The sequence below is a fragment of the Phacochoerus africanus genome, chromosome 6, assembly GCF_016906955.1.
Source record: "Phacochoerus africanus isolate WHEZ1 chromosome 6, ROS_Pafr_v1, whole genome shotgun sequence".
Lineage (NCBI taxonomy): Eukaryota > Metazoa > Chordata > Mammalia > Artiodactyla > Suidae > Phacochoerus > Phacochoerus africanus.
The window spans coordinates 89,898,173-90,040,604 of NC_062549.1; the positions used below are offsets into that span (position 1 = coordinate 89,898,173).

A 142,432-nucleotide genomic window follows, 5' to 3' on the forward strand; every position below is an offset into this window, starting at 1 on the left:
GATTTGATGGAGAGATCAAAATTTTTGTAGTCAAGCAGAAGAGTTTAGCATTACCAAACCATCTTTATAAGAGATGTTAAAGGGGCTCTCCTCTAAGTGAAAAAAGAAAAGGCCACAATTAGAAACATGAAAATTACAAAAGGGAAAAAAAAATCTCACTGGTAAAGGCAAATATACAGTAATGTTAGTAAATCAACCATGTACAAAGCTCTCAGGAAGGTTAAAATACAAAAGTAGTACTATATTTGCAATAAGTCGTTAAAAGATGTAAAATATGACATTAAAAATAATAATGATGCTGAATTCCCACTGTGGCTGAGTGGGTTAAGGACCTGATGTCTATGTGAAGATGCTGGTTTAATCCTGGCCTGGCTCAGTGGGTTAAGGATCTGGCATCACTGTAAGCTGTGGCATGGGTCACAGATATGTCTCAGATCCAGTGTTGCTGTGGCTGTGGCATAGGCTGCAGCTGCAGCTCCAATTTGACAGCTGGCCCAGATAATTCCACATGCTGAAGGTGTGGCCATAAAAAGAAAAAAAAAAGTAATGATGAAAGAGGGGGGTAAAAATGTTGGGTTTTTTAAAAAAAAATTTTTTTTTTAATGTTTTTGGCCACCCCACAGCATATGAAGTTCCTGGGCCAGGGATCTGATCTGAGTCACAGTTGTGACCTGTGCCTAAAATTCCTTTTGAAGGCAGTTCCCGTCGTGGCGGCTAGAAACGATGAGGTTGCGGGTTCGATCCCTGGCCTTGCTCAGTGGGTTAAGGATCCGGCGTTGCCCGTGAGCTGTGGTGTAGGTCTCAGACGTGGCTTGGATCCTGCGTTGCTGTGGCTGTGGCTGTGGCTGTGGCGTAGGCCGGTGGCTACAGCTCCAATTCGACCCCTAACCTGGGAACCATGAAATGGCAAAAAGACCAAAAAAAAAAAAAAAAAAACCTCCTTTTGAAGTTAACAGATCAGAAACCTAATGGTTGAAATGATAGAAAAACAGAAATTCCACCATCTTTCATTAAACATTACATATGGATCATGTTATTTCACTGACAACGTCCAAAGATTCAAGTTGGTGGAATTCCAACTTGTTCTTCTTCCCACAAGTAGGGCGGATGTTTTAAGTAATTAAAACCAGTGCTCAGGAAACTGCTTTGGAAAGATAAATGTATCTCGTGTCACTACACACACTCACACACACACACAGACACACGAGATACATGACAAGCACTACCACACTAAAAAAGAAAAATGCGTGTGCTGAATTGACAATAGCATTGTGGCTAGGAAAAAAAGATGATTTTAAAAGATCTGGTAAAACTAAGAACAGAAAGGAGAACAGGGAAGGAGATACCAATGCATTTAGAAAAGAAAAAGGGGCTAGATGTGAAAGATAAAATGGTAATTTTCAGACTTGAGACAGTGAATAGGAGTAAAATGTCTAGAGTCCAGGATCCAAATGTTTTCCTTTGATATAGGCTGGAAAAAAGTACTAGAATTAAAATCCAAAGCAACCTGTGAAAAAGGTAAAAATTTAGGAGTTCCCGTCATGGCGCAGTGGTTAGCGAATCCGACCAGGAACCATGAGATTGTGGGTTCGATCCCTGGTCTTGCTCAGTGGGTTAAGGATCCAGCGTTGCCGTGAGCTGTGGTCTAGGTTGCAGATGCGGCTCGGGTCCTGCATAGGCTGGCAGCTACAGGCCGCTAGAGCTCCAATTAGACCCCTAGCCTGGGAACCTCCACATGCCGCGGGAGTGGCCCTAGAAAAGGCAAAAAGACAAATAAATTAACAAAAAAAACTTAAAAGTCTCTGCTAAAGACATTTAAATCTGAAATGGTGCTTTAAAAACATCAGGTGGGGAATTCCAGTTATGGCTTAGTGGGTTAAGAACCTGACTTGTATCCATGAAGATGCTGGTTTGATCCCTGGCCTCGCTCAGCATGTTAAGGATCTGGCGTTGCCTCAAGCTGTGGTGTAGGTCACAGATGTGGCTCAGAGCCCATGTTGCTGTGGCTGTGGGGTAGGCCAGCAGCTGCACCTCTGATTCAACCCCTAGCCCCGGAACTTCCCCATGCCACAGGTGTGGCCTTAAAAGGAAAACAACAAACAAGCAAACAAAAAACATCCATTGAAATGAGGCTGATGAACTTTTAGACATTTAAGGGTGTGTCTAACTGCCTGTGCTTGTGTTGGATTTCCCGGGCTGGGATGGATGACGGCAAAGAAATATCAGGAAAATTCCCTGGTTGTCTAGTGGTTAGGGTTCAGTGCTTCCACCGCAGTGGCCCTATTCCATCCTTGAGACCTGAGATCTCACCTCAAGCCACTGCACACTGCGGCCAGAAAAAAAAAAAAAAGAAGAAGTATCAGGTGAGAGAGTGGAGTGAGGGGAGGCAAAGCACGTGATTCCTAAGTCCCTATCCTTACAAGGAGAAAGCACACAGAGGTGCAAGCGCACACCAGCGGCAGCTGGACCAGGGCCCGCAGAAAGACTGGGAGAGCGGCACATGAAAGTTATGTGGGACAGGGAGGTGGGTTGGGGGAAAGAAAGGGGAACTCAGGAAATCCGATCTAGGCTCTTCGTTTTGTGGTTTTGTGAGTGGGTATGTGTGTCATGTGCAACCCGAGTGCGAACTGTAACTGCCAGGAACTGGTCAGCCCTGATACGCCTTATGCGTGATAGACAAATGACAACGTGAAGGAAAGAAAGTCCTCCAGAACAGAGTTTGCTATGGCGAATTCATTTAGGGTCAGCTGTGAATGTTCCTATCATTAAAATGATAACTTGGTTGTAAGTTTCTAATTGGAACATGAAATTTTGATCACATGCACTTATTTCCAGAAGTGCCAATGTAGCCCAATGTAAAAAAATTCAAGGGAACACTGTCTTGCACAATTTACTTCATCATTAAAACCTCAGTTTGGACTTTCTAAATTTATAATTCACAAAGTAAGTATAATTCACAAACTAAGTGGCAGGGCACCTAGAGTCATTACGTTTTCTTTTCAATTTTTGCAAATCACTCTGATATAGTAATATGTCAAATGTAACAATGTAAGGATATAATTTGATGCTCAGTTTTATTTATTTATTTATTTATTTATTTTTTGTCTTTTTGCCATTTTTTTGGGCCGCTCCCACGGCATATGGAGATTCCCAGGCTAGGGGTCAAATCGGAGCTGTAGCCGCCAGCCTACGCCAGAGCCGCAGCAATGCCAGATCCAAGCTGCATCTGCAACCCACACCACAGCTCACAGCAACGCCGGATCCTTAACCCACTGAGCAAGGCCAGGGATTGAACCTGCAACCTCCTGGTTCCTAGTCGGATTCATTAACCACTAATCCACGACGGGAACTCCTTGATGCTCAGTTAGACTCTGATTTATACCATCCGGTTGAGTCTTGAACAAAGTGGGAGTTAGGGGTGCTGATCTGCCCCCTCCTTCATCACCCACTGAAGCTGAAAATCTGAGTATAACTTTATAGTTGGCCCTTTATATAGGCAGTTCTGCATCCACAGATTCAACCAGCTGCAGATCATGCAGTACTGCAGAACCAATTTAGTGAAAAAAAAAAAACAACAACAAAAAACCAGTGTATAAGTGGACCACAAGCTATATGAGTCAACTGTATATTAAAAGATTCTAATGTATAAGACAAATTTGTATTTATTTATTTATTTATTTATTTATCTTTTTAGGGCCGCACCCGCGGCATATGGAGTTTCCCAGGCTAGGGGTCAAATTGGAGCTGTAGCAGCCAGCCTACGCTAGAGCCACAGCAGCTCAGGATCCGAGCCGCACCTGCGACGTACACCACAGTTCATAGGAATGCCAGATCTTTAATCCACTAGGCGAAGCCTGGGCTCGAACCTGTGTCTTTATGGATGATAGTTGGGTTTGTTAACTGCTGAGCCGTTACGGGAACTCCCAAATTTGTATTTACTTATCTTCAGATTGTATAAGGCAAGTTATGGATGCATTTCTCCTGCACTTTGGGAAAAGTACTCCATTCACTTCTCATGTAGAAATATCTTATTTCAGCTAAGGAAGCAAAGATTGATTCCAATTTCTTACAACACACTGCTAATGTCTGGGAAACAGCCTCCAATTTTCTGCATTGTTAGAGCTGTTTCTCTATGCAGAAGCTGGAGTAACAAGTTCCTTGTTAGGCTCAAATTCTGAGCTGATCCCTCATGTGCGTTGCTCTCTTTGGCTCCTGGGTCCTTGACTCACATGAGGGTCTGCCAGGTGATGTGGTGTCCCGTGTATTCCCATTTTCTTTATGGGAATATCCCATTCTTCCCATTTAACCTGAAACTGAGAATCATCACAGTCAATAAATAAACAACAATGGGCTGATTCTCTCTTATCAGAAATCAGTGGAAGTTCGGAGTTCCCATCGTGGCACAGTGGAAACGAATCTGACTAGGAACCATGAAGTTTCGGGTTCGATCCCTGGCTTTGCTCAGTGGGTTAATGATCCGGTGTTGCCATGAGTTGTGGTATAGGTTGCAACGTACAGGTTGCAACAGTTCCTATTGGACCCCAGCCTGGGAACCTCCAGATGCCATGGGTGTGGCCCCAAAGAGGCAAAAGACCAAAAAAGAAAAGAAAAGAAAAGAAAGAAGTGCAAGTTCAAGGGAGATAAATATACTTAGAAGGGGCAGAAACTTTCTAGTCTTTCTAAGAAAGACAGAAAATAGTCGTAGCTTTCTGGTAACACAAACAGCATTCAGCTGTTTGGGAAAGAGGCACTGAGTTCTCATTTAGTGTCTACTGCTTTCTTTTTCTCATACAATTTCAAGTGGGAATCTTTTCTCCTCCCCTGCCCCACACCGACCCCAAATTATCAGGGTGGAATTTCCCTCTCATTGACTGCTCATTGGTGGTTCTTGAACACATTTTTCAATTCCTCCTTTATAGGCAGTCTCCTTGAAGCCTCTGTATTCAGGGAAGGATGTTTACAGGTGTTTCAGGCATTTGCTGGTCAAAGATGTACATGTTTTTCATCCTTCTTTAATTATGGAGCTTCAGGAATTGATTCGCAGTCTAGCCACCTCCTAGACCTGAAGCTCCTAAGTGTCGACTGGGAGTTTTACTGCTTTGTTTCCTTAATGCCTATAGGACAGTTTTATTTTGCGTCTATTCTAAAATACAGAGCCGGGTCATCAGGAGACCATCCTGGAACTTCACTCAGTTTTGCCACCATCACTGGGTCTGGGATGCACACTTCTATTTCATCAACAAGCCTCAAGGAGTTTTCTATAGTTCTGGTGGAGATGCTCAGCAAGGCTGAGAGAGATGCCTTCCAGCAGTGGGAATCATTACTCGATTATCAACACCACAGGTCCATTGCATTTAGGAAGCCCTTCCAGAAGCCTGCAAGATAGTGGGCCCCTCCAGGCCTTCTGCTCTTACGTTTCCCTTTCTTTCCCCTGCCCTCCTCAGCAGGAATGTATAAATGTTCTTACTTTCAAGCAGTTCTTTTTCTTTTTTTTTTTTTTTTGTCTTTTTGCCATTTCTTGGGCCGCTCCCATGGCATATGGAGGTTCCCAGGCTAGGGATTTAATTGGAGCTGTAGCCACCAGCCTATGGCAGAGCCACAGCAACGTGGGATCTGAGCCATGTCTGCAACCTACACCACAGCTCAAGGCAACGCTGGATCCTTAACCCACTGAGCAAGGCCAGGGACCGAACCCGCAACCTCCTGGTTCCTAGTCGGATTCGTTAATCACTGCGCCACGACAGGAACTCTCAAGCAGTTCCTTTGATGCGATCAAATAGCCACTTCACTATTTGATTTCTTTACAACATGAAATTAATACTTAACTGCCCAAATTTTAAGAAAATGTAGAAGAACTACAGATGTCTACAATTAGCATTTAGCTGTTCCCAAATATTTTAGGAAATCCTATTTTAGACAATGTTTCCTCTCTATAAAACTGGGGCGGGGGGAAATAAGAATAAGTCCTTTTGGCGAATATAGCAAGGCAATGTTTAAAAATATGGAACGCTTCATGAATTTGCATGTCATCCTTGCTCAGGGGCCATGCTAATCTTCTCTGTATTGTTCCAATTTTAGTATGTGTGCTGCCAAAGCGAGCCCTGTGTAGGTCTATATTTAAACAACCAAACAAAACCTTATCTTTGTCTAGAGTTTTCACATGCATACTCTCAGGTCCAAATTCTTTTTGTTTTTTTGCGGTGCCTGTGACACACAGAAGCTTCCAGGCCAGGAATCAAACCTGTGCCACATCAGTGACAATGCTGATCTTTAACCCGCTGAGCCACCATGGAACTTCTCTCAGGTACAGTTTTTATTTTATTTTATTTTGTTTTTGTCTTTTTAGAGCCATGCCCATGGCATAGGGAGGTTCCCAGGCTAGGGGGCAAATCAGACTGTAGCTGCTAGCCTACGCCACAGCCATAGCAATGCCAGATCCGATCCGACCTACATCACAGCTCACAGCAAAGCTGGATCCTTAACCCACTGCGACCTACATCACAGCTCACAGCAAAGCTGGATCCTTAACCCACTGCGACCTACATCACAGCTCACAGCAAAGCTGGATCCTTAACCCACTGCGACCTACATCACAGCTCACAGCAAAGCTGGATCCTTAACCCACTGCGACCTACATCACAGCTCACAGCAAAGCTGGATCCTTAACCCACTGCGACCTACATCACAGCTCACAGCAAAGCTGGATCCTTAACCCACTGAGCGAGGCCAGGAATGGAACCTGCATCCTCATAGATACTAGTCAGATTTGTTTTCCACTGAGCCACAGTGGGGAATGCCTACACTTTTTAATTTGATTCTGAAAACTGCCTTGCAAGGGATGGGAGCCAGTAGGCTCAGGAAGTGGTCAGGATCACGTAGGTTGTGAGTGGCTGAACTGGAACTTGAGTCTGCACCTTTGACTCCAAATCCAATGCCCGATCCAGAATATCACTGCTGCATTAATTGGCAGCCAAGGCTTTTAGTCTGCCTCTCCTCAGCCCAGCTTCAGACAGGGTGACTGGAAATGGATCAAAAGATGGAAAAGGAAGCGTTCCCGTTGTGGCGCAGTGGTTAACGAATCTGACTAGGAACCAGGAGGTTTCAGGTTTGATCCCTGGCCTTGCTCAGTGGGTTAAGGATCCAGCGTTGCCGTGAGCTGTGGTGTAGGTTGCAGACATGGCTCCGATCCCACGTTGCTGTGGCTCTGGTGTAGGCCAGCAGCTACAGCTCCGATTCGACCCCTAGCCTGGAAACCTCCTAGCGGGAGCAGCTCAAGAAATGGCAAAAAGACAAAAAAAAAAAAAAAAAAAAAAAGGGATGGAAAAGGAGAAGAAGGAGTCACCTGAAGGGAACTGAAAGTATTTTCTGCTAAAGGGAAAGCAGAAGAAAGAAAGGTATGGAACTCTGGGGTGGGGCCTCAAAGCCAATGCATCCTGGGAAAGGTAGGACAGCTCCACCCTTCCTTAGGAGCATGGAGAGGACCCTGCCTGGCCTTTCTGGAGGGTAGAATTGAAGTGTGTGTTGGGGGCATCAAAAATCTTCTACATCCTGGGGTTAATGGATGCAAACTATTGTCCTTTGACTGCATTAGCAACGAGATCCTGCTGTGCAGCACTGAGAAATATGTCTAGTCACTTGTGATGGAGCATGATTCTGTGAGAAAAAAGAATGTATACATGTATATGTAACTGGGTCACCATGCTGTACAGTAGCAAAAAAAAAATGTATTGGGGAAATAATAATTAAAAAACAAAACAAAACAAAACAAAAACCTTCTACATCCTGTTTGGGTGAGAGAAGGACAAACTATTATGGGAAAGTAGAAAAAGAGAAAGGGAGGAATTTAGAAGTACAGGTAGGAAACTAAGACAAAGGAAAATTCTTGTGAAAAAAATTTAATTTGCATGTGCTTAAACTTTGGCATCAATTTGCAGAGAATTCCAGGCCTGTTAGATTTTTCTAGTGCCCCACTCCCTCACTCCTCTTCTTCTTCATTTCACCCGCTTATCTAGGGTTCCACTTCCCAGCCTACATCCTTCCCAAACTCTCTCCCCTCCACCTTCACAATGTCTGTTGGGATGGGACAGGCTCAGATAATGGCTGTTTGGTTAGGTTTCTCTACATTGCCAGCAGGATGCAGATGATTGGAAAATTTCTTGGGCATCTGCCTTTTGAACAAGGTAGCCAGGCTGGGTTAGAGCTCAGGACACGATTTTGAAGCTGGTTTCGTGAGTCACTGTGAACTCTGAACACCCGCCCACTTGAGGAGGACTTTGCAAGTTTAGCTTGTGAGAACTATCAGACCAGGTCCGGGGACTGGGGCTTCCTCAACGGCCTTGTTAGCATTCTGCTGATGAGAACAGCCTCAAGTTGAGGAAATTGTGGCTGGAGCCTGAGAGCGAGGCAGTTCTGCTCCCCGTCACCCTCCTGCTGATGGGTAGCTGCTGAGCCTGTGCAAGGCAGAGCATCTGGTGGGAGACGAGCCGAGGGACCCCTCTGTCCTGTGGGGATGTTGGGGCAAGCACTGGCCCTCATACTCCTCCTGGTCGTCAAGAGCCATCAGGGCCAAGGTAAGCAGGCCCAGCCTGGCTGGGGTGGGGCTGGCATGGATTAGGGCCTGTGACCCTCAGGCAGATCAGAATCCAGAGCTTCTGGATCATGCTGCTTACATGATCCCCTGGAACTGCGACTCTGTGCAGCTCCCAGCAGCTCTGGACAGGCCGGGTCAGACAGCAAAGGCTGGCGGTGGTTTGGGAGGTCCTTGAGCAGTGCTTCTGGCCAAGCCATCAGTCATCCAGGCCCCCTCAGGCAAGGTGAATCCGGTCCACAGGCTTCAGTTTTCCCTTCCGTGTGGTGGAGAGAAAATGTCCTTTGTGCTTGCTGTTAGAAGGACAGAGGGAATGTCCTCTAAATTGGTGCTATGACGGCAGAGAGGAGAAGCAGCCCTTGAATTTGAGTTTCTCCAAGGAAGTTGGGTGGTTCTGGAGCTGGGAGACTGACAAGATTGTTTCCTGAGGCAGGAAATCTGAGTTCTGGCAAGGTAGGAGGGGGCGGGTGGGAGAGTTTTGCGGAGAAGAGGTTGGGGGGACAGTGCTGAGAAGTGTGAGACCAAAGCCAGAGCAGAGCCTTTACCTCCAGCAGCCCAGAGGCCTTGGGAGCTTGAGGATTACTTGGAAAATGTTGGCTGGGGGAGGGAACAGGGAAGGGAAGAGAATATTAGGCAACTCCACAGCAAAGTGGAAACTGTCAGCTGGGCCTCCAACCGGCTAATGTTCACTGGGAGGCAGAAGTCTCAGCTGAGGGCTGCACCCCCTTTTCCTCCAATCCTGAGTCTAGGAGGCTCTGAGACATGGAGCCTGAGTTTTATTTTTATTTATTTATTTATTTTTATTTCACTCAAGGTGTTGATTTTATTTCATTTTTTAAAAATTATTTATTTTTAGCCTGAGTTTTAGATCAGCACATCCTCAAGAGGCATCATGAGTGAGGGTGGGGAGAGAGGAGGGCACATTTGGGAGCAAAGAGAGGAAACTGAGGCACAAGGTCACGTTTGCCCAGGGCATGTTAGAATCCATCCCTGGGGACTCGGTTCAGTCATGGAGCCCCCAAACACTTGTGTCCTTCAAGAAGACACATTCTAGGTTATGGCGCTTGTCACGAGTACAGGTGGAGCAGGTCAGGGTATGATGAGGAATAGAAAGCAGAGAGAGAAGTCTGAAGCCTGGGGCTCATGGGTGTGGGCTGGGGGGACCCAGAGACCCAGAATCCTAGGCATGAGAACTATAGGTTGGAACCTGGGCTAAGTGGTTGGACCCGTGGGATTTGATGCCTGGTTCTGGGGGTGGGAGTGATGGAAGGTTGAGGCTAACTCTGAGATCATGAGCCTGTGTGGCAGGAGAATAATGCTCCTTCCATCCTCGCTCCCAGGGTGGTGGTCCTGTCTGGGTGTGGCTATGCCAGAACCACTGCAGGGGGCGCTGGGCCAGTCCTTCTTTGTGCACAGGGATGATGGACTTCGGTCTTAGGGAACCTTCTCTTTCTTCTTGCTGTGCCCTGTGTCTGTGGGGCTGGCCAAGTGTAAGCTGACCAAAACTCCTCTTTATTTCTTTCCATTTTTAAACTTTTTAGTTTTAAAAAATTTAGAAGTTCCAGGGAAGTTGCAAGAATAGAACAAAGAATTCTTGTATTTCCTTCACCTGGATTCACCGGTTGGTAACATTTTATCACAGTTGCTTTATTTCTCTTTCTTTCCAAATATATATAGATGCATATAAACATACAATTTCTTTTTGTGAAATAAAAATTTTGAGAGTAAGTTATAGACATTAGGCTCCTTTACTCTTAATTATTTTAGCACACATCTTCCAAGAACAAGGATATTCCCATATTATATCATATCAGCACAATGACCAAATTTTAGTAAATTGAACATCGATACAATCAAATATACAGCCCATATTTAAATATTACCAACTGTCTCCCAAATGAGCTACATGATATCTTTTTTCCCATCCAAAATCCAATCAGGATCATGTGTTACATTCTGTTATGTCTTTTTTTTTTGTCGTCTTTTTGCCTTTTCTAGGGCTGCTCCCTTGGCATGTGGATGTTACCAGGCTATGGGTCTAATCGCAGCTGTAGCCACCAGCCTACGCTACAGGCACAGCAATTCAGGATCCAAGCTGTGTCTGCATCCTACACCACAGGTCATGGCAATACCAGATCCTTAACCCACTGAGCAAGGCCAGGGATCGAACCCGAAACCTCATGGTTCCTAGTCGGATTCGTTAACCACTGAGCCACGACGGGAACTCCCAATCGTTATGTCTTTAATCTACAATTATCCCTCAACCTTTCTTCATCTTTCATGACACTGACATTTTTGGAGTACAAGTCAGTTGTTTTCTAGAGGGCTCCTCCACCCGGGTTTGTCTGATGTTTCTGTTGTACGGCTCAAGTCATGCACTTTTGGCAGGAATACCACAGAAGTGATGCCCTGTCTTTTTCAGTGCCACCAGGGGACATGATGACAGTGAAACATTTTTTCTGACTTGGTCCATTGAAGAATTTAATATGCATCATATATGCATAAGAAGTTCATGTCACTCTTAAGCTTTGCAAAATCTTCCAAAGGCTTCTCACGTCATGTAGAGTAAAAGTCATACTTTTTTGGGGGGTCTTTTTAAAATTATTTATTTATTTTTAGGGCTACGCCTGTGGCATATGGAAATTCCCATGTTAGGTGTTGAAATTGGAGCTGTAGCCGCTGTCCTACACCACAGCCACTGGCCTACACCACAGCCACAGCAACATCAGATCTGAGCCACATCTGCGACCTACAGCCAGCTCACAGCAACACCAGATCCTTTAAGCCACTGAACGAGGCCAGGGATTGAACCTGCAGCTTGAAGGATGCTAGTTGGGTTTGTCACCACTGAGCTACAGTGGGAACACCCAAAAGCTGTACATTTTACAACGGCCCACATGAGCCGGCCACCCTGACCACCACCCTGCTCCTCTGCTCTTCTCACTGCATTTCTGCTGTGTTGGCCTGCTGGTTCGCACGCACGCTCCGCTCGAGGGCTTGGCACTGTTTTCTCCACCTGGAATGCTGGCTGCTTCTTCCTTCTTTGCCATGTGGCTTGTTTCCTTATTTCGCTGGACTACCACTTCTGCAGGGATGTCTTTCCGAATAAAAAGGTCAACCCCTCCATCCTGCGACTCCTTAGCTCCCTCTTCACTTATTTTTCTCTGCAGTGCTCATCTCCATTTTACATAGTCTATGTTTGCTTGTCTTATTTTCTATCTCCCAGGCTCCTCTTTATCTCATTAGAACACAAGATCCCTGAGGCCAGGGCTTTAGTTTGTGTTGCTCACTGCTGTATCTTTAGCATCTTTTTTTTGTCTTTTTTTTTTTTTGCCTTTTTAGGGCCACACCTGTGGCATATGGAGTCCCAGGCTAGAGGTCTAACCAGAGCTGTAGCCGCCAGCCTACGCCAGAGGCACAGCAATGCCAGATCCGAACAGCGTTTGCGACACAAACCACAGCTCACAGCAATGCCGGATCTGTAACCCACTGAGTGGGTTATAGAGCAACCTCATGGTTCCTAGTCAGATTCATTTCTGCTGTGCCATGATGGGAACTCCTGTATCTTTAGCATCCTAAACAGTTTCTGGCAAAAGTAAACCATCAATACATATGCATGGCATGAAGGAATGATTGAATACTTTAAATAATCCATGGAATAAAGTGAGTTTATCTGTCTACTGGAAAGTTTCATTGGGAAAAGATGTTTTAAATTTTAAAGCATGTACTAACGACCTCTGTCACCTTGAGAAAGTAAACTAAGCTTTTGTTTCACAATTTTTCATCCATAAAATGAAGTTAACTGTGGAGCCTGCCTCATAGGGGATGTGTGAGGATTAGATGAGATATATTAGGTGCTTAGGGAAATGTTGAGTTAAACAAGTCCTCCAAAACAAAAATTCATGTTATTCAGCTCCTTGGAGCCAGCACAAATACTTCACTTATTTTCGTAGTCAGAGGGAAAAGGGGAAACTCTTCAGTAATCTTTTGTTGACTTAATTGAATAGAAGATGGGTTAGAGAATCTTGAGATAAGAAGATAAAATTTTAATGTGTGACCCTTTTCTGAGGGTTTGTCATAACCAGAATCTTAAGGAGACTTCAATAGTTTTAGCTTAAAGGAACATGTATTCAAGACATTTAATCACAGGATTACCTTGTATTGCAAAATGGTTTGTTTTCACAATAGCATCCACCTCTCTATTTCCATCCCTTCCTTGGATATGTTTTGAGCAGCTCTGTACCAGACACTGGACTAAGTACTGAGGATTATGTAGTGAATAATTGCACAGCCTCTTTGTTCATGGAGCCTACACCAATTACATGAATTGATGTACAATTACAGCCATGATTAATGCATAACAAAGTGCCCAACGCAGTACGTGCTCAAAACATGCTAACTGAGTGAGTAAATGGATTATTTTCAGGCATCTTAGGGGAAGATTGGAGTGATTTAGGGGTCAAGTATGTCAGAGACCAGGGACCTTGAAATCGTTGCCCATAAGTGTGGGCCTCGGTTGAAGTTACCATTGTGGTGAAGTGGAAACCAATCCAATCAGTAACCATCAGGTTGCAGGTTCGATCCCTGGCCTTGCTCAGTGGGTTGAGGATTCCAAATTTCTGTGAGCTGTGGTGTAGTTCTTAGATGCTGCTCGGATCTGGCATTGCTATGGCTGTGGTGTAGGCTGTCAGCTGTAGCTCCTATTTGAGCCCTAGCCTGGGAACCTCCATATGCCTCAGATGCAACCCTAAAAAGCAAAAAAAAAAAAAAAAAAGAGTGGGTCTGGGTCCTAGAGTTCATTTTGGTCCCTCAATTCAGGTTTTTGTTATGCATTCTGAGGAAACTCCAAATGTCGCAAAGGAGCCTGTGAATCCCCAGGGGATGCAAGATCTGGAGGGAGATGTACTGGGGGAAAAAAAAGGGACGGGGCAGTACCTCACAGATGAACTCTGAAGGCTGCCTGCTATTCATATAGGTTGTATTGAAACTTTCACTTTTCAGAAAGGGGTCTCTGATCACAACCAGTCTGGCTGGAATCCAGGCAAGTTCTAAGGAGGCAGAACTCATTTTTACCCATATTTTCCTCGTTGTACTTCTTCTCAAATAAAGTGTCAATAGTGAAGTAGCTGGCCACAGGAAAGAGATCAGGAATCAGAGAACTGGGGTCACGACACCCCTGGGGGGAACAAGTTCCATGGGAATCCCTCCAGAGGTAGCCAGACCATTGTCTCTGTGAACAAACCTTTTTCATTAAGGTGTGACATGTGTATACAAGAGTGCAGAAAATCACAAACGTGGGAGTTCCCGTTGTGGCTCAGCGGAAAGGAATCTGACTAGTGTCCATGAGGACACAGGTTTGATCCCTGGCCTCTTTCAGTCGGTTAAGGATCAGGTGTTGCTGTGACCTGTGGTGTAGGTAGCAGATGAAGCTCAGATCTGGCACTGCTGGGAAACTCCATATGCTGCGAGTTTGGCCCTAAAAAGACAAAAGATAAAAAAAAAAAAAGAAAAGAAAATCATATACTTACATTTCAGTGAATTATTAACTGAATACACCCTTGTATCTATCCTTTTGTTACCTTTCGTTACCTCCTCTCTCCTCCATAAATGTAATCACCCTTCTAATTTCTTTTTCTTTCTTTTTTTTTTTAGTGGTAGAAAACATGCTTTTATTATTTATTTATTTTATTTATTTTTTTAAATTTTTTAAATAATTTTTTTAATTTTCCCACTGTACAGCAAGGGGGTCAGGTTATCCTTACATGTATACATTACAATTACATTTTTCCCCCAGCCTTTCTTCTGTTGCAACATGAGTATCTAGACAGAGTTCTCAATGCTATTCAGCAAGATCTCCTTGTAAATCTATTCTAAGTTGTGTCTGATAAGCTCAAGCTCCCGATCCCTCCCACTCCCTCCCCCTCCCATCAGGCAGCCACAAGTCTCTTCTCCAAGTCCATGATTTTCTTTTCTGAGGAGATGTTCATTTGTGCTGGATATTAGATTCCAGTTATAAGTGATATCATATGGTATTTGTCTTTGTCTTTCTGGCTCATTTCACTCAGTATGAGAGTCTCTAGTTCCATCCATGTTGCTGCAAATGGTATTATGTCATTCTTTTTTATGGCTGAGTAGTATTCCATTGTGTATATATACCACATCTTCCGAATCCAATCCTCTGTCGATGAACATTTGGGTTGTTTCCATGTCCTGGCTATTGTGAAGAGTGCTGCAATGAACATGCGGGTGCATGTGTCTCTTTTAAGTAGAGTTTTGTCCAGATAGATGCCCAAGAGTGGGACTGCGGGGTCATATGGAAGTTCTATGTATAGATTTCTAAGGTATCTCCACACTGTTCTCCATAGTGGCTGTACCAGTTTACATTCCCACCAACAGTGCAGGAGGGTTCCCTTACCCTTCTAATTTCTAACATCATAGGTTAATTTTGCCTGTATATAAATGAAATAATAGGACATGTACCCTTGGAGTTCCTGTCATTGCTCAGTGGTTAGCAAACCTGACTAGCATCCAGTCCTGACTAGCAAAGACTTGGATTCAATCCCTGGCCTTGCTCAGTGGGTTAAGGATCTGGCATTGCCATGAGCTGTGGTGTAGGTAGCAGACGCGGCTTGGATCCCGCATGTACCCTTGTATTTGGCTTCTTCTGCTCAACATCTGATGAGATTTATCTCTCATCTCTGGTAGCTGGTCATTTTCATGGCAGTATATGATTTCGTTGTATGACAATGGAGTAGTTTATTCATCTATTCTACTATTGATAAAAATTTGGGTTGTTTCCAAGGTTTTTTTCCTATTACAGCAACGCTGCTAAGAGCCATTTTGTTCAGGCATGTCTGTTGGGTGTTTATCTCTGGAGTAGACTTACTGGGTATGTATTATACCTCTAGCAGATGTTGCCAAACTATTTTCCCATGTGGTTGAACCAAGTAGTGCGTGAGAGTTCCAAGTGGCTTCAGGGCCACTGGCTTTGTGTTCTGAGGGCCTGCAATAGGAAATGAAAGCATAGGGGTGTTGAGCATGTAAGGTGAAAGTCAAAACCAAGGGAACCACATCTCTGTGGCTTCCTTTGTATTCTGCATGAAATCCCTACATGAGAGTCCTTTCTGGGTGCTGAATTCAATTAATGAATTAGTCAATTGGACACTTTGTTAAAACTTGACAATGTTCCAGGCACTATGCAAGGTTTTGTGGAGGAAACAAAGATGACACAGACATTGACTCCATCCTTAAGAATCTTTTCAGGAGTTCCCGTCGTGGCGCAGTGGTTAACGAATCCGACTAGGAACCATGAGGTTGTGGGTTCGATCCCTGCCCTTGCTCAGTGGGTTGATGATCCGGCGTTGCCGTGAGCTGTGGTGTAGGTTGCAGACGAGGCTCGGATCCCACGTTGCTGTGGCTCTGGTGTAGGCCAGCGGCTACAGCTCCGATTGGACCCCTAGCCTGGGAACCTCCATATGCGGCGGGAGCGGCCCAAGAAATGGCAAAAAGCCAAAAAAAAAAAAAAAGAATCTTTCAAACAGTTAGAGGAAAATAGGTCTGTACAAGATCCTCAAGGAGGACAGACAATGCAAAGTGACAGGCACAAAGGGTGCTAAGAAGATGGAGATTCCTTCTAAGTAGGAGTACTGGGGAAGTGGCCTTGAATAATAAATAACAGTTCAGGAGAGAGGGATAAGGTAGAAGGGCAAGCTAAGCAGAGGGAACAGCCTAAACAGAAGTAGGGAAAACATAGGTTTGGACGGGGAAACATGAAAAGCAAAGGCACTTGTTATCTTGGAGGAAGACAGTGTTATAAACGGGATGATTCAGTTACCTGATACAAAGAGTGGGATGTAGGCTAGTTAAGTTTGACAGAGGTAAGGAAGTTGTATTGTCTGAGAAGAGGAGTCAGTAAGGTCAGTAGGAAGCCTCCAAGTGTCTGGATAGTCAAGAAGAAGAGAGGTGATGAAGTGGGACGTGGATCCTAGAGGGTATTTTATCTACTTTGTGATTTTGCCTTGACTAGGTCTGCCTCTGCCCCAGCACTTTTGGGATCTCCCTGAGTTTTATCCTCTCAGTACCTCACTGTTGCCTTCATCCAAAGTTTGGTGGCATAACCCTGAGTTGAGAAAACAACTCCTTTTGTTGGCTAGAGGAAGTTACATTTTTTTGAAAGTTATACTTACTTTCCTCTCCTCTGCCCCCTCTCCTTGGTGCTCTGGCTTCATCCTTCCTCCCACCTCACCCTTCCTCTGACCAGCAGTGTGTGCTCTCAGTCAAAGGGAGCTGAGCAGACTCTGGACACTGCATGACTTTGGAGGCTGCAGCTCTGGCACTCAGGCTCTGGGCTGAGCAGGACTCATGGTTGGGTCTGACGGTCTCCTTGGACGTCCTCTGTGTTGGTGCTTCTTCCTGAGATCACTTGACCTCTAACCTCCCTCTGCAGAGTTACTGTTTCACCCCATCCTTTCTTAACCACAGGAAAGGGGCCCCAAAGCTGCCGAGCAGTAGCAACAGCAGTGGCAGCAGCCCTGCGGCCTCCTCTGGCCACCGGAATCTGCTGCGGCCTCTCACCCTCTGAATAACTCACCACTTGCTGGGGGCCTCCTCTGCCTCTCACTAATATGTGAGAACTTGTGTTGAAATCATCTTTCATGTTGGGATTTCCTGTCTCTCCATTTGGCATATGTGCCCTCTGGGACAGGGACGGAAGTCTTTCTGGATCAGCCACTGCACACAGTACATATTACTTGGCCCAGTCATCTTTCTGCGGTAGCCCCACCCCTACCCCCCACCTCCAGCCTCACCCCCCACCCCCATCTCTGCCTTACTCTGAATATCTTCCTTTTCCCCACACTGGGCTGTGGAGGGCTGCTGAAGAAAACTCTATAACAAAGAGAAACTACAGATCGAGAGTCTTCAGTTTCAGCTGGGAAGCAGTGTCCTGGGAATCCTTGTGTCTGATCCACAACTTCTTCCATTCTCCCAAGGGGGTGATTCCAAACCTTTACCATCTCTTCAAGATTCTGTTCCATCATTACAGCTTCTATCAGCCTATACTTTCCTCCTCCAAAGACACAGAGACCCCCATTAGGGATTCTCCTAAGTGTACCAACAATTTCTTGAAGCCAGCTAACCTCATCTGCTCCCATAAAGGACCACATTCACCCCTGCTCCATGTTAAGGAGCTCTTCTGCCTTTCCTTGGTCATCCTTCTGTGTATGCTCTCGACATCCCTGCTTCATCTGGGAGATCATCCTGGACCTGCCTGGTCCACGACGATATCTCTGATCTTTCTTCATCTGCTCCTTTTCTGCTGGCTTTCCACTGAGTTTATTATCCTCCCATTTAAAAAACTGTATTGGTGTACTGCCCAGTTTCCCCACCCCCCCACCCCAGTGTCTTTCCTCCTGTATGTCTCTTTTACTTCCCACACAAAACACTGCATTTTTGACATCTTTGGTCACCAAATGTGTGTTTTTTTTGTTTTTTGTTTTTGTTTTTTTTCCCCTCACACCAAGCAATTTTCTGTGACACCAGCTGGGTGTCTTATGATTCGACTCAATTCTGATACCACCTGCTTGGAGACAGAGTTAGATTCCACAGGTTAAGGGTCTATTCCCACAAGATTGCCTGCCCTGCCACTTCAGACGCTGCTCTCAAGACTAGGTTGAAGGTCAGAGATTCCAGTGACCCTCTCCTCCCTTTCAATTAATTTGCTAGAGTGGCTCACAGAACTCAGGGAACACTTAGATTTACCAGTTTATTAAAGGATATGGTAAAGGATACAGACGAACAGCCAAATGAAGAGAGACATGGGGTGAGGTCTGGAAGGGAGCTTCTGTTCCCTTGGAGCTGGGATTCATCTACCCAGAAGCTCCCCTAACTGGTGCTGTTGGAATTTTATGGGGGGTTCTTCACATAGGTGTGATCAGTTATTAACTATTAACTCCATTTCCAGCCTCTCTCCGTTTTCTGAATGATGGGAGGTGGGGCTGGAAATTCCAAGCTTTTAATCATGGCTTAGTCTTTTGTGTGACCAGCCCCTGACACAGGAGTCCACCTAGGGTCAAATTTTTTTTTTTTTTTGGTCTTTTTATGGCTGCACCCGTGGCATATGGAGGTTCCCAGGCTAGGGGTTGAATCAGAGCTACAGCTGCCGGGCTTACGCAATGGCAACGTGGGATCCGAGCCATGTCTGTGAACTACACCATAGCTCACGGCAACACCGGATCCTTAACCCACTGAGAGAGGCCAGGGATCAAACCTGCATCCTCACAGATGCTAGTCAGATTTGTTTCCGCTGAGTCACGATGGGAACTCCACCTGAAGTCATCTTTATAGACTAAAAGATACTCCTGGTGCTCTTATTACTTAGGAGTTTACAAGGGTTTTAGAAGCTCTGTGCCAGGAATGAGGGTCAAAGACTAAATACTGAAATAAGAGATGGATGCTTTTATCACTGGGAAATTTAGGGTTTTAGAACTCTGTTACAGGAACTGGAGGGAGAAGCTAATACATAAATATATAAATACAAATATATATATATATATATTCTATTATCTCACAAAAACAAAACCAACAAACCAAAATAATACTTAGTGTTCTTCCTTTGGTAGCTTCTTTCCTAGCTCCTTTTCACTTGGAAACAAACCTTCTTAAGTGTATAAACTAATACAAGCTACAAGAAAATAAAAGAAAATATAATAGTATAATTTAAAAAATGACCACAAAGGCAGTGTCGCATCAGGACTATAGATCACACTCTTGATTCCTTAAGTATTTAATAGTCTAGTCAATAACTTAATCATTTCCTATGTGCTCTGTACGCAATTTGTCATGGTGGGGAAGCAGAATGAAGGATCTATGTTTTGACCTGGTTATAGTTATACAGGAGTTTACTTTATAATTATTCATGACACTCTACATTTATATTTTAGGCATCCTTTAATATTTGTTCCATCTCTCAATTTTACTAAAGATGAAAATTATATACATATATATATATATTTTTTGTCTTTTTGTCTTTTTAGGGCCGTGCTTGTGGCATATGGAGGTTCCCAGGCTAGGGGTCTAATTGGAGCTACAGCCACCAGCCTACGACACAGCCACAGCAACACCAGATCCGAGCTGCATCTGCAACCTATACCAGCTCATGGCAACGCCAGATCCTTAACCCACTGAGCAAGGCCAGGGATCGAACCCACAACCTCATGGTTCCTAGTCGGATTCGTTTCTGCTGTGCCACGACGGGAATTCCCTCTTTCTTCTTCTTTTTTTGGCCGTTCCTCCAGTGTATAGAAGTTCCCCAGCTAGGGGTCCAATCCAAGCCACGGCTGCAACCTATGCCGTAGCTGCAGCAATGCCAGATCCTTAAGCCTCTGTGCCACAGTTGGCTGTTTGGGGTTTATCTTTCTCAACCATATGCTCTGTATGAACAGTAAAACAGGGATTATAACTTTTCTTTTATGTCTTTATCCAGTGCCCCTAATACTCCCATTCTTTAAAATATGAATGATATTACAAATATATACTTACAGATATGATGTGACCAATAACCATTTATAGCAGATGCCAACTCTGAGTAACCTGGAAAGCTTTATTGGTATTTTAGCTGAACTTTGTCCCTGACTTTGAGCCAGTAAGATGCACCTGTGCGTGTACCGGCAATCCTCGGCCGTTCATAGCTCCCATATTATCCTTAAATGCTTCTGTTTTGGTCCTGTTCTCTTCTCATGATTTGGCTTTCATTCCTTATTTAAAATCCTGACCTGCCTGGAGTCCCCATCGTGGCTCGGCAGAAGAGAATCTGTCTGGTATCCACGAGGACGCAGTTTCGATCCCTGGCATCGCTCAGTGGGTTAAATATCCAGCATTGCTGTGAGCTGTGGGGTAAGTTGCAGAAATGCTTGGATCTAATGCTGTGTCTGTGGTGTAGGCTGGTGGGGCTATAGCTCCGATTCAAGCCCTAGCCTGGGAACCTCCGTATGCTGCAGGTGTGGCCATAAAAAAAAAAATAAAAAAAAAAATCCTGGAGTTCCCGTCGTGGCGCAGTGGTTAACAAATCCGACTAGGAACCATGAGGTTGTGGGTTCAGTCCCTGCCTTTGCTCAGTGGGTTAACGATCCGGCGTTGCCATGAGCTGTGGTGTAGGTTGCAGACGTGGCTCGGATCCCGCGTTGCTGTGGCTCTGGCGTAGGCCGGTGGCTACAGCTCCGATTCGACCCCTAGCCTGGGAACCTCCATATGCCGCGGGAGCGGCCCAAGAAATAGCAACAACAACAACAACAAAGACAAAAGACAAAAAAAAAAATAATCCTGATTCTGCTCTATAGATTTTGGTTTGGTTTTTGTAAGCACTTCTGGCACCCATCCTAAAGCCCTTAGACTTGGATTTTTCTTAATGCTCTTGGAGTTGCCTCCTGTGGAATAGTCTTTATCTGTCTTGGAAATGACGACTTTTGAGATATATGTATTTCTTTCCAAATGCTGCCAACCATTAAGACCATCTCTCTTTGTTCTTCTTTTTTTTTGTCTTACTGTCTTTTGAAGGCTGCACCCGAGGCATGTGGAAGTTCCCAGGCTAGGGGTCGGATCAGAGCTGTATCTGCCAGCCTACGCCACAGCCACAGCAACGTCAGATCCGAGCCGCATCTGCAACCTACACCACAGGTCACGGCAACGCCGGATCCTTACCTCACTGAGCAAGGCCAGGGATCAAACCTGCAACCTCATGGTTCCTAGTTGGATTCGTTTCCACTGCGCCACAATGGGAACTCCTCTCTTAGTTCTTCTATCTATAATATTCTGCCTAAGGTCTGCACCATCTGCTTGATTCCTGTCCCCAGAGGACCTTTGAAATTGCTGTTCCCTCTACCTGGAAAGGTTTTTTTTGGTAGCTCTTTCCCCCGGCTGGATCTTTCATATCTTCCATTAGCACAAATGTCATCTCCTTAGAGAGGCCGTCCCTGGACATGAATTTACCACTCTGTTATATTACCTTTTTTTTGGCCATGCCCAAGGCATTTGGAAGTTCCTGGGGCAGGGATCTAATCTGAGCCACATCTGTGACCTACGCCGCAGCTGAGGTAACGCAAGATCCAGATCCACTGTGCCACAGTGGGAACTCCCTATCAACCTTTTAAAACTTTTTTGGGAATTCCCGTTGTGGCTCACTGGGTTATGAACCCAGCTAGTATCTGTGAGGATGTGGGTTCAAACCCTGGCCTCTCTTAGTAGGTTAAGGATCCGGTGTTGCCATGAGCTGTGGTGTAGATCACAGATGAGGCTCAGATCCCTAATTGCTGTGGCTGTGGCATAGGCTGATATGACCCCTAGCCTGGGAACATCCAGATGTCATAGTTGGGGCCCCTAAAAGCAAAATAAACAATCAAAATCCCCTTTTTTTCATGGCACCTCTGCCTCTCCGAAAGAATCTTATTTTAGTTTTCACTTATTTGTGGTGTGCTCCCCAACTGGAATGTAAGTGTCATAAAGGCAGGGACCATATGGGTGGCTGGGTCACTTTGCTGTATAGCCAAAATTGAGGGGAACATTGTAAATCAACTATACTTTAATTAAAAATTTAAAAAAATAAAGCAAAATAAAGGCAGGGACCTTACCAAGACCAGCTCAGCAGGTTGGGGCTGAAGAGTGGGTGCTGTGAAACTTAAGGAAAAAGTTAACATAAAACAAGACACAGAGACATTTATCTTAATTAAAGGTGGGAACTGGGGGACTCAAGGTCTCAGGGACCAAGAGTGCTGCCTCAAGAAACCACACTGCTTTTATTGTGCTCTTGGGGATTATGCCAAGTGAGGAGGGAGTTGTAGGTGCAGGATATAGGTTTTTTTTTAAGTTATTTTAAAAGTCACATAGCTGGTTGCTGATTAAGCTTTTATTCTGACCTTTAGGCATTTAACAATCATTAGCATTGAGGAAGCTTGGCATCAGCTATCTATGCATAGCATCTGGAGAATCACCATTGTGCTTCTGCAGGCAGCGTGCCTATTTGCAGCAACCCAGTGTGCCTAGGTTTGCACCTCGGTTCTCCTTGCTGATGCATATCCTGCTAACAACCCCTCACAAACCCTTTGGGGCCATGAGGTTCATCTTCCTCTTATTCTTTAGAGGACATATCGTGCCTGTGCAAACGGCGTGCCTATCTGCACAGGTCCGGTGTGTCTAGACCAATGCATTATGTCCTCATTCAGCTGACCCTATGAATAACTTATGCCTTTAGGTCTTTGTTCTTAAGCCTAAGTCATTTACCAGCACTGTGACTGTTTTTGAAGCAGGAAGATGGGGTAAAGTAAAGCAGGAAAAGATGGAGTTTTCAGCATAGAAAATAGAAGCAAAGAGGCTAAGACAAGATTGTAAAAGCATGTCTCATGACAGGACCTTATCTTTTTTTCTCACCCCCCTCTATTCCAATACCTAAAGCAGTGATTCTCAACTAGGGGCAATTTTGCCGCCTCCGCCCCTCCACAGTGGACATTTGGAAATGTCTAAAAACATTTTTGTTTGTCATGACCGGGGCAGGGATGCTGATGTTACCAAGTGCAAGCTTATACTTCTCAACATTGACAGGCCAATAAATTTTGAGATATAGGGGCGAAGAATAACAATTTTATTCAGAAAGCCAGCAGACCAAGAAGATGGTGGTCCCGAAGAACTAGCTTACCCGAGTTAGAATTCAGGCTTTTTTTATACTAAAAGGAGTGATTCTGTGGTTTGTTGTTGCAAATTTCCTGGTGTTGAAATTCTTTGTTCTTTCAGCTGTCCCCATAGGTCAGGTCACAATGTTCCTTGAACCTCCAACAAGACAAATGCTATTCTTTTTTTTTTTGTCTTTTTGTCTTTGTTGTTGTTGTTGCTATTTCTTGGGCCGCTCCCGCAGCATATGGAGGTTCCCAGGCTAGGGGTCGAATCGGAGCTGTAGCCACCGGCCTACGGCAGAGCCACAGCAACGCGGGATCGAGCCGCGTCTGCAACCTACACCACAGCTCATGGCAACGCCGGATCGTTAACCCACTGAGCAAGGGCAGGGACCGAACCCGCAACCTCATGGTTCCTAGTCGGATTCCTTAACCACTGCGCCACGACGGGAACTCCGACAAATGCTATTCTTTGTTCTGCAACTTTTTATCTCTATGTGAATTAAAAAGTGTTACGCCTTTAAAGGTCAGAGCCTTGAGAATGGGCTATCCTGTGTATTTCAGGCTATAGGCATTTTTTTTTTCTTTTTATGGCTGCAACTGGGGCATATGGAACGAGTTTTGGATTTCTCACTGTGGCACAGCCGACATGAATCTGACGAGGAACCATGAGGTGGTGGGTTCGATCCCTGGCATCGCTCAGTGGGTTAAGGATCTGGCATTGCTATGGGCTGTGGTGTAGTTTGCAGACGCGGCTCAGATCCTGCGTTGCTGTGGCTGTGGCATAGGCTGGCAGCTGTAGCTCCAATTAGACTCCCAGCCTGGAAAACTCTGTATGCCTTGGGTGCAGCCCTAAAAAACAAACAAACAAAAAAAGAATTTTATACAAATTGAAGGTTGTGGCAACCTTATGTCTAGCAAACCTATGAACACCTTATTATTATTTTTTCCAATAGCACTTGCTTACTTTTTGTCTCTTTGTCACATTTTGGTAATTCTCTTAACATTTCAAAACTTTCCATTATTATTATATTTGTTATGATAATCTGTGATCAGTGATCTTTAGTTTGCATGATTTTTGTTTTTTTCCATTATAGCTAGTTTACAGTGTTCTGTCAATTTTTTACTGTACAGCATGATGACCCAGTACACATAACATGTATACATTCTTTTTTCTCACATTCTCATGCTCCATCATAAGTGACTAGACATAGTTCCCAGTGCTACACAGCAGGATCTCACTGCTAGTTCATTCCAAAGGCAAGAGTCTGCAAGATTAGTGATCTTTGATGTCACTATTGTAACTGTTTTGGAACACCACAAACTGTGCCCATATAAGATGATGAACTTAATAAATTGTTAAAATGACAATAAAGCTTTCAGAATATTATATAAACTTAGTTGTTAAAGCAGCAGCAGGGTTTGAGAGGGTTGACTCCAATTTTGGAAGGAGGTCTACATTGGTTAAACTGTCATTAAACAGTATTGCCTGCTACAGGGAAATTGTTTGCTAAAGGAAAAGTCAATCAAGGTGGCAAACTTCATTTTTGTCTTATTTTAAGAAATTGCCACAGCCACCCAAGCCTTCAGCAACTACCACCTTGATCAGTCAGCATCCACCAAAATAGAGGCAAGACCCTCTACCAGCAAAATGGCTGAAGGCACAGATGATGGTTACCTTGTTTTAGGAATAAAGTATTTTTAAATAATGCAAATACATTATTTTTTAAGACATGATGCTACTGTACGTCCAATAGACTGCAGTATGGTGTAAACCTAATTTTTTTTTTTTTGTCTTTTTGCTATTTCTAAGGCCGCTCCCACGGCACATGGAGGTTCCCAGGCTAGGGGTTGAATCGGAGCTGTAGCCTCCGGCCTATGCCAGAGCCACAGCAACGCGGGATCCGAGCCTCGTCAGCAACCTACACCACAGCTCATGGCAACGCCGGATCGTTAACCCACTGAACAAGGGCAGGGATCGAACCCACAACCTCATGGTTCCTAGTTGGATTCGTTAACCACTGTGCCATGACGGGAACTCCAAAACCTAATTTTTATATGCACTGAGAAACCAAAATATTTGTGTTTATTGCAGTATTTGCTTTATTGTGGTGGTCTGGAACCTGCTATCTCCTAGGCATGGCTGTGTTCTGGTTATGAGTCTTTTTTTTTTTTGTCTTTTTGCCTTTTCTAGAGCTGCTTCCTGTGGCATATGGAGGTTTCCAGGCTAGGGGTCAAATCGGAGCTGTAGCCGCTGGCCTACGCCATAGCCACAGCAACAGAGGATCTGAGCCACGTCTTTGAGCTACACCACAGGTCACGGCAACGCCGGATCCTTAACCCACTGAGCAAGGCCAGGGATCGAACCCGCATGCTCTGGTTCCTAGTTGGATTCGTTAACCACTGCACCACGACGGGAACTCCCTGGATGTAAGTTCTTTATCAAATATACAAAATGCAGCATTCCTTAGATGATTATTTACATCAACTTTTAAGTGTATGCTGTGGGGTGAAAGCATATTCTGTTTCCAGATCCCAAGTTCTCTGGAGTCAGGAACCATGTCTTATACATGAAGATGTCCTGCCTTTTCAAGACCCTGATTACAGTGGGAACTCTGTAAAGACTGAATAATTGATGGTGACAGTATATGTCCTTTTTGTAGGTTTAGTAATTATTTCTCTATTCAGTCTTCCTCTTGAGATCTTTAGGTGATGCTTGTACAGTGGCCTGTTCTCATATACAGTGCTAAGACTACAAGAGACAAAGTTACAAAAATGTACAGCACAGTCTCTGCTTTTGGTTTGGTCATGGGCAGAGCCAGTTCAGGCCATGGAAATAGGAGTAGGACTCGCATGTGTTTTACTCCTAGGAGTGTCAGATCAGAGAAACATATTGTATTAACCAAGTAGTAATTACAAGTCCTTTAATTATTTACTTAATCCCTTGAGAAAATGCTGGAATGAAGGTATGGTTAGAAGTGAGTGCATTTGTAATGCATGGAGACATCTAAAAACCCCCTTTTCTCTATCACTTTCCTCTCAGTGTCTCCATTTTAACAGATCTGTTTGTATAACTATCTCCATTTTCTCTATTCATCCTCCAAATTCTTTAACCCTTTTTTTTGGTATTTTTTTTGCCATTGCTTGGGGCAGCTCCCTCGGCATATGGAAGTTCCCAGGCTAGGGGTCCAATCAGAACCGTAGCCGCCAGCCTACGCCAGAGCCACAGCAACGCAGGACCCGAGCCATGTCTGCAACCTACACCACAGCTCACGGCAACACCGGATCTTTAACCCACTGAGCAAGGCCAGGGATCAAACCCAAAACCTCATGGTTCCTAGTCAGATTCGTTAACCACTGAGCCATGATGGGAGCTCCTCTAACCCTTTTCAACCCACCCAGACAAGACTTTTTTATTTCCTTCATCTACTGGGCCATGCCACATAGCTTTCCTTCCAAAAAATGGCCACAGGAATTTCCACTTTCTCATGGGTGCCCTGGGGTGCTCTAGTGTAGGCAATGACAAGCAGCTTGATTTCACAACCCCATGGTCATTAATTTCCATCTTGGTCCTTAGAGAGGGATGTGCTGGGATATGCCTTGGTAGTATTATTTTATTTTTCTCTTTCTTCTTTTTTTAATTTTTAGGGCCACACCTGCGGCATATGGAAGTTCCAGGCTAGGGGTCAATACAGAGCTACAGCTGCCAGCCTATGCCACACCCACAGCAACTGGGGATCTGAGCCACGTTTGCAACCTATACCACAGCTCATAGCAGCACCAGATTCCCGACCCACTGAGTGAGGCCAGGAACTGAACCTGCATCTTCATGCATACTAGTTGGATTTGTTTCCCTTGAGCCACGATGGGAAATTCTTCTTTTTTTTTTTTTTTGTCTTTTTGCCTTTTCTGGGGCCGCACCTGCGGTATATGGAGGTTCCCAGGCTAGGCGTCAAATCGGAGCTGCTGCTGCTGGCCTACACCAGAGCCACAGCAACACGGGATCCAAGCCGCCAAGCCGAGTGTGTGACCTACATCATAGCTCACGGCAACACCAGATCCTTAACCCACTGAGCAAGGCCAGGGATCGAACCCACAACCTCATGGTTCCTAGTCGGATTTGTTGACCACTGCGTCATGAAGGGAACTCCTGGGAACTTCTATTTTTCTCTTTCTAATTGTTTTCTAGGGAGCAATCCTTATGGATACTTTCTAGTAACTGAAAAATTGACAGATATTAATGTATAATGGCCACAGTCCTATGTGCAAAGGGCTACAAGAAAGGATTAGGAATCTAGTTCTATGAGATGTCAGAAGAGGGAGACATGAGTTCAGATTGGAGGGTTAGTCTTACTGGGTCTGGTCATTAAGAATTTTCAGTACCTCAGCACTGCAGGGAGGAAGTGACATCATATACGATATTTATAACTTTGTGATTAAGAATTCATGCTTTAAGGCCAAATGGACTGGATTTTAAGCTCCTCTTTTTCACTGTGTAATTTAGCCCAATTCTTTTAAGTTCTTTCCAACTCAGTTTCCTTACCTGTAAAATGGGGATAAGACTCTTTTAAGGTCATTGCAAAGTGAAATAGTCAAAACATGTAAAGTGTTTAAAACTTGCCTGTTCCATAATAAGTACCTAAGAGATTTTAGCTGTTGTTACTGGTTTGTAGGCTATTCAGACTACGGGGCACAGAGCTTGGGGCAAGGGGAGGCGGATAAGGGAGATACATTTTTAGGCTCTCTTAGACTCTGGGCTCCTCATAGGCATTTGTGTCCTCTTGGCTTAAGGGAAGTCCCATCCAGCTGCCCACAGGTCTCAGGCCTGATACCCTTCCTTCCACCTCTATCCTGGGTTCTCCTTCTGCTCATCCTTAGGTTTTGCTGAACATGTGGTTGGAATCTCAGGAGATTCTGTCTGGTTACGGCCCCCCAGCATACAGACAAAATTATACTCTGTTAAATGGAAGATGCAGCCACACTCAAGTTCAAGCTTTTTTCGGATACTGCTTTGGAAGAATGGTTCTGCTCCGAGTTACGTAGAGGAGTCTTCAAATTTGACTTTGAATCATCTCAAGGATAGGCTCACTTTTACAACTGAAGACTTAACTCTTCTCATCAAGGCAGCTCAGCCATGGGACAGCGGCCTCTACTGCTTGGAGATCACCAATGACTCTGGGAAGATTTGGAAATTCGAGTTCCAGGTTTCTGTATTTGGTAAGTCCCGAGGTCAGCTCACCCTGCCCTCTGACTCCAGTAGGGCTTGTGTTTCCAGCATCTTTCTGATCAGAACCTCTTCTTCTAGATCATGTTGAGAAGCCCCACCTGCAGGAGCAGTGGAAGACACTGGACAGAGGGGTATGCCAAGTGACTCTGTCCTGCTCTGTCTCCAGAGGTGATAATATAAGCTATGCTTGGTACAAAGGGGGTGAGCTGATACAGACACCCAGGAACCTTACCAAGCTAGAGGAGCAGATTGATGACAATGGCTTGCACATATATACCTGCAACGTCAGCAATCCTGTCAGCTGGGCAAACCACACCCTTCACCTCACCCAGGGCTGTCTGAAGGCCTATCAGAGTAAGTGGACCACTTTGGGCTATAACAGGGGCTGAAGATGTGGGACCCCCCGCAATCAGGCTCATGTACAAGGAAGACCTGGATATGAGATTCCTTGGCTAACTCCTCCAGGGCTTTGCAGCTCTTCCCACAGGAGGTCCTGGCCTCTAGGCACACAGTTTCTATAAAGCTAGGGCTGTCTTGATCTGGGAAGAATTTTATTTCCATAAAGAAGCTCCTTCTGGCAGATGCGAGTTTCTCCTTCACAAGGGGAAGGCCTAGTTGTTTGGTAAGTCTCAGCCCTGCCATGGATGCTGGTCATTACCTTCTTCTTCTGAGAGACTGATGGAGACCTCCTTCCTCTTCCTGAGTGGTAACTCTCCCAAGCCATAGAGTTCCCCAAAATGTGACCATGTTGTACTTAGTAACTGGGTCATGGAATCATCAGGATAAGCTTGGGGGTACCTAGAAGAATTCTTGGGGATTTTTGCTTATGCTCATCCTGAGAGTTACCCTGAGTTTACACCACTTTTTATTAGATAAACAAAGACTTAATGTGCCATCAGCATGAGCATCACAGGAAAAAACAACTTGCAGTCTTCTTCCTCTAGGCACTTATAACCAAATGGGGCAACATACTCATGGGCAAAAAAGAAACAAATGAGCTTAAGCAATATGGCGTGACAAGGACAATGACTTTTTGTTCATATCAGCCACAGCCTCATCATTCACTTGTTCTGTGATCTCAGGCTCATTCATTAACCTCTCCGAACCTCAATTTTTCTTTTGGGTAAAATGGGAATGGGAGTTCTCGTTGCGGCTCAGTGGTAACAAGCTGGACGGGTATCCATGATGATGTAGGTTCAATCCCTGGCCTTAATCAGTAGGTTAAGGATCCTATGTTGCCGTGAGCTGTGGTGTAGGTCACAGATGTGGCTAGGATCCTGCGTTGTTGTGGCTGTGGTGTAGGCCGACAGCTGCAGTTCTGATTCAGCTCCCAGCCTGGGAACTTCCATATGCTGCACCTGCCCCTAAAAAGCATAAAAAGAAAAGAAAAGGAATAAGATGGGGATGGTAATAATAAGTACCTCACAGGATTGCTATTAAGATTGAATGAGATAATGTTTGTAAAGAACCTAGTAAGCAAGCACTTAGAACTTAATTCATTTCCCTTCTCCCCATGTTGGGTTATATATTGGGTTACATGGTGACACAAAAGTTACATGTAGAAGTTGAATGAAGAAGAGCAGTGAAGGCAAGAGGAACAGAAGATGAAGTGGAAGACTTGCCTGGCACATAGTAGGTGTGCAACAAATGTTTGTTGAGTTAAAAACAAAACAGTGAATAGATGTAACATTTGCTGTGCCAGATATTTTACTTATATTAGATCCTATAATTAACCCTCATGTATAGACAACATCTCTCTCCTCTTTTTTTTTTCCATAAGCAAAGAAAAGATTTATTCTTTTATCAGAGAACAGAGAGGTGCAAGCTTATGCTCTAGAGCATGCTCCCCCGCTGAGAGGCTGGGGGTGTGGCTGCTCTATAGGGTTCTAGTCAGCAGGGAAGCTACTGATCTCTTGCAGGTTGGTCACAGCTGTGTGGTGCCCAAGTGCTGGGCGCAGTGTCTCTGCACACAGCCTGCAGCGCTGGGTGCAGCGTTCCTGCTCACAGCTCACCCATCATACTGTTTTGTACCAGAAACTCTGGTCTGAAGGGCTGGGGGCAAGACCTCTGCATGCAGCCCTCAATGAGCAAGTGAAACTAGACTAAGCGCAAAGGGGGAAAAAAAAAAGGCTAGACTTTATTACCCAGTTCTATTTTTACTTACCAGAATTTGTTAATGGGCTTTGCTGGTGACAAAACCCTCCTCTGCTTTTTGTCCCGCTCCTTATTCTTGAGGGGTGCCAACGGGTACTGTTCTGTCTTCTGCAACTACTTCCTGCTGGCTTGGGATGTCATCATAACTTGGGTAGAGGAGTGGAGCTGCCTTTAGGTGTGTTTGATGGTCACCAGGTCTCAGCCCTAATTGTGCATATCCCTGAGCAACCACCATTTATCTAACCTTTTGGAGACAAGGGACATCAGACAATTTAAGACAAAAAAATTACAAGAGCAAATTTTCTTAAAAACCAGGTATCTCGGTCTTTCTCCAGTAGGCGAGTGTGCCCTGATGTTTAAGCTCACTACCGTGGTCTGAACATCCCTGGTCACATTTTTGCTGTTTTTTGAAAGAGAAGCTTCAGGTTAGAGAGAGCTTCACATGAGTGGTGAAGGAGGTCCGTGGCCCCAGGTTCAGGGCAACTCTGGAGTTCAAGGTTCAGGGTCCTCTTCATTCGAGTGTGATGTACCCACGATGTGATCCCTGCAACCTCAGGGCAGAATGAGGGGTTAGAATTATTGCAGGAGAGGAAAAAGTCACATTCTGGGACCCACAGGAGTCCTTGGCACAGACTCCCCCACCCCAAGTGGGAAGTGGGGTCCTTGGCCTTGTGCAGGAAAGAATTTAAGAGCAAGCCCAAGAAAAGCAAAAGAGAGTTTATTATTTCCTTTTTATAAGTGAGAAAACAGGTTGAGGAAGTCGCCCAAAGGCACAGAGCTTATAGAATTGGGATCAAGGTGTTCCTGTCGTGGCGCAGTGGTTAATGAATCCGACTAGGAACCATGGGGTTTCGGGTTTGATCCCTGGCCTTGCTCAGTGGGTTAGGGATCTGGTGTTGCCCTGACCTGTGGTGTAGGTTGCAGACGCGGCTTGGATCATGAGTTGCTGTGGCTGTGGTGTAGGCCAGCGGCTACAGCTCCAATTAGACCCCTAGCCTGGGAACCTCCATGTGCCGCGGGAGCAGCCCTAGAAATGGCAAAAAGACAAAAAAGACAAAAAAAAAAAAAAAGAATTGGGATTAAGCCAGGCCTGTGAGATACTAATCCCCATGCTCTGAGTGTCACTCAGGGGAGGTCCCTCCAACTGAGCAGAGAGATGACCTTGAAGGTGAATTCACAGGGTGCAAGGAGACCAGCCACTTGAGGGAGGAGTGTGGGTTTTGAGGCAGTCCCTGCAGCAGAGAGGGAGGAAGGGAGAACAGAGATGGCTTTGCACTCAGGCCTCGTGCCTTCTCTATCCCTCAGATATCATCTTTCTGTCCATTTTGGTGAGCACTGGGACTCTCCTAATGGCATTGTTCCTGGGCACCCTCACCTGCTTCTGTGTGAGGAGGAGAAAGAGGAAGCAGTCACGTAAGTGCAGGGTCCCTCAGAGGTGGTGTTGCCGGATTTGACATCTCCGGTGGCACGTGGCTGGGAGCACAGAGCCTGCTTTTCTTCCGGGGTGTTGAGATACGCATGTGCGTGGTCAGGGGAGGGGAAGCAGCGCTAACCGGCCTCCCTTCTAGAACCTTTCTCAAGGTCGTCGCCATCTAGGATGGAGGTGGGACTGCTAGAAGCAGAAGCCTGGACAGGTCGCCCTCCAGAGGTCTCTGCAGCTCTTTTCTTTGCTTCATTCTTCTCACAGAGACCAGCCCAGAGGAATTCCTGACAATCTATGAAGATGTCAACAACGGGCAAGCCAGGAGAATTCAAGTACGACATCCTAGGGGGCTGCGGTTTCTCTCAACTAGTCTGGAAGATGCGGTTGGGAAGATGATCGTTATGGAGGGGGGCATAAAGAGAACCAGATAATCGTTCTCAATCTCTGACATTTATCTTCTCTCTCTCTCTTTTTTCTTTTTAGGGCCACACCTGTGGCACCTGGAAGTTCCTGGGCAAGGGGTCAAATCAGAGCTGCAGCTGCCAGCCTACACCACAGCCACAGCAATGTGGGATCTGAGCCGCATCTGCAACCTACACCACGGCTCATGCCAATGCCAGATCCTTAACCTGCTGGGCGAGGCCAGGCATCAAACCCTCTTCCTCATGGACACTAGTCAGGTTCATTAACCACTGAGCCACAATGGGAACTCCAAGTCCAACCTTCTTATATTTTGTGTCTGACCACAAATTCTCGCGTCCCTGAAAGTCTGAGTTTACTTTTGCGGGTCCTTTGACTGTTGCCCAGGCTGGAGAGGGTGCCAGCCTGACCAGCCAAAGCATAGCAGTTTTGCACTTGGCTCAGTGGTCTGTGCTCATGTTTTGGGAAGAAGAAGCCCGAGTCTGGCTGAAGTGTTAGAGGGAGCCGTAACCAGGTAAGCACAAAGGTCAGCTCTTCTGGGAACTTCTCTAGCCAGTCAGTCTCTGCAGGCAGTGGCCCACTCTGCCAGTCATCCAGGGGAGGGAACTGCAGGGGGCTGTAGCCCAGCCCACCCCACCCCCTCTGCTGTGTTGCTGAGCAGAGCAGGATGTGGTGACGGTCCTCCTCTCCGGGAACTGCCAGGTAGGAAGGCGGGTGTGTGAGGGGAGGAAAGGCCCTCTTCCCACCCCCGCCCAGTTTCTGTTGCTCCCCCTGAGGAGGCGAGACAGGAAGTCACCACGGTGGGGTCACTGGTGTGCGGCCTTGTGAGGCCTCATAGAACCGAGGCAGCGTTCCTCAGGTCTGGGCTCAGTGGGAATTAGGAATCAGAGCATCTCCCTTGGCCTGTCCCCTTGCCCCACCCATGGACTATTGGGAGGTGAAAAACAAAACGAGGACTTTGTTTCTCTGGATGCTGGTACAAATTCCGAAGAGCAAATTTATCTTCCTATAGCCACTGATGCCCAAATGCTGGGTAAATGCCCTTCCTCCCCCACAAAATGAAGATGACTTTAGATTAGATAAATGGAGGAGATGAGTTCCTGTCATTGCTCAGAGGAAACGAATCTGACTAGTATCCACAAGGACACACAATCTCTGGCCTTGCTCAGTGGGTTAAGGATCCAGCGTTGCCGAGAGCTGCGGTGTAGGCTGCAGATGAGGCTTGGATCCCGTGTCATGTGGCCGTGGTGTAGGCCAGTGATTACAGCTCCAATTAGACCCTTAGCCTGGGGACTTCCATATGCCGAAGGTAAAGCCCTAAAAAGACCAAAAAAAAAAAAAAAAAAAAAGAATACAAGGGAAATGAACTACTTAGAGTAAAAGAAACCTCTTGGGGATTCAGCCTTGATACTTTCCATCTGTCTGACTCAGGGCTTCCTCCCTCCATGGCCTCATCTCTCCCTGGCCTGTCCCTACTGTCCCCAAATTCCTCTTGAAGGCCTATATCCCAAGCACTCACTCTGGGATCTCACTTTGGGGCCCAGCTTCGCCCTTTCTGGAAGACACTTCTCCCAGGTTGGGTGGAAGAGAAAAGCACAAACTCTTGTTTCTGGCCAGATGCCCATGACTCCAGCCTCCAAGGATTTCTCTACTCTTAGCTTCCTCTTAACTTCTTCCTGCTTCTGGAGGGTTTAGCGTCTGCCTTGACAGATGGACCCGAATGGTCTCCACTGGCTCTCCTCCAAGAGCCCAACCTTGTGGTCTGTGCTCAGGGGCGAGCAGCATGAAATGCCTCCAGCTCCAGTCTCCCGGGGGCAAGACTGAAGAGGAAAGAAGGAAGGTCATGTGCTTCCTGCCTTTGGCCTTGGGCCCAGGGCTCTACCCAGCACCACAGCTTCCCAAGGGGCTGGCTTGAGGCCAAGGGCAAGCTGGCCACCGAAGCTGGATCTAGAGAGTGGGCTTTAAAACATTTTAGAAATTCTGAATTTTAGTGTCTTTAGGTAAGACTCAAATCAGAGCCCTACACAAAGTTCAGTCCGTTATCAGCAGTTATGCAGCATATTTAGTCAGAAAGTTAGCAAAGTAGGTTTCTAAGTTGCCAAAGTAAAGCGTGTGACGGGAGACGTGTGGGCATGATCACCCCTTGCCATTCTTTCCCACCTGGGCCATTCCTCGCTCCTGACACTAACTGCTTCATACTGAGTTGCTCCTTCTAACATCTCTTCCCTCTTCTTATGCGGTCTCTCCCTCCTCGATCTAAATCCAAACAGACACAGCCGGCTGCTCAGATTACCACATGTGCCTTTACTGTCTTTTGTGCAGGAGCAGAACTCTCCTGGAGAAGGGACCACTATCTACTCCATGATCCAGTTGCAGGTACCACTTTGGTTTCACAAATCCACCCCATACCTGCCCATGGGGCTTCCTACTGCCCCCTAGAAAGTCGCACCCTTGAATGGTGGAGTAGGACTGCTCCTGGAGTCCAGGAGGCAGCTTGGCCTCAGCTGCATTGAGTTGTTTGTAAGGATCGGCATGGTTCTGGAGTGTCCTGATGGCTGAACAGAGCTGGAAGAGAATATCTGGATGCAGATATTCTCTTTTCTTCCATGCCTGGTGGCAGCTGTGGTCCAGATAAAGTCGGGGGGAGGAGGAAACTTGTCAGGGACTCAACTTCAGTTTTCTTTCTCTGCTGTTTCCCAGAAGTGGGGCTCTTTGTACTTTTTATCCCCACCCTTGATTACACCTGTTTTCAGGAAAGAATGCATCTGGGTTGTTCTCTTTTATCTTATTATGACTTAACAATAACATTTATTAAGCACTTAATATCTCTACTTTCTTTTTTTTTGCTTTTTAGGGCTGTACTCGTGGCATATAGAGGTTCCCAGGCTAGGGGTTGAATTGGAGTTACAGCTGCCAGCCTACATCACAGCCACAGCAGTGCGGGAATCCAAGCCGCATCTGCAACCTGCACCACAGCTCCTGGCTGGATCCTTAACCCACTAAGTGAGGCCAGGGATCAAACCTGCAACCTCATGGTTCCTAGTCAGATTTGTTTCGGCTGTGCCACGATGGGAACTCCTATGTCTATTTTCTTAATGAATCTCATAAAATAACCTCATGAAGTAAGTCTAATATAAACCCCATTTCACAGAAGAGGAAACAGAGGTTAATTAACCTGGCCAAGGCCACAGAGTTGGGTAGTGGCAAAATCGAGCCAAATGCTTTCTACGTTTTCATTCCACCTCTACCCATTCCATTTCTAACATTTTGGAACTGTAGGAATTCACCCCAAAACTGGAGAAGCAGCCTCTAACCTTGACTTCTACAATGACATTGAGAAGCCTGGGCATGTCTCTCAAGGGAAACTCTTCCCCCTGGTGGCCAGTGGTAAAATGACCCCCCTTTTTTTTTTTTGGATAATTGAAAGTTGAAGCAGCAACCTCTTCAGCTTGGTGGCTAAGGTGCAGGGGGAAAAAACAAAAACAAAAACAAACAAACAAAAAATCTTGGGGAATCTAATAGACTTCACAGAAAAGATCAAGAAAAGATGAAAGAGAATAAAGGGAAGAGGAAGCAGGGAAGGGAAGGCAATAAGAAGTGAGGAGAGGAGAGAGGAAGAGCGGCGAGAAACTGAAGAGAGAGGGAAGGAGGAAAGGAGGTACCCAACCTCTCAGAGACACTCTGGAATTCCCAGACTTGGTGTTGCCTCCTAGGGTTCCCCTTAAGATCACGTGATTTACTGATTGTGGTTCAAAGTCAAAGAGCATCAAAGAGAGATGGAAGAGCCATTGATATCTGCTAGTTTCCTGGCCATGTTGAATTCCAACAAGAGAAATTTAATTATTATTTTTTTAAATAGTTATTTCCCCAATACAATTTTTATTTCTACTGTAGAGCATGGTGACCCAGTTACACATACATGTACACATTCTATTTTCTCACATTATCATGCTCCATCATAAGTGACTAGACATACGTAGTTCCCAGTGCTACACAGCAGGATCTCATTGCTAATCCATTCCAAAGGCAATAGTTTGTATCTATTAACCCCAAGCTCCCCAACCACCCCACTCCTTCCCTCTCCCCCTTGGCAACCACAAGTCTATTCTCCAAGTCCATGATTTTCTTTTCTGCTGAAAGGTTCATTTTGTGCTGTATATTAGATTCCAGATATAAGTGATATCATATGGTATTTGTCTTTCTCTTTCTGACTTACTTCACTCAGTATGAGAGTCTCTAGTTCCATCCATGTTGCTGCAAATGGCATTATTTCATTCTTTTTTTATGGCTGAGTAGTATTCCATTGTGTCTATATATACCACATCTTCCTAATCCAGTCATCTGTCGATGGACATTTGGGTCAACAAGAGAAACTTAAATAAATGCAAGAAAGAACACCCCTCAAACTGAGATGTTGGTGAGAATGAGATTCTTCCTCTGAAGCATCTTAAAAAGAGGGTAGTACCTAACTTTGAGGACACCTGGTTCAGATGCAGAGATGGAAGGCATGATGCCAAAAAGAGGTGTGGAGGAAAGAACCTTGGAGAGTCTAGGGTTTAAATGCTGCTTTTACTGTGAGCACACTCTCTGACTTGGGCTGGTTATCCTTTGGGGTCTCTTTTGTGGAATGGGGCAAATTATCATCATTCTTATTTTGTAGGAATGTTATAAGGGTTAGGGGAGAATGCATATGCAGAGTGAGCACTCAGCAAGCAGCTGTTGTTTATTTTTCTTTTTCTTTTTTTTTTTTTTTTTTTTTTTTTTTGCTTTTTATGGCCACACCTGTGGCATATGGAAGTTCCCAGGCTAAGGGGTTGAATTGGAGCTGCAGCTTTCAGCCTATACCACGGCCACAGCAATGCAAGATCTGAGCCACATCTGCGACCTACATCACAGCTCACTGCAATACCAGATCCCCAACCCACTGACCAAGGCCAGGGACTGAAGCCTCATCCTCATGGATGCTAGTCAGATTCATTTCCGCTGTGCCACAATGGGAACTCCAAGTAACAGTTATTTTTAATGACTGAGTGAGACTAGCATTCAGGTTATCTGACCTCCTGTCTAGCCCAGGATTCTTTTCACTAATACTTAAAGCTTCTGTCTGGGCAAGATGGAGGGGGAAGGGATGGAAGAGATGCCTGCCTCCTCAGGGTGGTGCTGGATCTGAAATGGCTTTATTTCTCTTCTCTTTAGTCTTCTGTTCCCACATCCAGAGAAACTGCAAATACATTGTATTCATTTGTACAGTCTTCCGGGAAGGTAAGCCTCCTCCATGGGTGCTGTTTATGCAGATAAGTATTTTGCCTGTGCATATGCAAGCATGTGTTTGCAGAGGGCGTGTGTGTGTGTGTGTGTGTGTGTGTGTACTTCTGAGTGACTTGTCTTCCACTTTGTGTATTTGAGTAGCTTGTGTTAAATGACTGGGTTTAAATGTTAATGAGTCAACTAGAAATGCCTTTCTGGTTCTGTTTGGTGGAAAAGAACAGCTCTGAGACAAAGAGAAGAGCGGATTCTCTAGGAGTTTCTGTGGGAGGCAGAGGACACTTAGACAGAAAGGAGGTGCTTTGGGCAGAAAGCCCACGGAGTCCTCAGTGGACCAGCTGAGGCTGTGGTGAGAGATATTGGAGAAGTTTCCACAGCAGGGGCATATAGCCTGGAGCTGAAGGAGTAGATTGGACCTAGAGAGACACGGTGTTGACTTTCAGGGAATCAGACAAAGGTTCTGGCCAGTCACCTGCTGGTAGAGGCTTCTGGATAGAGGCAACCCCTCATGGCCCCCTTTTATCCTGCTCCAAGCAGAGCTCACAGCTGTTATGTGTGCCTGGGACCACAAAGTGGGGTATCCTAGTGCCCATGGCCATATTTCCATCTTGGGGGAAGAGGTAGAGAAAATGGTACCTCCAAGGCTGGAGTCACAGTACGAAGCCAAAACCTCACCATGGTGGGTATGGGAAGTTGGGAACTGGCCGAACTGTGGAAGGGCTGAGTACATGCAGGTCAGGGGTTATGTATTTGTCTCAAATGGGGGAGAGATTTGGGAAGATTTTCAGACTTTCCATTCATCCTCCCTCCAATAAGTCATTCAGTCAACTTGGATTCCGCCATGAGAGATGTTTATATTTAAATTACACGCTATAGTTCGTGGATATATAGATGATCAGCAGCACCGTGGTCACATGCTTTGGTAGTATGTTATCAAGACTCTTATACTACTGAAAGTTCTTCTCTGAGTTCCGTGTCTCCAGTGTTCACCGGGTTCAGGGTCTATGCTGGGGTTGGTAGTTTTGTGTGTGCCAGAAATGTTTACACTAGGTGTGTATATGTATGCGACGTGTTGAAAAGATAAATGGTTTGAGGCAGTATTTGTATTAGGTTTGTCTGAAGGATATATGAGTGTGTGTGTGTGTGTATCCACATATGTGTGTGTGCCCGGAATGTGTGTATGTGTGGGTTTTGGAGGTATGTGGGGGTGGGACACTAAATTCTGACTTTGGCTCAGAAATGTCGTATCATAGATAAGTATGTATTGTGCCTTCTTTGGAAACCATAAACACCATTGTTTACTCCTGGGAAAAGGAAATTCTATTTCCTCCTGGCTGGGGATACTTTCAGGGACTTTCTGGGCCCTGAGTCTCTTTGGGGACCTCTCACATCAGTTAGAAGTGGGAACTTTCTTAACCTGAAGATAAGCACTCTTTACCCTCTGAATTTCCAGGCTGGATCCACGAAGAAGAATCATAACCCTTCCTTCAGTAAAACTATTTATCAAGAGGTAAGATCACGGAACTCCTTCTGGATGAGGTTAGTGCCCAAAATATAGCTCTGAAGTCATGCACTTGTGAAAAATCATCTGTAGGGCTTCAGGGTTGTAGGTTTTTTAAGGGTCTTCTAATCCAAACGTGCATTTTAGAGACAAAGAAACTGAGGTTCAAGGAGGGTGATCGTCTAACCCAAGATCATATCATATTTGGGGTTTGACTTCTGCTGGGGAGATTGAAATTTACATTAGGGCTGACCCCAGGCTTGTTTCCCAGCTGTGTGTGTCACATGATGGACACTTCTCCTTTCCCCGGGCATACCTGTAGGAGGATAGGGGACAGAGAAGGAACGATAATTGAATCCAATTGATTTCCCCAAGTTAGCAAGCAATTGGGAATGATTCCAGGATGTAGTGATCTTCAGCTGCTGCTGGGATGGACACTGTGCAAAGGTGACCATTAAGCCTTGGGGCAGAGTTGATTCTATCAGGCCATTGAGGGAATGGAAAGTAGGGATTCAACACTATTTGGGGTTTATTATATATATGGTAGTGGCTTCATGTGAACTATTTCATTGAATCCTCATAGAATACTGTAAGGTAGGTATAATTATACTTCCCATTTCTATCCAGAGTATTTAAGGAATGGCAAGCACCCCACACATCAGTCTCATGTAACACCTGGGCTTCCACCTGTGGCCAGATAACGATGTTGCCACTGGTCACAAGAGAGAGGGTGGATGGGTACCTGCTGGGATTTCTGGCACTTCAGCTGTAGCCCCACATTAAAATCAACTGGACAGTCCAGGGTTGGAGAGGACACTGTATGGGCCAAGGCAATCTAGGTGGGTCTTGAAGGAGCATCATGTTGTTTAAAAGCACTAGAAATGGACCCAGAAGAATTGGATTCAAGCACCTCCCATACTTCACACTCATTGTTGACCTTGAGTTATTTCCTTCATCCTTCCAATCTTCCTTTTCTTATGAATAATACATGGGGATAATAATTCATAGCCCACAGGGTTAGTATGAGAATTTCTTAGTGGGAAGGTCTGAAGTCCTCCTTCTCTTCTGCAGGTTGGACAGAGAGCATCCAAATCTGAAAACCCTGTTCGATTGAGCCGCAGGGAGCTGGAGAACTTCTGCATATATTCTTAATTGCTGCAGCTGTTCCCACCTCTCCTGTAGCCTAGCTTCTGCTTTGGATATCAGCACAATGGATGTACCACCTGACTCTCTGCAGAACGGGTCCTAGTCTGCAGAGGCTATGAGAGTTTGTTCATGGTCTGTATTTTGTTTTTGAAAATGCCATCTAACAGCCATTAGAAGAGCAAGGCTGTTAGAGAATATCCTGACTTACAGACCGGACAAGAATGGGGAGAGATGGTGAATAGTTTCCAAAAGATCATATGGCAAATGCAGATACAGGTAATCTTTCAAGTGCTATGTATTATTAGCACTGAGATTCCCTTCCCCTGATTTCCTAATCTGTTACTCATCTTCCCTCCTCCCTAATCAAGGATGTTCACATTTCTAGATCCTTCCCTTGCCTCAGCCCATCTTCTAAAGAGGAAGGAAAGATAATGGGGACTCAAAGGAGGAGAAATAGCCCCCTCTATGAGGGTGATCTCCTGATAATCTGGTAGTGGGACCAGCTTTATCTACAGTGTGATACTTGATTCACAAAAGCACGTTATGAAAAATCTATTGGCTTATTCGCAAATTCTTGGCCATTAGAAACAATATTGAATTTAAATTCTGAGTCCTGATGTTCCTCATGGCACGTGCTGGAGGGAGGGCTCAGGCAGCTGAGTCATAGGGAACTAGGCACAGTGCTGGGATCCTCTGAGTCTTCAGGCCAAACCCTTCCACAAGGCTGTGGGGAGCAGGCTGAGACTCTGGCTGAGCCTAGGAAACTGGAAGAGGTCCTACATAGGGACCCTAGCAGGTGATATTGCATGGAACCTGGTTCTTCAGTTGCCCTACTCTATATTTAAGGTATGAATTTAATATAAACCCATTTTGTTGTTTGGAGGCTGTCTAAATTTCTTTTATGTATTAAATATATGTGTCTCCTCTCTGTACTATACTTGTGGGCCACCAATAAAGACATGTGTATTTAACTCCCATTGGCCTCCTGGTGAGCTGTGTCTCCCAGCCTTGTTCATGCTGGAACAGCAGATTCTAGGGTCCCCAGGTCTTGCTCAGGTGCTTTGCTCAGGCCCTACCTGATCCTTCTCCCCTGTGGCTGTGTGGCTGACCAGGCTGACTTCATTCTGAAGACAAGTGCAGACAGACCACATCCCAGAGAAAGTGTCAAGGGTTAAAACTGGAAAATATATGCAAAAGGATGGGGTGAAGAGCTGAGGAACTTACTGGAAGCTGAGCTGCAGAGTCAAGGAATTTGGTGAGACAAGGGAGTGGGAAATGACAGCGGTCACTGCAGTTCAGATGAACACCAGAGATGCTGACCACAGCCTGCTGTTGGCCTTTCACGTGTCCTGAGTTGCATAGATTTTGAACTGGCTGGATTTATTTAAGGAACAGATGAGATCCCATGGGCCCAAGGCCTTTTGGGACACTCTATTCTGTAGCATAATAATGTACATCATTCCCATCTTATGTGTTTTTGTTGAGCTTCTGTGATAATGCCTTACAAAGGTAGTTATTCAGTCAATGACCAGCCAATGAACAAAGCAGTAATTAAACTCCTGCTGCATATGAAGCACTGCCCTGCTCCCCAAAAGTACCTACTGAAGGCCACAGAAGACCTACTGACTCTACGGACCTTCCACAGGGGAGCATGATGACAGAAGCATTGTCCATAAATGGACTGCGAAGTGCACTCAAGCGCAGCATGAATGTGAATCTAGGGCAGTGTAACTTATAGGCAGGGGGACAGGGCTAAGGGAGAGGAGAGATACCATTGCTGTTTTGTATCCAGACCCGCATCCAGACCCGACAATAAGGAAGGGAGTTCTTTGGGGTAAATATGGGACACTTATACAGAAGAGGCATTTTAAACACTTAAAAATATATCAAAAGAGTGATATACACATATGGTTAAAAAGAAACACTTCACCAGTACAAAAAAAGTATGCAGTAAACACCCCCCACCCCGCCCCGAGGCCAACCCTGTTTCCTCCTGAGAGGCAGCCACTGACAAGTTTTTTGCATTTCCCTTCAGAACTTTTCTTTATATAAACATGGAGTTATCTGTTTCTTTTTTATGAGATACACACTGTCCTGGACTTTGTGTTTTCCATTCGACAATATGTCTTAGAGCCCATTATTGATCAGCACATATTAGTCTTTCCTTTCTTTATACAAGTGGCAGGTTTTGCCAGTGCATGGGTATACTTTCATGCATTTAACCAGATTCCTACTAGATGGACATTTAGAGTTTTCCCAGTCTTTTGTTAAAAAATATACTACCTACAGTGATTTCACCTATATCTTTGTGTCCATAAGTGGGACTATCTGTTGAATTTATCCTAGCAGCTCTTTGGAGAACAGTGTGAAAGTCCAGGTCCTCCTCAACAACATTTGACTGGCTTTGGCAGAGTTTTGGAGTTTGCGTCAGAGCTGTGAGGCCGAAACAGCATGAGCATGCAAGGAGATGAAGGGAGCTTGGAGGTTATCTGGTGTGGGAAGTCACAGGGCAGAAGAGGAAGGGCGAGATGCAAATCCAGGCTTCGCTGAGGCACTGGAGGAAATTCTGATGTGCTTCTGCCTACAGGAGTCCCAGCCCTACGAGGTCCAGCAGTCTTTCCAGCCTCGTGGAGAGAGGAGGCAGCTGCTTTTCTTTTCAGGTGACATTTTCATAGGTAGGAACTTCAGAAGACTCAAGATCATTCTGTGGCGATGGTGGCACCATCTGTGAGTCAAAAGACACACAAGAATATGGTTAATAAAGCCTGGAAGGCACCAGTGTTCTCAACCCTGTGCTGGTGAGAGAGAGGAAGATGAGACTGGGCTATGACGGGGCCATCCTATAGAAGTGGGGTCATATGGACTGGCCTAGGGATGGAGCAGTCAACCATGCTGAAGCATTATAGAGAATCTCCTAATGGTGAGGACCATGGGTTAGGCTCTCTGGAAGGGAGACAAAAGACAGTTTTGTGAAGCAAATTGAGGATATTAAAAAATGACAAAAGGCTTTACTGTCAAGAAGCTACAGTCTAATAATCCCAATCTCTACTCTAGCTAGAGAAGCAATACAAACATTTATATAAAAATAATCCAGGAGTTCCTTTCATGGCTCAGTGATGAACAAACCTAACTATGATCCATGAGGATGAGGGTTTGATCCCTGGCTTTCCTCAGTGGGTTAAGGATCCAGTGTTGCCGTGAGCTGTGGTGTAGATTGCAGACGTGGCTTGGATCTGGCACTGCTGTGGCTGTGGTGTGGGCCGGCAGCTACAGCTACAATTGGATCCCTAGCCTGGGCACCTCCGTATGCCATGGGTGTGGCCCTAAAAAGCAAAACAAAAAACCAAAAAGCTGAAAAAACAAAATCCAGGCGGTGGAGGTTAAGTTCCAAACTAATAGTCCAAACCATTAGACCTTCATGTTTGGAGAGTTCTGAAGCTCTTTTGTCTGAGAGTGTTCAGGAAAAGCTCTAAAGAGGAGATGAACACAAGCAGAGGCAGAGTGGAGAGGAGGTTAGGTACAGAAATAGCTTGGGAATAGCATAAACCTTCTTTGAGATAATCATTCAGAGGCAAGCGTCAAAAAATAATAACTAAGGTAGGTTTGAGAATTTCCTGATCAAGTGGGAAATAATGGCTTTGGGAGACCTAGAATCAGAATTTCTGATCCTGAAAATTCTGAAGGCAAGGAACGAATTGTCAGGAACTTGACCGAGGAAATGCACTGACTTCCCCTTCTACTGTGGGTGAGGGTGGTTTTAGGAGTCTTAAGTTCCTGAAATGGTATAGAAAGCATGCAGGGCTGACCAGACAAGGAGTCGGGCAGCAGGGTGTGAGTGGGGTTAGGTAGGACCATTCTGAAACTCAGATCAGGCACTGAGGTCCATGACCGACCAGGATTGACCCAAACACAAAGGGCTGGATTCAAGCAGCTTTGGAAATGTGGAGAACAGTACAGATTTGGCCCCAGGTCAAAGATAGGGTTCTTAGCAGATTCAGCCTTAGGCCATGTTCTAAAAATGAGGACATGAGGCAGGAGATGGTTGAACCAAACAGCATATCTGTACAGGTGTTTACTGAGCAAATTCTATCCATCTTTTAAGGTCTAACACAAACTGTTGGTTTCCTGGCTACCTCGGTGCAGCGCTATCTACCATATCCAACATTTGAAAGATCCTGAGGAACTGCGCACATAATAAGTAGTCACGTACAGTATTTTTTCTCCTCTTCCAGGTGACCAAATCACTCAAACTCTCCTCCACCAAAGATAGATAAGGCAACAAAGTCAAGGATGGTGCCTTAACTCTATCAGAATCCCTGTGGCACTCAACCCAGTTCTGGGCAAACAAAAGGTATTCAGGAAATATCTACCGATTGGTTCATCAATCACATAATTGAAATTGAGAAGTAGCATAATTGAAAAACATTTGAGCATTTAAAAAAATTGTTGTCCAATGGAGCTTCTGTCGTGGCTCAGTGGTTAATGAACCTGACTAGTATACATGAGGACATGGGTTCGATCCCTGGCCTTGATCAGTGGGTTAAGGATCTGGCGTTGCTGTGAGCTGGGGTGAAGTTGCAGGCATGGCTTGGATCCCGAGTTGCTGTGGCTGTGGTATAGGCTGGCAGCTACAGCTCCGACTCGACCCCTAGCCTGGGAATCTCCATGTGCCGTGGGTGCATCCCTAAAAAGACCAAAGCAAAAAAAAAAAAAATGTTGTCAGAATGATTACAAGGAAGGAATTCTGGGGGAGATTTGAAAGCAAAAGTACAAATGGACCCAACGTTTTCAGTCAAGTGAAAGTGGAGTGGAAAACCAGCAGATGAAGGTTAATTGTTTAATGTTTTTCAGAAACTCCAACTACTATCTGTGTGACCTTAACTGAAATTAATTTCATGAAGCTCAGCTTTTTTGGCTATAAAAAATTTGGAAGACAGCACACTTGTAGAGGTGTTATAAGGATCAGATGAGAGTATGTTTGTCAATGTTAAACTTTATATAAAAGTAGTTGTTATTATTAATGGGAAATCCTATGCTTAAGGCATCTTTTAACACTATAATGGGACAAATGTGTTGTAGTTAATAACTAATTTTCCAAAAGCTTTTGATATTAAACTGTTGAATATTTCAGGAAATTGCCATTTTGATGGATTAGGGGAGATTTAGAAATATACATTGACCATACAGTATTTGCATTTACAGACTCTCATTCTGGTCAGTGTTATGATTAATTAGTATAAGATTATTAAGTTAATTAGAAATGTTCAGTCTTTGGCCACAGAGATGTAAATGAGGAATATTTGTTTCAGGGTCTCTCTCTGGAGTGTGTCAGGGGATTGCATGGTGGGTGTTTAACTTAAGCTCCTCTGCTATTGGAATCTAGGACTTTCAGTTAAAATGGTCTGGGTAATATTTCCTCCCTTAATGGGCCTTAGGATATGGAGAAAATTGTTCTCACCTTCTGGGGTTTCTGTATAGAGCAGTAGATTGTGGTTGAACTCTCTTTCGTCTGAGGAACTGGAGTCTTTCCCTGTAACAGACAAACACACTAGGCTATCCATAATCACCAAATGAGAGCTTTCCGAAGTTTTTCCCTTTAACCCTTGAAGAGAAGGGACACCCCACCAGGTTCTGGTTTCACATAGAGGCTCAGAACTGCCTTAGTGCAGTGGAGATAGCACCTCTGATTTCCCAGAACCTCCCTTATTTATGGTCTAAGAAGGGGAGCTGAGTGTTAAGTTCCATCATTTCAAGGGGCCCCCAGGTTGGTAAACATGGATAGAATCACAGTTCTTTGCCCATGCACCTCTGGTCCTGTCATTCCCCCCTCCCCTCCCCAAGTTTGGAGGGATTAGTCATCCAGGAATTTGGACGGTTCTGGAAGGGGGAGGGGGAGGGAAGTTGTATTGATCATAAGAGCCCACCTGCAAGTCAAGGAACACTTGTGTATATACTGTTTCCCCTTCAACCACAAATGAGGGTGCCGTGCCACCCGGAGTGACGAGTTCATACTCTGCTTGGCCCTCAGAGTCCAAGTCGCACATCTGGTCTCTTCCATCATTGGGCTGGTACATCTCTGTCCTGTCCTCATCCTCCTCAGTTGTTCCATTGCTGTCGGAGCTGCTATCGGAGCTGTGCCTAGGCTGTTGTCTGACAGCCTTAGGGAAAGTGTCCAGCTTTTCATACCCTTGGGAGAGCGTGGTGTATAGTGCATGGTGAGCAGTGGGCTCTGGAACATATTGGGCAGGGTTTGTAAAAAGTGTGCGAGCCCCCGCTTCTCTCTCTTGCTTTGGATCCAAGCTGCTCTGACTCCTACCCCAGATGAGGCCTAGAAAACTGGAGGAGAGAGGGTTTCCCCATATTCCCTCAGGGAGCTCCCTTTCCACTCCCTTTTCTTCCTTTCTTGCAAGCATTCACTCATTCATTCATTTGTTAACATTCATTGAGTGTAACATGGGATGGACTTAGTGACAGTCAGCAAGCAGATCTCACCCCATTGAATGAACCATCCTAAATGCCATGACAGGTACTTTGGGGAAATACAAAGGTGAATTAGACTTGGTAAAGAAGGAGTACTGTCTAGCTGGGGGGGGGGCGTCAAATTCAGGCATAAATCAACTAATGTAAGGCCATCTCTGACTAATGTCAGAGGAAAAGTATGAGGAAAGTGCAGAAATGAGAGAAGATAGATGGTTTCTGGAAAGTGGAGAAGAACTCGTGAAGGTGTCAGCATGAAGGTGGGCCTTGACTTCCTGGGGTAGGATTTTGATGAGTGACAGGATATTCTTGGTGGAGGCATAGAACAATCAGAATGAGTGCCTGCTATAAACAGCTGGGTGACATCTACTGCTTTTGGGGCATATCAAGCAACCCATTTGATCTAAGTGTAGAGTAATAATGGCTCATATTTACCGAGTGCCTATCACTGTTCTAAATGTTTTTCATGAATAAATTCATTTAATCTGCATAAAACCCCATGAAGCATAGATAAGAATTATCCTTATTTATGTTTTGCAGATGAGGAAACTGGAGCATGTAAAAGTTAAACATTTGTCCAAATGAGTGGGAGGACCAGGATTTGAATGCAGGTAGTCTGGCCCCTTAATGTTCTTAACTGCTACTCAGTACTGCCCTCTATGGGCTTTGTGTAGGAAAAAAGTAGACAAAAGTTGGCCTGGCCCAATACTGAGTGATAATAGCAGTTATTACCTATTGAGTGCACACTGTGGATATTGCCCCATGCAGTTTCCACAGCAACTGGCAGGTTGGTGCCCTCATTTTGCAAAGTAAGGAAACTAAAATGTAATTAAGATGGTGAAGTAGAAGGACTGGTGCTCACCTTCTCTCATAAAAGCAACAAAATTACAGCGAACTTCTGAACAACCTTCAACCGGATAGACTAAAAACCATCAAAAAAGATATCCTACACCAGAAGACAAAGAGGAGGCCACGTAAAGATGGTAGGAGGAGTGATTATGCGATATAAGCAACCCTATACCCTATGTGGGTGGGTGGCCCACAGACTGGAAAGATTTGAAGGAGAAATCAAAAGATTTATAGGCAAGCAAAAGCTAAGAGAATTGAGCACAACTAAACCAGCTTTACAACAAATAATAAGGGAACTTCTCTAGATGGAAAAGAAAAGGCCACAACTAGAAAGAAAAATATTTATACATATAGTAAAGGTAGGAAATCTTCCACATACAAATGTGCTACCAAAATCAGAAATCATGAGAAGAGGAAGGTACAAATGCAGGACACTGGAGATACATTTGAAATTAAGAGACCAGAGTTTCTGTCATGGTGCAGCGGAAACAAATCCAACCAGGAACCATGAGGTTGTGGGTTCGATCCTTGGCCTCACTCAGTGGTTAAGGATCCGGCATTACCATGATCTGTGGTATAGGTGGCAGACTCGGCTCGGATCTGGCATTGCTGTGGCTGAGGCATAGGCTAGCAGCTACAGCTCCAATTAGACCCCTAGCCTGGGAACTTCCATATGCCACAGGAGAGGCCCTCAAAAAAAACAAAAACAAAACAAAACAAAACAAAAAAACAAAAAAACCCCCAACAACTTAGAACAATCTCGTAAATATATAGATTCCTATATCAAAACTTCATGGTAACTGCAAACCAAAAATCTACAGTAGATACACACACAAATAAGAAAAAGCCATCCAAACACAAAAGATAGTCATTAAACCACAAGAGAAGAGAACAAGAGAAGAAGGGAAGAAAAAAAGAGCAACAAAACAGTTAATAAAATGGCAAAAAGAACATACACGTCAATAACTACCTTAAATGTAAGTGGACTAAATGCCCCAACCAAAAGATGTAGACTGGCTGAATGGATACAAAAACAAGACCAATATATATATGCTGTCTTCAAGAGACCCACCTCAGTTCTAAGGACATGTACAAATTGAAAGCGAGAGGATGGAAGAAAATATTCTGTGCAAACAGAAATTGGAAGAAAGCTAGAGTAGCAATATTCATATCAGAAAAAAACTGACTTTGAAATAAAGAATATTATAAGAGACGAAGAAGGACACTACATAATGATCAAAGGATCAATCCAAGAAGAAGATATAGCAATTGTAAATATATATGCTCCCAATATAGGATCACCTTAATATATAAGGCAACTGCTAACAACCTTAGAAGGAGAAATTGACAATAACACAATAATAGCAGGGGACTTCAACACTTCAACTTATAGCAATGGACAGATCATCCACACAAAAAATCAACAAGGAGCCACAGGTCTTAAATGATACATTAGACCAGATGGACTTAATAGATATTTATAGAACATTCCATCCAAAAGCAGCAGAATACACATTCTTCTCAAGTGCACACAAGCTCTAAGATAGACCAATTCTGGGCCAAAAATAAAATCTTAGTAAGTTTAAGAAAATTGAAATCATATCAAGCATCTTTTCTGACCACAACACTAAGCCACTGGAAATCAACAAGAAACAAATCTGCAAAAAACACAAACACATGGAGGCTAAACAATATGATCCTAAACAACCAATGGATCGCTGAAGAAATCAAAGAGGAAAATAAAAAATACCTAGAAGCAAATGACAACAAAGACACAACAATCCAAAACCTATGGGATGTAGCAGAAGCAGTTCTAAGAGGGCAGTTTATAGTAATGCAAGCCTAACTAAAGAAACAAGAAAAAGCTCAAATAAAAAACCCAAATTTACACCTAAGGCAACCAGAGACAGAAAAACAGACAAAAACCCAAGCTTAGCTGAAGGAAAGATATCAAAGATCAGAGCAGAAATAAATGAAATATAAATGAAGAAAACCATAGCAAAGATCAATGAAACTAAAACTGGTTCTTTGAAAAAATCAACAAAATTGAAAAACCCTTAGCCAGATCACCAAGAAAAAAAGAGAGAGGACTCAAATCAATAAAATTAGAAATGAAAAAGAAGTTACAGTGGACTTCACAGAAATATAAAGGATCATAAGGGACTACTACATGCAACTATATGCCAATAAAATGGAAAACCTAGAAGAAATGGACAAATTCTTAGAAAAGTACAATCTTCCAAGACTAAACCAAGAGGAAATAGAAAGATGAACAGACCAATCACAAGTACTGAAATTGAGAATATATTTAAAAAACTTCCAACAAAGAGAAGTCCAGGACCAGACTGGCAAATTCTATCAAACATTTAGAGAAGAGCTAACACTTGTTGTTTTGAAACTATTTAAAAAAATTGCAGAGGAAGGAACACTTCCAAATTCATTCTATGAGTCTGCCATCACCCTGACACCAAAACAAGAGGTGATATTGGCCTGTAACATTCTTTTTTTGTGGTATCTTTGTCTGGTTTTGGTATCATGCTTTTTTTTTTTTATGTGTTTTTCGGCCATCTGTATGTCTTCTTTGGAGAACTGTCTGTCTAAATCTTCTATCCATTTTTTTGATGGGGTGGTTTGGAGAACAAAAGCTACCACCAGGATGGATTCCTGAAAGAGGATAACCAGCACTAGGAGAAATAGTCTGTCTTCTGGGGTCTCTAGGATTCTCAGAGTGTCATCACTTGGATGTGGCCCAAAGTGCAGATGGAGCTATTGTCTCCACTCCAAGAATAGAGACACAAAGACCAGATGGAATAGTAAATCCATGACATTTCTCCAAAGAAGATATACAGATGGCCAAAAACCACATGAAAAGATGTTCAAAATCACTAATTATTAGAGAAATGCAAATCAAAACCTCTCTGAGGTACCACCTTACACCAGCCAGAAAGGCCATTTTCAAAAAGTCTACAAACAATAAATGCTGGAGAGGGTGTGGAGAAAAGGGGACCTTCTTACACTGTTGGTGGGAATGTAAATTGGTGCAACTACTATGGAAACCAGTAAGTAGAATCCTTAAAAAACTAAAAATAGAATTACCATTTGATCCAGCAGTTCTACTTCTGGGCATCTGCCCAGAGAAAATCATGACTTGAAAAGATACGTGTACTCCAGTGTTCATTGCAGCACTATATACAATAGTCAAGACATGGGAGCAACTTAAATGTCCATCGACGGAGGAATGGATAAAGAAGATATGGTACATATACACAATGGAATATTACTCAGCCATAAAAAGGAAAGAAATAATGGCATTTGCAGCAACATGGTTGGACCTAGAAATTATCATGCTAAGTGAAGTTAGTCAGACAGTGAGACACAAACATCATATATTATCACTTATATGTGGAATCTAAAAAAAAGAATATATGATCTTCTTTGCAGAACAGATACTAACTCACAGACTTTGAAAAACTTATAGTTATCAAAAGACAGGTTGGGGGAGGAAGGGATGGGCTGGGGGTTTGGGATGGCAATGCTGTAAAATTGGGTGGTGACAATCATTGTACAACTATAAATACAATAAAATTCATTGAGTTAAAAGCCAAAAAAAAGGTAAGGAAACGAAGACGTAGAGACTGAATTACCCAAGATCACTAAAAAGGAGGAGTGCTAGGATTGGGATGCAAGATTGTCTGACTTCAGAACTCATACACCTGACCACTAAGTTATCTAGCCTTTTGAATAACAGACAAAGGCTACAAGGAGCTATCAATGATCTTAGAGCAGACAGAATTAAGCTTTGCAAAGGGGAAGCAGAAGAGATAGCAAGGAGAAACTCTGGAGAAGGACCAGCCAGTTAGGAAACTATTATAATATTTAGGGAAGAAGTTGCAAGGAGTGGGAAAGTCTGCTAATAAGGACATTAAATAAATTAAGGTGCATCTGTAGAATGAAATAAATGGGAGTCAGTCTTAGTCTACATGTAATATTGCTAGGACCTACTGTTAAGTTAAAAAAGCAGATTCACTGAAAAGGAGTGGATATATATATTCACTTTGCTGTACACCTGAAACTAACACAACACTGTTAAGTCAACTATACTTGAATAAAATTTATTTAAAAAAAGCAGATTCAGAAAAATGTTATAGATTGCTCTCATACGTGTAATCAAAGAAAGAATATATGGCTTGTAAATGCATTAAAATGTTTTGAAAGGATTTAGACATCATATATTGTAACAATGGAGGTCTCTCCAGGGAGAAACCTGGAGATTGGGACTTAGAAGGAGATTTATTTTTAATTTATATCATGTAAATATATGACTTTTCAATGAAAAAAAGAACCCATTCAATAAAACAAACAGACAATTGGTGACAGCATGAACCCAGGCAGTGTCAGAGTCTCTAGAGAGGAGGAAACGTTAGAGAGAGATAGTGGAGAAATGTAAGAAGCAGGCCTGGGGCACTGAGGAGAGGTGCTGGGGGAGGGCGGAGGGACAGGGATGGCAGTGGTGTCCCCTACACTTTTACTCCTTCTCCTCTTCCAGGAAGGAGGGTGCAAGCTTCAGGAGGCCTGTGTCTATCCTGCTGGCTCTGAGGAGGAAGTTGATGGGAATCTCCATATTCCAGCTTCATTCCCATTTCTTGCCCTCTTTTTTGTGGGTTACACCTTCCCATCAGAAGAGGCTTTACTGAGACCCTGGCTCCCCCCCCAGCCCCCGGGCCCTCCTCCTATTCCATGTCTCCATGAGCAGTAACATAGGGTTTTTAAAACAGAGTTTGAGCAGCCAGAGTTTGGGGATTCCTTAGAACTCCAGAGCCCCAGAGTTCCAGGTGGTAATGTAGGCCACTGAGATTCGGGAGTGGGAGAGTAAGGTGCAGGGGTCTCAGCTCTCCACCCCAGCGCTCATCAGAACAGCTCCACTTTAACATGCATTGGGCTATTGCAGTGTTGCTTAATATTTTGTTTGAAGAAAGCATCCTTCGGCTTTTTCAAAAATTGAAAGACTGCTGCCTCAGTCATACTCTTGGGTGGTAGGTGTCTACGTAGTCTCATGGGTTTTAATTTCAATCAAGTCTGAATGTTGCTTCTGTAACAGATTTACTATTCCATCTGGTCTTTGTGTGTCTATTCTTGGAGTGGAGACAATAGCTCCATCTGCACTTTGGGCCACATCCAAGTGATGACACTCTGAGAATCCTAGAGACCACAGAAGAAAGACTATTTTTCCTAGCGCTGGTTATCCTCTTTCAGGAATCCATCCTGGTGGTAGCTTTTGTTCTCCAAACCAGCCTTTTTTAGCACATTGCTTCTCAAACTTTAATAAGCATCTGATTCAACCTACCGATCTTGTTAACATGCAGATTTGTGTTCAGTATTCTAGGGTGGTGCCCAAAATCTGCATTTCTAACAAGCTCTTGGGGGATACCCATGTTGCTGGTCACAAAGGCAATCACACTTTGAGTGGCCATGCCCTGGAGCTTCCATCTGGCCCGGGGACCCCATAGCCATTGGTGTCATTGGTGATATATTACCTGGTGTGTCAGCTGGGGCCTCCTCTTGACTGGAACTGGAGACTGGGGCTGAACCTGAGAAAACAAGTTAGAGAAGTTTATCAATGGGGCTGTGGAGGAGAGAGTCTCTGATTCTGTGAGAGTCAAAGCAGAGGGGGAGAGATATTTGAAGACATAGACCCAGAAAAGACTTGAAAGAGAAGGGTGAACCCTGGTGTGAGTACAAGCCCATGAGAAAGAAGGACGAGAGTCTAGGGTGATCTTCAGCTGAGGAAAAGCCCATCTCTCTGGAAGGGAGAGGTCTAATCCTTCTATGGTACCCACTCATCAGACTGTTTTCCTGGCTCACAGTGATTCTTCCAGGGGCTCTGTGTGTTCTAACCAATCTGTTCTTGCTGGACTTCCATGTCAACGCTGACATTCTAGAAGGTGCTGTCCATCACATAAGCTCATCCCCTTACCCATAGTGATTAGCCCAAGCAATGGTCACATGACCTAAAACTAGGCCAATCAGAGACATCTCTGCAATTCTTCAAATTGCAGTTGGAGGGAACATCTTTTTCCCTTTGCTGGTGTCGGAACTATTAGTGTGTGTGAAGCTGAAGCAACCAGTTGCTGTGGTTTTGTATACTCCACTCCCACCCCTGCCTTTCTGCTGACTGTGGTAAGAGAGTTAAGCTGGCTTAAAAGGAAAAATGGGGATGATCGATGGAGAGGTCTGGTGACTTCTAGTGACATTTGTTCCTAGGCCAGCTCCTTCCCTTCCTTCCCCATAGATCGATTACGTTGAGTCTGCAAGTAATAATTACTCCTCTTGCACTTCTCTCCACCCTTTTTTTTGTCTAAGCTGGTTTGAGTTGGGTTTCAATTATTTGTAACTGAAGAGCCCCAGGAGTTCCCGTTGTGGCACAGCAGAAATGGACCCTATTAGTATTCATGAGGATGCAAGTTTGATCCCTGGCCCTGCTCAGTGGGTTAATGATCCAGCATTGCTGTGAGCTGCAGTGTAGGTCGTAGACGTGGTTCGGATCCCGAGTTGCTGTGGCTGTGGTGTAGGCTGACAGCTGTAGCTCCGATTTGACCTCTAGCCTGGGAACTTCCATATGCAGTGGGTGTGGCCCTAAAAAATAAATAAATAAAAAAATAAAAGGGTCCCAGCTAACACCCTCCCTCCATTGCTCGGAGAATAAATGAGGTCTTGGGAGAGAAGGGGTAGAAGGGGATTATGAGAGGTTGAGGAAGTCTCCAAAGGTCCCAGGGAAATGGCCTAGTACTGGCAGATGTCATTGATCTCAGAAACTCACAACGTTTTTTCTTCCATAAGCACCAGCCAGAGATCCCAAAGAACAGAAGGCTGAAAATTATCAGGGAGAGCCAAACCCAAAGCTTTATGCTTCTTCTCTCAGGCCCTGTGAAGAGGAAAAGAGTGATATTAATATAAATAATAACAAGGGAGTTGGCACAAACAATGGACAAAACAGAGTGCCCATCCTACCTGCCTCTTAAAATCCCATGCTATTGCAACATATTCCTTTTCATTCATTGATTCTACAGCTGTTTATTTATTTATTTATCTTTCTAGGGCTGCACTCAAGGCGTATGGAGGTTCCCAGGCTAGGGGTTCAATCAGAGCTGTAGCCGCCAGCCTACAACACAGCCACAGCAATGTGGGATCCGAGCCACATCCTCGACCTACACCATAGCTCACAGCAATGACAGATCCTTAACCCACTGTGCAAGGCCAGGGATTGAACCTTCATCCTCATGGGTGTTGATCAGATTCATTTCTGGTGAGCCACGATGGGAACTCCCTTCAGCTATTTATTGAACAGTCATATCCTAGGCAAGAAAGTATAGCAGTGAGGCAGACACTGGCCCTGGTTAGAGAGATTTACTGCATGCCCAATGTCACAGAGTTTTAAGTCCTTGAGTTGAGATTTGACTGCAGGCTGCCAGATCCTAAAATACTCTTATCCACCGCACTACACTGCCTCTTCTATAAATGGCATAAGGGGAGTCCTAGGCTCAAGGCAGTGAGTGCAGATTCCTACTGATAAGGGCTCTAAACCCATTTGCCAGGCACAGCCTGACCCTGTATTGTCACTTCTTGGGTAGATGTTCCTTTTTTTCTACTTCCCTCTAAAAAAAAGCAGAGCACAGAATTCAGAGTCCCAATGTTGCTTTTGCTGAGTGATCTTATTTGGTGGTTAGTGGTTAGTGTGACTAAGGCATAAATTGTCTATTTAATTTAATTTTAATTAATTAAAATCTAAATTAAGACATGGTTACTTACCAAAAAACTGACAAGTATATTTGGAACAATTTCGATAGAAACATATTTTTTCAGATGTAAATTTTATGAAATCTAAACGCAGATCAAGAACTGCCCATGGAAATTTAGCATCTGAATTGATATGTGCTGTAAATATAAAATTCACACTGGATTTTGAAAACTTAGTACACACTGAAATGTAAATTTATCTCATGAATAATTCTTTGTATTGAATACATGTTCAAATGATGATATTTTGGATATGTTGGGTTAACTAAAATGTATAATTGGAGTTCCTGTCGTGGCTCAGTGGTTAATGAACCCCACTAGCATCCATGAGGATGAGGGTTTGGTCCCTGGCCTCGTTTAGTAGGTTAAGGATCCAGTGTTGCCGTGAACTGTGGTGTAGGTTGCTGATGAGGCTTGGATCCCAAGTTGCTGTGGCTGTGACGTAGGCCGGTAGCTGCAGCTCTAATTTGACCCCTAGCCTGGGAACCTCCATGTGCTGTTGGTGTGGCCCTAAATAGGCAAAAGAAAAAAAAATTCATTAATTTTACCTGTTTCTTTTTGCTTTTTCTAATGTGAGTATTATAAACTTAAATTACATATGCGGCTTCCATTATCCTTCTATTGAAATGTGCTGCTCTAAAAGACTCTCGCTCACCCTCCCTCACAGCACAGCACTTTCATAAAGAACTCTCAGAATATAACTCCTGGTTCTGAGAACCGAGGGATCCAAGGTCTGGCTGAATAGAGATAGAGAGCAACCTGGACAAATGTTTCCAGAAAGAAATTGCCAGGAGTTGTTGCTGACAGGGTTGCTGGCTGTGCATGTGAAGTTGGGGTGTTTTTCTCCGCTTCTCCAGGAGACACTAAGGTGAGGTCCCCCTTGGGACCTGACAGCTCCTTTCTGCAGGGGTGTCCATCTGTATGTCACGTTGTGTCCACTGTCCTCCACTGAGCATGTCAGGTTGACCCTGCAGATGCCGTCCTTGGTGTGCCTGAGGCTCCAGGTGACTTTTGGCTTCTTCAGCCTTCCTGTGTGAGGAGAGAGGCAGACCAGGTGACCAGTCAGGCAGTCAATAAGCCATCACGCGTTCAAAATATATTCATGTAATCGTGCGTTGACACTGCCTTAGGGCTTGGAAGGTGACTCCAGGAGCATGCCCGACCTTTCCCTGGTAGCTGTGAAATAAATTTTACTCGTCTTTGATCCTTTGCTGCTCAGCTGTGAAATAAAGGAATTAATTTGAAAGATGAAAAAAGAGGAGTTCCTGTGGTAGCTCAGTGGTTAACAAATCCGACTAGGAAGCATGAGGTTGCGGGTTCAATCCCTGGCCTTGCTCAGTGGGTTAAGGATCCGGCGTTGCCGTGAGCTGTGGCGTAGGTTGCAGATGCGGCTCAGATCCTGCGTTGCTGTGGCTCTGGTGTAGGCCGGCAGCTATAGCTCTGATTCGACCCCTAGCCTGGGAACCTCCATGTGCCTAGAAAAGGCAAAAAAAAAAAAAAAAAGAAAGATGAAAAAAGGAAGATACCACATCATTATACACAGTATACTATGCACTGAAAAACAAGCAAACCAAGCAACTCAAATAAGCGCAGTGCTTTCACATGCCCTTCAAGGCTTGCACTTTGAGGTCCCATTATCTAATTTGGTGACTTACTTGAGATAAGGAATATGGAGAGGTGAGCAAAGCACTGTCGCAGAGGAAGTAATCAATAAATGTTAACAATTTTAAAAGCAATGTAAGACTAGCACGGTTTATTTCCAATTCTTTTTTTTTTTTTTTTTTTTGCTTTTTAGGGCTGTACCCACGGTGTATGGAGGTTCCCAGGCTAGGGGTCTAATCGGAGCTACAGCTGCCGGTCAGAGCCACAGCCACAGCAACGTCAGATCTGAGCCACATCTTCGGCCTACACCACAGCTGGATCCTTAACACTACTGAGTGAGATCAGGGATCGAATCCGCAATGTCATGGTTCATAGTTGGATTCATTTCTGCTATACCACCACAGGAACTCTTCAAATTTCTTATTATTTTCACTTGATCTTCTTGGTTCTTTGACATTTGAGTCACTGTGGGCAATAGATGTGAACTAGCTGACTTGCATATTTTAACAGAACTATGTTTATCTTTTTTTTTTTTTTTTTTTTTGCTATTTCTTCCCGCGGCATATGGAGGTTCCCAGGCTAGGGGTTGAATTGGAGCTGTAGCTACTGGCCTACGCCAGAGCCACAGCAACGCGGGATCCGAGCTGTGTCTGCAACCTACACCACAGCTCATGGCAATGCTGGATCGTTAACCCACTGAGCAAGGGCAGGGACCGAACCGGCAACCTCATGGTTCCTAGTCGGATTCGTTAACCACTGCGCCACGATGGGAACTCCAGAACTATGTTTAGTGATTCTTTTTACAAGCCCAGGCCGGGTAGAGGTTGACCATGTCTGAATGGTACACGTGAAGGAACTGACAAATACAAATTAAGGAAACCATCCAGGAGTTCCTTTTGTGGCTCAGCAGTTAACAAACCCGACTAGGATCCATGAGGATGGGGGTTTGATCTCTGGCCTCACTCAGTGGGTTAAGGATCCGGCATTGCCATGAGCTGTGGTGTAGGTTGCAGACGTGGCTTGGATCCCGTGTTGCCGTGGCTGTGGTTAGGCCAGCAGCTATAGCTCTGATTCGACCTGTGGCCTGGGAACCTCCATGTGCCATGTGTGCGGCACTAAAATAGCAACAACAACAACTACCCCCCCCCCCCAAAAAAAAACCCCTTAAAAAACCACAAAAACTATTCAGCCAAGCTCCTGTGAAGCCCAGGGCTGAGGAAGAAGACGTGATTTCTGTCCCTTACACTTAGGGAGGCCGAGTAGCCTTCCAAGTTCTCAGAGGTCACAGGACTTTTAAGGTTTTCCTCCTTGGTCTTCTATGGTTTTACCCGAGCCAGCTTTGCCCTTATGCAAAATGATAATGTTCCTTAAGAATACAGGTTGAAGAGCTTCTGGTCACACCTGACAACCAATGCAGGAGGACAGGGCAAGTACTGAAATCTTAACTGCAAGCCTGGAAGAAAGGGGACTGGGATAGAGTTTGCCCAGCAGCTGGTTGCATTGTCCTCCCGTGAACCGATTGGTTTGAATGGAGCAGCTGTCCTAGTCATCTGAGGTGTTTTGTAGGAGGAGGTAGGTGGGATAGGCAGCAAAGAAGAAAAACCTTTTCAGGAAAGGAATTGAGGTGTTCCCGTCGTGGTGCAGTGGAAACAAATCTCACTAGGAACCATGAGGTTGGGGGTTTGATCCCTGGCCTCGCTCAGTGGGTTAAGGATCTGGCTTTGCTGTGAGCTGCGGTGTAGGTCACAGATGCAGCTCGGATCCCGAGTTGCTGTGGCTCTGGTGTAGGCCGGTGGCAACAGCTCCGATTCGACCCCTAGCCTGGAACCTCCATACGCCGCAGTGCAGCCCTCAAAAGACAAAAGACAAAAAAAGAAAAGGAATTGAATGATGGGCACTCTACTCAGACACTCACCGTAGACAAGCAAGTTGAAATGTTTTGTGATAGCCACTCTGGTGTGTGAGCACACATAGGCATGGTAGGGGCCGGCATCCTCCATCCTCAGCTGGCTGATCTTTAGGGAATAGTCCTGGTTGGAGACCCACAACATATTCTTATGGGGATCCTTGAACTCAGTGAGCTGATTGGCTGTTGCTGCTTCTCCCTGCTCTTTGCTGATGATAGACGTGTTAAACATCCAGACAACGTTCTCTATGTGCTGACTGTCTTGGAGTGCCAGGGACAGGGTGATGGACTCTCCCAGGATCCCCATCACTGTCTCCCCTGTTGGTTCTCCTCTGGAGGCTCCTGGACCTGCAATCAGAGATATGGCATTGCAGCTTCAGCCACTGGCCCTGCACCCTTGACCTCCAGCCTGCCTGCAGGGGACTGTAACCCCATAGACCCTTCTGCCAAGGCCCCCTTTTCCTTTCTCTGATGAGAAATCCCTGCTACTTTCCCATGACCACTTGTTGTGCACAGGTGTGCACCTGGCGCTGCCTATCGCATACCCAGGCCTATGCTTCCCTCTCTGAGGGGGAAGACTTTCTGAGGAGATGCTAGGAGATGCCCCTATCCAAGCAAGGAGCAATGTGGATTTCTGCATCCGTACTTCTTTCCCTCCCTTGCTCTGTCCTTAGAGTTTCACAGTGCCCTGGGAAGCCCCAATTCCTCTGCCAGTCTCTCAGCCTCCTGAGGGTGGGGAACAAGGGGTCTTCAGGCCTGGTCTCTTACATCCCCACCTCATTTGGGTGCTGCTAGAATCCTGGGGTTTAGACTCTATAGCTGCCTAAATTGTTTCTGGAATCCCCTGGAGGGTGTAAGTGGAGCTGGTTACCTGTACAGAACTGCCAGGCATAGACAGGGCGGGAGCTGCTCTGGCTGACGGGGTTCTTGGCTGTGCAGATGTAGGGCACGTCTGGGTCACAGGGCAACCAGGAGATGGTGAGAGTAGAGCCATCCAAGGATTTGACAGCATGGGGATCCCTCGAAGTCCAGTGGTACTGAACGTCCTCCCCTGTCCCCTCCACGGAACATAGCAGGGTGAAGTCACAGGAGGCATTCTCAGACATGTTCACAGACGTCATGGTGACTTGGGGCTCCTGCAGCTGTTCTGCAGGGACAATGACAATGGAAAGACTATTCAGACCTCTTGTCCAGCAGGAAAGGGCTAAGAGAAAAACGTGGTGAGGAGTTCCCGTTGTGGCTCAGCGTGAACAAACCCGACTAGTATCCATGAGGACTCAGGTTTGATCCCTGGCCCTGCTCCGTGGGATAAGGGTCTGGCATCACCGTGAAATGTGGTGTAGCTCTCAGATTCAGCTAGGATCCGACATTGCTGGGGCTGTGGTGTAGGTCGGTAGCTGTAGCTCCAATTAGACCCCTAGCCTGGGAACTTCCCTATGCTGCAGGTGCGACCCTAAAAAACAAAAAACAAAAAACCAAAAACAGGCTGTGATGGCGGAGGAGCTGGGGGCAGAAGAAAGAGGATAGCATTTTCTGTTCCAGTGGGAAGTGTGTGTTTTTTCCTCTGCAGGTTCCCACTGCAGGTTAGGTTGAGTGCCTCTCCTCTGTGCTTCCATAGTATCCTCTATAGGTGTTATCAGCATGACTCAACCTAACAATAGTCTGATTACTTCTCTCTCTCCTCCACCAGTCTGTTAACTGTTGACAATAGGGCCAATGCCTATGTCTGAACATCTAACACCTGACTGTCCCATGAAAGATACCCATGAATGTTTGGTAAATATGTGGATGAATGAGCCAGCCCCAAACACCGAAGAGTTGGAAGCTCTGCTCTAGAATTGGAATTGCCCTTGCCTTTCGGTCTAAATTTAGGACTCATTGTGCTTCCAGAATTTCTTCCTGGTCCTCTCCTTCCCTTTTATTCCATCTTCTCTGGTCACAGGGAGTGTGTGTGTGTGTGTGTGTGTGTGTGTGTATAAGTTCACTTTTTTTTTGAATAGGCAGTACATATATAAAATTGAAATCACAAAGATGCAAACACACACACACACACACCAAACAAGTTTTCTCACTCCCAGCCACCTATTTCCTCTCCCCAGGAGTTATTGTTCCTGGAGGCAACTAATATTTTAAGTTCCTTATTGCTATTTCCAGAGATATTCTAATTATAGACACATATTTGATAACATAGTATACAAATTGTCCTAAACCTTTTAAAAAACTTAATAATATATCTTAGAAATTTTGTGTGTTAGTACCTATTCATTCCATTTCTGTTAGTTGCATAGCACTCCATTTCCTTAATATGCATAGAGCACCCTCCAAATCAATCCAAAAGTCAAATGAGTGTTCCCGTTGTGGCTCAGTGGTAACGAACCAGACTAGTAACCATGAGGATGTGGGTTCAATCCTGGCCTCTCTCAGTGGGTTAAGTATCCAGTGTTGCTGTGAGCTGTGGTGTAGTTTGCAGATGAGGCTCATATCCTGTGTTGCTGTGGCTGTGGTGTAGGTCAGCAGCTGCAGCTCCGATTTGAACCCTAGCCTGGGAACTTCCATATGCCACATGTGTGGCCCTAAAAAAAAAAAAAAAAAAAAAGGTCAAGTGATCTGATAGAAGGAGGATGTCATAGACTGAATTGTGTTCCCCCAAAGTTCATATGTTGAGATCCCAACCTCCAGTATTTCAGAGTGTGATTGTATTGGGATATAGAACTGTATTTAGAAATAGAGGTGATTAAGTTAAAATAGAGTCATTAAGATGGCCCCTCATCCAACATGACTGGTGTCCTTATAAGAAGAGGAGATTAGGACACAGACAAAACAGAGAGATAACTGTCTGAAGACATGGAGAAAGAAGGTGACCATATACAGGCCAAAGAAAGAAGCCTCAGAAGAAACATAACCTGTTGACACATTGACCAACCTCCAAACTTGTAAGAAAATAAGTCTTTGTTAAGTTACTCAGTCTGTGCTATTTGGTTATGGCAGCTCTAGCATGCCAATATAGATTTGGGCACCAGAAGTGGGGTGCGGCTGTTAACAAATACCCAAAAATGTCAAAATAGTTTTGGAACTGGTAAATGGATAGAAGCTGGAAGAGTTTTAAGGTGCATGTTAGAAAAAGCCTAGCTTGTCTTCAAGAGACTATTCATAGAAATATGGATGTTAAGGGGGATTCTGTTAAGAGCTCAGAAATGAAAAAAGAGAGCTGCAGAGAAAGCTTCTATTATCTCAGAGGTAGACATATTTTATCATCAACATAATGTTGGTAGATAGAAACATTACAGGTGTTGCTGGCAATGTATCAGTTGAAAATGAAGAACATGTTATTGGAGGAAAGGTGATACCTATTATAAAGTGACAGAGAACTTAGATCTTGCTATAGTGTTTTGTAGAAAGTAGAACATTTAAGTGATGAACTGGATGTTTAGCCAAGGATATTTCTAAGCAAAGCACTGAGGGCGCTGCCTGTTTTCTCTTTCTGACTGTAGAAAAATGTGAGAGAAGAGGGAGAAACTGGTAAGGAAGAAGAAACCATAATTAGAATGTTTGTAAAATTCTCAGACTGCCTGTATTGCAAAAAATGAGAATTTATGTCTGGAGAGAACACTGAGGGTCTGGACAGACAAGGTTTGCTGAAAAGATTATGGTGTGATTCATGGATCCAATCAACCATTTCGGTAGAAATTTTGCCAGCTTAGACTGGAAGGACACAGATGGAACAAAATGAAGGAAGGTTATAATATTTGGGGGATTTTTCTTCTTTATGGCTGCACCTGCGGCATATGGAAGTTCCTAGGTTAGGGATTGAATTGGAACTGCAGCCATGACAACACCAGATCCTTAACCCATAGAGCAAGGCCAGGGTTCAAACCTGCACCTGCATGAAGGCTATGTTGGGTTCTTAACCTACTGAGCCACTGTGGGAACGCCTAGATTTGGGGGATTTTACGGGACCAGCCAATAGAGATATCCAGCCAAGACCATGCCTTATCCTTCAAGAAAAGGGAAGAATGACCCCAAGGGCAGTTCAGAGGTCAACAGGGCTGCCACTGGCACTGTGGGCCTCGAAGGTATAGGCCCAGGGGGTGTTAGTAGGGTGGTTTCCTCGTTGGTTCCAGGGGGCAGGGCTGCTGCTCAGTGCCAAGGAAATGGGCCCTGAGGATAGATCACACAGCCAAGGAGGATTATCCTCAAACCTTAGCATCTAATGGATTTTGCCCTGATAGGTTTTAGATTTGTTAGGGACATGTGACCCCTCTCTTCTTTTTGATTTCTCCCTTTTGTTGTGAGTCACATGGGAAGTCCTCTGACTTCTCCTTTTTGGAATGCAGATGTCTATGTTATGGCTGTCCCATTGTGGAAGCAGGTCCCATCCTGTCTGTTTTCACATGTACACAACTTAAAAGAAATTTTGCCTCAGGGTGACTTACACCTCAAGTCTCACTTATACATGATTTAGACACCATTTAAATAAGATTTCGGACTTAGTTATGGAAGAGATGAAGAGTTTTGGAGCTGTTCAGATGAAGCGAATGCATTTTGCATGCGAGAAGAACATGAGCTTTGGGGAGCCCAGAGGGCAGCATGTTACAGGCTGAATCAAAATTTCTGTTTTTTTGTTTGTTTGTTTTTGCTTTTTAGGGCCATGCCTGCAGCATATGGAGGTTCCCAGGCTAGGGGTCGGATTAGAGCTGCAGCTACCAACCTATGCCACAGCCACAGCAATGCAGGATCTGAGCTGCATCTGTGACCTGTACTATAGCTCGTGGCAACGCCAGATTCTTAACCCACTGAGTGAGGCCAGGGGTTGAACCCGCATCCTCATGGATACTAGCTGGGTTTGTTACCACTGAGTCACAACAGGAACTCCCAAAATTCGTATGTCGAAGTCATAATCCGTAGTACCTCAGAATGCGACTGTCTTTGGAGATAGAGCCTTTAAAGAGATAATTAAGTTAAAATGGGGTTGTTAGTGTGGGCCTCAATTCAATATGACTCGTGTCCTTATAAAAAGGGGAGAGTACGGAGTTCTTGCTGTGGTGCAGCAGGATCTGCAGCATCTCTGAAGCACTAGGATGCAGGTTCAATTCCTGGCCCAGCACAGCGGGTTTAAGGATCTGGTGTTGCCACAGCTGCAGTGCAGGTCATAACTGCAGCTGGGATCTGATCCCTGGCCCAGTAACTCCATTTAATGTGGGGTGGCCAAAAAAAGGAAAAAAAAAAGAGAGTAAGATACAGACAACACAGAGGGACGGCCACGTGAGGACACGTCAAGAAGGTAGCGATCTGCAAGCCAAGGGATGAAGCCTCAGAAGAAATCAGACTTGTCATCACCTTGATCTTGGACTTCTACCCCCTAAAATTGTGAGAAAATAAATTTCTGTTGTTTAAGCCACCCACCCCAGTCTGAGATAATTTCTTATGGCAGCCCTAGCAAGCTAGATGGGTAATAGATATTAACCAAGAGTTGCAGAAAAGAGAAATGAGTGACTCTTAAATGGGCTGTTTTTCACTCTTGACATCTATATTTACGGAATTGGGTGAAAATGACCAATGGGATGATTCTCTTTGTCCTAGAGAAAGAAATTCCTGGAGAGAGAGAGAGAGAAAAAAAGCCCGTCCATTTAAAAATAAAAGGCCAAAATCCACCGATGCTCCCTGGAACTCACCATAGATGTGCAGGAAGAATTCCTCATTTATAGTGACTTTAGAATTCTTTTGGTTTATTTGGGCTTTATAGGATCCTGCATCTTTCCAAGTCAGCTTGTTGATAGATAAGGAGTTGTTCTGGGCGAAGATGTTTATTCGGCCCTGGTAGCTTCTGTCCATAAGGATGATATCAGATCTTGGGGTTACTAAAGCAAGAGCATTTTGGGGATCATTCCAGGCGATGTGCTCAATTTCCATGTCGACTGAAATGTTCAGGGGGAGAATCACTGAACCTCCTAGAAGCCCTCTTACCACTGTTGGGGTGGAGTGAGAGGCTCCTAGCCCTGTAGAGACAGGAGAGGGACTTGGAGGAGCAGCTGGAGTTCTCAAGCCAGTCTTTATTCACTCATTCATTTGTTCATTCAATAAACACATACTGGTAATAATTTCTAGATGTTGAAAAATAAAATGAGATTTTGGCCCATCCCTCTGAAGGTCCATTGTCTAGCAATGTAACATTCATTCATTCATTCATTCACCAAACATACTGTAAGAATGTAGCTACAATAATCAGGAAAATAGACTTTTTTGGGGGGTTCTGTTCCAACAGGGAAATTCACACTGTAATTTTGGATGAATTTCTGAATTTCTCTGAGAATCGAGTTACTCATCCATAAGACAGAAATATTCCCACTTGTACCATCTTTCTCCAGGGATATTGTAGAGGTTAAATAAAAACAGGTTACTATAAATGATAAAGAACTAATGAATTAAAAAAAAGGAGCCTCTTTAAAAAAATAAGATGGATTGATGGATAGAAGCCCAGAAGTTGCTAGATCTTGGCTGGGCACATATGAATGTGTTTTATAACTGATAAACAAGGCTTCATAGACTTTTAGTGGGAGGATAAGGATGTGCTCCCCACAGGTCAGATCATACTGCAGCAAACAGTGCTACGTAGCTCCCTGTGCAGTGACAGGAGTCCCAGATATCAGCCATCATATATATATATATTTTTTTTTGCTTTTTTTATGACCGTACCCGCAGCATATGCAGGTTCCCAGGCTAGGGGGTCTAATCAAAGCACCAGCTGCTGGCCTACGCCACAGTTACAGCAATGCCAAATCTGAGCCGTGTGTGCAAACTCCACCACAGCTCATGGCAACGCTGGATCCTTAATCCACTGAGCGAGGCCAGGGATCAAACCCACAACCTCATGGTTCCTGGTCAGATTCATTTCTGCTGCACCAAAACAGGAACTCCTCAGCCATCGTATTAGAACTACATCATTTGACAAATAATGATGGGTTTTTTTTCAAATATTGTGATAACTGAATTTCACTTGCCCATCCTTCAATACTTTCTGGACAATGTAATTAATAGCAGTTATTATAATAACAATCATAGCTTCCACCAATTTTGTGCCACATGCTTTACACATATTATCTCTAATCTATAAAACAGTCTTGTATGATACCTCTTATAACTGTATCCTCTTCTTAAGAAATAGAGGCTCACACACCTAATATATGATGGAGCAAGGATTTAATTGTAAATGTTCCTGATATTAAAGCTGGGGGAGGGGTGTCAGAACTTTCACCCTCTTTCCTCCTAAGTTCCTGAAACAATTCCTTGGAAACACAAAAGCATCAAAGAAATTCACTTCTAGACCAAAAGAGTGAGGTTTGTGGTCACCCTAATTAGTGGAGCCGGATAGAGAGAGATGCTCTTTGCCCTGAACTATTTTTTTTGTTTGTTTGTTTTTTCGTCTTTTTTAGGGCTGCACCCTCAGCATATGGAGGTTCCCAGGCTAGGGGTCTAATCGGAGCTGTAGCCACTGGCCTATGCCACAGTCACAGCATTGCCAGATCTGAGCTGCGTCTGTGACCTACACCATAGCTCATGGCAACGCTGGATCCTTAACCCACTGAGTGAGGCCAAGAATTGAACCTGCAACCTCATGTTTCCTAGTCGGATTCGTTTCTGCTGCACCACGACGGGAACTCCTGCCCTGAACTATTTGCAATTCACTGCATTGACTGTCTGAGGCTTGGATGTCATGGGATGTGGCTAATTCCAGGCTTATCCACCCAACCAAGAAGCACCCCAAGAGATGGGTGTGGATATAAATAGCCCTTCTGCTTTCTGTGGTTTTTTTAAAATTTATTTTTATTATTATTATGTTTTAGGTTTTTTTTCTGTTATAGCTGATTTACATTGTTCTATCTGTTTCTGCTATACAGCAAAGTGACCCAGTCTCATATATATATATACACACACACACGCACACAAATTGTGATGTATGCATATATATACATTATACATATATACACATTCTTTTTCTCACCTTATCCTCCATCATGTTCCATCACAAGTGACTAGATATAGTTCCCTGTGCTATACAGCAGGATCTCATTGCTTGTCCACTCCAAATGCAGTAGTTTTCATCTACTAACCCCAAACTCCAACTCCATCCCACTCCTTCCCCCTCCCCCTCGGAAATCACAGGTCTGTTCTCCAAATCCATGAGTTTGTTGCTTTTCTGTAGAAAGGTTCATTTGTGCCATATTAGATACCAGCTATAAGTGATATGCTTCCTGCTTTTTTTATGGTAAGCAAAGATGAGATGGAAAGTGACAAAGAGGGAGTTGCTGTCGTGGCACAGTGGTTAATGAATCCGACTAGGAACCATGAGGTTGCGGGTTCGGTCCCTGCCCTTGCTCAGTGGGTTAACAATTTGGCGTTGCCGTGAGCTGTGGTGTAGGTCGCAGACGTGGCTCGGATCCCACGTTGCTGTGGCTCTGGCGTAGGCCGGCGGCTACAGCTCCTATTAGACCCCTAGCCTGGGAACCTCCATATGCCATGGCAGCAGCCCAAGAAATAGCAAAAAAAAAAAAAAAAAAGTGACAAAGAGGTCAGACTGAAATTCAGCTCGGGAGTCTAGGCTCCTTCTATCCCCATACATGCATCTAGGAGTTTTTCTAGAGTTCTCCTCACCACCCACCCCCAATGCTATAAGGTCCCCAGTGCTACCTGCACCATCCTCCCTGAAGCCCTGGCAGGGAAGCAGAGTGCCAGCGGTACAGTAGCAGCCAGCATCTCAGGTGGTTGAGATCCTCCCTAGGGTGCTGGCTCAGCTCTGCCCACTGGAGAGGGGTGGCCCAGGCCATGCCCCTGAGGAACGTTTCCCAGAAACTAGCAGGGCTTGGGTCTTGAGGGAGAGGTAGGATGTTGGGAAGAAAGAATATTCAGAGAGAAGCCACCTAGCCTAGACACAGACCATCTCCAGATCCCCTGTGACGTCTTCGTCATCCAGGATATGTGATAAACAAGGCCGGATGTGGAACGAAGCTCCAGCAGTTCCAACCCTCCATAGGAAACTGATAGGTGGCTTCTTATCAGGAGAAGTTTCCTATATCTCCCTGTGGGTTTTACTCACGTTGTATAGGGAACAAACTCATCACTCAGCATTTCTTAGCAGGAAAATGTGAGGGGGACGAGCAATACAGTTTGAGCCCGGAGTTCTTTGAGACGGGGGCTAGAATGACACCTGCTCATGGTATGTGACTATGTACACACACACGCACACACACACCCACACACACAGATCAGGGTAAGGTGGAACCTGCAGAATAATTACCAAAGGAGAGGATTTTTCCTGCTTTTAACAACCAGAAGCCCCAGCAAAATGTGACCAGCCTCCGAGGAACACCAGTAGCAAGTGGCGATGGCCGTAGAGTAGACTTACCCATGAGCAGGAAGAGAAGCGGGATCCATAGAAAGGGAGAGAATATGTGTGGCTGACTCTTCAGTGTCTTACTGGAGGAAGGTTGTAGAGCCCTGCCATATATTTGCCTCCTTGGGCTCGCCATGATGATTGATTTTCAGATCGCAGCTGAAGGAGGAAGCAGTTACCACAGCTTCCGCAATTGTGTGTTTGCGTGTGTGTGTGTGTGTGTGTGTGTGTGTGTCCCAGGGAGAGTTGTTTATACCTAGCACCACAGACTCCTCCCATAAGCTCAGGCTGAGGAAGAGGCCTCAAGTCTATTAATAACCTTCACAGGATTTGCAAACTGATATCAGACATCCCTTGCTTCAGCCTCAGGAGACTTGGGTTCTAAACTTGGTTCTGAAGAAGTCCTTTTAAAGATCTCTGCCTCCTGGTATTGAGGCCTCATGTGATCACCAATCACCTTTTCTTGAACATGGGATGAATTTAGTGACTTGCTTCTAGTGTGTAGAATGTTGTAGAAGGGATGGGATGTCATATATATATATATATATTTTTTTTTTTTTCGCTTTTTAGGGCTGCACCCGAGGCACATGGAGGTTCCCAAGCTAGGGGTCTAATTGGAGTTACAGCTGCTGGCTTACATCACAGCCACAGCAATGCCAGATCCTCCTTTTCTGAATCCGAAGATTCAGAATTTTCAGATTGTAAAGGAGCCAAGGTAGTATAAATTAAATTACATAAAGACCAAACACTCAGACGTATCGACTCCCCACTATGACAAGCACGGCGCAAGCAATGCATGACCTCCTTCCATTCTTCTAAACGCAATGTTTAGGATCTAACCAAGAACAATGTTTATGTATGATATCAAATAATTCTTGAAAATTTTCATCTTTCACTTTTACTCCCAAACCTCGTAGTAAAGTTTTCAACAAAAGAATATAATCAGCATGTTTAGAAGAAGATTGCCCCATTTTACTCTGATTTTCAAATCCACAGGGGTGTACCCACCTCTTGGTACTTTCCTAGTCCATTGCTTTTTCAGCCAGAATTCCCCGCGTCTGTCAGCACCTTTCCAATAGTCTCGCAGACTGTAAGCTGCTTCAGGTCCCTGTTCAGGTGCCACTTGATGAGACCTGCTCGTCAACCCAGGTCCCAAATTCAGCGGTGCCACAGATTTAAGAAAGAAGAGACAAAGAAATAGAGAGGGGATCAGGGGGCTACTGCCTTCGAGAGGCGATAGCAACCCTCTGAGCCAAGTCATGATTTTTATTTGTTATTTTCTTTCTTTTTTGTTGTTGTTGTTGTTGTTGTTGTTTTTGTTGCTATTTCTTGGGCCGCTCCCGCGGCATATGGAGGTTCCCAGGCTAGGGGTTGAATCGGAGCTGTAGCCACCGGCCTACACCAGAGCCACAGCAACGCGGGATCCGAGCCATGTCTGCAACCTACACCACAGCTCACGACAACGCTGGATCGTTAATCCACTGAGCAAGGGCAGGGACCGAACCCGCAACCTCATGGTTCCTAGTCGGATTTGTTAACCACTGCGCCACGACGGGAACTCCTTTATTTGTTATTTTCTACTTCCTTGTACGTACAGAATCACGTCATTTACAACGTTACTGATCAGGGCTACAGATATGCCCTTTGTGCTCACAGATGCTATAAATGATTAACCCTCCAGAGAAAGATTATATTGCTTATGCTTAAGGCTATCACACCCTTTCCTCCACCTCCCTTAGGGTTCTGGTCATGAGAACAAGAATATCAATGGCTTTCCATTGACCACATCTGGAGTATCTGGCAAATTGCTTTCTTTTTTGCCTTTTCTAGGGCCGCTCCCTCAGCATATGGAGGTTCCCAGGCTAGGGGTCTAATTGGAGCTGTAGCCACTGGCCTACGCCACAGCCACAGCAACGCGGGATCCGAGCCATGTCTGCAACCTACACCACAGCTCACGGCAACGCTGGATCCTTAACCCACTGAGTAAGGCCAGGGATCAAACCTGCAACCTCATGGTTCCTAGTTGGATTCGTTAACCACTGCACCACGATGGGAACTCCCATGGCAACTTGCTTTCAAGCAGCCACTCGTAGGATGTACATTTCCTGTCTCACTCCCTTTCCCCCCTCACTCCCTTTCCCCCAGGGGTCTGGGAAAGTCTTATATATTTTGCAAACCTAGATTAGTGTCATTCTTCAACCACCATCTAGTTTCTTTGATTCGCTATGGCCTGTATACATGCATATCTGGCAAGCCTCCAACACTTCACTTAGCATGATAGTTTCTAGTTCCATCCACGTTGCTGCAAATGGCATTATTTCATTGTTTTTTTATGGCTGAGTAGTATTCCTTTGTGTATAGGTACCACATCTTAATCCATTCATCTGTCAATGAACATTTAGGTTGTTTCCATGTGAGCCAAGTATTTTGTTATGAGCTGCAGGGCCAAATGATAAGGAAGGCCTCCAGCCAGCACCTAGCATGGAACAGATGTCTCTGGTCAACAGCCAATGAGAGCCTGAGACCTGCCAAGAACCATAAGAATGAAATTGGAAGTGGATTCCCTCTCCAGGCAGGCCTTGAGATGACTGTAGCCCTGCCTGTCATGTAAACTATGCCTCTGATTCCTGATCCACAGAAACTGTGAGATAACAAATGCTTATTGTTTTAAGCTGCTAAGTTTTGTAATTTGTTACACAGCAATGGCTAACTAATACAGTAGCCCAATAAATTCCCTGTTTTGCATAAGCCAGTTTATGTTGCCCTCCCTGTCAATGCCATTGAAAGACTTAACTAATATGGAAAAAGCACCAGGGAAATGGCCCTGAGGATGCTTGTGGCAAGTGATAGTTGTAAACTGGCTAACTAGAGAAGGTAGGTTGGAGGATAGCATAATTCCCTTTATCTTGCCTTGGGAAGCTGACTTCTTATTTAAAAGTTTTTTTTTAATTTAATTTAATTTTTATTTTTTTGCTTTTTAGGGCTGCACCCATGGCATATGGAAGTTCCCAGACTAGGGGTTGAAATCGGAGCTATAGCTGCCGGCCTACGCCACAGCCACAGCAATGCCAGATCTGAGCCTCATCTGCGACCTACACCACAGCTCACAGCAACACCTGATCCCCAACCTACTGAGTGAGGCCAGGGATCAAACCCGCATCCTCATGGATACTAGTCGGACTCATTTCTGCTGAACCACGACGGGAACACCTCTTCTTCTTTTTCTTTCTTTTTTTTTTTTTTGGATACTGTAATATCTGGTTAAACTATAGCTTGTTGTTTCTTGAGAGTAACATTAGAGGACTTAGAAAACTTTAGGATGGTGGAGTATGTGATTTTAGCTGACATGCAGTGAGTGACTCTCTGGTGCGAGGCCTTAAAAGCATTTGACACATATTAATTCACTAGTCCTCACAACAGCTTTATAAGATAGGCTTTTTTTTTTTTCTTTTCTTTTTACAGCTAAACCTGTGGCATATGCAAGTCCCCAGGGTTGGGGTTGAAACTGAGCTGCAGTGGCAGCCTATGCCACAGCCACAGCAATACCAGATCTGGGTCGCATCTGCAAACTATGCTGCAGCTTGCAGCAATGCCAGATGCTTAACCCACTGAGTGAGGCCAGGGATGGAACCCACATCCTTCCAGAGATGTCGGGTCCTTAACCTGCTGAGCCACCATGGGAACTTTGAGATAGGCATTTTATTTATTTATTTATTTTTTATATAATGATTTTTATGTTTTTCCATTATAGCTGGTTTACAGTGTTCTGTCAATTTTCCACTGTACAGCAATGGTGACCCAGTTACACATACCTGTATACATTCTTTTTTCTCACATTATCATGCTCCATCATAAGTGACTGGACATAGTTCCCAGTGCTACACAGCTGGATCTCACTGCTAATCCATTCCAAAGGCAAGAGTCTGTATCTATTAACCCCTTCCCGCTCCCTCCCCCTTCCCCTTGGCAACCACGAGTCTCTTCTCCAAATCCATGATTTTCTTTTCTGCGGAAAGGTTCATTTGTGCCACATATAAGATTCCAGATATAAGTAATACATGGTGTTTGTCTTTGAGACAGACATTTATAAAAGATCATCCCCATTCTATAGATGAGAAAACTGCAGCACAAAGGGATTAAAGTAGTTTGCTCTGAGCTTCATAGTGAGAATTTGAGCCCAAGAAGTCTGGGAGGGAGGAGGACAATTAGGATAGTGGGCCTCTGCCCATGGAGAGACTGGTCATGAGCTGATGTGGCATAAACCTGAGAGGGAAAACCTCCTTAAATTTGTGCCCTTGGCTCCTCTCTTGCCTTACTCTGGTCCCAGCCCTGTGACTAGGGCATGGCTGTCCAGAGAGAACCACATGACTTGGGGCCAGGAAAGGTTGCCAGAGCCCAGATGAAGGGTCTTACAACCCAGGAGCTACGAACAACATGTTTGTACCTCCCCAGCATTCACGTGTTGAAGTCCAATCCCAGATGTGATGACCTCAGGAGGTGGGACCTTTGGGAGATGATGAGGTCATGAGGGTGGCACCCTCATGAATGGGATTTGTGTCCTTCTACAAGAGAGCTCAGAGAACTCCCTTTCTGCTCTGCGAGGATACAGCGAGAAGACGGCTGTCTGCAAACCAGAAAGCGGGCTCTCACCAGACACCAAATCTGCAGGTGCCTTGATCCTTGACTTCCTAGCCTCCAGAAACATAAGAAGTAAATTTCCGTCATTTGCAAGGCACCTGGTCTATGGTGTTTTTGTTATCATGGCCCAAGTGGACTAAGACATCAGACTAAAAGCAATGATGGTCTAGCAGGTGTTTTTAAGCAGAAGCGTGGCGTGATTCAAGCACCCATGAAAGCTCACCCCAGCAGCAGAATGGAAGCTGTATGGAAGGAATGAGACTGAGATGAGAAAACAGGTAAAGGGTTAGGAGTCCAGATAAGAGCATGAGAGCAGGGACAGCTTAGGGGGGAGGAGAGAACAAAGGTGGAAGGGGGTTCAAAGATGTTAATAAAAAATAATTGCTAGCAGAGGTTGAGTAATTTCTGTGAGAAAGGCTTTGGGCTTGGAGCTTTCCATGTGTGTTCTCTTTTAATCCTCAGATCAACCCTATTTAGTTGGTACTCCTGTCCCCATTTTATTTTTGTCTTTTTTTTTTGGTTGTGCCCACAGCATATGGAGATTCTCAGGCTAGGGGTTGAATCAGAGCTGTAGCTGCTGGCAGCCACAGCAACTTGAGATCCAAGCCACATCTGTGACCTACACCACAGCTCATGGCAACACCAGATCCTTAACTCACTGAGCAAGGCCAGGGATCAAACCTGCGTCCTCATGGATGCTAGCGAGATTTGTTTCTGCTGAGCCACAACGGGAACTCCTTGTCCCCATTTGAGATGAGAGCTGGGGATTTATGTTGAAGTTGTGAACATAGGTAGACACAGTCCTGTGATGCACAGAATCCAAGTGAAGTATCATTTAAGGACAGTAATTGAGTACAGTAAAAATCTAAAATAATGTGAATTTTGATATAATGCAGTTGGCAGATGGGGTCTTGTATTCATCCAGCCCCTATTCTCACGCAGAGTGGGTTCGTATTCTCAGTGGGCCATGGACAGGAGGCAAGTTGATCTCAGAATCTCCAGTTTCTCAGTGTCCTTGACCAGGTCAGCAAAGAGTGCAAATTACTGGAAAAATGTCTGGAGTCCCTGGATCCCTGGGAATCTGGCCAGTGACAGGTCCTCATCTACTGGGCATTGCCCCCCAAATAGCATCAAACCCCAGCCTGGGATATGGATCCTGCAGTCACAGTCCCGAATTTAATGGCATAGATTCATCATGAGGCCCTAACCAGCGCTTCATTAACTTTGCAATTAAGATGACCCTGCATTTTACACACCTGCATTTTTGGACTTTACTTTTGATATTATATGGGGTTTCAACATGCACGTACTCCTAAAGATCCAGAGGAATATGGAAAGAATATAGAATTTTGACAAGTTCAAAGCTCTTTACACCTACATGAAAAGAGAGTTAAATAACTTAAGAGCAAAAAGAAATGCAAAGGAAAATTCAAGGGCTTCAGGAAGGGGAAGAATTAGGTAATGTTACAGTGTGTAAGCTGAATCCAGGAGACGTGGATTTGAATCTAAGAGGCCAGCCTTTTAAAAGGCATCAGCAAAGCAAGTAAAGGGACTGTCTCAGTGCCATCTGGTCATTAAGCAACAGTCCTTTACTGAGAAGATGCCCCAGGGAATAGCTGGGTTGAGATGACATAATTGTTTCCTATGTCGTTATGAATCTTTTTTTCTTTCTTTCTTTTTTTTTTTTTTTTTTTTTTTTTGCCATTTCTTGGGCCACTCCCGCGGCCTATGGATGTTCCTAGACTAGGGGTCTAATTGGAGCTATAGCTGCCACCCTACGCCAGAGCCACAGCAACGCGGGATCCGAGCCGCGTCTGCAACCTACACCACAGCTCACGGCAACACTGGACTGTTAACCCACTGAGCAAGGGCAGGGATCGAACCCAAAACCTCATGGTTCCTAGTCGGATTCGTTAACCACTGCGCCACCACGGGAACTCCTGTAGTTATGAATCTTTTAATCCCGGAAAGATAAGGAATTCAGAATAGACATGCTCAAGACATCAGCGAAGGGACCTCCTACCATGGCTCAGTAGATTAACGATCCAGCTTGTCTCTGTAGCATTGCTGGTTCACTGACGTGGGTTGGGGATCCTGTGTTGCTGCAGCTGTGGCATAGGTCACAGATGCAGCTTGGGTTTGATCCCTGGCCTGGGAACTTACATATGCGAAGGGTGCAGCCAAAAAAAAAAAAAAAAAGGAGAGATTGGTTAAGACTTTCTGTTTAAGTATGTGTACTGTTTGAGCAATTTGGCTTATTAAAATAATAGCTAACTTTGTGGTTCTGATTTGAATGTAATTGAATAATTCATTTATACTTAGTATTTCAGTTGGAAACTTTTATGGGGTATTGAATATTTTAATATAATATAAGAATTATCATACTTATAAGTTTAATGTATTAGGTTTATAAGCCTTCTTTAAATATTTGGGAAGGCTTATTTGTTGGTTAAAATACTTTAAAAGGGGAGTTCCCGTCTTGGAAACAAATCCCACTAGGAACCATGAGGTTTTGGGTTAGATCCCTGGACTTGCTCAGTGGGTTAAGGATCAGGCGTTGCTGAGAGCTGTGGTGTAGGTCACAGACACAGCTCAGATCTGGCATGGCTCTGATTAGACCCCTAGCCTGGGAGCTTTCGTGTGTAGCGAGTGCGGTCCTAAAAAACAGTATATATAAAAAAAAAAAAACTTTAAAAGGAAATTCAATAAATATATTACATTCAATACTGAGGTTTGAAGTCCTTAAGGGCATTAATTTATACATTTGTAAAATGAGTCAAATATTATCAATATCTCCTAAAAGTTGATAAAAGTTTTCTGATTTGTAAATAGAACAATATGATTTGTAAGCTGAATTGGTCTTAAGGCTGATTGAGGTTTTTAATTTTTTTTTTTTAGTATTGAATATGAGTTCTGAAGAGCCATATAGCCTATGAAATTATTTTTTTTATGCACTAACGCTACCCTCAGGGAAATACATGATAATGGAGGAGTCTTACTGGCTGGAAGGTAGTCTGCTAAATTCACAGGGCTAGCAAGCAGCAGAGGCAGGATTCAGATCAGAAAGCCTGATACCCACCCAATCCTGATAAAAAACTATCTGCATCCCTTTGTTTCTCTATAGACATGATTTTCTTTCCCAGTGGCCTATGAGCAACATGCTTGCCAGGCTTCCTTTCATCTTTAAACCCCCCAGTCCCAGCATGGTGCCCTTGAGGATCTCAGCAGGAGCCCATGTGTGTGTGTGTGTGTGGTGTGTGTGTTTAATAAATGAGTGAGGAGAACCCAGTGAGAGTAGCATCTTGGAGCTTCTCCAAGAGAGGGTTTCAAATGTCAACCTCCACCAAGTTCCAATGTCAAATTCCACCAAGTTGGAGCTCCCGTCATGGCTCAGCAGAAACGAATCTGACTAGCATCCATGAGGATACAGGTTTGATCCCTGGCCTCACTCAGTGGGTTAAGGATCCGGCAGTGCTGTGAGCTGTGGTGTAGGTCGCAGATGTGGCTCTGATTCCGCATTGCTTGTGGCTGTGGTGTAGGCCAGCGGCTATGGCTCCAGTTTGAGCCTGGGAACCTCCATATGCCATGAGTGTGGCCCTAAAAAAAGACAGACAGGAAGGAAGGAAGGGAAGGGAAGGGAAGGGAAGGGAAGGAAAGGAAAGGAAAGGAAAGGAAAGGAAAGGAAAGGAAAGGAAAGGAAAGGAAAGGAAAGGAAGAAAGAAAGGAAGGAAGGAAGGAAGAAAGAAAGAAAGGAAGAAAGACGTTAAAAAAAAAATTCCACCAAGAGGTAACATAAGGACCAAAGGGCCTATAGGATGTGACCCATGGGAGGTTGTGGGTGACCGTCTTAAAAGCAACATGGATTCTCTTCCAGCTTTGTTGTGGCACCTGTCCTCTATACACTGAGGGCTACGGAGATGCTTTGCAAAGTGTGAGGAGTAAAGGAGCAGATAGACGACACTAGCCACAATCATACCCTCATGGAGATGTTAGTGGAGACTGCACAGCCTTGCAAAGCCATCGGACCCTTTGGAGGGGAGAGGTAGGGAGGGGAGCTCCCTACTTGCCCAGCTCTCCCCTCTCCATCAACCCATGGATCAGGACTTTTTCCAAAACCCCCTCAACCACACAAAGTGAAAGGTAACAAAATAATATCCGATTTAGTCCTTCATGGTCGGAGGTAGGGGTGGTCCCAAAAGTCTTGTCCCTTGTTTCTTTTTCTTTTCTTTTCTTTTTTTTTTAAGAACTGCAGTTAAGTCTTTTTTTAGGACTGCAGCTCCCAGGCTAGGGGTCAAATCGGAGCTGCAATTGCCAGCCTATATCATAGCCACAGCAACACAAGATCTGAGCCATGTCTGTGACCTACACCACAGCTCACAGAAATGCTGGACCCTTAACCCACTGAGCAAGGGCAGGGATCAAACCCGCACCCTTATGGATACTAGTTAGGTTCATTACCACTGAGCCATGACAGGAACTCCCAGCCTTGTTTCTGTGCTAAAGAAGTTACAGTCAGCTGGTCCTTTCCACATTTTCATCCGTGGGCCATGCTGAGCACTCTCTTCTCTGCCTGCATGTCTGCCCATGCGCTTACCAAGCATGTAGGAACTAAGCCCTTACTAAGCCCTTACTATATGCTGATACCAAGCTGGTCACTTGGGATCGAAAGATGAAGAAAGTCGGTCCTACCCTCCAGGGACTGAGAGTCTACTGGGAAGAGGATGCAGGTAAGCAGATGTTTATGGTACAGCAGGACAGGTGTTAGAGCAGAGGTGAGCATGGGGACCTGAGAGGCCCAGAAGAGCACACCTGTTCCAGCCTGGGGTTTCAGGGAAGCCTTTCCTAAGAAGTGATGACTCTGGCAGGGGGGTATTAGGGGAAGGTAGGTGGGGCAGGAGGCAGGGGCTAGGGCAGTCCAGTAAGGAGCCAAATTCTAACAGTGAGAAATCATAAGGTGGCCAAGATGTGAGACTTGGTGACACAATATGAGTCCAAGAGGTTGACAGGAAGCCAGTCGATCCTGAAGGGTTTCATTCACCAGAACTCTGACCCTGGACTTACCTTGTGGGGGATGGGGGACCTTGGAAGCATTTAAAGCAAGATTGCAACTTTGTCAGCTTTGGCTTTTAAATGGCTCACTCTGGTGCCTCTCACACTTCTTTCTTTCAGGTCCCCTTTTTTCACATCCTGTGACTCAAAAACACATGTGATTGAAGCGGAGAACGCTAAAAACGAGAAATATTTGTGGGCTGACATTTACATACGCACCGTCCATCAGCTGTTGTGAGGCAGGCCGGTCTGCTGGTGCATACTATGGGCCGTTCTCTGCTGTGGTTCTCACTCCTCCTTGGTCTTCTCACTGGTGAGTCTAGCCCTGCCACTACCTTCCGGGCACCTCCACCTGCCTGCAAGCTGGGTTTCTCCAGCAATGGGTAATTGTCACCGAAGAGGCTGCCTCCCTGGGAACCAGGGTGTGTGTGTGTGTGTGTGTGTGTGCATGGGGTGCGCGCTGTTGTCTCAGACCATGCAAATCCAAATTGTGCCTGCATCACCCTCACATTTCTTCTGCTTGTGAGTCACAAGGAGGCTGGATGTCCCCAGACAGACTCACAGAGGGGATAATGAGATGGAGGGTCTGTCACACCCATCTGCATCTTGCCATTTCAAGCATGGTCCTCTATGTCTTTTTCCCCTTCCTCCCTGTCCCACCAGCCCCTTGAGAATTAGCTCTCATCGTGAATTGGGCTTTCCTACCCCATAAATGACATCAGTAGGGGATCTTGAACCTCGTGGCTCTTCCTGTCCCTCTGGGTTCTCAGTGCTCATTTCACCCCCAAGGACCTGAGTGGTGGCAGGAGACAGGCTTGGGAACTGGAGGCCAGGGCAACAAAGCTCTTAAGAAACCCACGGTGAGGAGCCAGGCTCTGCTCTTTGTCTCCAGAGTTTCAAGCTTTAACTTTCATTCTCCTTCGGGAAGAAACAGGCTTGCCCTGGTTATCAGGGTCACCTGCCCTCAAGGTGGTCCCCACTCTAGCCTTTAGGGGATCCCCTAAAGCCTGCTATAGAATCCCTTAGATGTGTTTAAAACTTGGCATTTTATTTATTTATTTATTTAGTCTTTTCAGGACTGCACCAGCGGCATATGGAAGTTCCCAGGCTAGGGGTTGAATTGGAGCTGTAGCTGCGGGCCTACACCACAGCCACAGCAACACGGGATCCAAGTAGAATCTGTGACCTATAACACAGCTCACGGCAACACTGGATCCCTAGCCCACTGAGCAAGGCCAGGGATTGAACCTGCGTCCTCATGGATGATAGATTCATTTCTGCTGAGCCGTGACGGGAACTCCAAAACATGGCATTTTAGAAAGAACTTTTACTCAAATTAAAAAAAAAAAAAAATCTGGAGGAGTTCCCGTCATGGTGCAGTGGTTAACGAATCCGACTAGGAACCATGAGGTTGCGGGTTCGGTCCCTGCCCTTGCTCAGTGGGTTAACGATCCGGCGTTGTCGTGAGCTGTGGTGTAGGTTGCAGACGCGGCTCGGATCCCGCGTTGCTGTGGCTCTGGCGTAGGCCAGTGGCTACAGCTCCAATTAGACCCCTCGCCTGGGAACCTCCATATGCCGCGGGAGCGGCCCAAAGAAATAGCAAAAAAGACAAAAAAATAAAAAATAAAATAAAATTAAAAAAAAAATCTGACCCCCGTGACAATCTTTTGATATAGATAAGGCAGATAGGGTTACGGCCACTTTACAGTTGATGGACTGAGAGATTGATTAGGTGACACCTTCTGGCACATGGCAGGTGGTCTGTGAAAATGGAAGTCAGCACAGTGCAGCTGTGGGAATGCAACACAGCAAAGAGGAAACTTGGAAAACCACAGTGTCCCCAGCCAGAGTCACAGTATTGAAACTCAGAGGCTGGATTCCTGGAAGGTTCCCCTTGTCCCCACTTTCCTTTCCCCCCACAGAGAAAGCACTTCTGCGAGCTTTCCTTTCTCTATAGTGTGCAGGCCCAGGCCTTGGAGGTCCCTGTCTCGGCTGTATCCCTTGGGCACATGGCAAAAAACAATGGGTGAGACAGTCTTGCCTTAAAAAATGTTCATATTTGGGGAATTCCTGTCATGGCTCAGTGGTAGTAAACCCTACTAGTATCCACGAGGACTCGGGTTCTATCCCTGGCCTCACTCAGTGGGTTAAGGATCCAGCACTGGCATCAGCTGTGGTGTAGGTCACAGACGCGGCTCAGATCTCACCTTGCTGTGACTGTGGTGTAGGCTGGCAGCTACAGTCTGATTCGACTCCTAGCCTGGGAACTTCAATATGCCATGGGTGCAGCCCTAAAAAGACAAAAATAAAGATTCATATTTGGAGTTCCTGCTGTGGTGCAGTGAGCTAAGGATCCAACATTGTCTCTGAGGTGGCATGGGATCAATCCCTGGGCCACTGAAATGAGTTAAGGATCCAGCATTGCTGCATTGTGGCATGGAATTTGATCCCTGGTCTGGGAACTTCCATATGCCATGCATGCAGCCAAAAAAAAAAAAAAAGAAAGAAATCATATTTCTTTGGTTCAATTCTCGAAACATCTATGGGGGCCTCAGGCCTCAGGTCCTACACTGTGTGTACAGTGGGGGTAGGGCGCCCGGGGGGGTAGTGGCACCCAGGGGGGAATTAAGTGTGGTGCAATCCTACTCCTGGTAGCACAATTCAACAGAGCATCAGCTTTGGGGTCAGGCAAACTTGGGTTTCATCTGGACTCTGCTGCTTCCTAGCTGCTGACTCTGGGCAAGTAAGTTTCTTAAATGCTTTGAGCCTCAATGGTCTTCATCTGTGAAGTGAGACTAAGAATACGTACCTTAAAACAAAACAAAACAAACAAAAAATGCATATCTTACTAGTTTGTAGGGAGGTTTTAAATAAAATAATGCACTTAACGTTTTTGGCAAAGTGTCTGGAGCTGGGGATTCATGTCCTTAATCAGATTCCTTGTGTCTCTTTCCCTCACTTGAATCCAGAAATAGGATTCAGAAAAGGAAGCTCTGCATACATCCCATTGCACCTAACCTCACGGTTAAACCATCAGCCTTACTTTCCTTCATTGCTTAGATAGGAATTTCTTTCTACTTTCTCCTGTCCTTGGGGGAGTTCATGAACTATGGGGAAATATAAACAACACAGCTATTTGTATGTGGCAAAATGAAGTAAAATCTTTGAACAAGCCAACAAAAGCACAGGCAGAGGTAACCAGGACAAAGGCATGGCTAGACTGGAGGGACAAAGGCCAGGCTAGAAATACGCCGTGCAGCCAAAGCTCCAGAAAGGAAGCAGCACTGAACTAGGCTTAATGAGTTACTGAACTCAAGTGGACAAGGTTAGTTCTTGGTCAAGGTGGAATTCCTCCAGGCTGAACTTGAGGTCCTGGGCCAGCTTGGGGTGAGGAAGGTCCAACTGGTGCCAGTACCTCCAGCCTGCTTTCAGCCGCCTTGCATGATCCTCTAGGTGGAGCCAGAATGGTACCATGGAAGAAATGAACACCAGCCTGTCAAGGGGATTCTGTGGTGGGTGGGCACACAGGGTGCCATACTTCCCCCCTGTGAAGTGCCCCGTCTAACAAGACAGCAACAATTTTCCCACACCTTGTCACCACAGCCACTATCACAGGACTTCTCACTTCAACTTTTGGCCAAAAAACCTCACCACCTGGCCTAGGAATCAGTGATGCAGCCAGCGCTTCTGGATTCCAGTTTGAATCAGAACTTGGATCCCTTCCTGGGCCAGGCAGCTTTTTTTTTTTTCTGTAAATAACTACGCAGCAGACCTGAATTAGTTTCAGACTTTCTGCTTCTAGGGGACTGTGTGTCTGCATTGCAAAAATAGAGATGGGTTGAACCATTTATGAATTTGTTTGTTTTTTTCCTCTATAAGAGCACGGACTACTTTTAGTGAATATGCAAAAAAGATGCAATCACCAACTTACTCCAATGACATTAAGTATCTTTAATAATACCAATTGTGAGGTGTTTACTTGCGTTATCTCATTTAACACTCAAAAAATCCTGGAAGATGATATTCCCAATTTCACAGGTGAGAAAACCAGGATTCCAAGAGGTTGAGTAATCTGCCCAAGATCACACAGTTAGTACCTAACAGAGCAAGGGTTTAAATTTAGGCAGTTGTCCCTGGTGTTACTTTCTTCTCTCAAGTGAATTATAAGCTGATATTCAAATGACTGTCCCGCAGACCACACTTAACCTGGCTTGATCAGCCCCGCGTTAGCTCTCCTGCTCTAGAAAGATATGTTCCCAACCCTCCTACACTGTTGGTGGGAATGTAAACTGGTACAACCACTATGGAGAACAGTATGGAGGTTCCTCAGGAAACTAAATATAGAACTAAAGTATCATACAGCAATCCCACTCCTGGGCATATATTTCCAGAGAAAACCATAATTCAGAAAGATACATGCGTTCCAAAGTTCATTGCAGCACTGTTCACAATAGTTAAGACATGGAAACAACCTAAATGTACATTGACAGAAGAATGGATTAGGAAGATGTGTTACCTATACTATGGAATACTACTCAGCCATAAAAAAGAATGAAATAATGCCATTTGCAGCAACATAGATGCAACTAGAGATTCTCATACTAAGTGAAGTAAGTCAGAAAGAGAAAGACAAATACCATATTACATCACTTATATCTGGAATCTAAAACATGGCACAAATTAACCCATCTACAGAGCAGAAACAGACTCACAGACTTGTGGTTGCCAAGGAGGAGGATAGAATGGGATGGACTAGGAGTTTGGGGTTAGTAGATGCAAACTATTACATTTAAAAGGGATAAGCAATGATGTCCTACTGTACAGCATGGGGAATTGTATCCAATCTCTTTTGAGAGAACATGATGGAAATTATATGAGAAAAAGAATGTATAAATCTATGTATGACTGGGTCACTCTGCTGCACAGCAAAAACTGGTACAACATAGTAAGTCAACTATACTATAATAAAACATTTTTTTAAAATAACAAAAAATAAATAAAATACCACCCCAAAATATGGCACAAATGAACCTATCTACAAAACAGAAACAGACTCACACACATGGAGAACAGACATGTGGTTGCCAAGGGGGAAGGGGCAGAGAATGGGATGGACCGGGAGTTTGGGGTTAGTAGATGCAAACTATTACATAAGTAATAAGCAATGAGATCCTACAGTATAGCATAGGAAACTATATCCAGTCTCTTAGGATAGACCAAGATAGAAGATAATATAAGAAAAGGAACATACACACACACACACACACACACACACACACATAAATATAATGTATGTATGTATGACTGGGTCACTTTGCTGTGCAGCAGAAATTGGTACAATTGGCTGGGCCTCAGAGGAGCTGGTTTCATTTCAAAAGTTGCCACAAACCAGCAATTATGGTGATGCTGCAAGGCATTTTGTGCTGTGGATGGGCTGAGCTAAGTGAGTTCTGTCCTATTCTCTGAATGTGTGTTCTAGTTCTGTCTCTAACTAACTATGTAATCTTGAGCAAGACACCTAAATTCTGTGGGTCTCTGTTTTCTCACTTATAAAGTAGGAATAATAATCATTGCCTTGACTCTCTCTCTCAGGCCTGTTGTGAGCCTCCAAAGTAACAGGTGACCTCTGAGGCCTCTGTTCTGTGTCTGTAGGACCAGGTGTTTCCAGAGTGGACTCGGCTCCTGTGGTGGTAACCGGGACCCTAGGGGGGTCTGTTACTCTACCCCTGACGCTTCCGGTTGGGCAGCAGGTGGAGAGCATCTTCTGGATGTGTCGTTCGGTCCCTGGGGCCATAGCCACGGTAACCTTGGAAGAAGCTGGAGGGCCAGACATATTTTACCAGGCGGAAACGAGGTACTGGGATCGTCTGAGTGTGGTGGGCCCAGGCCGCTCCCTGCAGATCAGCCACCTGAGCTGGGAAGATGCAGGGCCCTACCGAGCCCACATTAATCTGCGGAATTCTCACATCACCCACACGTGGGAGTACAGTCTGAATGTCTATGGTGAGTTCCAGGGAAATGGCGACAGGTGTGTGTGTGTGGTGTCACCTTTCAGCCATTTTATAGCCTTTCCCGTTTCCCTTTTAGTAGCATTTAAAATTTTCTTTCTAATGACAAGACTAATATAAGCGCACTGCGAAAACCACAAAGAGTTGCCTAAGAGAATGTCCTGAAAAATGCCAAGGCCCAGGACATGTCCCAGACCAATTGCAGCAGAACCTTTGGGTCTGGATTTCAAGCCCTGAGAACTGGGTTCTGCCACAAGCTCGTTGTGTGGCCTTGAGCTTCCTCCTTGCTACCACAGAACACTACTTTCTGTGAGAATAAAATTCATGCGAAAGAGCGTTGTAAAGCTCTGTACAAATATGTGAAGACGCTATTATCATATTCCTTAAACAATTGCTTTCATAGGGGAAACTTCAACGTAGACAGGGAGGGATGTGTGCCAGGCACACGCAGGAGCAAGACTGGCCGGTGAAAACACAATAGGGCACTTTTAGACTCAGGCGGCTTATAGAGACAGTGAGAGGGAGCGTGGCCCCTGGGTCCTCATCTCACACCCCAGAAAGGATGACACTGAAACAAAAGGGGTCTGCTGACCGCAATGGGAGTTGCTGAGAAACCAATTTTAGATTAGAGAGAAGAGATTTTATAGTCTCTGCGGGGGTGGAGCAGGAAGCTCCACGCCTTGTGAGAAACCATCTCTTGACGGCCTCCCAGGAGGATGAGTGGGAGGCCCGTGGGAGATGGTTTCAAGGTAACACCTCACAGGCCATCCTCTTCCCGTGTTCTGGGAAGATCACAAGGCACTTTGCAAGACTCAGATTAACTGTGGCTCCAGTCCTTGCCTGAGGAACAAGGATTCTATGGATGGCAAGGTTGCCAGGATGCCATGGCAGAGCTGTTCCCCTACAGTAGGTAGCAGGAAAGGTACTGATGATGAGTGATGATGAGCACAGGGAAGCTAAGCAATGGAGGGAAGGTGGAGAACCTTCTCAGATATTTCCCTGAGTTATGTGACAAGAAATATTCCTATGAGATGAGGACTTTTTTTTTTTTTTTTTAAGCGGGGGATGATGGAATTGCCCCAGTTAGGTTCACATGGTTGGGGGGAAAGCTTTTTTTTTTTTTTTTTTTTTTTTTTTCTTTTTTGGCTGCCCCATGCAGATGGAAGTTCCCAGGCCAGGGATCAGATCCAAGCCACAGTCATTGGATCTTTAACCCTCTGTGCCAGGCCGGGGATTGGACCTATGTTCCAATGCTCCAGAGATTCTGTCAACCCCACTGCATCACAGCAGGAACTCCTGGTTGGGGGGGGCAGTATTTCTGCCATAAATTGGCCTGGATGGTTATGCCCTGTACCTCAGACAGAGCAAGGGAACACTGGGTGGGGGCTGCTGGGACCTGGGCCAGGATTGTTCACCCCAGAGGTGGTGGGAGAGCCCCATGATGATGGTTGTTCAGGCAGGATGAGCTCAGTGTGGATTCTGGGCAGGATACAATTCTGTGCTAACCAATCAGAGGTGGGGTCTTCCAGAGAGGGCTCCTGGGGCAAGAGTAGTGATAAGAGGCCATATTTTCATCCTTCACAGGGAGTTTCCCGAGTCACCGGAGGCTTTGATAGCAAGCAAGAAAGGTCTTTTTTTTTTTTTTTCTTCCCCCTTTTCTTTTTAGGGCCGCATCTTGGGCATACGGAAGTTCCCAGGCTGGGGGTCGAAGTGGAGCTGTAGCAGAAGCCCATGTCAATGCCAGATCTGAGCCACATCTGTGACCTACACCGGAGCTTACAGAAACACCAGATCCTAAACCCACCAAGCGAGGCCAGGGATCAAACCTGCATCCTTGTGGACACTATGTTAGTTCTTAATCTGCTGAATCACAATGGGAACTCCAGAGAAGGGGTTTTTATTTATAGGCTAAGGAGACTGAGTGTCAGGGAGGAAAAATGACATACCCATGACAGAGAGATAGAAAGTGGCAGAGCTGGGAATAGAGCACAGGTACCCTGATGCTGTACCCTGGGTTTCTCATGCATTGCTGTATTCATCTGCCTGAGCCAGAGAGGACACTGAGGAGAAAAGGGCCTGCAGAAGGGGTCACAGGGGAAGGGCTGAGATCCCAGGGCCTGGGCTATGGAAGACATACTGGGGTGAGGCAGCAGAGTTACTCAGCAGTGGATATGTCCAGCTTGCCTTCTCCCAGTGGACATTCGGGGCTGTGTGGTCCTATTTTGCATAGTTGAGCTGCCCCTGGGCTACCATCAGGTAAGCCCCAGGGCAGAGGCCCCAAAACAGGGCAGAGTCCCCCAAGCCCTGTAAATTTTCTGAGCCTGTCCTGATTGCCTGTTGTCTGCAACTGTTCTTCTTCTTCTTCTTCTTTTTTTTTTTTTTTTGCTTTTTAGGGCTGCACCTGTGGCATATGGAGGTTCCCAGGCTAGTGGTCTAATTGGAGCTAGAGCTGCCGGCCTACACCACAACCACAGCAATGCCAGATCCAAGCCATGTCTGCAACCTACACCACAGCTCGTGGCAATGCCGGATCCTTAACCCGCTGAGTGAGGCCAGGGATCGAACCTGCATCCTCATGGTTCCTAGTCAGATTCGTTTCTGCTGAGTCAGGATGGGAACTCCTGCAACTGCTCTTGATGCCGCCCCTAGATCCCCCTGGTTCTGGCCTAAGGAGGCTGGTGGGCAAATAATGACAGTATGGATACCTTAAGGAGAATACCTGGGTGCCTGGTGCTGGGGGAAGTGGGGATGGACTGGAGGCTGAAGACAGCACAAGGGCATAGGAGAAACCTGGGAGACAGAGCTACATCCCTTGGGAATCTTCTTCAGCAACAGGAGGCTCAGCCTAGGCTGCAGAGCCCCCTACTGGGAAAAGATGTAATTACAACACAGTTCCTTACATGCTATTACAGGCATCTATTTCCTACAGGGGTAGGAATTCGGTTTTGGGGTTGGATCCACTGGATTGGGGTCTTGAATTCATCACTTAATCGGTAAGATTCTGGGCAAATTACTTAAATAGAGTAGATATAACTCCTTCTCTACCTACTTTATAAGGTTGTTCTGGAAATCCCATAAGATTTTACATGACATGCCCTATAAGGCCCAAAGCTCTAGAAGAAATGTGGGCAGGTTTTGCCTCTGCTGTTCCTTATGTGTATTCATTGGTGGCAATGCCTCCTGTTTTCTGCCCTGTGAAGGGAAGGCCCAAATTTCCAGACCTAATTTGTTCTTTTTTTTGGTGCACACAGAGCAGCTGGCCCGGCCCCGGGTCACAATGAGCTCCAGGATCAGTGGGAATGGACACTGCCTCGTCATCCTAACATGCGTGGCAGAAAGCAGAAGAGGCACTGTGACCTACAGCTGGACACCCCTGGGACCCCGGACTGTTGTGTCCCATGGAGGGTCTGTTCTCAGTGTCTCCCTGAGGCCTGGGGATGGTGCTCTGAACTTTACCTGCGTGGTCAAGAACCCAGTCAGTAACAGCAGCTCCCTCCCTGTCCTGGTGCCACCTTCATGTACAGGTACCAGGAAAATGAGCACACACCCTGCTCAGCAGCCCTGGCCTGGATGGAAGGTGGAGGAAGTATCCTCTCCCCTTCAGGCCTCAAGGAGAAGGGCAAACACTCTGGAGAGAGTGGGTGGGCCAGGGGTGGGTCTGTGTGGTCAGGGGAGAGGGAGGAAACCCATTGGAGCTGATGGGGAGGCCAGAGGGTCTGGGCAGGAGGGGCTGGATGGGACCTGCAGCTGCCCCCAGTGGGCAGGGAGACACTGGTGCTGAAACTATGGTTTTCTCTCTCTCTGTCTTCAGGGCCAGGAATCCTGGGAGAGGACACAATGGGGGAGATAGTGATTGGCACCCTTGGGAAGTCGGCCACTCTGCCCCTGGAGGTTCCTGTGGGGCAGGAGGTAGAAAAAGTGACCTGGAGCTCTCGAGGGCTCGTTGCTATTTTGCAACCAGGACGGGCAGGCAAACCAATCCTGGTTGATGGGACTCAGGGACCCTACAGCAGGCGACTGAGCGTCCCCCAGCATGGCTACTCTCTTCAGATCAGCCCCCTGAGGCTGCAGGACTCTGGCCCCTTCAGAGCCTGGATAACTCTGCACAACCCCCCCATCAACATCACCAAAGATTTCACCCTGCGTGTCTATGGTGAGGGGGTGGAGGGCCTCCCTTTGAACTCTGACCTTTCCTCTCCTCTGCTTGGCCGGACTAGAGCCTTCTCATAGCTTGCACCTTCCCTTCTTGGCACAGAGCAGCTGCAGGAGCCCAGTATCACGGCCAGCTCTCAGATCATGGAGGATGGGACCTGTTTAGTCACCCTGGCCTGCTCGCTGGACCAGGCTGGAGAGGATGTCCAGTACAGCTGGGACCCCCTTGGCCGGAGGACAGTTGTGTCACATGGGGGGAGGACTCTTAACATCTCCTGGAGATCTGGGGTCAGTGATAGCTATCGCTGTACTGTGGAGAACCCCATCAGCCAAAGCTCTGGCTCCATCCCCATCAGGCCTCTCTGCTCAGGTAACTTCTTCCTCCTGTGACCTTCTCTCTCCCAGGCAGATTCGGTCCCAGATTCTCAGCATCCCTGCCTGCCTTCCTCGGGCTTCTAGGAGTGGCTGCAGAAAAGGTGGGCAGGATTAGATGGCAGCAGGGGGTGTCTCTGGCTGGCAGGAGATAAGGGCTCTGGAGCTACCATCCTGCTCTGCCCACCTTATGTCTATCTGGCCCCGGGGTCCCTGGGCTGGGATTTGCTGCAGACCCAGCTGGGTATCCCGCTCGTTGCTGGGACTCCCCCAGAAGAGGTGCTTGCCCCACCCCCACTCAGTCCTGCAAAGCCCACCGAGGTGGGAAGGGGGGGTCCCACACCTCCTTGTCTGGGTCCTCAGGGAAGCCTCAGCCTCTTCCCCTGCCCTGAGCTGCTCTGAGAGAGAAACTGGGGCTGTGCTCCTCTCGTGGGCAAGGGTGGCCTCTCTGGGTTTCCATAGGCCACGGCAGGAAACTGCCTTATTCCGAACACAATCCTGTCCCTCCCCTCATCTCAGCTGACTTCTGAAACCATTGTCTCTGCTCCCCATCTCCAGTTCCTCACCAGCCACTCACACTTCGACCCCTCGTGGCTGCTTCGCCCCGCAAGGCATCCATTGCTGAGCTCAGGGGCTCCTCCTCAGTTCTGTGCTCCTGGACCTGCTGTCCTCGGCCGCTTGTTTCAGGGTCACAGCCTTCTCAGGACTGATGCCACCCCCCCACCCCCACCCCAACTCCTCCCCACCCCCTTGTTTTCTTCCTGTTTCAAAGGCAGCAGGCTGGGCATCACTTAGAGCCCTCGTCTTCCCCATGCTCCCTGCCGTTGCCTCCCTTCCTCGGTGGTCTCCTAACTCCTCTCACCTCCCAGTCATCCTCCTGATTGTGCTGCTAGGGGGTTCATTCTAAATGAAAGAAATGGTTGTGTTTCTTTTCTGCTTAAAACCCAATGATGTCTGCCCAATCTCTCAGGTATAAATGTTTTAGCACCTCTTCCTTCATAAGCCACACATAGTTACAGAGCGTTTTTGTTGTTTTGTTTTTTGCGTTTTAGGGCCGCACCTGTGGCATATGGAGGTTCCCAGGCTGCTGCTGGCTTACACCACAGCCACAGCAATGCAGGATCCAAGCCCCGTCTGCGAGCTACACCACAGCTCATGGCAACACCGGATCCTTAACCTACTGAGCAAGGCCAGGGACCGAACCTGCATCCTCATGGTTGCTAGTCAGATTCTTTAACTACTGAGCCACGATGGGAACTCCTACAGAGCATTTTTAAGGTGCCCTGTGTTGTTCGAGTCATTGAAGATACATTGAAGAAGCAGCCAGGATAAATTCCCAGCCCTCCGGGATCTCACAGTTGCAATCATCATAATCAGCAGCTAAGCCTTGTCAATGACAGGGGAGAGCACTGAGCATGCTGGGTAATGGCCTTTGTGTATGTGTCTGTCTTTGCTGTTGAACCGTGATAAAGCCCAAGCTTCCCCTTCTCAGCATCTCCAACACACAGTTGTAATCAGTGTTCAAAGTGTGGATCTGACAAATATTCGGGGAGCAGCCTGTGCTGGGTATAGTGGGACCCAAAGAAACACAATCGTTGGCTCAACAGTGACATTCTCCTTCCTCCTCTGTGGGGACTGGAGGACATTTCAGCTCCATCCCTGGATCAGGCTTCCTCAAGTGACTTCCAGCCCACGTACACCTCTGACTTTTCTTCCTGGAAAACTCCTTCCCCTATTTCCCTGTCTTCCCGTTTCTTTTCTTTTCATTGACCCAGTTCCTAACCTGTGGTTATTGTTCATCCAGCCTCCTACCTATCCTGCTCCTGGAGGAAAGAGTTTCTCCTCTTTTTGGTCCTGGGAGCTTTGCAGATTGAACAGATTTGACCTTGACATGTGGAGAAGCCCAGAAGAGGAAGGTGAGAATGGAGATAAGGTCGTGTGCACAGAGAGAAAGGAGCACGAGCTGATACCAGCATCTCCTGGTATAAGAGACAGTGATACTGATGAAGGCATGAAAACGATTTTGTTTGCAAGCTGGGTTCAAAACAACCAAGAAACTGCTGCATATCTTCTGTTTAAAATAATATGTTTAGGAGTTCCTGCTGCAGCCTAGTGGGTTAATGATCCGGCTTTTCTCTCTGGGGGCCCCAGTTTGATCCCTGCCCTGGATATGATATTAAAAATAGTAAAAGTGGATGAGGGGATAAGATTCAGGGTTGTTTAAATGCATTTAAAAGATCACCAATTTAATCATAGATAGATAGCTGTGTATAGTATGGGAAATATAGTTAAGAACTATTTAATGTCTTTGAATGATGATATATCATAACCAGAATTATCAGGGTGATCGTTGTGAAATGTGTAAAAATATCAAATCAGTATTTTGTGTAATAGGAACTAACATAGTGTTTTAGTTAATTATACTTCAAAAGCAGTTAATTATACTTCAAAAGCAAACAGACAAACTTATAGAAAAAGAGAAGAGATTTGTGGTCCCCAGAAGCATGAGGGTACAGTAAGGGAGAATTTGATGAAGGAGGACAAAAGGTCCAAACTGCCAGTTGTACGATAAATAAGTCCTAGGGATGTAATGTCCACCATGGTAAATATAGTTAATGCTGCTGTATGTTATAGGTAAAAGTTAAAAGAGTAAATCCTAAGAGTTCTCATCACTAGGAGGAAATTTTTTTTCTATTTCTTTAATCTTGTATTAAAGAATTTTGTACATGAGATGATAGATATTCAGTAAACTTACTGTGATAATCATTTAATGATGTATGTAAGTCAAATTATTACGGTGTACACCTTAAATTACAGTGGTGTATGTCAATTACTTCTCAAAACTGGAAGGAAAAAAATAGAAAATGAAACCTTAAAAAACAGAAATAGGACTAGAATGCTAAATAAGAAAAACTGAAACATCACAAAATAAGAAGCAACTCCAGAAACTAAAAAAGATGATAACAGAAATAAACAAAACAAAAAAAAAAGGAATTTTTTGAAAACTAAGTGAGTCCAAATGAGACATGTTGGGGGTTGGGGGGATACACTGAGGGTTTGGGATGGAAAGGCTATAAAATTTAGTTGTGATAGGTGCTTCGTCAGCACAGTAGGTAGCGCGTCAGTCTCATAAAATTCAGTTGTGGTGATTGTTGTACACCTATAAATGTAATAAAATTCATTGAGTAATTAAAAAAAAAAGAAAACTAAGTGAGGACCTAAGAAAGCAGAGCAAAAGACAGAGAGACAAGGAGTTCCTGTTGTGGCTCAGTGGTAATGAACCCAGCTAGCACCCATGAAGATGCAGGTTCGATCCCTGGCCCTGGTCAGTGGGTTAAGGATCCGGCATTGCCATGAGCTGTGGTGTAGGTTGGCAGCTGTAGCTTTTTGACCCCTAGCCTGGGAACTTCCATATGCCTCGGGTATGGCTCTAAAAAAAGAAAAAAAAAGACAGAGATGAAAATAAAAGAGAAGGGTAAGAGAGCTAAAGAATCAGCTTGGCAACCTCAATACCTGAAAAACACAAGTTCCAGAAAGATGGAAGAGAGAAAACAGAGGGGAGAAATTTAAGAAAGAAATAATACATTTTTTTTCCCTTTGAGCTAAAGAATATATTTCTGTAAATTGAAAAGTGTTTAAAAAAAGAAGTTCAACCAAGTAAATTTGAAGATGGGATTGGTGTTATTCAAGGGTTCTCGAATAGGGCAGCATCCATTTCCGGTAAATAGAAAGGCAATCCGAGGCTTGTTCAAAATACTGGCTTTTTTAAAAAAAAATTAATTTAATTTAATTTTTTTCTATACTTGTTTTATTTTTTTTAATAACGACTATAACAATCTAATTTCACAGGATTTCCATCCCACAGCCCAAGCACATTCCCCCACCCCCCAAACTGTCTCCTCCGGAGACCAAAAGTTTTTCAATACCAGCATATATGAAAAGATTAATACTATAAGACTTGTGAACCATAATAAAATACAAGAGACTTTTAAGCCAGAATCTAGAGAATAAATCCTTTTGCAAAATACTGGCTTTTTATAGAAGAGTTGGGCAAAGAAATTATCAGCAGAAGAAAAGAGAAGTTGTTTCAGTCACCGGAAGGAAGGAAGATGAGGGTCTATCAAGCAAATGATCTCTTCCTCCTTTGCCAGGATGTGGGGTGGGTGGGTGGAGAGAACCCATGTGACCAATTACCTCATTAGTGCTGGCCAAAAAATTCTAGACTGGCTGATGACATTACATTCCTGGGGAAAGTCATTAACTGTAATTAGGTTAGCTGTTGATTTTAGATTTGGTGTCATGGGCTTTAGCCCATGTGACACCCTTTGGGGCTGTTGTTTCCCTTTCACAAAGGGCCCATTTGATTTCCAGAATAATGAATGAAAAAAAATCACCCCTACCCAGTCACAAGATAGTGAATAGAGAAAGAACAAGAATGGAAGAAAAATTCTCAAAACTTTCAGAGAGGAAACAGGTCACTGTGGAATAATAAACGTGCTTGACCTTTGTCCCTGGTTTCTGCCACAAAGTTCTTAAACTTTGGAGTTTCCTGAGTGATACAAGTATTTCTTGTCATTGGTAAGGAGCCCGTCTATGGCACCTAAGTTCATCCTAATGGGGTGACTCAGGATGGGGCTGGTCGCCAGAAAGACCAAGTGATTAGCATTAGAACTTTCAGCCCCATCCACCAACCTCTGGGAAGGGGAGAAGGAGGCTGCATATTAAGCTCTATAAGAAATTCTTGATTAACAAAATTTGACGGGCATCCAGATGGGTGAACATTTCCACATGCGGGGAGAGTGAAGCACTTCAGTTCCACTGGCCCAGAAGCTCCTCTTCCAGACCTCACCCTGTGGGTACCTCATCCTCTGGCTGTTCACCTGTATCCTTTATATTATTCTTTATAATAAACTGGTAAATGTAAATGAATGTTTTTCTGAGTTCTGTGAGCCACTCTAGCAAATTAACCAAAGCTGTGGAGGGGACTGAGGGAATCTCCAGTTTATAACCAGTTGGTCAGAAGTCCAGGTAACCTGGACTTGTGACTGGTGTGTGAAGTGGGGGCTGTCTTGTGGGACTGGGCCCTTCACCTAGGGGATTGCATGCTATCTCCAGGTAGACAGTGTCAGAATTAAGTTAACTATTTGGTGGTATTGGAAGACACGCATCAGAGTCTCAAACAAAAAACTGGGTGTCCGAGTGGCATGAAACTTCAGTCGTTTCTAGGAGCAAGAGGACAATAGATAGATGCCTTCAAATTCTGAAGGAGAATGATTTTCAGTCTAGGATTCTGTTTAAATCAGACCAATCAGGACTTAGGTTAAAAGCTAGGTACTGTCATGCTGAGACCAGCTGAGCAGTTTAGGGCTGAAGAACAGATGTTGTGAAAAAGTTAACATAAAACAAGACAAAGAGATATTTATCTTAATTAAAGTTGGGAACCAGGGGACTCAAGGTCTCAGGGACCAAGAACGCTGCCTCAAGAAACCACACTGCTTTTATTGTGCTCTTTGGGATTAAGTCAAGTGAGGAGGAGGCTATGGGTGCAGGATATAGGTTTTTTAAATTATTATTTTAAAAATTCTTTTATTATTTTAAAAGTCACATAGCTGGTAGATGGTTAAGCTTTTACTCTGATCTTTAGGCATTTAACTGTCATTAGCATTTGAGGAAGCTTGGCATTAGCTTCTAGAGAATCATCACTGTGCTTCTGCAAACGGCATGCCTATCTGCAGCAACCCGTGGCACCTAGGTTTGCACCTTGGTTCTCTTTGCTAATGCATATTCTGCTAATGACCCCTTATAAACCACTTGGGGCCATGAGGTTCCTCTTTCTCTTATTCTTAAGAGGAAATATCAGGCTGTGCAAACGGGCATGCCTAGACCAACGCATTATGTCCTCATTCAGCTGACCCTATGAATATCTTATGCCTTTAGGTCTTTGTTCTTAAGCTTAAGTCATTTACCAGCACTGCAAATGTTTTTCAAGCAGGAAGATGGGGTAAAGGAAAGCAGGACAAGATGGAGTTTTCAGCAAAGAGGCTAAGAAAATATTGTAGAAACATGTCTCGCGACACTGTCAGGTATCCTAGAATCAAAAAGTTGCTAGCTGCTTCTTGACCCATTTGTTTTTCCCATTAGACGAAGAGTTCTTTGAGGTTAGAGGTCATGCCTTATTTATCTCTTTCTTGGTCATAGCATACTAGGCACTCACTAAATGTTTCTCGAGTGAGTCGATCAATGAAAAACAACAACAACAACAAATGAATGAACTAAAATCTTTGCGGGGAAAGGAACACAACTATTTCTGTTTGTTTCCACCACAGTGAGTAGGGTCTAGTTGGGGAGTATTCACACTTTTGCTGATGTTTATTTAAAAATTTGAAGTAATAATAAAGTTCAGAAATGGACACAAAATCCCAGAGTATACATATCTTCTCTCTCATAATTCTTATCAGATTTCTTTGGTAAGTTTTTTTTTTCTATAGCAATTATATTTTGCCTTCTTTTCTCTGTGTTCTTTTACTGCTCCCTTTCTGATCATGTTACCTCAATATTCTTCCCTCAGAAAGATTTAAGAAGTAGATACAATTTGCAAGTTTTACTCCATGGAAATACTGCATTTTTCCCCCAGGGCTCATGAAGCTTAATGTACAGATATTTTCATAGGGCTTTGTATTTCATTGAAAAAGCAAACACAAAAATAACTGTCCCAAAGGGGACAGGTGTGGGGGGTGGAGGAATGGACTAGGGGCTTGTGATTGGCTTATGCACACTGAGGTATATGAAATGATTGGCCAATAGGGACTTGCTGTATAACACAGAGACCTCTACCCAGTACTCTGTGATAATCTATTTGGGAAAAGAGTATGAGAGAGAATGGATATGTGTGTATGTATGACTGTGTCACTTTTTTGCACAGCAGAAATTATTACAGCCTTGTAAATTAACTACCATAAAAATTTTTTTTAAATTGGCTGACTTTGTGCATGGTTTGCCACCTGTTACCAGGAGGGGGCAGCAGCGAGCTGACCCAGGACTTATTATGTGCCTTCGAAAATCCTGAAGTCACTAGTTTGCATTGTGACCTTGATTTCACATCTTCTCTTGCCTTTTTTTTTAATTAAAAAAATCTTTTAAATTTTAAAAAGTATTTCTTTGGCCACATCCATGGCATGTGGAAGTTCCCAGGCCAGGAATTGAACCTGTGCCACAGCAGCAACCTGAGCTGCAGCAGGGACAATGCCAGATCCTTAACCCACTCAGCCACTAGAGAACTCCCTTCTTCCTCTCCCTCTCTTTCTCTTTTTTTGCAATGCATATACTAACATTGTTTACAGATGAAGAATCTGAATTAGGTACAGAGCAGTTAGAAAAGATGTTCAAAGCTTCAGGGCCAAGGAAAGGAGTCAAACCATCATGGAATCCCAGCTTCACATCTCCTCCTGGGTTATGTCAGAAATAGCAGTAACTTCCTCAGAAATAGCATTCAACTTCCTGGTTGTATCCAGCTGACAACAGGTGCAGGTGACTGCTAACTCGGCCAACCACTTTGGCTTCTCTCTTTGTTTGAGCTTGAGGAGCTACCACTTCTCTGAGAGTGAATTTTTGGTAAATTTCCAAAACAACTTCAGTTTCTTATGTCTGTCCTTTGGCCTCTGTTGCTTGACAACAGTATTTCCCTGCATCTTCTATACTTATGATGTAGACGGTTCATTGCAACCTAGTACCTTCCTTTTGCACCACGACCCTCCGTGTGGAAGTTATCTTCTCTCCTTGAGGACAGACGACTCTATACGCTCAGGGGTGCCAGTTGCTGTGCGTGTGAAGAATTTCAGTTCCCCCACATTCAGCTTGACTTTGCTAAATGAGATCGTCACTTGAAGAATAGCTTTGTTCTTTGCCTTTGGGCTTAGTCCAGTTTCACTTGCTCACAGGGTGCCACATGCAGAGGCCTGGCACCCAGAACTTCAGACCAGGACTCCTTGTTTTCTCTTCATGTGTGAAATGAAGAGGTTGCATCACATGATCCTTAGAATCTTTTCCAGCTCCAAAATTCTGTATGTAAGGTTTCGTGTGTGTGTGTGTGTGTGTGTGTGTAAGGTTTAAATGGGAGAAGTGTGGCACTGATCCAGGCTCTGGGGACAGACAGTGAAGCCATCAGACAAGAATTTCCCACCCTCATGAGGCTCACATTCTGGTGGGACCCTCCAGAGCCCTGTGGCTGCCGCAGTGAAGTGGAAGGTGCGAGGAATGGAGATTGTGGGCTGGGTAGGACCTCAGGCCAGGGTCTGACCAGTAGGTACTTGACTAGAAAACAGGTGAAGCAGGAAGCTGCACAGGGTTTGCTGGAACCAAGTGAGGTGGGAGCAGGGAGCAGGCTATCCCTTAGGACCAGAATATCAGAGATTAGCGTCCACCGACCGAGAGGAGGCACAGCAGAGTTGTACCCACAGGACGGCCGAGCCTGCAACACCTTTTCCAGAAACAGAAAGCCTCTTTATTGTCTCTCAGCAGGGCTGCTCCTGAGTGGATGAGGAGGTGTGTGCAGGTCCTAAGATGCATGCACAGCTACTGCGAGGGAAAGTGGAAGACACGTGCATGGCGAGGAGGAAGCGGAGACAGAATGAGCAGCCGAGGAGAGAGGGCTGCGGGGAGCAGTTTGGAGCCTCTTAAGCCTTCTGTAAGGGTTGTGGGAATGAATGAATGAAACGGAGGAGAGCGTTCCGTGCTTCACTTGGTCTGTGAGCACTGGTCAGCCACCACTTATCACATGTCTCAATATTTTAATTATCTGATTAAGAGCTATTCTCAGGTCTTCAATTGCTCCTTATACTTAAATATCTAGAGGCCCAGCTCCAAATGGAATGCGTATGATTAGGCAGTGGCTTCCTTAATACTAGGTAGTTTTGTTGAGTGATTTTTTTTTAATCTTTTTTTTTTTTTTTTTTTAGGGCTACACCTGTGGTACATGGAAGTTCCCAGGCTAGGGGTCGAATCAGAGCTGCAGCTGCCAGCCTACACCATAGCCACAGCAAGGCCAGATCCAAGCCAAGTATGTGATCTACACCACAGCTCACGGCAACACCAGATCCTTAACCCACTGAGCAAGGTCAGGGATTGAACCCACATCCTCATGGATACTAGTCGGGTTTGTTACCTCTGAGCAATGAAGGGAACTTCCTGTTGAATGATTATTATGTAAAAAAATGCTCTGCTATCCCTTTTCATGTATGATTACCTTTAACCTTTAGTCTCACTGTACACCTATGAAGTAGAAACTCTGATCTATATTTTCTAGATAAGGAAACAGAGATTCAGAGAAGCTAAGCTCCTTGCTCATGGTTATAGGATCAGGAGGAGATAGATAACACCAGAGCTGTTTTCTCTTTTTCATTCTCTCTCAGTCTTTCTCATCTTAGTTTTCACGTTGGCAAAAGTAATGCAGATTAGTGATTGACCACCTTTGGGAATGTGGGCTCTTTCTTCTTTTTTCTCATTTTAAAATTAAGAAATCCAGAGTTCCAGAGTTGCTGTTGTGGCTCAGTGGAAACAAATCTGACCAGCATTCATGGGGACTTGGTTTGATCCTTGGCCTTGCTCAGTGGCTTAAGGATCCAGCTTTGTCCTGAGCTGTGGTATAGGTTGAAGATGCGGCTCAGATTTGATTTTGCTGTGGCTGTGGTGTAGGTTGTGGGAGTGGCCCTAAAACAGAAAAAAAAAAAAAAAAATCTGGAGTTCCCATTGTGGTGCAAAAGAAACCAATCCGGTTAGTATCCATGGGGATACTAACTTGGTGGTGCAAGCGAGTTAAGGATCCATGGCCGGGGTTCAGTACCTGGCCAGGGAACGTCTGCATGCCACAGATGCAGCCAATTAATTAATTAATTAAAATCGAGCTGGGAGGCCATTAAGAAAGGGTCTCACCCCAGCCTGGACAGAATCTGACCTTTTGACCACTTAATGTTCCAAGGAAGTCATCGAGAACGCCTGCCAGAAACTCAAGATATTCACTGGACACTCACCCTAAAATAATTCATGATGGCCTTTCTACTTACTGGACCCCTACCCTAAAAAAAAACTCGGGATTCCTTAGGACAAACATTTGCTGATTTTTACCAGAGTCAACCACAATTTTCACCAGGCATCTTTCAACAACATTGTGGCTTTTTATTTTTATAAGCCCCTGATTCTTTTTCTTCTTCAGAGCCCTCTTTTGAGGTTATCCAAATCTATGTTTCCTGAATTGCAATAAACCCTAAATGAGACCCTAAATAAAATCTTTTCTTATTTGCAGCCTCCGGCATTTTTTGGTTGACACTAGGCTGAACAAAAACCAAGGAGTAAACTGACTTAGAGCACCAGGAAACAAAAGTAAATAAAAGGATTCTTAATTTTATTTTTTAATTTTAATTTTATTTTTTAGGGCCATGCCCATGGCATATGGAAGTTCCCAGGCTAGGGGTCGAATCGGAGCTGCAGCTGCCATCCTACACCACAGCCACAGCAACGACAGATCCGAGCCGCGTCTGCGACCTACTCTGCAGCTCACAGCAACACCAGATCTTTAACCCACTGAGTGAGGCCAAGAATCGAACCTACATCTTCATGGATCCTAGTCAGGTTCATTAATCGCTGAGCCATGAAGGGAACTCCTCCTGCTGATCTTTATATCTTCACTCAATCCTCACTGCTTTGGGGAAGCCTTCTCTGATCCTAGCAAAATCCCCCCTAACAGGTTATCATGATATCATGAAACTTCCTTTCACAGTAGTCATCACAGCTGCAAAATTATTTGAGGAATAATTTGATTGTTGACCTCTAAAAAGGAAAATCTCCTATGTCTCTCTATTACACCAATGAAAGGAAAACTCCTCTGTTTCCTTTCTCTCGACAACTAATACCCCCGACACTAAATGTGTGGCGTTTTCCCCACACCAACCAATTCTCCAACACTAGCTGGGTGTCGCACAATTCAATTCAACTCTTGCAGGGTTTACCTGGAGTTAGTGTCACAACCCACAAAGCAAGGGTTCAGTCCGGCAAGACTGCCCCACTTCAGAGGCCAGTCTCAAGTCTGGGCCTCCTGTACATCCGACCAGCTCTCTAGAAACTGAGCACAATCTCTCTTTCCTTCAATAATTTGCTAGAAAGGTCACAGAACTCAGGAAAATGGTTTGCTTCCTAGACTAATGGCAGCAACAAAAAAATTAATCCACAGTCAATCTGAGAAAGAAATAGAAAATTTTATTCAATCTAAACTTGAGAAATCATCTTTTCAGAAAGCTCTGAGAACTCTTCTGAAGGGATAAAGGGGGAAGCCAGAGTATTCGGTTTAAGTACGAGCAATCGAGCACACATCTCCTTGCTGCTAATCACAAGGTACAGACCTCTTAGTTAATGCTTTCCGTGCTTTTCTAAGAAGGGGGAGATGCAAGAATCCAGATGCATATGAAGTTTCTCCTGAAAATAACTATCCGAGGGCCAGTTCTGTCCGTTTTCCCAGAACACAAAAGGCGTCATCTTGATCTTCACCCTGAATTCTTTTCAGGGTGTATTTTAGGTCCATGACTACAAAGGCTAATTACTTGATTCTTGTAGAACTGAATGGTGGGCAGCATTCTTTATTTTACAATCCCTTCCTTTTGATCTTAATTTTGACCTAGGTTTGAGAGGCATTTTGTGACCGATTAGTCCCATGGCACTAAGAATGCTCATTCCCAGGTCAGGTGAGCATTTGTTGATAGGCCACTCAACCTGCTATTATTAGACTAGACCCTGTTAGCAGTAGCAAGATGCCTCTGGACTACCTGTCTTTCTAGTCTGTTATTGTCCAGGAAATGACTTCCTCTCGGTGTTTCTTCCCACATCTGGAGTCGTATCGTTACAATCCTTGATCTTGTAGGAGTATATATTTGGTCGATTGTTTCAAGTTGTCTAATCATCATACATTTTATCTGAGGCTCAGATACACATTTGGCAATTCAAGAAACCATAATCTTGTAAAACAGGCAGAATACACGTAATATAGCTAGTAATATTAATAAAATCATAAGCACATATTTAGGTTAAGAACTTCCACTAGTTGTGGCCCAGTATCATCATCAGACCAGGTCATCCGACCAGTCTGTTCTGCATCAGTTGCTCCCTTTAAGTAAATTATATATTGGTATTGTACATAAGATGCATGCCTCTCCAAAAATGTTTGCATGTACAAGGTGAGTGGTGGGTCATCCTGACCCCTTATAGGATTTAGAAAGGAAGGTTATCTTCGTTTTGTTTGTTTTTTTTTAGGGCTGCACCTGTGGCATGTGGAAGTTCCCAGGCTAGGGATCCAATTGGAGCTGTAGCCACTGTCCTACACCACAGGGCAGAGCCACAGCAACTCAAGATCTGAGCCATGTCTGTGACCTATACCACAGCTCACAGCAATGATGGATCATTAACCCACTGAGCAAAGCCAGGGATCAAACCCGCAACCTCATGGTTACTAATCGGATTTGTTTTCGCTGAGCCACAACAGGAACTCCTGGGAGGTTATCTTCTAAGGAGTCACATGGCTGGGACCAGAAGGAGAACAACTGATCTTTATGGTTGAGTGGGTATTTCATACCCACAACCTCTCTCATTGGAACGTAAGCACCCTGAGACCTCTGTTTTGGCTCACTGCTATATTCTGTGGTCAGCTCAGTGACCGACCCTGACTGGTCCTTGTTAAGTCCTGCGGAGTGAGGCATGCATGCATGAGTGAATACCTGCTTGAAATGGAACAGACACTTCTATCTTTGAGGATCTGGGTTTTATCGCACACAAGCCCCAAACCACACAGTGCTGGGGGGCTGCAAGTGTTGGACCTTGATATAAAAGGTGACTTTCCGTTCTAACTTGCTGGTAGTTTCCTTTGCTTGCAGGTGGAGCTCCCAAGGTAAAGTCTCCATTTGGCTTCGGGAAAGATCTTGTGTCCAGACTCCGGATCCCTTGGTAACCCTGGGCCCGGTTTCATCCCTGGTGAGGAAAAAAATGGACAGGAGGAAAATAGTTCTAATTGTTTTACCATCTGAACCAGTTCAGAGGAGGGAGGGGGTGGGGGAACGGATGCATTTGAGAGGCAGTTACTGTTCTACCCCTCCTAATCGTCATCTGCATCTGAAACTCCTCCAACCTCAAGCCACCCTCTGTGTAATCTTTACCTCTGATCATCATGAAGGGGCTTCCTCACCTCTCCCCCCCATACTCACCGGGAGGAGGCACTTTCCATCCTCCTCCACTGCTCCCCCAACGTGTGGGTCTCAGATTTTCCCTTCCCCCTCGCAGTGGGCAACATTTCTTTCTCTGTGAATATTTGTTCAAAATTTCTTCCACTCCATTATGTAATACATGTTCTCTCATTATAGAACTTTCAGAAGATGAAGACAAGTAGAGGAAATCTGAGCCAACCAACACCAGCCCCCCAAAAGCGAGTGTTAATATTTTGATATTTTTTTCTTCTGATGAAATAAATTCATATTTTATGGCAAGACAAGCAAGACACATTCAACCACAAATTTTTTCCTTGCCCGTTTGGGCCTCCTCTCTCCCCCTTCATGTGTATTGTGTGTCTGTAATGATCAGGCTTCCTTAGGAGAAAACATTCCTTCTTAATCTCACAAAGGGTCATAATATCGTAGGCAATAACCTTTCTTCTTCATCTCCCTTCTTAATCTTGTAAAGGTGTCACATTGACCCATGACTCATTATTTGCTTTGTATGCGTAGATCTGGATTGTGTAGATTATTAGTAATCCATCATTTGACTATAACCATTTTGTCTCAAAAACATAGAAAACTGCGCTTTGATCTCTAACGGGCAGAACAGTCCTCAGAGATTTCTGTTAAACTGTCTCTCAGGTTAGCATCCTCGGGCTGGCTGAAATAAAAATTTCCCTTTCTTTCTTACATTGACCATTGATTAATTTTTTCATGGACCCTTCTAAATCTTTCTGCATAGGTGTTTTTAGAACACAATTGTAATCATATACCATATTAAAATTGACATTCTACTTTTTTCACTTGTGACATCATAGGAGAGGAAAAACAATCTTCCACCTGCTACTTTTCCAGGTTCCGTGGCTGAGACCCTCCCTGTAAACAAAGATTAATAAGAGAAAAACCGACATTTCATAACATGTTTACTTCATGGATACACCAGAGAGACCCAGGAAAACTGGGTAAAACTCCCCCAGATGGCTGAAGCTACAATCTTAAATACCGTCTTCATCTAAAGGCACAAGAAAGCTGTTTTGAGGTGGGGAGGCAGTTATGGGAGGTAATCAGAGGAAGCACAGAGAAGGGTAAGTCACTGCTAAGTTTCTTGTGATTTAGCTATCCTTCTCTTTCTGGTACAGAGAGGGGAGCACCCATACGTCTGGAGCTTTCCTTTTTTTTTTTTTTTTTTTTTTTTTGCATTTTAGGCCTGCACCTGTAGCATATGGAAGTTCCCAGGTGAGACGTCGGGTTGGAGCTGCAGCTGCTGGCCTATATCACCGCCACAGCAACGCAGGATCTGAGCTGCATCTGTGACCTACACCACAGCTCACCGCAACACCAGATCCTCAACCAACAGATCAAGGTTAGGGATGGAACACATATCCTCATGGATAGTAGTTGGATTTATTTCCTCTGCACCACAACAGGAACTCCTGGAGATTTCCTTTATGAATATGCACGTCCCTTACAAAAGGGTGACTTCTGCTTGGTTGTCAGAGCTTCTCCTGTGCCTACTATTTCTTAAAAATAATCAGCTCAAAATAATCCTTATGCTCAAGAGGCATATTTTGGGCGTGGTGCAGTTGGCTACCTTTCAATGTCATAGCATTTTCTAGCTTTATAATCCATAATTCTTTGTTGAGAGTTTTTAAATTGCTGACTTAATTTTATTACTGGAAATTGTTCTGTTCATATTTCCTATTTCTTCCTGGTTCAGTGTGGGGAGAGTGTACCTTTCTAAGATTTTGTCCAGTTCTTCTAGATTATCCATTTTATTGTCTTACAGTTGTTCGTAGTAGTCTCTTTCGATCCTTCGTATTTCTAGGGGGTCAGTTGTAACTTTCACTTTTTCATTTCTGGTTTTATTGATTTGAGCCCTCTCCCATTTTTTTTTTTTTTTCTGGGTGAGTTTGGCTAATGGTTTATCAAGTTAGTTTATCTTTTCAAAGACCCAGCGTTTAATTTCATTGATCTTTTCTACTGTTTTTTAGTCTCTATTTATTTCTGCTCTGATCTTTATGATTTCTTGCCTTCTACGAACTTTGGGTTTTGTTCATCCTCCTCTCTCTAGTTTATAATCCAGAATTCCTAATATTCTGGGGTGGTTGTGGGATAAGAGCACTGAACTCTAACGACTGGACTTCAAGAGCCATCAGGCCTGTCGTAGGTTCCCAGTTCTTGTCCTTCTGGAGAAAAAAAATTGGCAAAGAGAGTGATAGTAGTAAGGCAAAATGTTTATTAAGAGAGAAGGTAAGTACAGAGAAAGCACAGGTGGTTGGGAACGGGGGCAGAGAGAGATAGATAGAAAGAGAGAAAGAGAAAGTGCCACATAGTTTGAAGGTAGTTTAAATCACTTATATGGGGAGCAGTCTTTCTGGGCTTCCTCTGGCCAATCATCTCGCTTTGTTTGGCCTTGAGTCCATATTTGGTCTGGGCCAGGGCCCTCCCCTGTGTGCGTGAGCATCTTTTAGCCAGGGTGGATTCTAGCGCCCTGCTTTCTGGAAAGTTGACACGATGTACTATGGTCTGGGGCCCCCACCCTCCTCTGACGCCTGAGGAACCTTTCTACATAGTTTCAGAGGTCTCCTTGACTTCAAGAATGAGGATTTTGTGGTCTCTTTATCTTTTATCCAAGCAGGACGAAGCTCCTCCTTGCTCTTGCCATCATCTTTCTCTTGAAGTATCCGTTCACAGGGGACAGATTCCAGTTACTCAGCCTGGAAACCCTCTATCTCTTGCCTCACTAATGTCTGCATTCACATGACCTTTTCTTGTGGCCAAACTCTTAGGTAGTTTCCAGAACTTCACTATCACACATGGCAAAGTAACACATGTTTTTGTATGTAATTGTCATAGTTCCCTTTTCAGGTGAGGTAATTCTCATTCCATCTTGCTCAAGAAGCATTGTGTTCTTGTGTGTAAGTTCCTTTTTTAATGGCTGCTTCTGCAGCATATGGAGGTTCCCAGGCTAGGGGTCAAATCAAAGCTGTAGCCACTGGCCTACACCACAGCCAGAACAACACGGAATCTGAGCCTCATCTGCTACCTACACCATAGCTCACAGCAACACTGGATCCTTAACCCACTGGGAAAGGCCAGAAATCGAACACGAATGTTCGTTACTGCTGAGCCATGACCAGAACTCCTGTTTTTAAGTTCTTCTAACCCTTGGTAGGGAGAAACATGATCCTCCTCTGTTCCTGCCCCTCCATGCTGTAAGCCAGTGTTTGAGTCAAATTTCTAGGTCCAAGATGGAGCTGCTTCTGTGCAGGGTGTCATGTCAGCAAACTGAAACTCAGTTAACTTGTGTCTCTACAAATGCTCTGCTTGGTCAGAAATGCAGTAGTCCAGTCATTCAATTCCTAAAGGCCAAGCCAATTCTGTTCCTTCTCACCCCAAACAAGTCTAACTATGTGGCTCCAGCCAATCAGATAGGTTCCGTTTTTATCTTGTTCTTTATTATATAAAAAGCTTCCTCTCTCCTGTCCACTTTGCAGTTCTCCAAATGGAGACTTTTTCACTTCATTAAATTTTGTTCTTAACACATAAACAATTTAGTTATTTTTTTCCACACTTTTTTGGTTTTTTTTGGTCTTTTAGGTCCATACCAGTGACATAGGGAGGTTCCCAGGCTAGGGGTCCAAAAGCAGCTGTAGCCACCGGCCTACACCAGAGCCACAGCAACGAGGAATCTGAGCCACTTCTGTGACCTATACCACAGCTCATGGCCAAGGATCGAACCCCTGTCCTCATGGATGCTAGTCTGCTTTGTTAACCACTGAGCCACGACAGAAACTCCAACAGTTTAATTATTTTTTAACACCAGTGAAGGGGGCCAGGATATGCCACCCCAAAATGTACCACTTTGGCAGGTAGATTATTTTGAGGTGAAGGCACCCAAGACCTAGCTGACTCAGAAAAGGCTTTTTACCTCCCCCTAAACTGCCTAAAAGAATTTAGAAATGGGGCCTGTACCAGAAAGAGAGCTAATACCAGAGACAATTTTTTATCTGAAAGACTTACGGATATGGCAGGGCAAATATCTGTTCTTCTTATCTTTCTGTGAGTTGTCTTCCATCCTTTGAAGTCCCAAACCCCCATTTCTTCCATTGGCTCAGGCTGGTCTATAAACCTCAATTGCCTGACTGCCTTTGAGTCTTGTACTTGTAGAGGTCTCTTTTGTGTATAAAATTTGTTTTTCTCCTGTTATTCTCTTCCATCAATCTAATTATAATTCCAGCCAAAGAACCTAGACACCTCTCTTTTGAGGGCTGTGTCTCCATCTTAATGCTTCTGCATCTTATCCTGAGTTGCCTTTGGGGACACTAACGATTTTTAATGTACTATCTTCTTCCCTAAGCATCACGTACTGTATGTGAATCTCCTATTAATAGGCTAAGCACTTATGCTTGTTTCATATAATCCTCACATTACAAGCCCTATAAGGGTTTTAGTGATAAGAAAATAGAGACTGATGGGACCCAAGTCTTTGGTGAGGGTCACTCTGCCAGGAAGGGCTCTATACTCATAGCCCAAAGTTATGTCCTTTCTGCTATTTATCGTTGGGAACAGGAGAATCCACCCCTCTCAAGCTTTGAGCCCATCTTCCTCATCCTCTGCAGGGCTAATGAGTGGTGGAATGGGCACTGCTTTTGTTCTAGCCTTGGATGCATACTGAAGTGTGGAGGATCTTCAGGCAAGTGTCCTTGTTCTTCTTGGCCTCGATTTCAACATCCATAAGCTGGGCCTATATACCCCAGACCAGCTTGCCTCCTAGGACCCATATGAGGACCTATGGAAGAAAAGTTAACATGAAAACAACTGGACTCTAGCTCGGGGTTGGGGGAGTGGAGATGTATGGCAAGGAAAGGAAGACTCACCTGTGGTTGGGAAGTTTAGGCAGGTGCAAAATGCTACTGGCAGCTCAATGACACATTTTCTCCAGTGAAGTCAGGCAAACACCTGCACCCCCACCCAGAGAGGCTGTGATCTCAGTTTAGGGGACATTGTAAATTAGTATTTTTTCCCAATTAGCATAGTGGGGGACTCACACTTTGTCTAAGGACCCACCTGGCTTTGGGCCGCAGGAGACAGAACTGTGAGGCTCAGAAAACAAAGTATCAAAATTTTGACTCAAGACAGGATTGGTATTAACTAATTTTTCCTTTTCCCCCAGTATCCAGTTTGACTTGGCAAGGCACCTCTTTATGTAAAATTTGGGTATTTTTTTCCTCACAGTCATAGGGCTGAAAGCAGTTCTCCGCAAGGTGTGCCACTCTGCAGATTATTTTGAGCTGAAGTGGAAACTGAGGGTAATCATTGGTTAGATCCATTAAACTTGGAACCTGCCTTCACCAATCAAACTTGTTTCAATTGTTTTTACAAAAACTTTCATGTCCTCCAAGCATCATGTATCCTCAACCCAAAAATGTTTGCTTCAGGAACTTGGAGTCAGCTGTGTTCCACTGGAGCTTGAGCCAGCTATGACTAGTTAGACCACTACCCTCCCACTGGCATGGGTGTATCATTCTGGCCACCTTTTGACTTTGGAGGACCCCAAAATCCACCTTCAGAACATGTTAATTGCTGCCGCCATTTTTTGAATAAATGTCCCATGAAGAAGCCTGTAGCTTGGTCTTATGCAGAAAGATGATGATCTCATCTTTTTCTTGTTTCCAATCTTCAGATCACCCTGCTTCCTTATCCCATAAATATTCTGAGCCCCCGGAAGTGAATTTGACATTTGTTTTCCCATCTCCTCCTTTGGCTGCCTCATGGAAAAAAACCTTTTCCTCTGCTTCAAACCTCAGCATCTCAAGAAGAACCTTTGAACTTTCCCCTTCGTGGCTAAAAGAATTGAAGATAGGAGGCCTACTCAGGAAGAAGCTATCACCATAGATAGCTATCTAAATTATTAATAGTGGTAGACAGGGAAGAACCTAGCAAAGCCCAACTGATCAAAGTCCTCTCTGTGCCCCGTTACCTTTGGATGGCCTGGCAAACATTTGTGTACCGAACATTAGCTCTATCTTCCTGTGAGTTGCCTTACCTCCCCTTGCAGCCTCAGCCTCCCACCTCCTTAGTCTTGCCTCACCTTCTCTTGCTGTCTTCGGAATTCTTCAGACATATGGGGATTCCTCCTGTGCATGTAATAAATTTGCTTTTCTCCTGTTAATCTGCCTAATGTCATTTTATCTTCCTTCCTTCCTTCACTCTCTCTCTCTTTCTCTGTCTCTGTCTCTCTCTCTTTCTTTCTTGGGCCACACCTGTGGCATATGGAGGTTACCAGGCTAGGGGTTGGATCAGAGCTACAGCTGCTGGCCTACACCACAGCCACAGCAATGCAGGATCCGAGCCGTGTCTGCGACCTACACCACAGCTCAAGGCAACACCAGATCCTTAACCCACTGAGCGAGGCCAGGGATCAAACTCCCATCCTCATGGATCCTAGTCAGGTTCATTAACTGCTAAGCCATGAAGGGACCTCCTCTTTCTCTCTTTCTCTCTTTCCTTCTTTCTCTTTCTTTCTTTATTTCTCTCTCTTTCTCTTTCTTTCTTTCTTTCTTTCTTTCTTTCTTTCTTTCTTTCTTTTCTTTCTTTCTTTCTTTCTTCTTCTTTCCTTCCTTCCTTCCTTCCTTTCTTTCCTTCCTTTTCTTTCTTTCCTTTCTTTTCTTCTTTCTTTTTCCTTCCTTCCTTCCTTTCTCTCTTTCTCTCTTTTTCTCTCCCTCTCCCCCCGCCCCCCCACCTCTCCCTCTCTCTCTCCCCCTTCTCCCCTTTTTCCTTCCTTCCTTTGTCCACACCTGCAGCATAAGGAAGTTTCCAGGGCTAGGGGTCAAGTCTGAGCTGCAGCTGCCAGCCTACACCACATCCACAGCAATGCCATATCTGAGTCGCATCTGTGACCTATATCACAGCTTGTGGCAACACTGGATCCTTAAACCACTGATGGAGGCCAGGGAGCAAACCCACATCCCCATGGATATTTGCTGAGTTCTTAACCTGCTGAGCCGCAGTGGGAACTCCTGCTTTATGTCATTTTAGTTGTTAGCCAAAAGAACTAAGAGAAAGGGAGGAATTTCCCTTTTCCCACAATGGAGTTTTGCATTAATTTTGATTTTTCTATATATTGCATGAAAATATTATTTACCTTAATAACTGAGGTTTTTGGTGTCCCCTTATATTTTGTGCTAAGGTGAGTGCCTCACTGGCTTCACTCTTGGCCCTGAAGATGTAGTGGAGTGTCACAGCTAAGGCGGCACCAGTGAGGGTCACACACATGCTCAGTTGATATGGGACAAGTTGAAAGCCCTAGCTCCCTCTTCCGGCTCCAAACGGGATCGTTCTCCCCTTCGAGTGCTGCTATAGCCACACTCCACCCCACCCCCCACTTTTTGGGAAGAATTTGCGGAAAAAAAAAACCCACAACTTTTCCTCAAGACATATTGATTTTATTTCAAAAGATGCTTTATTTTTTCACTTAGAAAATTATAGTAATAAATACTAGCATTTACAATATTTATCATACAAATGGCACTTCATCTGAAGTGATGCTTCAGAGGGGACACGCCTGTGAAAGGGAGCAGAATATGCCATCTCAAAAATGTCTCTTTGGCATAAGGATTATTTTGTGCTGATTATATTTTAAGAAACCGGAGACATAGGAAAAGCTCTGAAAAGCAGTAGAAGTTACCTTTCTGTGAGAAACACGAACAGGCGTAAGTGAAATCTCCCTCTCTGTACCAGGAAGAGGAGAGTGGCTAAATGTCCAAAAACTCTTAGCAATGGAGAAGGCGGTGATTTAAAACTGCGTAACGACCATGTGGTACAGTGGTTTGCCTGATAACCTCCCATAACTGCCCCCATCTTCTTCTTTTGTTTTTAGCTGGAGACGGTGACAGAAGGGGAGGTTTATTCCATTTTCCTGGGTATCGCACATGTGTACAGGAGGTGTGTTTGTTTTTAAACTTCCATTTGTTTTTCTTTTGTTAATCTTTTTACTACAGGGGTTCTCAGCCAAGAACCTAGAAGGACAGAGGAAATTGTCTTTTTCACCCCTTCATCTGCACAGCTCCATAGGTGGGGCCGATGGGCCAGGGGGCCCCTCTTTCAGGTTCCTCAGAGCTAGAGGACTGCCTCCTACTTTCTACTTTCATTTCCCTTCAAATCAGCCTCAGAGTGTGCTCTTGGTCCCCTCAGCCTTAGTTTTTTTCTTGAAGGCTTATTATCTCATACATTGGCCATCTTATATTTGAAGGTTTGTTGCTGTTTTTTTTTTTTCCCCCCAGATGTTCCCTCCACCCCTCTCTTTGGTGGCTTGAAACAATAAGTTATCTTTTTTCTCATTCTTCTGTGGATTGCCGAGGTGGTTCTTCTGAGTCTTATGGGGTTGGCTGAGGTGCTGAGAATGCTGGAATGTACAAAACGTCCTTCCTCTCGTGGCTGAGTTGGTAGCTGGAAGTTCTTTATCTCCCTGGTGGGCCTTTCCAGACACAGCAGCTGTTTTCTCCTTTCACAAATCTTAACGCACATTTCTTCACCTTTTTTTGCCTCATAATTCATATATTTGGACCCACAAAATGACAGCTGCCCCAGTGGCCCAGCCCACATCACAAATCTAAACCCAAATCAGGAAACATCTGTCCAGGAACCTGACATACACCATCACAATCCTCCCTCGCAGCTTTAGCCAGCTTACCTTACCCTAGAAACTACAGCCTGCTAGCCGGATAAGGAAGTTACCAGCCTCCTAGCTAATCATGTCCTCTTCCAAAGTTGCCTCTTCTAAAGCTCCATAGAACTCACTCTTGCCCCAAATGCCTCAGGAAGACAGTTTGTGAGGCCCTGTACTCCCTTAATCCATGATTTTTTGCCCTTGAATAAAGAAGACACTTCACACCCCCAGCCCTGGGACCTCAGATCCCTTCCAAACATTTCCATTCAAGATGTGTCCAGGAACACATCTGAAGCAATCCTCTCCATACATGTGTTTTTCATTCCTTTAAAAAGGTGGGCTCTAAGAGGTCAGGGATCATGTCCGTCTTATTTGCTAGACTGACCTAGCAGAGGTTCTCAATAAATATTGGTTGAATGAATTAAATAGCTTTAAAGGTTTGCAAGTGACCACCCCCTTGGGTCCAAGTCTCCTATAAATAGATTCACAATGGGTCTTCAGGTGCACTTCTTCCATTGAGATGGGTTCCTGCTCAGGCCAAAGGCCTGGGCTTCTCCTTTCCACCAAAAAAACTGTCCTTGCCTTTGGGCCAGGCCTACTTCTGAACTTCCAGCCAGCCAAACCGAGTCTTCTCTCTGGCCTCTCTGGCCTTGTGCACATAGACTCCCAAGACCTGTGGATCCACACTTGACGCTCTGGGTATCTGGAATCTGTGGTCAGGCCCATGGAAGAAGTTCGCGGGAGTTCCTGTCATGGCGCAGTGGTTAACGAATCCGACTAGGAACCATGAGGTTGCGGGTTCGGTCCCTGGCCTTGCTCAGTGGGTTAAGGATCCGGCGTTGCCATGAGCTGTGGTGTAGGCTGCAGATGTGGCTCGGATCCCGAGTTGCTGTGGCTGTGGTGTAGGCCAGTGGCTACAGCTCTGATTCGACCCCTAGCCTGGGAACCTCCATATGCCGTGGGAGCGGCCCAAGAAATGGCAAAAAGACAAAAAAAAAAAAAAAGAAGTTTGCGGAGGGCCAATTTCAGATGTATAGAGAGCATGTCTGACCCAAATAAGGGTAAGATCAGCACTATACAAGGCACATAGTTGATGAGTCAGTAAATAAATCCATTTCTGACCACTGTTTTCTACTTCTACTGGGAACAATGGCCACTCTGAAGTTCTTGCCATCTTGGCCACCAAACCCTTGGCATATTCCTCATCTCCAAGCTCTGGAATGGCAGCAGTCATTCTTATGTGTGAACCTTCATTTACATCTCAACAGAGATGTTTCTAAGCTCCTTGCTTAAAGTTGGCTGATAAATTCATAATCACATTTCTGTTCTGGAGCTGAGATTTCTCAGAAGAGGGTTGGATTAGGGACCCTTAACTCTGAAGGAGAATAGATTATAGTTTATTCTAGAAGGAAGTCATTGTTCTTCATTCTTCCTTGATGTTTCTGGTCAAATCAGTGAATTCTTTTGACCATTTTCTCTGGAGTGAGTCACCAGGGAGCACACAGCTGTTTAGATGATATTTTCATAGGTAAATGGCCCTGGTGTGTCTGGCAACTCGGGCAGTGAGTGGGGTATCTCCACCTGTTAGGGAGACAGTAGGATGCAGTGCTCTGGAGAGGGCAGGGCTCTGGATTCCTCCAGGAAACCCCACTATCCCAGATACTCTTCATTGCCAAGGGTACCCAACCCAAACCTCCCACTGTGCTTGCTCCCCTTGCTCAATCATTTTGACTTTAGAAAAACTATTCCTTAAGGCTAACTGCAATTACCTTGTTGAATGCTTAATGAACCTAACTTTTCCTTCTAATAATCTATCCAAACCAGTCTTTCTTATTATTAAGCAAACTATTTTATCCATCTCCTTTTTCTGATCTGGTTGGGAGAGGAAACAGGAAGACATCTCTGTTTCTGCCAAGAGTGATCCATGAAGGAATAAGTTTTAGAATCTTACTATGAGAAGTTCCCTTCTTGGCAGAGATAGTTAAGGATCCTAGCATTGCCGCAGCTGCATGGGGGTGGGTTTGATCCCTGGCCTGGGAACTTCTGCATGCCGGTAGGCATGGCAAAAAAAATTGAAAAAATAAAAGCTTACTACATTAGTAGTTTGACTGAAGAAAGATGCAAACCAGATATTACATAGCTAGAGCATGGAAGAGAAGAGGAATGTTCTCTGGCCTCCAATTTACTGGTGGCTCAAAAGCTGGCGTTTCCTTCCCAGCCATCCTTCCCTTCCCAGACACAGCCTAAGTGATGGACGTTTCCCCATACCCTCAGTTAGGACCCCATGGAGTTTCCCTCCTAGTCTTACCTGGAACCTCTCTCCTACTCTATTTGTTTCCCATTACCTCCATTCAACTCCTAAAACACAATTCTCTTCTATTCTTCACATACTTGTGTAACCTTAAGCAAAGGGAATTGGATGTACTGGTCTACCTTTTAGTACCAGAGAATATGAGATCCCCGGGGTCCATGAAATTCTAAGTGGCACTTAAACCAGGAAAAAGAATGAGGCAACAAAGATGAAGCTCAGCCCTAAGGCTTCTTACCTTTGGAGGTATTTGCACGGTGGAATAAAGTGTGTTAAGCGAATTTTCCTCTGGAATGGTGTTCTATTAAAAAACAGAAAACAAACAAAATAAATCATCACTTACCCCCCTAGGTCACATAGACAAGGCCAAAGAGGCCTCCAGAATCCAGAGAAGGGAAAGCAGGGGTGGGAGGAAATGGTGAGAGGGAACAGAGGGTTCTGAAGCAGGAATGGGTTATAGGAAATGCTCTTATAATTATTAATAACTGCTCTTATAATTATTAATAACTTTTTTCAAGAAGCAATTGCATACTTTTTAAACTGTGTTGGCTTTACATGACTTAGTACATATATAGGATATGTAAGTTCCATGAGTTATGAGGCTCCTAAGGTGATTAAAGGATAATTGGAAGTTAATATTGCTAATGTTAGAAATAAACTTTTCTGTCAGTCAAAGGGTTGGTGGATCAAATCAGAAAGAATGACTAAAGGGATAAAACAATGACAACAACACAAAAGCTCCTTCCAGGCTGGAGAAAAATGTCCTGGGTCAGTAAAGTTTATTCCTAAACATCCAGGAGAATCCTGTGGTTTCTAGGGAGTGCGTCTTGAGCAGGAGGAAGAAGAAGGATGGTGACAAAGTAATCAATTTTGCCAGAAGCCAGCCTGAGTGGAGCACAGAGAGGTCTCCCCTGTGTGGAAAGAAGGAGCTCTCAGGACACAAATAACTTTGAAGAAGAAACGTACTGTCTCCTCCTGTAAAAGTTATAGATAAGTGTAAGAAGGTGCATCCTGATCAAGATATATGGAAGTCTAGAGAAAAACTAAGATTTTTTTTTAGACTCTGAAGTGCTTTTATTTCTTCATTAAATGGGCCAGTGTGAAAAAGGGCACTATAAACTATTAATAATAATAATAATAATAATAAACCATATCATATATAAAAAAAGAGGGCAACTATGATTCCTAAGGAGCAAATCTAACCTGAGCTACAATTATTGTTCCCAAGTTGGGGGTGGGGAGGATACTTTTGAAGCTGTCTATCTAGTTCTTGTCTCTAAATTGTCTCATTTGCTCTTTTTTGTTTTTCTTTAAGTTTTGATTTTATTGTCATAAAAACACAACATATCTACCTTCATAATTTTTTTTGTAGACAATAGTGTCTTTAATTACAGAGACCATATTGTAGAGTAGATCTCAGATTTTTCTCATCTTGCATAATTGAGAACTTATGCCCATTGATTACCAATTCCTCATTTCTTGCTCCTTCCACCTCCTGGAAACCAGCATTCTACTCTCTGATTCCATGAGCTTGACTAGTTTAGATACTTCATATGAGCACAAACATGCAGTATTTGTTATTTGAATTTCTTTAAACCTTAGTCTTAGGATTTTCGAAGAGTTTTTTTGAGTTAATCTTGTATTCATACACTTCAGCTCAGTGACCCACACTTGGGAAGCCTTGAGTGTGGGCCAGAACCACTGCAGACCTTCTGAGCTCCTTCTTAAAGATTCCTTGAGTTGTCTCAGAGGAAATGGCATCCTAAGGTCAGTCTTCTGACTCATAAATCAAACATGTCAAAGTTCCACTTCTCTACCCTATGCAAAAGGAATCATGCCTGTTGAGTGGCCATGGTAAACTGTGGAGGGGAAGGATTGATTCCATAAGTCATAGGGTGAGCCTTACTGGCTGGATTAGAATGAGGTGCTCCGGAGACCACCAACCCTTGCCTAAGAGAGAATCCATAATGACTTGGTGGAGACCCAGGTTCACTGGGTTCAGAGGGTTATACTTTCTTATTTCCCATGTTGTCCAAATCCATGGAAAAATCTCAAGTAAAACAAAGAGGGCCTCAGAGAGGAGAATAAGGCCCCAGGAAAGATGGGAAAAGACTCACTTTAAGGTGAGGGATCGTGTCATACTCCAGTGTCTCTCCAGAAGGGGGGTTGCAGCTAAGAATTTCCGGATGAGTGCCCACTCCACCTTTCTCTTCGATGGATGCTGAAACCAAGTTGGGAGAGAATCAGAACTGGCCTTACCTTCCAATCACCACCCCCACTAGCCCACCATTCCATCTGGATGACCCACTTAGTGGGGAGTAAAGAAAAGTCCCTGGAGTTGATCCAATGGAGAGAACTAGGGAGGTTTGGGGGCTCTGATGAGGATGAGTGCTAGTCTATGAGACCTTAGAGTTGGAAGCCATCACTTCCCAGTCACAGAAGCAGAGTCAGCAGTGTGGGCCCTATGTCAGTAGGTGGGCTACACCAGTAATTCCATCTGGGGGAAGAAGAGGGGCAGGCATTGGAGAGGGAACTGGGACCTTGGTCATAGGAGAGAAGTTAAGGGCTCAAGTATTCTTTCCACTCCAGAGCTAAGGTGTGCAGATGGATGGTGCTGTCCTTAAGACAGAGACTACGGCTTTTTCATTTCTGTATCCTTAGTGCTAGCACCAAGCTTGGCATACAGTCCAACATATGCTGTCTGAATGAATGAGGGAGAAAATGCATGAATGAGGGTGAAGGCAAAAATAGTAAACATTCTACCTTTTCTTCTTTCTCGTCGTATGATCAAAATAATTAGCATCAGTGCAAGGGAAAAGAGCAGTATGAACGACAACAGGATGCTGAAGATTCCAGAGGTAGCCAGGCCGCCAGTAGTACCTTTAAAGAGAGAATGGGTGGAGGCACAGGGCAGGGAGAAGATCAGTTAGGGAAAATGCTCCAACTTTTGGAGTAACTGCAACCTTCCTCCCACCCTGGTAACTTCTCAGGGCAGGATGGTGGTGGGGTATCCCATTTTCACAAAGGGATTGTTCCCATGGGGAGCAGGAGCTGAAGAAGATATTAGTCCTGAGGCCAGGGTCTCCTGGAAAGAGAGGAGTGACAGTCACCTTTACAGAGCTTCCAGGCAAAGATGGGGTTTGAGGAGTTGCTGCTGATGGGGTTCCTGGCCAGGCAGATGAAGGTCATGTCCCTTTTCTCCCACCTCAAGGATATGGGGAGGATGGAGCCACCATAGGACTCATTGTTTGCCTGCCCCAGGGACATCCAGCTGTAAGTTACATCCTCTTCTCCCTCCTCCATGGAGCACGTCAGATTGGTTACACAAGTGCCATTGTTATTGTTCTGCAGACCTACAGTGACTTTGGGCTTTGACAGGTACTCTGTAAAAGAGAAATAGACAAGCAAGGTTGGAAACTATGTCCATAGTCCTCCTTTTTCTTTTCTTTTCTTCATTTTTTTTCCTAGCCTCGCTCACAGAACGTGGGATTTCTGAGGCCAGGGATCAAAGCCATGCCACAGAAACAAGCTGAGCCACAGAAGTGACAATGCCAGATCCTTAAGCCACTGAGCTGTCAGGGAACTCTAAGTCCTCTTTTTCTTAGTTATTCTTGTCAACCTTGGACCAGAGTCTCCTTGGTATGCTGCAGAGTGGAGAGGAAGCAGCAATTCAGAGAGAATTCTCGTTCTTACCTTGGACTCACTTTACGCTCCGAGAGGGAACAGTATTGGAGCAGCACTTCTGGTCCCTCTCTCTACCTTGTGCTCACTCTTCTCTCTCAGAGGATGAGCATTTAGTTCATTGTTGAGATAGTGAGAGTCTGGCATGCCTCATCTACACATCTATATTTCTCTATTTACATGTTTGAGCTGTTAAGATGCTGTTTAAATGTGGTTTGCCCTTTTCTCCCCTCCCCATGGCTAGTTTGCCTACATAATGCATCTCTTCCATTCTTTTCAGCTATGTCTATGAGGAGGACACACCTGCATGAAGGTACATGGCCCATCTCCTGGTGACCCTAGTATTGCAGCTTGGTGAATAAGGCAGCTATTCTTGTAGCTGGTTGAGTAATTGTTTCACAAAATTCATTTTCCCTGAATAGGCTCCTCCAACGTCTACACTTGGGACAAGTATTTCTCTTATCTTGTTTTACTGGAAAAAAATCAAGCTGATATTTTTATATTCCTTCTGATCTTTGTGTATATTGGTTAGACTCTTCAGGGGAAGAGGTGTGATTGATATTTATACTTGATAATCTTTCTAAGATAGTATTATTTTCCTCCCCATTGCAGATATGGAAACTAAGTTTCAAAGAGATGAAGCAACTTAGCCAAGACCATGCAACTAAAAGTAATAAGAAATAAGCCAACATTTGATGTGTGATGGCCGCTTCCTATGGCCCATCTACTGCACCACGCTCCTGACAATCTCTGGGTAAAAACGGAACTCAAGGGTCAGTTACATCTACTTCATCTGTGCAGGCGTTCCCTCTTCCCCATTCCTGCCAAGGGTTTATCCAGCCTTTGTTTGAATTGCTCTGGTATTGGGGACATCACCACTTTATGAAGGCAGACATCCACTTCTAGAACTGATTCTGCTCACCATAGACACGCAGCTCATACTCCTGGCTGAGGGGATTCTGGAGGGTTGAGCTGTATATCTCCACACGGTAGGCACCAGAGTCATTCTTCTTCAGTTTGCTGAGCTTCAGGGAGTAGCTTTCATTTGGGAAGTCCACCCTTTCCTTGTTACGCTGTTGGGTCACTATGATAAGGGCTTTTTTGTCTGCCATTTTTGGCTGTATGGTGACAAAAGTGGTTGTGTTGAAGACCCAGATAATGCTGTCAGTCATATTTGCTGAGAGATTCAGAGGGAAAGTCACAGACCCACCAACAGCGCCAACTAGCTTCTTCAGGACTCCACAGGCAGCTGGCCCTGCAGAAACAGAGAATCATAAATAAACCCGAGTCCTTACCCTGACCACTAATTACTCACTTCTTCTGTGTTCTAGAAATGTCCCAAGAATCCCTCTCTGTCCAACCAGCCCTGGAAAACCCTTGACCTCATTCACACAAAGGTATTGAGGTCAGAACTCTGCCTGAAAGCAGGGGACTGTGGGTGAACCCACCCTGTTCCCAGAGCCCTCTGGCTTAAAAGACCAAGCTCTGAGGTAGACCATGAGGCCCACTCCATCTTTGACAAGTTCCTGTGGGGGGACAAGTGGGGAGGTTACTGTCCAAACTCCACTTAGGATTCCTAGCTTGCTCTTGGGAGAGCTGATTTTGCTGCAGATGAAGAAGGTAGCCAGTCTCTCTGACTTGGGGCAGAGGTTCTAGCTCAAACCAGGACACTGGGAGGCAAACTATCAGTTCTTAAAGATAGAGGTAGCTTAGGAGTTTGAAACTGTCCTGTATAGCACAGGGAACTCTACTCAGTATTCTGTGGTAACCTATATGGGAAAAGAATCTAAAAAAGAATGGATGTATGTATATGTATAACTGAATCACTTTGCTGTACAGCAGAAATTAATACAACACTAGAAACTATACTTCAATAAAACTCAAAAAAACCATACTTCAACTATACTTTAATAAAACTTAAAAAAAAAGAAGTTTGAGGATGGATTTATCTTCCAATTTTATGATATATTAGAGTGGATTCAAGATCATCCTCAAATGAGGTTCTCATTCACTCAAATTCCAATATCCTTCTTTGAGTGGAAAAGAAGAGGGTGAGAGATTGGGAGGTCTGGAACACACCCACGCTACTAACTCATGATACTTACCTTGAACTATTAGGAATTGCAGTAAGGCTTTACTGCCTCTTGCCACCCCTCCCACCCTCCCAGCAAAATTTTGTTTCACTTCAATTTTAATTCATCTCTAAAAAGTATGACTTGCAAACAACCATTACTGTGAAAAACAATTTAGACCGGCTACTGAAAAAACTTCCAGAAATGGTCACCTGAGCATTTCCAGTGAACAGGTGTGGGGAGTATCACCTTCTACCCATTAAGATCTGAGGGATGGGCTCTAGGGTTAGCACAGACCTGTCAGGGAATTTAGATAGGGACTAGCAGTTTGAAAGCACCTACTCTGATCTCATGAAATCCTTAAATCAATGCTTAGAGGAAGAATATTTCTATATCCTCTTTTTATGGATCAGGAACCTGAGACACTCTGAGATTAAATGACTTACTGAAACTATGTGGGAAGAGGCAAAGCCTACATCAGTATCCACAGGTTCAAGGCCTTATATGGTGTAATTTTACAAGTGAGGAAATTGAATAGAGACTGAAGAAGTTATTCAAGGCTCAGAAATAGTGGCAAAACTAGAACCAGAATGCAAGTCTTCTCCTTAAATATATTTTCCACAAAAGTAAAAACCCAAAGTTATTTTCCCTTCTACCTCTTAACAGAATACTTGAAGTTAAAATTTCAGGAACAAAGAAAATCTGGGGGAAAAAAAACTAACAAAGAAGGCAAGCTATAGGCTCCTGACAGTCATAATCAGAATGAAGTTACTGCAGGGCTGTTATGGCTTTTGTGGGCTGTATGTACTTTTGCCTTAGTTATTTGTTCCTCCATAGAAAAATTAAAATTTAGGAGTTCCCATTGTGGCTCAGCAGGTTAGGAACCCGACTAATATCCATGAAGATGCAGGTTTGATCCTTGACCTCACTCAATGGGTTAAGGATCCAAAGTTGCCTCAAGCTGTGGTGTAGGTCGCAAATGCGGCTCAGATCTGGCATTGCCGTGGTGGAGGCGAATGGCTCAGATTTGACTCCTAGCCTGGGGACTTCCATGTGCTGCAGGGGCGCCCCTAAAAAGACCAAAAAAAAATTAAAATTTATATTTTGGGACTGTGTTGGTATAAACATGAATGTACTACAAGTTTGATTCATTATTACATATTTATTATTGCTGTTATATTTATTTTTCCTCTGATTAAAAAAAACTAAAATTAAAACTATCATGAGTCCCAGGCACTGAGCCTAATTGGGCTTGTGTGATTGATGAAGCATTCAGGCTCTATTTCATTTCACAACTTGATCTCTTATCGTGATATTTTCTGCCACCCCAGCACTGATGTAACTCATGCCTCTTCTAGCAAATGACAAATTACTGTAACTGGCCTGGCCAGATATCTAAAATCTTACACCCCAGCACTGATGTAACTCATGCCTCTTCTAGCAAATGACAAATTACTGTAACTGGCCTGGCCAGATATCTAAAATCTTAATTCCTACTAAAACTCAACTACCCGGGAAAGAGTTCCCAAATAATTATACTTGATATTTTTAAGGGATTATTCTCTGTCAAACATTTCCCGTAAAGACTATTCTTGACCCTTAAAGCAATCCTGAAAATTGGGAACTTTGGTCCTTTTACTCAGGGATCGGCAAACTTATAGCCCATGGGACAAACCTGGTCTGCTCCATTTTCATGGTATGCTGTTATGTTATTTTACTTACATGTACCACATCTACTTTATTCATTCGTTTGTGAGTAGACATTTAGGTTGTTTCCTTGTCCTATTTGCCTGCTTCATTTTTGAAAATAAAACTTTATTGCAGCAAGTCGTGTTCTTTACATATTTTCTATGGCTGCTTTTCCACTATAAAGCCTGAGTTGAGTAGTTGTGACAGAGATCATACTGCCTGCAAAGCTTGAAATATTTACTATTTGGGTCTTTACAGCAAAAGTTTGTTAACTCCTGATTTGATGGGAAAAAAAAAAAAAAACAGATTCAAAAAATCCCGAGTAACTTGTCCAACGGCACAAAGCTAGCAGGTGATAACATGAGGATTCCGACTCTGGAGCCTGGGGTAAATATCTTTTTGGAGCTGATTCCTATTTTCAGACATTTCTCCCCTATAATTTATCAGTCAGTGCATATACACTTTGGATCACTCAAGCCTTTATCCAATCAACCTGTTAAGTAAGCTGATTTTTCAAAAAGCTACCCTCCCTGCTTCTCTAATACTAAGGCAGGATGGTTTTTTGTTGCTCTCTTTGATCATCTCATGGGCTGTCAAAATAGTCCCTGCAAGTGTTACGGAAAAAATCAATTTTGTTTTGAATTTTTGATTGATCAGTTAATACATTCCCTCTTTCACTTTAGCAAGGTGGAAGGGGTGAATATTTTGCAGTCAAATAAACTGGGTGTCACTTGCTCCTAAGTGCATGCAATTCTTGGATTTAGGGCAATGTTGAGTAATTCATTTTCACACGAGGTTAAGTTGGGGAGGTGATAAAATTGCAAGGATGTGGCTTTAGTGTTTTGTATGTGTGTGTGCACTTAAGCCATAAGTAAATAATTTTTTTTCGCATTTTTACATATGTGGTGCAATGTTCTCAGGTAAATTTTAAGAAATTTGAATTGCATGGAGATATAAGAAAATGTCTCCAAATTCACCATTTCTTGTTAGAATGAAATTAGACAATACAGTGCAAATGGCCAACATGAACCTAAATGGAGGATATTGTTCTATCTTAAATGTATCCTCAAGGTAATGAGAAGGGTCATGAAAGAAGAAAGTACTCCAGGCCATTCCCTAAATGTGTGCTCAGAGGAGAGAGGGCTGGGTTAGTGAGTCCTAACCAGTCTTGTTTCCTCTTCCTAGTTGATGGTGAAAGGGGATCCAGAAACATCGCACTTCTTTTCTTAGCTGCTAAGACTGAACTGAACTTCCCTTCTCTGGTGGCTTCTCCATCGGCAGCATGCGACCCTATAAAATTTTTATCATATCTAGGTAGGTCATGGTCTACTAATTCAGTTATTCCTTTCTTTAACAAGAATGTGTTTAGGTCCATGTTTGTCCCAGGCATTGTTTAGGAGCTGAAGCTATAACTGGGGAGCAAGATAGTCATAATCCTTATACGCATGGAGTTGAGAGAGAGTCATTAAATAAGTAACAACACCTATTGTGAAAGGGGAAGTTACAGGTACTTAGGGAACATACTATGGGGGAGGTTATACAATCTGTGTGATCAGAAGACTCTAGAGAATGAGTGGTACTAAAACCTATCTACAAGGCCTGGGAGGATTGGGTCCCATGAGATTCCTCTACAAACCCACATTACCCCCCACCCCAACCCTCCCACCTGGATCAACCCTCCTCTGCATCCACTTCATATCTTTCTTATTTTGTAGCAGCCAAGTGGTTTAGGTACCACTAACAGGCACCCAGCTCAAATGGTAGCCTTCCTCTGGCATATTAATTAGTTCAGGGGTATCACACATCCTGGGTTGATCTACCTGAGAAAAGCCCCAGCTTTAGCTCTGTGGCCAGGATGACGACAGGATGCTGTGGGAAGATATGAAGCCTAGGACCACTCACTTGCTACCACAAGACTAGCAGCTGGGCCTCTTCCTTTAGCTGATCTCCAGTTTAGGTTCTGCCTCACAATTGTTGGTGCTTTATCCTTCTCTCTGTCCATCTAAGTCTTATTTAAAGCCTAGTTCAAAGCCCTTCCCTGAGGAAGTCTTCAACACTTTCTCATACCTACCACTTGAAATTCCACCATGAATGACATTGCTTTTTCCACTTTAAATTCTCCAGGAGGAGCTATTCCTTTGGGTGGTGACTGGACATACCATTTTGCTCTGAGTTAGCAGATGACTGATCTATGGGCATTCAGTTCCAGATCACCTGGTGATGGGGTTTGGGGTCTCACTCAGTGAAGGGTGGAGAGGGCCTCTCCTCCCAGTCAGCCTGGAATAGTGAAAAAGGGTTCAAGCTCTGGCCTAACTGGGGGTCGGGGGACTTGGGTTTCATCTGGTTCCTCTGTAAAAATAACTCCAGCGACAAACATTTGGTATCATTCTATACTTCACAAACTAGTTTAATGGGTGTTGCCTTTCTTGACCCTCCAAGAAACTCTATATGATAGAGGTAAAGCTGCACTTTATAGATGGGTCCCCAGGGCTCCAGGATGCTGAGTGACTTTCTAAGACCCCAAACTAGAAAAGGGCAAGAGGGACATTAGAAGCTCGTTAGTTTCTCTGTCTGCTCCAGAGACCTGTATTCTTGCCACAACTGCCTCCCACCACCACTTTGAGTTTTGGTGTTCTCACCCTCATAGGAGAAAAATAACAACCATTATCACCAAGATTTGGGGAAGAATGAAGCGTAAATACAGATCTGAAAGCATTTTGAAAAGTGCAGGGCAAAGTCTGAAGCATAGTAGGAACCAGGAGGGAAGGACAGGCTGTAGTGTTAGAAGAGCCAGGCCTTGAGAAAGCTTCCCATTTTGGGGGGTCTCATTCCTGGAAGAATGGCTAAAAGTGAGATTTCTCAAAACTTTGGATGGCCTCTCAGCAAGGTAAGCTTCTTAGATGGTGGTCTGGACCCTAATGCCTATATACTGGTCCCTGGTTAAATCCCAGCACAAAAGAATGTCCAATCTCCATGCAGGGGAATATCTCTTTCAGCAAGCATTCCCACCAATTTGCCTTTGGAGGTGAAGGGAGCTGGGGCAGGAGACCCTTTGCTTTCTGCCCTGGCCAAGTCGCAGATATTTTCTGCACCAGGAGAATCAGCCCTAAGATGCCCTTCATAACAAGGGAGGCAACAGCTCCTCCCTTTTGCTACCTGTATTTCCTTTGGCTTGTCACCTCCTCCCTTAACCAGTTACCCCAAGGCTCAGGATGGGAGGAAGGGACATCATCAGTAAAGCCATGCCTGAGCATTTCTCCCAGTACTCGGGGCCTCCATCAGAATGCACCAGCTGTCATGGAAACCAAGGACCAGAGCATCTCAAAGCTGGGAGGAATTTTAGGGACTACTTAGTCCAATCCCTTTTTATAGGTGAGCGGTCTGAGGCTCTGAGGGTTATAGTGATGTCCCCCAAAGCAGTGAAAAGCCAGGATTAGGAACAAGGGCTCCTAAGGCAGGATTTCCCAAGCTGTGTCACCTGCTAACCTTGAGGTCTGTGGCAGTGCCTCGGTGTATTTCTTGGAATCTTAGAGGGAGGTGCATCGAGTGGGTGGAGGCTATGAAACTCTCCCCCCATCAGGGAGGCTTTGATTCTATGCTTTAGATTTGTTTACTTGTTTGTTTCTGGGTAAGATTTCTTTTTCTAAACAGAAACCACTGCTTTAAAAAGAAGAAAAAATAATAATGATTTTGGAAATTATTGGTCTTTACCCAATTTCCCCTTAACTAATAATCTTGGAAAAAGCATTTAAAATCAGTGCCATGTAAGATGTACACGAAACAGAGGCTGGCAAACCTCCCAATTCACCAGCCACCTTTGCCAATACTCTAGCTTTAACCCGTGACATTCACATTCAAGTTCCCTATTGCCCTGCCCTTCACTCATCTCCTACTCCCTCCTTCTTGTCTGTTCTGGTCCTTTGCAACACCTTCCCAATATCTCCTCACCCACTTTTCCTGTTGCTCTTTATCTGTTGTCTCCTCAACACTACTGTATCATATAATCATTTTAAAATTATGCTCATTTTCCAGGTGAGAATACTTGAGGCTGTAAGAGCTGCTCCTTGGCTCCTCTGATCTTGGCCTGGGTGGTTCTCAGTAGGTGTGTCCACATTTTAGAAGCAGAGTTACCTGTTTTTCCTGGGCATTTCCTTGGCCTCATGTACCTGGAGAGGGAAGGAATCCCTGGGGAAGATTCAGCTCAAATACACATTTATTGAGCAATTTTCCTGATGGTATGACATTAGGCAGTTTGCTTAGTGTGATGAAATGAGCACTAGCTTTGGAAACTGAGTCTCTGCTCTACCTCTTAATAGCCACATAAGAGTTCCCGTCATGGCTCAGTGGAAACCATCTGACTAGCAACCATGAGGATGCAGGTTCCATCACAGGCCTTTCTCAAAGGGTTAAGGATCTGGTGTTGCCGTGAGCTGTGGTGTAGGTTGCAGACACGGCTCGGATCCCACATTGCTGTGGTTGTGGCATGGGCTGGCAGCTACAGCTCTGATTCGACCCTTAGCTTGGGAACCTCCATATTCCAAAGGAGCAGCCCTAAAAAGACACACACACTCACACACACACACACACACACACAGCTATATAATCTCATGTAAGACACTTGACCTCTCAGAATCTATAATAATATCTTAGAGACTTCACCTTTGGTGTAATGAGAGCTTATATAAATGGTGATTATTTTTATTATGTTGTTATATATATATATTTTTTTGTCTTTTTGCCTTTTCTTGAGCCACTCCCGTGGCACATGGAGGTTCCCAGGCTAGGGGTCTAATCAGAGCCACAGCAACGCGGGATCTGAGCTGCGTCTGCAACCTACACCACAGCTCATGGCAACACCAGATCCTTAACCCACTGAGCAAGGCCAGGGATCGAACCCCCAACTTCATGGTTCCTAGTTGGATTCATTAACCGCTGTGCCACGACGGGAACTCCTGTTGTTTTGTATTTTATATCTCATTTAAAGCATCACAATAATTCTGCAAGTTCGGCTTCATTTTCTCTCATATACTTGTAAAGACTGAGGTTCAGAGGCTGAGAACCTTACCCACAATAATATAGCTACTAAGTTAAACCCAGGAGCCCTTGTCCAGGATCACCACTGCTTCCGAGGTCTCGCCCACTGGAGGCTCTTGGACAATCTCAGACTCCTTTCAACCAACAGAGGCCAACCGCATAGGCTGCCACAGTCTCCTAGAGCAGGGCACACATTTGCGCCCTGCTGCCTGTATCAGGTTTCAGGCGGGCACATGGATTTAAAAGTCCTGCCTTGTCCTCCCCCACCTCACTGTCCCCAAGTTCCACAACTGATCATCATTTCCGTTCAGGGATTGGTTTTTACGATGAAGGTCTATTCTAAGCCATCTGCTTAGAACCAGGTGTTTTCTAAAAATGCAAACTTCCAACGAACTCAGGGAGGGTGAGAGACAGTGCTGAACACTTTGTGAGGCCAGGTGTGGGGGAGGACAGCATTGGGTTGTAGACTTGGGCAGGTCTCCATAGGCAGCCCTGGGGAACACATGAATGAACCCCCACCAAGTGCTCAGAGGGAGACCTCAAGGTGGTCCCCCATGACTTTGATGACCAGAGAGATATTCCTAACTTAGGCGGTTCCTGGTCCTTTCTGAAAGCCCTGACCATAGTGAAATCTTCAAAGACTAGAATACCTGTGACAGGTGCAGAACGTCCTCAGTCCTTCATGGCATTAAACCCAAGTGCCTATGAGTCGGTTTTCTAAGTAGAGACTGATCAAATTGCTTGGATAAAGAGAGAAAATTCAAAGGTTTTCTGTCCTCAATTTGATTGTGATGCCTAATCACTCAAAAATATTTTTCTAAATATATTTATGTAACTACAAAACATATTTATCAATGTTATAAATATAGTTAAATTCAAATATTTTAATACATAGTTCTAAATAAGTAAATATACACCTGTACCATCTCATTTTGCTTTTAAAATTACTCTAAAAATGAGGGAGGGCTGTGGTCCGAGGAAGATGACATTTTTCATCTAATTCATGGCAGAATCTGGATTAGAGCAGAGGCTTCCTGATACCCAACACCACTTCTTTCAGCCCTTGCTGCCCTGAGGATGGTCAGAAGGGCAGTCAGTCCCCAAAGTAATTCCTTCTCCTCTCCCTCCAGTCTTCTTGCCTTCTGTGATTCAGAGACCACAGGACATAAAAATAAATGTTAGAAGAGGGAGCAGAGCCCAGAGTAGACACAGGAGCCTGGAGCTCTACCTTAGAATGGGATAGACAATAAAGAAAACAGGAGGATTTGGCTGGACTCACCTGTGAGCTGGCAGAGAAGAAATAAGATGAAGCACGCTGGGGAAGCCAGCATATTGCTCTCTGGAGGTCAGGCACTAAAAGAAACTCACTTCCCTCACGCTATATCTCTTCCCCCGAGGGGGGAGAAGTCACGAGATCGAAAACCAACTGAGTCATCTCACTGATCTGCATAGTCTGGTACATAATATATATTCAATAAACAAGGAAAAAAATGAACTCTTAAAATTGTGAAACCCTCATTTCACAGATGAGAAATTACTGTGAAGTCTCAGAGAGATTAAGAACTGGTCAAGGTCATATGACCAGTTTTTTCTGCTATAGCATATGACCTGTCAGAGATACAGAACAGAGAACATGAAAGGAAAGAGAAGGTTGTATGGTGAACAAAAATGTGGCGCTGGGAATAATAACAACATCATTGAAAATTGCTAAGTACCAGGAGTACCTGCACTCTTTCCTTTACTCCTCATAACAAACCTGTGAGTGAAATACTAGCATAATCCCTTACAGATGAGAAAATGAAGGCTTTAAGTATATTACAGCAAAATTAAGATGTTCTTTTAATCAAAAGAAATAGAATGGTCATGAAAGTAAAACGGGGCCGGGGCGGGGGCAGGGGGAGAAGAAACAAGAAGAAAACATACAGTAAATAGTAGACTTATAAGTCTCGTAAAGCCATAATATATCAATAAATACATTACGTAAATCAATGGAACAGAATAGTTAACCCTTGGGTATACCCACAAAATATATCCACAGTCATCATGATTGATTGATTTTTGACAGAAGTATAAAAACAATTCAATATAGAAAGGACAATCTTTTCAACAAATTGTGCTGGAATAATCGGACAACCACATATTATGGATATAAGTTTCTTGCGGAATAAATGTATTACAAATATTTTCTCCCATTACTTCACTACATAGCTTGCCTTTTTACTATTCTGGTAGTTTCTTTGTTCTTCCTTCCTTCTTTCCTTCCTTCCTTTCTTTCTGGCTGCACCAGTGGCATGTGGGAGCTCCTGGACCAGGGATAAAACCCACACCACAGCAATGACAACTCCAGATCCTTAGCCTCTAAACTATCAGGGAACTCCTCTGTTTTTCTTTCCTGGCCATTCTGTAGGTTACTTGAATATTTCTTATAATTCCATTTTGATGTATCTGTGATGTATCTTGAGTATCTCTTTAAATAGATTTTAAAATGGCTGTTCAAGGCATTACATTATACATACAGAACTTGTTTTACTGATGATGGCATTTTACCAGTTCAACTAACATGTTAGAAATATTACCTGTATGGGATCCCTTTACCATTCCTCCTTAATAACTTATCTTAAATATATCCGCTCCACACATTGAGAACCATATCAGGTAATGTTAGAAACTTTGATTGAATTTCCAAACATAATTTAGAAAACTCAAGAGGAGAAGGATCATCCATTACATTTGCCCCATATTTTTACTCTGTAGTTCTTTCTTTGACCCCCCAACCTTTTTTTTTTTTCCTTTTTAGAGCCTCACTCAAGGCATATGGAGGTTTCCAGGTTAGGGGTTGAATTATTTATTCCTTATGCTCCAAGTTTCCTTCTTTTTTTTTCTTTCTGTTTCAAAATATTCCTTTAGCCATTTTCTTAGGATAGGTCTGCCGGTGACAACTTCTTAGTTTTCTTTCACCTAAGGATGTCTTGATTTCACCTTCATTTCCTGAGTATAGAATTCTAGATTGATAGTTCTTTTCTTTCAGCACTTGAAAATATGCTGCTCTTTTTACCCTTGTTAGTTTCTGATGAGAAATCTGAATTGTTTTCTTCTGCAGTTAATGTGTTGTTTTTCTGTTATGAAGATTTTTTTCTTTGTTGTGAGTTTTTAGCTGGTTGATTATAATGTGTTTTGGTATGTATTTCTTTGAGTTTTTCCTGTTTGGGTTTCAGTTTCTTGAATCTGTAGGTGTGTACATTTTGCTATTTGGAGAAATTTTAATACATCTTTGAATAGTTTTTCTTTTTCTTTTTTAACCCCACATTCTTATTTTTTCTCCTCTCATTCTGGGACTTTGATGACATGAACATTAGCTCTTCTATTATTGCCTCATAGAGCACGCTGAGTCTCTGTTAATTTTGTTTGTTTGTTTGTCTTTTTAGGGCTATACCTGCAGCATATGGAGGCTCCCAGGTTAGGGGTCGAATCAGAGCTATAGCTGCCAGCCTACACCACAGCTCATGGCAACACCGGATCCTTAACCCACTGAGCGGGGCCAGGGATCGAACCCACAACCTTACGGTTACTAGTAGGGTTCATTAACCACTGAGCTATAATGGTGACTCCTGTTAATTTTTTCTCTCTGTTGTTCAGATTGGGCATTTTGTATTGTCTATCTTCAAGTACACCGATTCTTTCCTTTAAAATCTCCATTTTGTTTTCAAACGCATCAAATGAGTTTTAAATTTCAATTATTGCATTACTCAGTTCTAAAACTTACTTTTGTTTCTTCTTTATATCTTCTATTCTTCTGCTAAGATTTTCTAGGTGGTTTTGCCTTTTTTTTTTGTCTTTTGTTGTTGTTGTTGTTGTTGCTATTTCTTGGGCCGCTCCCGTGGCATACGGAGGTTCCCAGGCTAGGGGTTGAATCGGAGCTGTAGCCACCGGCCTATGCCAGAGCCACAGCAACTCGGGATCCGAGCCGTGTCTGCAACCTACACCACAGCTCACGGCAACGCCGGATCGTTAACCCACTGAGCAAGGGCAGGGACTGAACCCGCAACCTCATGGTTCCCAGTCGGATTCGTTAACCACTGCGCCACGACGGGAACTCCGGTTTTGCCTTTTTTGTTTCCAGGGTTTTATAATTACTTGTTGAAGCGTTTTTATGATGGCTGCTTTAAAATCCCTGTCATATAATTCCAGCTTCTGTCATCTTGGGTTTGATGACTTTTGATTGCCTTTTTTTCTATTCAAGCTGATATCTTCATGGTTTTTGGTATGACGAATGATTTTTTTTTTTTTTTTGTCATTTTAGGGCCGTGCCCACAGCATATGGAATTTCCCAGGCTAGGGGTTGAACTGGAACTATAGCTGCCGGCTTACACCACAGCCACAATGTGGGACCTGAGCCAAGTCTGCAACCTATACCACTGTTCATGGCAATGCCAGATCCTTAACCCACTGAGAGAAGCCACAGATTGAAACTGCGTCCTCATGGTTACTAGTTGGGTTTGTTACCACTGAGCCATGATGGGAAATCCTGATGAATGATCTTTGATACTGTGGTGGTGGAGTGGGTCACCTTATTACCAGTGGTTTTTGAAATCCAAATTCTCACTTAACTTTCCTCAATAACCCCCCAAGCAAGAAGTGCCTCATTATTTCAGGGTGGGAGTCATATTCAGTCTTCCCACTCAGCATCTTCTGATGTCACCCTAGCTGGAAGGAAGAGGATTCCTCCTTACTGTCAAGGGAGATGAGGTCTAGGCCTTCCACTTGGTCTTGTTGATAGGGTGGGGCCCCACATTTTTCCAAAGACATTGGCTGGAATAGGGTGATTGTTGTCTAAAGGCTTCTGTCTTCATAAAGTCTTTGGTTTCCTGGAAACCAAAAAGAAAACAAAAAGACAACTTACAGAATGGGAGAAAACAGTTTCAAGTGATGCAATTGACAAAGGCTTAAAAGAGTTTATTTTAACCTCAGTGTTGTTGTTCTGAGATTTACATGGCTCCCTCTGAGGCCTTGCTTTCTCAAATCATGCTAGATTTAATGAGAGGTTTTCTTGTCCTAGAAATTACTTTGCCAAGGTTTCTGGGAAAATATGAAGAAAAGGGAAGCTGCCTGGATTGGGACGAATGAGATCAGTAAAAAATCCTAGGTATACCCCATTAGGACACATCTGAAGAGAGGAACCAAAAAAGAAAGTCTATGTTAAGAAAATAATTGCCTTTGAAAAGTGAAACTGCAGCATCAGAAACATTATTTGCTAGTTAACCATCCCTTCAACTATTTCTGGGACATTTCTATCCATAGAACTCCATTCTCTCTTGGTTATCTCCTACCCAAGGCTTCTCTTTATCCTTTGCTCAATGTTGCAAATTTCTCCCATCCACAAATAATGAAAAGTTTCTGGGTTCAGTCCATAGAGTTACTATTTCTTTATCTATCCCAAATTCTTCATCCATCTCATTTAATTTCTTGGTTTGAAATAGCCAATTTTATTTCCAACTCTGGCTTTTTCTGAATTCCATTCTTGTTCGACCATCTCCTTATCATCTCCATTTGAACTTCTAACAGGCATCTAAAACTTTATATGTGCCAAATCAAACTTGCTTCCCTGCCCGCTATGTCCTTCCCCTCTGTCTTCATCTCAGGAAAGCATTGCTCAGTCATTAGGTGTGTCATGCCAGAAAATTATTATTATTATTTTTTGCCTTTTCTAGGGCCACTCCCAAGGCATATGGAGGTTCCCAGGCTAGGGGTCTAATCGGAGCTGTAGCCCCTGGCCTACACCAGAGCCACAGCAACGCCAGATCCGAGCTGCCTCTGTGACCTACACCGCAACTCACAGCAATGCTGGAGCCTTAACCCACTGAGTGAGGACAGAGATCAAATCGGCAACCTCATGGTTCCTAGGTGGATTTGTTAACCACTGAGCCACAACAGGAACTCCATGCCAGAAAATTATAATTATCCTTAACTCTATTTTCTCATATTCTGTATCCATTTATCAGGAAATTCTTTTGGCTCTACCTTGGAAAATGCCCAGAACCTGATCACTTTTTATCATCTTTACCAACTTTTGGCATCACCAATACTTGCCTACACTATATCTGCAGCTACCTAACTAATCTCCTTACTTTTACCTTGGCCCATTCTTCACAGGCCGCTAGAGTGATATTATAACATGTAAATCAGACCATGTTATTCTTCTGCTTGCCATTGTTTCTTTACTTAGGATAAAATGCAGTCTTCTAGGGCCTCCAAGATCCTACATGATATAGCTCTTGGCTACGTTTCTGATGTCATCTCTAGCTCTTTCCCGCAGCTTATTCCACATTAGTCACACTAACCACCTCACTGTTTCTGAATACCCCAAGCACACTCCCACCGCAGGTCTTTGCTCCAGAGGAAAGCTCTTCCCTCCAATATTCACATGGCTATCACTTCAGTGAGATTTACTCATCGTTACCTATTAAAGAGAGCTTTCTTGTGCCCTAGATGAAACAATGCTCCTTGATCTTTTACTTTCTACCCTTCAAACTGCTTTTTAAATAATTAGTATTTTTCTCCTACTGCTTAAAAAAAAAAAAAGAAACCTCAATTAAATAAAATTAGCAAACCAGAAGGGGGCGCTCTGGGATGATAGCCAAACCCAACAGGAAGAAAGCCTTCTCTCCTGGTAAGAATCAGCCAGGAAAAGCTATGAACTTGCAAGCCCTCCCAGCTTCTCTCTCTCCTCTATGAAGGCATTCTCCCTCCCTTGCTGTCTGGGGACTTGCACGTGGCTTACCATGGCTACAGACCCCGCATTTCAATTTTCTGCAATTCTGAGTAAACCCATCTTTGCTAGAGAGATACCTGGCAGCATATTTATTTCAGGCCAACATTCCATAGGATCTACCACATAAATCAAAGGACTTTAAGAGTTTGTTCAGTACTCTATTCTCAGAACTAGAATAGTGCCTGGTGCAGGTCATAATACACTTCTTGAATTAATGAGTGAATGTCCTGAGGAGCAATAAGAGTTGAGTAATTATGAGTGATACTCAGCACTTCCTTCTTTCTCAAAGAAACTTTCGATCAGAAAAGGGATGGGAAAAGAAAAAAAAAAAAAAAAAGAGTTCCCGTCGTGGCTCAGTAGTTAACAAATCCACCTAGGAACCATGAGGTTGCAGGTTTGATCTCTGGCCTCGCTCAGTGAGTTAAGGATCCAGCGTTGCTGTGAGCTGTGGTGGTGGCCGGCGGCTACAGCTCCAATTAGACCCCTAGCCTGGGAACCTCCATATACCACGGGAGCGGCCCTAGAAAAGGCAAAAAGACCAAAAAAAAAAAAAAAAAGAAAAAAAGAAAAAAAGAAAGAAAGAAAAGGGATGGGATTTCTCAGGACCTCAGGACTCAGTCTTCTGTGAGATTAGTACAGTGGCAAAGAAGAATGTCAAGGATGATTCAGAAACTCTAGGGAGGTGAGGGAAATTTTATTGATTGATTGATTGATTTCATTTTTTTTTCTTTTTAGTGCTGCACCCACGGCATATGGAAGTTCCCAGGCTAGGGGTCTAATTGGAGCTACAGCTGCTGGCCTACGCCAGAGCCACAGCAACGCAGGATCCGAACCATGTCTTCGACTTACAATGCTGCTCACTGCAATGCTGGATCTCCAACCCACTGAGCAAGGCCAGGGATCAAACCCACGTCCTCATGGACTCCAGTTGGGTTCTTTAACCACTGAGCCACGAAGGGAATTCCCAGAAAAATTTAGAAGAATAGAACGGTTGTATATTTCCAAAAGGAAATCTGTGTACTCTCAAAGTGAGAAATGGTTATTACTTTAAACTAAGACAGTATTATTATAACTCACTTAATTTTAAAAATAGCTTTTCAGCAGTGTTTCATTTTCAAAACACCTATAATTGGAGTACGTTGTGCAAATGAGGCCATGGAGCAAGCATAGCAGTTGCATTTCTTATGGTGTGATTTTGAATTCAATAATTATTAAATGTTTTTCTTCATAAAATAACTGAGCATGATATTAAAATATGAAATAAACAGCTGCAAATTTCAAGTTAAAAAGCACAAGACTGAAGTTTCCATCATGGCTCAGCAGAAATGAATCTGAGCAGCCTCTATAAAGATGCAGGTTTGATCCCTGGTCTCACTCAGTGGGTTAAAAATCCGGTGTTGCTGTGAGCTGTGGTGTAGGTCATAGACACGGCTCGGATCTGGCATTGCTGTGGCTGTAGTGTAGGCCAGCAGCTGTAGCTCCGATTCGACCCCTAGCCTGGAACCTCCATATGTCATGGGTGCGGCCTTAAAACGCAACCCCCGCCCCAAAAAAAACCCCAAAACAAAAAACCCAACTACAACAAAAAAGACCATTTGGATACCTTCCCTGATAACATAGGTTAACGCAATTTGACCAAATTTATGGACATGTTTGATAGAATGCCTCATCTAACTCACTCTGAAATATTTATATTAGTGTTAAAGCATCCCTAGGAATGCACTTAACTTTAATAACTCGGTATGTCGAGACTTCATGGAAACCAGCTACAGCTGCAATAAGAATGTCACTTTCTCATTGGTCGGTGGCTTCCCTAAGACACCACCACAGAATCCACCTTTCCATAGACAGAGCTACATATGGAAATCCTCAAGTCCAGGGCCTGAAGCGAGAAGCACGTCCTCTTCCTCTGGGGCCCATGTTCTCTTCCTGCCCACCCACAAGTTTGGACTCTGATGATTGACAGGCCCTCTTCAGATCATCTGACTATGAGTCTATGGCTGTGCTTTCCTGGAACTTTCCACAGTTTTTGCATTCACTTCTGAGTGAGAAAGGGTAAGAGGATCATTATTAGATCTCACATCTCTCTTGTGCATTCTAGTCTCCACTCTTCACGTACCTTCTCTCTCTGGGTCCCACTGATCACGTTGCATGTCCTTTGACGAAGGGAGCTCTGGGAAGGAAGGTTACACCTTTCTTGTGTCCAAGCCCATGGCTGGCATGACCAGATTCCTACATGTGAACCCTGAACACCTAATGATCTACCTCAAGTACTGTGGTGAAGGGCCCTGGACAAAAAAACCTGGGGGCTCCTCATTTGTCATTACATGACTTGTATCACTCACTGTATTATGTGTTGAAAATACAGTTTAAAGACATTGGTCTGCTGTTAAGTAAACCATGCTCTGTTAGGGGATATCCACTTGTAAGGTGACAATTACAGTGAAGAAGGCAAGGTAAAGTCCGAGGAGCTATTGGAGCACGACGGAGTTTTACTAAGAACTGCCTTTTCTTACCAATCTCATGGGTTGTTGTTGGGGCAAAACTGTAGAAGGGATGTAAGAGCACTTAGTAACTCTATAAAGAGCAATACTGTGGTGACTGCAAAGCATATAGAGTGGCAGTGGATGGGGACGATCCTGCTACAACTGTCCTGTGCATGGCTCCCGGAAGTTTCATTGGATGTGAAAATATAGCCAGATGTCTAGCACTTAGAGATGGTGCTAGTTCTGCTTCACAACTTCTGAAATAGGAAAAGCAGCACAGAGAAGAAAGGAGAGCAGAGGAGCCTTGGGTATCCTAGGTCTTATGCCCACAGCAGCAGAACCTCCTTTAGTCCTGAAGGACTGGAAAGTAAAATCCTTTCAGGCAGGTCTGGTCCCAGCACCTCTCTCTGCTGGTCTTCCACTCCAGCATCTCAGAACATGGTTCTTCTCTGTGTCTAACCTCCATTTCTCCTGCTTTATCAGATGGTCATTTCCAGATTTAGTTGGAAGAGAAAATAATTACAAGCTTTCTCTGATATCTCTTCATTCAGCCGCTTTGTGAAGCTGGGACATAAGAGGGGAGGTGATGTAAGAAATGTTCTATGTGCTTATTGTCCATCCATTTACCCACAGATTATTCACATTCCTTGTTAGTCACAGCACAGCTCCCACCCCCCACCCCATTCACTGTTCCCCTCGATGTAACTCCTGCCTCTCCCTTTCTCACTCTGGCAGTATTGCCCAATGAGTGGGTGAGCGCACAGATGCTCCAGCCACGCTGCCTAGACTTGAGTCCTAGTTCTGTCCCTTCTTCCCTGTTTGGCCTTGGGAAAGATGACTTGAATGCTCTATGCCTCAATTTACTCATCTGAGAAGAAGGGATAACCATGTTTCTTAGTCCACAAAATTAGAAATATTAAAAAAGGTAGTAGAGGCGTACCTGTTTTGGCTCAGGGGTAATGAACCCAACTAGTATCCATGAGGATGCGGGTTTGATCCCTGGCCTCGCTCAGTGGGTTAAGGATCCGGGATTGTCGTGAGCTGTCTCAGATGCAGCTCAGATCCCGAGTTCCTGGGGTTGTGGCATAGGCCAGTAATTCCAGTTTGACCCCTAGCCTGGGGACTTCCATGTGTCCCAAATATGGCCCTTAAAAAAAAAAAAAAAAAAAGTCATTCTTAGAAGAGACAAGGAGTAACATAAGCAAGATGGTAGAAGATTTTCTAGTGCCCATACCCTCCCAGAAACAGCCATTTGAACAGCCTCAGTGGCTCCTGGCAGATCCTGTGACAACAGGCTTCTAGTGGACTCCAGTGAACCCAGGTTCCTAGACCACCCCAGAGCAGACCAGCTCTCCTAACTCCAGGTGAATCTTGTGCCCCCAGCTCCCAACCAGCCCCATGAATCTAAGCTCCAGGAAGGCTCCTATGAACTCAGGCTTTAGCTGGGCCCAGCAGCAGGCAGACTACCACATCCTAGGCCCCCACCCCACTCCAGTGCCAGGCTGGCCTTCTGCAGACCTAGATTTTAGATCACCTGCTACCTGGCCAGCTCCTGGCCTGCTCCAATGCCAGATGACTTCCCTCGGACCCAACCTTCAGATTAGCCCCTGTGGCCTTAGGCTCCAGGATCACCTTAGGTCTAGGCTAATCCCCGTGTCTCCAGAGTCCAGGCTAGCTCCCACAAAAACAGGTTTCTGGTCCAGTATCTGACTGGTCTTTTGAGACCCAGGTGATAGGCTTATCACACTGGTACCTGGAACCTGTTGGCCCCTATGGTCCCAGAGGACAGGTCTTCCTATGTGGACCCAGGTCCCAGGCCTACCACCACAAACTCATGCATCAGACTCACTCCAGTGAACCCAAAGTCCAAGCCAAATCCATGGATTTGATCCCTGGCCAGGGAACTTCTATATACTGTTAAGTGTGGCCAAAGGAAAAAAAAGGAAGAAAGACAAAAGAAATAACAACTGATATCCTCCCAAATCTGGAAAGATATTTTGACATCCAAGTTCATGAAGGCAATTAGTCACAGACCTGTCAGTCATTTGTATGTATTTTTGTGTCATCTTTGGAAAAAATGCATATAAATGTCCTCTGCCAATTTAAAATTCATGTTTCTATTGAGTTGCATTAATTCCTCATATATTTTGGAGATTAACCTCTTGTCAGATGGTTTGTAAATTCTTCCTCCTATTTAGTAGGTCACCTTTTCAATAAGTTGTTTGTTGCTTTTGCTGTGCAGCTTTTTAGTTTCATCTACCCCACTTGCTTTTTTTTGGGTCTTTTTTTTTAGTGATTTTTATTTTTTCAGTGATTTTTATTTTTTCCATTACAGTTGGTTTACAGTGTCTGTAAATGTCTACCGTACAGCAACTCACTTGTTTATTTTTGCTTTCATTTTGCTATTGGTGTCATGTTAAAAAAAAAATCGTTACCAACAATGTCAAGGAGCTTTTTCTATATGTTTTCTTCTAGGAATTTCATGGTTTGGGCTCTTACACATAAATTTTTAATCCATTTCGATAGTTTCTGTGAATAATATAAGATAGGGTTCCAAATTCATTCTTTTGCATGTGAATAAGCAGTTTTCCCAGTACCATTTATTAAAGACTATCCTTTCTCCACTGAGTATTCTTGGCTCCCATGTCAAATATTAATTGACTGTATATACATAGGTTATTCCTGGACTCTTCATTCTGTTCCACTGGTCTGTGTGTCTGTTTTAAGTACACAATGTTTTAATTGCTATAGCTTTGTAGTAAAGTTTGAAATCAGGACATGTGATGCTTCCAGCTTTGTACTATTCCTTTCTCAGGATTGCTATTGCTACTTTCATCTTTTGTGGTTCCATATAAATTTTTCTATTTCTGCAAAAAATTCCATTTGCATTTAGATGGGGATTAGAATCTATAGATGGCTTTGGGTAGTATGGACCTTTTAGCAATATTAAATCTATTCCATGAACACAGGATATATTTTCATTTATTTGTGTCTTCTTCAATCCCTTTCATCAAAGCCTTGTAATTTTCAGTATACAGATTTTTCAACTCCTTGACTAAATTTATCCCTAAATAATTTACTTTGTGGTACTATTATAAGTAACATTATTTTCTTTATTTCTTTTTCAGCTAGTTCATTGTTAGTGTATGGAAATGTAATTGATTTTCGTATGTTGATTTTGTATCCTGCAACTTTTACTAATTTCCTTTATTAGTTCTAACAGGGTTTTTTTGGTGGAGTCTTTTTTTTTTTTTTGTCTTTTTGCCCTTTCCAGGGCCACTCCTATGGCATATGGAAGTTCCCAGGCTAGGGGTCCAATCGGAACTGCAGCCACCAGCCTACCCCAGAGCCACAACAATGCGGGATCCGAGCCGCGAATGCTATCTACACCACAGCTCACGGCAACGTGGGATCCTTAATCCACTGAGCAAGGCCAGGGATCAAACCCACAACTTCATGGTTCCTAGTCGGATTCGTTAACCACTGAGCCATGGTGGGAACTCCTGGTGGAGTCTCTAAGACAGTTTAGACAAGTTTACATCTTGCTTTCCAATTGGATGACTTTATTTCTTCTTCTTGACTAATGGCTCTGGCTAGGACTTTCAGCTCTACATTGAATGGGAGCGGTGAGAGTGGGCACCTTTGTTTTGTTCTTTTTTTTTTGTCTTTTTGTCTTTTTTGTTTGTTTGTTTGTTTGTTTGTTTGTAGTTGTTGTTGTTGCTGTTGCTATTTCTTGGGCCGCTCCCTCGGCATATGGAGGTTCCCAGGCTAGGGGTCCAATCGGAGCTGTAGCTGCCAGCCTACGCCAGAGCCACAGCAACGCGGGATCCGAGCCGCGTCTGCAACCTACACCACAGGTCACGGCAACGCCGGATCGTTAACCCACTGAGCAAGGGCAGGGACCGAACCCGCAACCTCATGGTTCCTAGTCGGATTCGTTAACCACTGCGCCACGACGGGAACTCCCCTTTGTTTTGTTCTTAATCTTCGCAGGAAAGTTTTTAGCCTTTCAGTGTTGATATAAGTTTGGCTGTGGTTTTGTCATATATGGCCTTTTTGATGTTGAGGTACATTCCTTCTATATGCCATTTGGTGAGAGTTTTTATTATGAAAAAATGCTGAATTTTTTCAAATGCTTTTTCTGCATCTATTAAGATAATCATATGATTTTAATCTTTCATTCTATTAATGTGATTTAACACATTTATTTATTTGCATGTGTTGAAATCCCAGGGATAAATTCTGCTTGATCGTGGTATATAATCCTTTTAATGTGTTATTGAATTTGGTGTAGTAGTATTTTGTTGAGAATCTTTGTGTCTTTATTCATCAAGGATATTGGCTGGTAGTTTTCTTTTAGTTCTTTATTTGGCTTTGGTATCAGTAATGCTAGTCTAATAAGGTGAATTTAGAAATATTCCCTTCTCTTCAATTTTTTTTTTGTCTTTGTTGTTGTTGTTGCTATTTCTTGGGCCGCTCCTGCGGCATATGGAGGTTCCCAGGCTAGGGGTTGAATCGGCGCTGTAGCCACCGGCCTACGCCAGAGCCACAGCAACGCGGGATCCGAGCCGTGTCTGCAACCTACACCACAGCTCACGACAACGCCGGATCGTTAACCCACTGAGCAAGAGCAGGGACCGAACCCACAACCTCATGGTTCCTAGTCGGATTCGTTAACCACTGCGCTACGACGGGAACGCCCCTTCTCTTCAATTTTTTTGAAAGTTTGAGAAGGATTGGTATTAATTCTTTTTAAAATTGATAGAATTCACCAGTGAAACCACTTGGTCCTGGCCTTTTCTTTGTTGAGAGTTTTTTGATTGCTGACACCATCTCCTTTCTTGTTATTGGTCGGTTCAAATTTTCTGTCTCTTCCTGATTCAGTCTTGACAGGTTGTGCATTTCTGAGAATGTATCCATTTCTTCTGCATTATCCAGTGTGTTGGCCTATAACTGTTTACACTAGTCTCTTATGATATTTTGTGCTTCTGTCATGTCAGTTATGTCTTCTCCTTCATTTCTGCCTTTATTTATTTAAATATTCTTTCTTTCTTCTTTTAGTTTAGATGAAGGCTTGTCAATTTTACCTTAAAGGTAGATGACATATTTACAGGGACATGTAAGGAATTTACGTCCTGAGAATGTAACAGCATGGTCAGAATTATAAACTGTTGTACTCATATAATAGGAAAAGTGGAGGATGACTAGAGAATAGTGTGATAAATGAATGGAATTTAATAATGCCTTCCAGAACATTCACGGAAGAATAGAAAGCCACTGTTTTGGAGTTCTCATTGTGGCTCAGTGGATTAAAACCCAACACAGTGTCAGTGAGGATGCGGGTTCAATCCCTGGTCTCGCTCAGTGGGTTAAGGATCCAGCATCACTACAAGCTGCGGTGTAGGTCACAGGTAGGGCTCGGATCTGGCATTGTTGTGCCTGAGCTGTGGCACAGGCCTGCAGCTGCAGCTCTGATTAGATACCTAGCCAGGAACTTCCATATGCCACATGTGCAGTCATAAAAAGGAAAAAGATAACTGCTGTTTTAACCATTTTGTTATGAATCCTTATAGGCATATGCCTGCAATTCTGGAAAATCCAAAAGGGGAGAAGGTGTTAGTACTCCAATCTATGCTTTCTCAACTTCCAGAAAGTATTTGCAAGGATATAGGAACAGAGCTAGAGCTATAGAATAGGAACAGAGCTGGCTCAAGGGGTTAGTGCACACAGCAGGTCTTTGGTTTGAAACCTGGCTCTGCCTCTTGGCCGCTGTGTGAGCTCCTTGATGTGCTGACCTCTCTGGATCTATCCCCCCTTTTGTTACGAAAAAATTCACTGAAATCTTCTATACTCATGACTGTGGTTTATTATGTGGAAAAGATACAGATTATAATCAGCCAAGGGAAGAGATGCTTGTGGAAGAGTCTAGGAGGGTTTTAAACACAGATCTTTCAGTTGTCCTTTGGAGTCTTGGACAGCAGTGACCCTTCTGACAATGATGTATGATGATACACATGAAGTATTGTTAGTTAGGAAAGCTTACTCCAGCCTTGGTGCCCAGAGTCAGAATCGGGGTTTCATCATTTAGGCTCCAATAAGGCTGTTTTCAAATTTCAACCCCCACCGGAAGTTGGGTTGATATGATGACTCAAAGCCCCCACTCTGAATCATATTTATGATGTGGCTATAAATCACACTGTTACAATTTGGCAGGTGCAAGCCTCTCCTGGCACACAAAGACACTCCTTTCAGGCTTGACATTCCAAGATTTTAGAAATTACCTCTCAGACTTGGAGGAAAACCGTCCTCGACTGGGCCTGTTTGTTAGGGAGATAAAGCAATATAGACCACAGAAGAGTGAGGGTAGAGGGAGGGTTGCTTTGAGACTTTGAGACTCACTCTCTTATGAGGGAGCCACACATACAGAAGGTAATGGTGATGATTCTCACAGTCAGCTAGCAGGACTTGGGAGCACCGCCAGCAAGAGTAGGCTTGAAAGTGCCACCTTCTACCTCGAAATATCCTAAGAGACTAGAATAACATCTATAGCATTGAGGAAAGTGCAGACTGTGACCCAAGAACTCCATAGCCATTTCAAGTCATTATTTTGCAAAAGGGAAAGGGAAGAACATTCTCAAATGCACCAAAAAACCACCACCCTTGTGAGGATGTAACTGAATGATCCAGATTCAATGCAGGTTTAGACTGGTATGCTAATTGCCTATACTGAAATCAACTTTATCTTCCTGATATTACATAAATTCCCTCATGAATAACATGATTAAGGATAGAGGCAGCCACGGGGAAAAGTAAATCATTCAGGGACTGTATATGAAAAGAGAAAGGTAAAGGACACAATTTCAGGGAACTACCAATAATAACTACGAACACGGGAAATAGAATCAGAGAGGAAGAAATCACTGAATATGACATCAGAAGATCATAATTTCAGTGGCTTGGGGAAGGCAGAGTCCTGTCTGCTGTGGAATAAGAAGCTCAGTGGGGTAAGGGTGGGAAAACCCACTCTTAATCCTTTGGGTTTCTCCATTACTCTCACACTACTGTCACACCCACAGCTCTTCTGACACCAGAAACATGGGTTTTTCCCCCATACTACACCACTCTCTGTGACACCAGCTGGGTGTTCCCCAACTCAGTGCAAATTTGACCCTAGCCAGAGTTAGAACAGACTCTGCAGGCTAGAGTAAAGGCTCAGTTCCATGAGATTCTCTCTACTTCATATTCCAATTCCAAGTAGTAGGTCCCCAGATTACCCACAACCTCTGTCCAATTTGGCTACAAATGGGAGGTTCATGACCTCCTCCCCTTGGGTGATTATTTGCTAGAACAACTCACAGAACTCAGAAATACTTTCTTACATTTACCAGTTTACTATATAGTAAAGAATATAGGGAGTTCCCATTGTGACTCAGCAGTAACAAACCCAGTTAGTATCCATGAGGATGCGAGTTCAATCCCTGGCCTCACTCAGTGGGTTAAAAATCCAGCGTAGCCATGAGCTGTGGTGTAGGTCTCAGATGCTGTTTGGATCCCACACTGCTGTGGCTATGGCTGTGGTGTAGGCTGGTAGCTGCAGCTCCAGTTCGATCCTTAGCCTGGGAACTTCCGTATGCCATGGGTTTGGCCCTAAAAAGCAAAAAAAAAAAAAAAAAATGTATATATATATATATATATATATATATATATATAGAGAGAGAGAGAGAGAGAGAGAGAGAGAGAGAGAGAATAGATATTTTTATATAGATATATGACATAGATGATATATAGATATAAATAACCCAGGGCTCCTAAAATCCTTATAAATAGGGCTGCAAGGGTGTTTTTTGTTCTAATATTTAGTCT

The 142,432-nt window shown here is 44.3% G+C and overlaps 4 protein-coding genes and 1 non-coding gene across 14 annotated transcripts; 2 read left to right on the top strand and 3 right to left on the bottom strand.

Annotated features, from left to right (window-relative positions):
• Positions 1 to 5,995: 5,995 nt before the first annotated feature.
• LOC125130190 (U6 spliceosomal RNA) lies at positions 5,996 to 6,102 on the bottom strand. The gene has a single exon (XR_007135686.1). It is a non-coding gene; the product is annotated as a U6 spliceosomal RNA (small nuclear RNA).
• Positions 6,103 to 8,294: 2,192 nt separating this feature from the next.
• CD244 (CD244 molecule) lies at positions 8,295 to 41,357 on the top strand. 3 transcript variants are annotated; one of them, XM_047784140.1, is made up of 9 exons: positions 8,295 to 8,570; positions 28,123 to 28,461; positions 28,550 to 28,825; positions 31,931 to 32,038; positions 32,313 to 32,380; positions 34,791 to 34,844; positions 37,665 to 37,730; positions 39,187 to 39,272; positions 40,306 to 41,357. In XM_047784140.1, exons 1-9 carry the CDS (start codon positions 8,510 to 8,512, stop codon positions 40,346 to 40,348), a joined length of 1,101 nt encoding a protein of 366 aa, XP_047640096.1. In that variant the 5' UTR covers positions 8,295 to 8,509; the 3' UTR covers positions 40,349 to 41,357. The 3 variants fall into 3 exon arrangements, with proteins under 3 accessions (XP_047640096.1, XP_047640095.1, XP_047640097.1); XM_047784139.1 differs by having other exon boundaries at positions 39,187 to 39,243; XM_047784141.1 differs by lacking the exon at positions 31,931 to 32,038 and having other exon boundaries at positions 39,187 to 39,243.
• An 884-nt stretch (positions 41,358 to 42,241) lies between these two features.
• On the bottom strand, positions 42,242 to 68,588 carry LY9 (lymphocyte antigen 9). Of its 7 annotated transcripts, none has more exons than XM_047784134.1 (10): positions 68,409 to 68,586; positions 64,681 to 64,866; positions 59,880 to 60,155; positions 59,018 to 59,356; positions 56,260 to 56,529; positions 54,524 to 54,628; positions 53,241 to 53,294; positions 46,305 to 46,609; positions 45,839 to 45,910; positions 42,242 to 43,105 (listed from the first exon to the last, which is right to left on the bottom strand). In XM_047784134.1, exons 1-10 carry the CDS (start codon positions 68,530 to 68,532, stop codon positions 43,037 to 43,039), a joined length of 1,800 nt encoding a protein of 599 aa, XP_047640090.1. In that variant the 5' UTR covers positions 68,533 to 68,586; the 3' UTR covers positions 42,242 to 43,036. The 7 variants fall into 7 exon arrangements, with proteins under 7 accessions (XP_047640090.1, XP_047640087.1, XP_047640088.1 ...); XM_047784131.1 differs by having other exon boundaries at positions 64,681 to 65,004; XM_047784132.1 differs by having other exon boundaries at positions 46,305 to 46,567; positions 64,681 to 65,004; positions 68,409 to 68,585.
• A 9,036-nt stretch (positions 68,589 to 77,624) lies between these two features.
• Positions 77,625 to 91,386, top strand: LOC125129447 (T-lymphocyte surface antigen Ly-9-like). 2 transcript variants are annotated; one of them, XM_047784142.1, is made up of 7 exons: positions 77,627 to 77,761; positions 78,204 to 78,396; positions 83,736 to 84,086; positions 87,343 to 87,615; positions 87,903 to 88,244; positions 88,347 to 88,613; positions 90,420 to 91,386. In XM_047784142.1, the coding sequence occupies exons 2-7, from the start codon at positions 78,348 to 78,350 to the stop codon at positions 90,497 to 90,499; spliced, it is 1,362 nt and encodes a 453-aa protein (XP_047640098.1). In that variant the 5' UTR covers positions 77,627 to 77,761; positions 78,204 to 78,347; the 3' UTR covers positions 90,500 to 91,386. The 2 variants fall into 2 exon arrangements, with proteins under 2 accessions (XP_047640100.1, XP_047640098.1); XM_047784144.1 differs by lacking the exon at positions 90,420 to 91,386 and having other exon boundaries at positions 77,625 to 77,761; positions 88,352 to 88,644.
• Positions 91,387 to 111,439: 20,053 nt separating this feature from the next.
• Positions 111,440 to 126,683, bottom strand: LOC125129448 (SLAM family member 7-like). The gene is made up of 7 exons (XM_047784145.1): positions 126,594 to 126,683; positions 117,442 to 117,774; positions 115,949 to 116,221; positions 115,602 to 115,718; positions 114,956 to 115,059; positions 113,077 to 113,139; positions 111,440 to 112,111 (listed from the first exon to the last, which is right to left on the bottom strand). Exons 1-7 carry the CDS (start codon positions 126,643 to 126,645, stop codon positions 112,040 to 112,042), a joined length of 1,014 nt encoding a protein of 337 aa, XP_047640101.1. The 5' UTR covers positions 126,646 to 126,683; the 3' UTR covers positions 111,440 to 112,039.
• Positions 126,684 to 142,432: the final 15,749 nt, after the last annotated feature.

Excerpts from the sequence above, each read along its gene's own strand:
- CD244 (XM_047784139.1), top strand. The coding sequence starts at position 8,510 with ATGTTGGGGCAAGCACTGGCCCTCATACTCCTCCTGGTCGTCAAGAGC. Across the intron at positions 34,845-37,664 it reads ACTCCATGATCCAGTTGCAG|TCTTCTGTTCCCACATCCAG; the intron begins GTACCACTTTGG and ends TCTTCTCTTTAG. Across the intron at positions 39,244-40,305 it reads GTAAAACTATTTATCAAGAG|GTTGGACAGAGAGCATCCAA; the intron begins GTAAGATCACGG and ends TCTCTTCTGCAG.
- LY9 (XM_047784131.1), bottom strand. The coding sequence starts at position 68,532 with ATGGCGAGCCCAAGGAGGCAAATATATGGCAGGGCTCTACAACCTTCC. Across the intron at positions 59,357-59,879 it reads TGCCTGGCAGTTCTGTACAG|GTCCAGGAGCCTCCAGAGGA; the intron begins GTAACCAGCTCC and ends CTCTGATTGCAG. Across the intron at positions 45,911-46,304 it reads AAGTGTTCCTTGACTTGCAG|GGAAAGACTCCAGTTCCTCA; the intron begins GTGGGCTCTTAT and ends TGTCTGTTACAG.
- LOC125129447 (XM_047784142.1), top strand. The coding sequence starts at position 78,348 with ATGGGCCGTTCTCTGCTGTGGTTCTCACTCCTCCTTGGTCTTCTCACT. Across the intron at positions 78,397-83,735 it reads CCTCCTTGGTCTTCTCACTG|GACCAGGTGTTTCCAGAGTG; the intron begins GTGAGTCTAGCC and ends CTGTGTCTGTAG. Across the intron at positions 84,087-87,342 it reads GTACAGTCTGAATGTCTATG|AGCAGCTGGCCCGGCCCCGG; the intron begins GTGAGTTCCAGG and ends TGGTGCACACAG.
- LOC125129448 (XM_047784145.1), bottom strand. The coding sequence starts at position 126,645 with ATGCTGGCTTCCCCAGCGTGCTTCATCTTATTTCTTCTCTGCCAGCTC. Across the intron at positions 117,775-126,593 it reads TCTTCTCTGCCAGCTCACAG|GGCCAGCTGCCTGTGGAGTC; the intron begins GTGAGTCCAGCC and ends CTGTTTCTGCAG. Across the intron at positions 116,222-117,441 it reads GTATGAGCTGCGTGTCTATG|AGTACCTGTCAAAGCCCAAA; the intron begins GTGAGCAGAATC and ends TCTCTTTTACAG.